This window comes from Parasteatoda tepidariorum, chromosome 9 (assembly GCF_982258835.1).
Source record: "Parasteatoda tepidariorum strain Cologne lab strain chromosome 9, Ptep-v5.0, whole genome shotgun sequence".
NCBI classification, from domain to species: Eukaryota; Metazoa; Arthropoda; class Arachnida; order Araneae; family Theridiidae; genus Parasteatoda; species Parasteatoda tepidariorum.
The window spans coordinates 93591079-93732729 of NC_141763.1; the positions used below are offsets into that span (position 1 = coordinate 93591079).

The following is a 141651-nucleotide window of genomic DNA, read 5'->3' on the forward strand; positions in this document are numbered from 1 at the left end:
AACACAAGACTTGAAGCCAGTGCAGGATGTAAGTCCACAAGTCCTGGTGCACTCATGAAAGTTTGTGTTACCCTTTTTTGCATGCGCTCCATTTCTTCATTCACTTTAACCGCAGCATTAATCATAACAACAAAGTAAATTGCAAACGAACCAAATGCCAGAACATAGGCAACTGTTTTTTCTGAGAACTCAACCATTATCGTGAAGGCCACTCCAAGGGTGAAACACGTATTGAACAACCAATAACCGAATAAAATAAACAGTAAGTGGGAAATGGCGCAGTTTGCTTCTCTGATGTTTTGGGCAACTTTGGACAAATTAGAATTTATTTCCAGTAGTTTGTTGCATGGATTTGCTTCAGCTGTCGTAAATAATGCTGTTTGGCTAAAAGAGTAGATCAATCCGTAGTTCTCGATTAGAACACGATAACAAATGACGGTACATAGAGGAGGAATGAAGTAAAAGAAAATGTAGTTCGAGAGTATGAAGATGCCTACTGTCACTTGAACGAGAATTAAAAGATCAGGCACTTTATTTTGATTCAAAATTCGGAAAATGGCGTTAAATATGGCATTGTTTTCAATTTTATTTGAACCGAATGTCCATATCACATTCATCACAAAATTCACGAAACTTGGAACGAAAAATATTGTATCCTTGCTAATTATATTTTTCTTTCGTGGTTCTCTAAATCTATCGATCAGTATAAGATTTCTGAACGACTCCTTAAGAAATATTCTACAAATAATTATAATAATCAAATCAATGAGATGTACGTAGCCTAATGGTGTGTTAACGGTAAAAAACTCAACTACAACGTAAGAAATCGGTAAAATAGTCCATAACAAATTACAGCATGTACAAGAAATAATTTTTAGTTTGAAATTGTTGGGTTCAAAATTTAGATAATATATCCCAAAGAAACCTAAAACGTAAAGCAATATTTTCCCTTCTGGAAATCTGTTGCAGCTTTTAGTAAGACTTGCAATTCGAGGAGAAGATTGCATAGTGGTATATAATTTCTTTTCCAGCTAACTAAATAGTTTTACTTCAGTCTACATCAATGAAAATTGACCTGGGTGATAACCAAATTACTTATAATTTCTCGATACAAGGCTTAATGATAAACCATAGTTTTCGAAGTGACTTTTTTTCTAACCCCATGATAAACATCAGTATGTATAGTAGACCACAGTACATGCAAGTCACTGAAAAAATATTAAATATTTAGCTGGTAGATGGCTGCACATGTAAATGACAGACCACATCAAAATGTCTATTATGAGTGAAACGAGAGGGATTTATTCTTGAAACAATGTTTTGCAATCTGCTAATCCATTGCAATTTTTAGTAGTTGTAGCAATTTAACTGAAGTTCTACATTTTGGTTACTGTAGGTTCCTTAATCTTAATATAATTTTTTTCTGATCTACAACTTTATCCCTAGAAATCGACGCGGATATCTAATTAGTAAGAAAACTAATGACAAGAGAATGGAATCTATGGACGATTTTAATGTTACATTCCGCATTGAAGATGTAGAGTTTAAGCGGGGCCATTTAGTACCAATATCTAACACAATACTGTTGGAATCACGATGCCTCGGTGGTTGAAGAACTGTCGTTTGTGAAAGACTGGAACTCAATCCTCACTGGCTGCTCGAAGCAAACTTAGCTTCAGATCAAAGAAGACCAGCTTGTTAGGAAAGTAAAAGCAGCATTGTGCGTAATGCTACCTATTATGCTGCGAGTCATGGTCGAACTTGAGGAATCTAAACCTTCATGACGCCGCTGCTGCTTGTAGGCTTTTGCTAGAGTGCTAACACAGTTCAATAAAAATCTTTCAGTAAATGAAACTGGAAAAGTAGTCAAGATTGGCAACTTTTATCTCATTCCCATGATGTCATGACCAGTTTCCGAGCACCATAAATCTGATTAAAATCGTTCACAGTAATCAGGCTCCCTGGATTCGATTCCTAGTGGAGAATTATTCGTCGTTCCTTCATGCTTATTCTTTTTTTTCCGTAATTTTTACGGTAGACATGGAATTTACTGTGAAAAGAGAAAGGCATCCGGGTAATCAGTGATTTTTATCATGAATTTTCAATATTTCTTCAACAGTCCAATTCCTGCAATAAATGAATCATTACTTTTAGAGTTCAATTTCTAAAAATACTGAATTGTAATTGAATATTAACTTCAAACAAGCATAAATAATCTAATTTTGGCAAATCACGGCTATTATTCAGATTGCATTTAGATCTGGATGCTTTAGAATCAAATTCGTATCTAGACAAAAATAAAAGACACTTTGTGCAGTGCATTAACAAAAAATAAACTTTCTTGAAAACATGATATTTAATGCATTACACATTATATCTATTTTTTAACTTAGTTTTATTTAATAAAATGACTGAATCAATAAATCCAATTTATCTCATAAACCCATTAACTAATGAAATATGCTCTCCTTGCAAATCGATTCTCAATTTTGATGAAACAGATGCATTTTCACAATATACTGTTTATTTTTTATTTATTTATCTCGTTTGATTTCAATTAAGAAATTGTCACTGAAACTCAAGCGTGTCATTGATGAATTTCTGAGTAGATGTTTTTAATCAATAATATCAATATGCCGGTAATTAAATCTATTATAATAAAATGAAGGAGTATATCTGAGTGTTTGTATCGTATAATTCCAAAACCATTTGCTCCAGTTTCCTGAAATTCGGACTGTAGATCAAAGAGGCAATTTTAGTCCTTGATCCTAAAAATCATTCGAAAATTTCAATTAGATTGTTCGGGAGAAGCATTTGAACAATGAAATTTTCTTATTGGTTTAGAGCTTGTACCTATGATACAAATTAAAATGCACACGATTCTGTTTTATCAAGCATTTTAAAGATAGTGTCGGTGATGTTTGCTTGCTCATCGCCTTTATTAATCAAAATAGTTTATAGCACACACGTTCTTAAATATTTAATTCTTTTTTATCCGTTATGTCAGCTAAACTCAAATAATGTGAAAGTGGTAGCATGAGAAGACTACGTTAACAAATTAGTATATCTAAAGTTATATTAAACCACGTTTATATAACTATATTCTTGTTTATATAACCTATAGTCTCGTTTATATAATCTAACGTTTATATAAACTATAGTCACGTTTATATAACCTAACGCTTATATAAACTATAGTCACGTTTATATAACCTAAAATTTACATAAACTATAGTCAAGCTTATATAACCTAAGTATTACTATAGTCTTGTCTACAGTAGTACTTTTAAAGAGTGTTTCTATAAAAAAGAGCTAAACAATATGAAATCGACGGTTATTAGAAAAAAATACAAACTGAAAAGCAAAACTAGTCGAGAAATGGTACTAATTCTTTTCGGTTAAACTTAAAAAATCGCCATACTATTATTGATGCCGATTCTGCTTGTTTGATTTTGGTTAAAGTACTAATTAAAATTTTAAAAAATATGATGTATGCTAAACAGCAAAATTAATAGATCGAAGATACTTGTTGATATTAGTAAAAATCGATAAATGATATTGAAATACAGTAAAAAGAAAAAAATAGCGTAATGTCATAAATGTGGGATTCGCTGTACTGCACTAAACATGAAGAACATTATGTGTTCTATATTAGCTGATCAAATGATGTTATAAATGATACGCTAAAAACAAAAAACTAAGAACGAAGGGGAAAGATCATCAGGGTTCATGGAACCTGTATATTTCTATAGAGAATAAAGAATGGGACCTTTGACACTGAAGCCGATTCTAGATATCGCATTTGGAGTATAAGATTTGAAATGTGAAAAAGAAGCAATTTAAAAAATTTTGTTTTAAAGTTTAAATACTTGTTAACCATGAATGGAAACGTTACTTTTAAAAAGTAACGAGTAAAAAGTACTAGTACAAGTCAAAAAAATAATAATAATAATTTCAAAGTACATTTCAAGGAAATCAAAAATTTAAATTAACCTTAATTTTCATTAAAAAAGTGAGAAATTTTTTTTAAAATTTAAAATGCATTTAATTTCAATTTATAAAACTTTAAAATGCAGAAAAACGTTGCAAAATTCATTGAAATAGAGAAAGCTGAAATCATAATTCAATGTTTGCTTGTAAAAAGGAGTTTGAAGTTATGCTAATTTCAAAACTACATTTTCCTTTCATTTTTGTGGTAATTTGCAGTTACTTTTCCAAAAAATTATTGAGTGCTCAAAAGAGCAGGAAATTGCAATAGTTAAATGTGTTTATAAAAAAGAAGTAAGATAGAATTTGTTGTGCATTAAATTTATAAATTTAATTGAAAAAAATGTTTCAAAAACTTCGAAAAAAAAATTTTTTTTTAGGGAAATTTTTAAAAACTTTCAAAAAGAAAGTAATGGTTTCTTTTGACATTTTCCTTGTACTTTTTTTCCAAAAAAGTAACGGAAAAACAAGTAAAAGTACTACGTTTAAAAAGTAACGAAGTACAAGTAGTAACAATACTATAGTAGTATTAATTATTTTTTTAAGTATTAATTATAGTATTAATTATTATTTATAGTATTAATTATTATTAGATTAGTATAAATTATTTTTTTAATTCTCCTATTTTGCTTATATATTTGTTCTTAAAATGTTAAGGAAAATTTAATATCATAAATCTCCCTTTCATCTCTTTCAGTCTTTTTTCATCATAATTAATTAACAACGCTACTTGATTTTTTTTACATTAAATTAGTTGCGCTTAGCTCTGTATAGACAATACTGGTTCTCGTGTGTTAATAAGCTCTCTTTCAAATCAATTAAAAAATTACAATTCGAAATTACATACAATATTTTTTTAAAAAAAGTATTTATAGAATAAGACTTTGCAAAGTTGGAATAGTGTTTACTCGCAGCAAATTTTTTTATATTTTGAATTCATTCCAATTTAAAATCATTTACCTAAAACTCTATATCTATCAAGTCTAGTCTATATCTATCTACGTATCTAGTCGTTGCAAATAAGAATTGTTTAACGACATTTACTTAAAATTCTATATCTATCTAGTCTAGTCTATATCTATCTAGTCGTTGCCAATAAGAATTGTTTAACTACATTTACTTAAAATTAATTACATTCACTTAATTGTTTAATTACATTTACTATCTTGTCTAGTCTATATCTATCTATCTATCGAGTCGTTGCAAATCAAAATTGCTTAATTACATTTACTTAAAATTAATTACATTTACTTAAAGTTGATTACATTTACTTAGTTGTTTAATTACATTTACTATATAGTTTAGTCTATATCTATCTATCTGTTTAGTAGTTGCAAATAAGAGTTGTTTAATTACATTTACTTAAAAATTTATATTTATCCATCTAGTCGTTGCAAATAAGAATTGTTTAATGACATTTATTTAAAATTCTATATCTATCTAGTCTAGTCTGTATCTATCTATGTATCTAGTCGTTGCAAATAAGAATTGTTTAATTACATTTACTTAAAATTAATTACATTCACTTAATTGTTTAATTACATTTACTATCTTGTCTAGTCTATATCTATCTATCTATCGAGTCGTTGCAAATCAAAATTGCTTAATTACATTTACTTAAAATTAATTACATTTACTTAAAGTTGATTACATTTACTTAGTTGTTTAATTACATTTACTATATAGTTTAGTCTATATCTATCTATCTGTTTAGTAGTTGCAAATAAGAGTTGCTTAATTATATTTACTTAAAAATCTATATTTATCCATCTAGTCGTTGCTAATGAGAATTGCTTGATTACATTTATTTAAAAATCAATATCTATCTAGTCTAGTCTGTATCTATCTATGTATCTAGTCGTTGCAAATAAGAATTGTTTAATGGCATTTATGTAAAATTCTATATCTATCTAGTCTAGTCTATATCTATCTAGTCGTGGCAAATAAGAATTGTTTAATTACATTTAAGTAAAATTTAATTGCATTTACTTAATTGTTTAATCACATTTGCTATCTTGTCTAGTCTATATCTATCTGTTTAGTCGCTGCAAATAAGAGTTGTTTAATTACATTTACTTAAAAATCTATATCTATCTAAATATCTAGTCGTTGTAAATGAGAATTGTTTGATTGCATTTACAGCTATTAGCTATATGTTATATTCTGATTTTCCAAGTAATTGTATGCAAAGAATAATAATTTTTATGAGTCAATTTATTTAGTGATGATAAATGCTTTTGTGTACTCAGATTCATTTTGGTTTATTGAAAAAAATCAGAAAATTTATTTATTAATTTATTTTGTCCCATGCAGATAGTCAAAAATTTCCCTTTAGAAATCTATAGTTTTTCTTTTTATTTTGCCTTAAACGAACAAAATCTAAAAGTAAAATTAAAAAAAAAAACAAGATTCCTCTTTTTCTGTTTATTTAAATTCGATCAATATTTTTTCACAAATTCTAGAAACAGCACTGAAATGCATGGTGTTTCCTAATCCCTGCTCTCAACATTTCAGAACCCCTTGAACAAACAAAAATGAACTGAAAAATACACATTAACAGTCAAAAAATATTTTAAAATAAAAATTTTTATCAAATAGAATCATTAATCGAATCATTGTTGAGAAGGATGGCATTTAAAACCAGTTTGATTGCCTTTCAAAGATGAACGTCGATTGTCCTTTGGACGTTGAGAATCATCCCCTACAAACTTCAATAATAATTTGATTGCCTAATAAAATTCGTAGGTGATTCTAATTCTTGGCTTCTCTTTCAGTATCCTTACGCTAAGCAGATTCTCCCTTACTCAATAGTAATTCTTTAGATTTTATTAAAGTTTTAATTTTTTTCCTCACCTAAATATTAGCTTTTAGAAAATATAGTGTGATAATATGCTTGCGGAAAATATAATATATCTATGTAGCAAATGTTTTATATTCAGGGCCCGCGCTAAGGATTTCAAACAATTAGCCAGTAAATTAGCCAAATATTAAAAGGATTCGCCAATTTCCGAAAGTATTCGCCAAATGCAAATCTTAAAAATTGCTTAAATATATTTTTCGCTCCAGTGGAAAAAATCATTCTCTAATACTTTCGTGAGCACACAATTTTATTCTCCAAATTTATAGCATTTGGTTTCGTGGCGATTGTTTAGCATAAGCCTTGCATATTCTATTATTGACAATTATGCAATTATTCATTGTAAACCTGTTTTAATTTTTTTTTAATATGAAAATACAATTTATACAATTCGATTATTTAGTTTTATTTTCATTGCAAGAGCTTTTTGCGTTACCGTGGAAAGAGTATGAAAATGTGAGTAATAGGATGTAACACGTTTTCAAACATAAAAAGTGTTTTATTAGTTGAAAAAATAGTGATTTTTTTTAAAATCATCTAATTTGAGAAGTTAGATAAATTCACTCGTCAATCACTGATAATATCTGCCACGATTGTAATATGATCAGAAAACTCACTCATGAAAATTGTTTGCAAAAATTTTTCGAGGGTAAATATCTTAATACTATATTTAATGTTCAAGCTTTAATTTGTACACGGAAGAAAAAAAATCGAGCAAAATCACTACAGACCATTCGCTGTTGTTACTGTTCAACGGAAATTCTGCTTTCCAACATGATAGCGCTTATCTATATATATATTTCTCTTACACGGCACCAAAAAAAAGCCTCATTACAACTCCCCGAATGGCAACGTTAGAAAATCGACCAATGAATGCTGCTAAAAATGTCACATGAGGTGGCTCAATATATAGCGCTTTTAAAAACGGAAGCAATAACCAGAGTGAGCATTATCAGGTTGTTCAATTCAGATTCATGCCCTAAAAACATAATAATATTTTATTTAAACTCAATTGGGTATACTATAGCCTACGTCACAGATCGTGTTATTCCTACTAAATTTAACTAGTAAACAGCATTTTCTGCGAACCTGATTTCTAGCAACAAGTAAAAGCATCAAACGAAGTGTCTTGTTATAAGTCGCTACTCGCCAGGTTGGAATTGTCTTAGTCTAGTTCCTTTGGAAATAATTTATATTGTTGTTTTACCGAAGTTTATGAATTTAGTAAGCATATTTAAAACTCTGTTTATTAATTAAACTAAAAGGTAAATGTTATTCCTAGTAAGTGGAAGTAGTTGTGCTTTTTTCATATTATACCCAATTAGGAATTAATTAGGCCTGCCTTCTCCATGACTATAAATAAGTCACAAGGTCAGACTTTTGAGAAAATCAGTTTAGTATTGACTAAACAAGTTTTTAGTCAAGGATAACTTTATGTTGGCCTGTCAAGAGTTAAGTCATTTGACAGCCTTTCAGTAATTGCTCCAAGATGCCAAATCTATAATTGTGTTTTCAAAGAAATTCTAAATGCTTATTGTTAATTTCTTAGAGCTTTGCAGAAAAAAATGTTTTTTGGAAAAAATTTAATTGAAACTTCTGTTGGCAGTAGGCAAGGGAAACTGCCAAAATTAAAACTCCCCGATTTGAAATGCAGCATGGCGACCTCCACCTCCTGGGTAATGCTAACAGCCAAGCATTTTAATTTATTGTATGTAAAACATCCTTATTTTGTTCTAAAATGTTATGTACTTTATCACAAATGTTAATTAATATAGAAATTGATTTCAATAATGCTGATCACCAAAAAATATTTCATTTGGGGAGAAAACAAATTTTTGTGTTCTTGAAAATGAAAGATTTTTTGAGGGTTATTATCTCACTAGGAAAAGTTAGGGTTCAAAGTTTATATTTTTAAATAATAAAATTTTTTTCTAAAACTTTCAGAATTTCTAGCATTTACTAATTTATTATGCACATTTAGTTGAATTTAAGTGAGTAACTGCAATATTTGATAATTTATTTTGCTAATATGTTTCTCATTTAGCTAAGGTTTTGATTTTTTCACCGTGTACAATCTAAATAGCTAATATACTTTTTTAAAAGCCAATAAGATAGAATTCTTCTACATAAGTACAATATTATGTCTTTGATGATAATATACTATGTCTTTGTGCTAGAACATTGTGTTCATTGGCGAGCGAGCGCAGCGAGCCATGGTTCACGGCGTGAACCACATAGGATTGCGTAGCAATTCTCGAGGGTTGGCGAGCGTTAGCGAACAGGGGGCGGAGCCTCCTAGTTATGATATATTTAGTAACAAATATAAATGTCAAGAGCAAATGTAACCCAATAAATGGTTTTTGTGCCATGCTCTAAAGCAGGGGTTTCCAACTGGCGGCCCTGGGTCCGCATCCGGCCCGCGAAGCCTTTTTTTGTGGCCGAGAATTTTCGTAAATAATTTATATGGGTTTAAAATACTTTTCTCATTAATAAAAACCTAATTTCTTCGTTTCTGTGAAATTTAAAATACCAACGGTGCAAAGAAATTTATTTTTCAGGCTTTGCATCCAAGAAAATATTTATTCAAATACAAAAATAATCGTGTATGTTGCTCTTTTTTATTTCATTTTGTTCGTAATTTGTGAATATAATTTAGCATGTGCGTATCAGAAATTTTCACGAAGAAATTCTCCGACTTAACTTTTAGAAACCACTCATTTTGGACGAAAATATTTAAACACACATTTGTAAATTTAAAATGCAAATATCCATTCTCTGGTGGTTACAGCAGACAAACCTCAATTTTCCCATTGAATATTTTGTGTGCTACTATGTAAATTTTAATACAACTAGGAGGCTCCGCCCCCTGCTCACTAACGCTCGCCAACCCCCGAGAATTGCTACGCAATCCTATGTGTTTCACGCCGTGAACCATGGCTCGTCGCGCTCGCTCGTCAATGAACACAATGTTCTAGCACAAAGACATAGTATATTATCTTCAAAGACATAGTATTTTATCACCAAAGACATAGTATTGTACTTATGTAGAAGAATTCTATCAATGTTCTTATTGGCTTTTAAAAAAGTATATTAGCAATTTAGATTGTACATGGTGAAAAAATCAAAACATTAGCTAAATGAGAAACATATTAGCAAAATAAATTATCAAATATTGCAGTTACTCACCTAAATTCAACTGAATGTGTATAATAAATTAGTTAATGCTAGAAATTCTGAAAGTATTAGAAAAAAATGTTATTATTTAAAAAAATAAACCATGCTGCATTTCTAATCGGGGAGTTTTGATTTTGGCAGTTCCCCTTGCCTACTGCCAATAGAAGTTTCAATTAACTTTTTTCCAAAAAACATTTTTTTCTGCACAGCTCTGAGAAATTAACACTAAGCATTTAGAATTTCTTTGAAAACACAATTATAGATTTGGCATCTTGAAGCAATTACTGAAAGGCTGTCAAATGACTTAACTCTTGACAGACCAACATAAAGTTGTCCATGACTAAAAACTTATTTAGTCAATACTAAACTAATTTTCTCAAAAGTCTGACCTTGTGACTTATTTATAGTCATGGAGAAGGCCAGCCTAATTAATTCTTAATTGAGTTTAAATTAAATATTATCATGTTTTTATGGCATGAATCTGAATTGAGCAACCTGATAATGCTCACTCTGGCTATTGTTTCCGTTTTTAAAAAGCGCTATATGTTGAGCCACCTCATGTGCCATTTGCCAGGTGACATTTTTAGAAGCAATCATTGGTCGATTTTCTAACGTTGCCATTCGGGGAGTTGTAATGAGGCTTTTTTTTGGTGCCGTGTAAGAGAAATATATATATATAGATTAGATATCTGTTGCACATTAATTGTTTAATACATAGGTGCGCACTTGAAAGTTATTGTAGCCCGAATTTTTATTATTTATTTAATATTTTAAAAAATATTATTAATAACAAAATATTTTTAAAAATCTACTTCTTCTTATTTTAATTTGTAATTCAATACTTTTGTTTTGTACAACTTGATAAAACTCTGGCAGTAATATTTAATGTTCCTTCAAACATAAAACAGTCCTACAAAAAATTTTGATAAAGTTGCCGCCCGCCATTTGATTTGTGTTTTTAATTGTGGCCCCCGGCCTCATGTAAGTTGGAAATCACTGCTCTAAAGTATCATGACAAAATTACCAAAATGATTTAAAAAACTATCAATCATTTTACAATTTCTTTGGTAATTTGAACCTATTGAGGTCTTTGTCTCTTACCAAATGAAAGGGCTTACACTTCGACAGTTTATTTAAATGGTTGATGGGAGTTAGATAACTGTAAACTCTATTTCTTAGTCTAATACTGTAAAAATACTGAACTGTTTATTACTCATTGGCAAAATGGGTGTTGTATTGGGTTTGATGGCGAGAGCACCTTATTTGGACGTCATCACACTTTTCGACTGTGTTTAAGAGTAATAGTATACAGTGTGAAAATGTCGTCATTGCATGCGTTGCTATGGTGACCGCCGCTGTTTGATAATTTTTTTAGAATTCTTTTTTTCACTTTTAATTTTGTTATGTATTTAGTTGGTAAGTTTGTTTTTGAGACATGAGACCAGAGAGATCCCATAAATACTTCTTGAGTTGTTGAATAGAAGAGAATTTCATCATTTGAGAGATTGTTTTATTTTTATTGTTTTAATTAACAATCAGAAATTCTAACCTACAGTTCAAACCGGATCGTTTTAAAAACTAATTCAGGTGAATATCGCAAATAAAGAGGATCCCCAACTGATTGGCACAGTCCCAAAGTTTAGAGTTGAAGCAAGAAAGCGATGCCAATGCTTAAAGTTACCGAGGGTGGAATAGCTAAATCTAAAGAACGTAGACGGGAAAAAAATTAAACAACAACCATTTTGCCAATTGTCAACCTGTGATCGCTTTTCGACAATCACAATTGTTTCAAAAAATTGGTTTTGAAAATTAAACACATTTCAATTATGAATTGTTCTTTTCGATCTAAATAACTGAAAATGAGCACAAATTACTTTCTACGCAGGTAGGAAGTGAACCGCGATTGAAAGATTTTACCTTTAACGTAGAAAAAGACACCAGTGTCCCATGCTTTATTTTATATATAAAAAAAGCGTTTTTTATTTAGTTGCTTGCATATTATTGTATATAAAACGCTTTTTTTCTACGTTCCTTTCGATAATGTGTATTGTGATGAGCATTACTATGGTTACCTGGGCTTATTGACCTTCATACATGGCAACGTTACTTTTAAAAAGTAACGAGTAAAAGTACAAGTATTTTTAAAAAAAGTAATGAGTAAAAAGTAAAAAGTTCTTATTTTAAAAAGGAACGAGTAAAAAGTACAAGTAAAAGTACAAGTACTAAACAAAAAAAATAATGATTTAAAAGTACATTTCTAGGAAATCGAAAATTCAAAGTAACCTAAAATTTTATTGAATAATATTCTTACGTTCTTTAATGTTTTTGCAAAATTGTTGTTATTTATTTAATTATTTTTAATTTTGAAAGCTATGGACATTAATTTATTTTTAAATTCGGAAGAATATTATAATATAATTTTATAATATAATCGTATAGTATAATTTTAAAATCAAATATAATTTTAATATCAAACTTTTTATGGATTTGCACGAAAAAGAAATTCTATCTATTAATTTTAATTTTTAGTTTATTACTTTTATTTATTTAAATTACCATTGATTTGAAATTGTTTTACTCTATAGAAACGCGTTTTAAAAGCACAAACATAAACAAAGCAAACACGGTGTTTCATATAGCTTTGTGATCTTGATCTAGTAAAAAATAATTGCATGTGCAGTATAAGTTGAAACAGAATAGTCTACAATTTTATTTGTATTAATGGCTAATGCTGAAGTCATGCGAGAAAATCATTTTCCGAACATTTCTGCCTAACGGAATAATTAAAATTTGTGAACGAATTTTAGTATCAGCGGCTAAATTAATACCTTCGAGTTTTCAAGAGTTAAATTAGTAATTATAATAGTTTTCAATAGCACAAATAGTTCTGAAGTTCTTAGAGATTTGACTGGGCTTTGTTTGACAAGGTCGGGCATAAACATAATTTTAGTAAAAAATGTACTAGGTAAAAATGTATTTAGTAAAAAATGTATTAAGACAAAAATGTATTATTAGTGAGTTCAAAAAGAAAATTGAAAAACGTAATAACAAAATCCAACATTTTTTATTTAAAATGTATGGAATAAATGCATAAAACTCGAAAATGACTGAAAATAACTTGCTAATTAATATTTTTATTCATTTTACAAAATAATTGCACTTCGAAAGTGGTGTCACTGAGTCTGCTGCGAGAATTTCTCAGAACGTGCTTAGCCACGCTGAATAAGCGCTCCACGGGAGCACTAGAAGGTACTGCAGTATTATATTTCACGTATAATTCTTTTACGATTGGATATCGATTCAAAATTGATATGCTTTCCGTTTCGACATTTGAGCTCATGTATGCCATAAATTCTTCTGTCGTTGGTGATTGGCATGATGTTTTCAGCTTTAGAAAATTAAGATTCCCTGGGTTTTTTTTCTGTTACTTTATTAGTTATAGCAGGGTGTTCAGCTTGGACAATTCTTTCCAATTTTTTTGTAGCCTCCTCCCTAGCTTTTTCTTCAAACCAATTAAATTTGATGCAAAGTACCAGACCTGCAGCTAACAATAAATCGTCCTGCGATTTCACATCGCGAAACCTTTCGCAGTTCAAAAGAGCCGTCTTTTCCCTTTCAGGAATGACAATTTTAAAAGGTCAAGGTATTTGAACACGAAGTTAGCTGTGAATGCATATATATTGCGCATTAATTTTAAAAATTAAAAAAACCTAAGCATTTTTTAAAAAAATATTTACTTTTTATTTTTTTCTTATTTTTAGAAGGCTTACCGAGTTTTAGAAAAAAGTAACGATTTCATTCGACATTTCCGTTACAAATACTTGCACTTTTTCCCTAAAAGAGTACCGAAAGTACAAGTAAAGGAACTAAATTTAAAAAGTAACGAAGTACGTACTTTTTACTTGTACCGGCGGTACAAGTAACGAAAGTAAAAGTACTGCCATATATGGAAATAACACCCCGAAGGTTTTGCAAAAGTCCTGGAAAAATACAAGCAATACATAAAATCTAATCAGCAGAGAAATTTCGTACATAATCTTGAAAATATAATACAAAAATGAAAAACTGAAAACTCACATTAAATTGGTCAAACAGCAATTTTCTGAAACACACTCAATGTAAAAGACACATTTGAAATAAAAGAAAACAACGCCCTCCATTAAAATGCACAGTAGAAGAAAAAAATGATAGGGAAGGTTAAGTATTGCGAAACAGATTAATATAATGCTTAACTGGGGCTGCGCTAAGACTTTAATTTCGCCCTGTTTTTCTCAATTGTTTAGAGTTAAAAAAATTAAATAGAAAAGGTTTTGTTCTATGGCTTCCGGAGCTGGTACCCCCTGAAGATGTCGGCTTCGGTGGCCATATTTTTATTTCCATTGTTTATTTCCATTGTTATTCCTAGTTTCTTGCTATGCCTTGCTATGTCAGCAAGGTATTCAAGCTATTATATACTGCACATTGCTAGCTAGCATCAAATTCTGCATATCGAGTTACCATAGTAATAGCACGATAAGTTATATACAAGTATCTTATCAAAACTTAACTCCGTCCTACCCCCGTCAAGTAGCATCCGGGTACATAGAAGTATATTATGCTAATTTGCTGTTAACGCTTCTTCCAAGGCATGGAGACGCATTAACGTGCTAATCTATGCTTTTTAATGCTTGCCACCGTAATATGTTTTGTAAGCAGCTTAGGCGGATATAGCATAACGCTCTATGCGTCAGTATGAATTGCTAATTTGTTGGACACGATTTTCCAAACATGAGTGGATAGGTACTTTAATGAATAATTGCGTCGTGTTAATACTTCTTAATTTAATAGGCTATGAAGACATTTTAAATAGGAACGGCATAATGTGCTAGTAAGAGGTCCTTACGTGCTACAAATAGCTTGATTGCGAATAATATGAGATTTAATGTAATATTAGATTATATTCAATCTAACATTTCGACTTCTAAACTTTTTGTCCATTTCATTACTTAAAGACTGGGACGACTTTTTTGGGAAGGAACACCTTATATTATTAATAAATAAAGATTTAATTGCGAAAGAAAACAGTAAGTTCTTCATGAAATATCCTGTCTCGTCAATGCAATTTCATAAGAGAAAAGTTGGTGCTTTCTTTACTAGAGAGCGCTGCATTTTCTCTTTACCACCTATATTTCAGAGTTATTATCCGCTGTATTTTGAGACTATTTAGCTCAACTTGTTTGGTGCAACAACAGGTGTTTGAGAAGTAATAAAACTTTAAAAATAAGAATAAAATCTAAGCTTTAAAAACACTGATTACCTTATCAACAATATACAAATTTCGAAACTTAAATCTAAATAAAAATTTGAAAAATGTACTTTTTCTAGCTATACTCTATAACTAAATACTAACTTTTACGTATGTAAGAACACAAGAAAAACAAATATTAATAATTAAGTCAATCAAAGCCAAATCGGCATTTCCAAAAAAGCGAGTTCTTTTTAAATATATTTTTTATTGGAAGCAAATTTATCTGTTTGGAAATATCCTCTCCACACAATCAGCTGCAGTAACTGAAACTCGTGCAGGTAAGGTGATGTGGATATGGAATCTATAGTTTATTGAAAATTAATTCGAATCACGAACTATAGACTTTTAAAAAAATTTTAAGCTATTGAATTGCAACTTTAAGTTCCTCACGTTTGGTTAGGATGTCATATTATATTGGTTCTGATGTAATCGACAGCTACTAGAATGAACGTCTTAGTCGTTTCAAAGGTATTTATAATAGCTTTTTTTCTATAAAACTAAATAAGTTTAGTAATTTATAGCTACATGAAATATAAATAAGTTCGGGTACCCGGAACTCGTCGAAAATTTTGATCTTTTGGTGATGCTTCTGTATAATGCATCCGGTTTGCACCGAAAACCGAGCAGAAAAGTATCCTTAGCTGGTTTCGCTCCCTGCTGGCACCGACCACAAAGCTGTCAAAAGGGATCGTGTACACAATATGCGAAAAATTCGCCTAAGCAAAAGTAGAGATGCGATTGTAAACCTGATTGGTGGAATGTATTTACTTGCAAAAATCTCGCAGATAGTGTCTCGTTCTCATCTCCGAATTTATTGCTTTTGTGTTTTTTTTAAATTCAGTTTGAATGAACTTTAAATATTCTCAGTGGTCGTACAGAGACTTGGGGTTAGAATGCTTTTGCCATCTGTCTAACAGTGGGACTTTCTCTTGGCTTTCCTCTGCATGCTATGCAAAGACGAGTTTTTAAAAAAAGAGCCAGAGGAAATTGGCAATAAGTTAGTCCCAATGCTTGATCTAGAAGTTCACTTGTCTTTGTGGCTGGTTTCAAAATCAGAAGACTGCAGAGTTGAACATTGACAGTAATAAACAGAAAAATGGGTGGGTCTTTAATACCTCTCATAATGCAAAATAAAACAATAATGATATCTAAGAACATTTTGCAAGTCAAATCGGGGTTCGTCCTTTTTCGGAAAATTTTAATCTACGATAAAAAAAAGACAAAAAAACAGGGGCTTATTTTTAAGATATTGAAGTTGACTCCACTTAACCACCCCCGGGGAGGGAGGAGATTTAAAGGATAAGCTCTGTAATTGAATTCCTCATTTGATATGATATTACGAGTGTATTTTTCGATTTTTGCGTCGATGTATTTTCGCGGTATTTGACCGTTTCCATACCTTTTTTTTTCTTGTCTTTACTCGACTAACCAAAACCATTTTTATATTAAATTAACTGTTAAATAAACAATGTAAAAAAACAATTATACACATTGTTGCTGACACGACAAAATTTATTCTTACATAAAATATCGAAACAAGCTGTAACATATGCTTTAACATATGCTTCGTATCTTATTCGTTGAATTCGTTAACATATGCTTCGTATGCTTTAACAATGTAAACTTTTATTTTAACAATATGATATAAGCAATTGTTACTTCGATTGATTAAATGCTTTGTGATTTTTTCTCAAAAAAATTCTTGACTGAAGGCAACATTGAAGTTCGCATGAAAATTGTAAGTAGTATTATTTTAATGATATTTTTATTTATTTTCGTTTTCCTTTTTTGTAAATTAAGCGTCTTTTTTTCACAGCTTATTAATAAAAGTCATTTAATAGAATAAATAAAACAACCTCTACGGCCTTGGTGTCCCAGTATTAGAACACATTTTTAAATTGCACTATATTCCTTACTTGAAAGATTTTTTCTTTAATTTATTTCGCAGTGCAAATTAAGACTCTTTATAACCAATTAAGTGCTTTTAGCTGAAAAAAGTTCTCATTTTGCTTAATTATAGCCAGTATGTCCTATAATTAGATCACTTATAAATTAGTTCGATCACGGGCCAAAAGTTATAATATTTCATGTTAAAAAAAAAACTTATATATATGGCAATTGAACTAACCAGTCATTGATTTTTATATGCCCAATTCCTAGTTATGGGCTAGTTGGGTCGATATCATTATACATAACATTTCTGAAAAACGTGCAATTCTATCGCTCAGTATTTCATTAAATGTATCCTGCATTTTTGCATGGCTTTAACCCAGAGGTCGCCAAAGTGGTCTATATAGACCCCCAGGGGTTTATGTAATAAAAGCGAGGGTCGATCTGAGCCAGGGGGTCGAAGAAAAGACAGTTCTTAATACGCGAATCACACATACCTAATTGAGTATGTAAAATTTGTGAATTTTTTTATAATTGATTTAATATCAGTTTCTTTATAAAACATAAATTAATAAACGTATATTTATTCGGGAGAAACAAGTATTTACGTACCAGTGGCACGAACTCTGCCCTTCTGGTTTATAAGTCAATGTGAGCTTGTCCAAATGTCACGTGTGACGAGCGTTGACGTTACAAACGCAAATATCATACGCAGTTTCAGTTATCTCTGCAAACTGTGTTAAATATTTGCAGGGTCATTATTAAAACTTTTACACACATACAAGTCATCTTCAAAAATTGAGCGACGATTGTAAACTGCGCTTTGCTGATTTGGAAAACATTGACATCCCTGATTGGATTATTGTGCCATTTTCTGCTCAAACTGAAAACGTGGATATCAACCTGCAAGATGAGCTTGCTGAATTATTATCGGATCTTGAAGCAAAGACGCTTTTTAAAAATTTAACAATAAGCAAATTTTGGACAAATATAAATATAATGCAAAAATATGTAAAGCTTTACGAAATAGCTCAGTCATTTATGCTAGCAATTCCAAGTTCCTGTATGGTTGAAGCCGGTTTCAGTCACGTAAATTCAATCTTAACTAAGTACAGAAATAAATTAAATGTGGAGTTTCGAGTTAATTTAAGATTAAAATTGACCAATTTTTAACCCAATATTGCGAACCTTGCAGAAAAACACCAGGCACGCCCATCTCATTGATTAAGAAGCAATAAATCTGTAGTTACTTTACTTATTTTTTCACAACGAACTCAACTATTGTTACAACGAACTCAAACTATTGTTACACAACGTACTATTACTTTAATAAACGTTTAAAATCATAAAATAAATGTACAAACACAGTATCTAATAGAGTTTTATTTTAATTAATGGAAAATTACTTTTATGGGGGTCGATCGAGATTTCGAAAAACTATCTAGGGGTCGATGATCAAAGAAGTTTGGCGACCCATGCTTTAACCAAACAACATTGATTTAAAAAGAAATAAAATTAAATAAGAAATGCAAATTTTTACAATACAGTATTTGCAGTTACAGATATAAATTCACTAGTTTTATTCGTACCATGAAAACAGAATTGGAAATAAGTATTTAATAAGTACCTCTTAAAAATGATTAAAAAGTAGTCAAATGAACCCACCAAATTTTTTGACGGAGGGAATCTATGCCCGGTATCCAGGCTGAATGATCTATCCTATCACCTGTGTTCTATCCCCTGAGTTGCTTGATTAAAATAAAAAAAAAGCAAAAAAAAGTTTTTCACAAATGAAATAGGCTCAAAATTTCAAATCTAATTAATTATCTTACAACAAACTCTTTAGCAAAAAAGTAGGCGTCACAAATTAATGTTCCAGCAGAAAAAGAGTGTTTTATAATAGGATCATTTTCATATTTCCCCAACAACTCTGTTGTATAGTGGGCATGATTAAAATTTCCCAAACACTCCATCGTTTTATATTGAATCAAGATCACATATCAATATCATAGTCGATTTAAAAGACATGTCACAAATAGTTACACGAAGTACAGTTATCTTCAAAATATGGCAGACATCGGGTAATCAAGTGACCAGGTAATGAAGTTTAAATTGCATAGTAAACAGAGTTTAAAATAATAGAATAAAAATTTAAAATCAGATAACATAACAGATCATAAATTGGGTAATTATTAATAATAATAAAATTTAAGGATTCCCAAGTCAAAAGTGTCGTGCTAGAAATAGCAATAGTAACAACAGGAATGAGCTAGTTTCTGCTATGTATTGTTATGACTACAATCTTATGTCTGTAAGATTATATGCTTCACAATGCTAACCTGCATGAAGTGCTAAAAAGCTAGTCTATATAGCATAAGCATGATAAGCTATATACGAGCATCTTATGCTTATTTTCTGTTTAAGCTTTAACCAAATAGAGAAGTAGACACATTAAAGAATATTATATGCTTGATAAATAAGCTATGAAATTTTTTTTGGTATGAACAGCCAGCATGATGCGCAATAATTTAATTACTGCTAATACAAGAACTAATGAAATATTCAATAACATTACATAAAATATTATATTCAATAATACATAATATTACATAAAATATTATATTCAATAATACATAATATTACATAAAATATTATTATAATCAATAATACATAATATTACATAAAATATTATTATAATCAATAATACATAATATTGCATTCAATACTACATAATATTATATTCAATAATACATACGATTATATTCAATAATACATAATATCAAATTCAATAATGTTATTCAGAATATTAAATAATATTCTATCCAACAATTTGACTTTTAAAATTATCCTCCACTTGATTACTTAACAATTGGGACCACTCTTTCAGAGAAGGAGACCCTCATAGTATTAAGCCAAATTTGAACTGAAAAAAGATTGAGTTTTTTTCTAAATATAGCAACCATATTGCCTTTTTAAACAATCTCTCTATAAGTATCTAAAACAATTGTAAGCTTCAAACATATCAGAATAACTCAATATTACTAATATGTTATGAAATGGAGCAGATTTGAACTCAGAAATTATATTATTTATTTTATTGGAAGCAAAATTATTTGTTTGAAAATATAGCCTTTCAAAATAAGCTGCAGACAGCAGCTGGTAGGAAAAAACCACACGAATGAAACATTTTAGATTTTTAAAATAATAAGAAAAAAAATTAGCAGTCGAGCTTTATGTAACGATGAACTAAACACATTCTTTAATTTATTTTTGGAATTTTAGCTGCATAGATGAAACCAATTTCGCTTCCATGACAAAATGGTTTAAAGAAAAGGAGCCAGGACGAGGATAATGTCGCAGTCACAAGTAGCAAGTCAACTGTTCAATGGGGAATCCATCGAAGTAGGCGTTTTCAAATCGAAGGGGAAGTTTCTGTCAAGGGAGGATGAGGTGGAGGGTTGAGGTAGAGGTGGTGGATGCTCAGCTCAAACTTTACGTAGCCTCGCGTTGATTGCGGTTGAAGCTCGGTCTGTAACTGTAAGTTACGGTGACTGTAGCACCCGGAGTAGATGTTCGGCTTGTACGTTGCAATGCTGTTGCGTCTGTGGAGGAGGTAGTGAAATCTCTGCTCAAACGTTGCGTAGCCTCGCATAGATTGCGGTTGTTTGGTCAGCCTGTCGATGTCTATGCGAGGCTGCGTAACGCTTCAGTCGAGCATCCACCACCTCTACCACAGGTGTTACAGAATTGTAACGTACATGCCGATCTTTAACTCTGGGCTCAACAAACCCCTTCACTTACAGTTATAGACTGAGCTTCAACCACAGTCGGTACGAGGCTTCAGAGGCTGGAGCTTCCAGGGGTGAAGCTTGGCTTTTACGTTGCAATGCGGTAGCATCCGTGGGGGTGGGGTGTATGCTAAGCTAAACGTTACGTAGTCTCGCATCGATTGCGGTTGAAGCCTGGTCTGTAACTGTAAGTTGCGGTGACTGTAGCGCCCGGAGAAGAAGCTCGGCTTGTACGTTGCAACGCTGTTGCGTCTGTGGGGAAGGGGGTGAATGCTAAGCTCAAACGTTGCGTAGCCTCGCATTGATTGCTTGCTGTTTGCTCAGCCTGTTGAAGTCTTTGCGAGGCTACGTAATGCTTGAGTCGAGCATCCACTACCTCTACCACGGGTGTTACAGAATTGTAACGTACAAGCCGATCATCAACTCCGGGCTCCACAGCCCCCTTCACTTACAGTTACAGGCCGAGCTTCGACTGTAGTCGATACGAGGCTACGCTGGCTGTTGCTTCCATAGCTGAAGCTTGGCTTTTACGTTGCAATGCTGTAGCATCCGTGGGGGGGAGTATGCTCAGCTAAACGTTACGTAGTCTCGCATCGATTGCGGTTGATGCCTGGTCTGTAACTGTAAGTTACGGTGACTGTACCGCCCGGGGAAGAAGCTCGGCTTGTACGCTGCAACGCTGTAGCGCCTGTGGGGGAGGGGTGAATGCTAAGCTCAAACGTTGCGTAGCCTCGCATTGATTGCTTGCTGTTTGCTCAGCCTGTTGAAGTCTTTGCGAGGCTACGCAATGCATGAGTCGAGCATCCACCACCTCTACCACGGGTGTTACAGGCTTGTAACGTACAAGCCGATCACGCTGGTATCCACAGCGAAGTCTGTTGAGCAAATGCTTCCTAAAGAGTTTACAGTTTTACAAGTGCCCAGTACCCAAGTGAATTTTGAAACCCAAGTGTTGGATATAACTCAAGGGAATGACAAACCTTCATGTGACGAACCTCAAGGGGATGAGGAACTTCAAGTGTTGAATGAAGTGCAAGTGCCTTGTGATGAAACAGAAGTGTTGGAAATGCCTCAAGTGTTGGTTGAATCAGAAGTGTTGAATGTGCCTCAAGTGTTGGTTGAATCAATAGTCTTTGATATGTCTTAAGTGCTGGTTGAATCTCAAGAGCCCCAAGGCGTGTGTTTTAACGTGGATTTTTCACTCATTGCACCAAAGGAGGATCAAGAATGGGATACATCTGATACTTTTTAAGCAATTTTTCGGAATCTTTGAAGGCATTGGATTTACGAGTAGTTGTGAAACACTGTAGGAAAAGACAGTATCCATTTAATCCAGAAACACCATTGGATTTATCAGCAGAAAACAAACAAACAAACAAAGGAAACGCATATGTAATGTAAATATTGTATAGTATTGATGTTATTATATTGTATTGTAAATTTGAATGTATTGTATTATAATATAAGTAAATAAAATCCTCTGGGGTATATTTTTTTCACAACTGTTTGTTATTCTTTAAGATTTCATTTCTAGTGACATGGCCAAACAGAATGTCATAACACTTTGTGGACAATCAGAATGCCGCACGCCTTAACACTTCCTCCTTTTTCGCGTACAAAAGGGGATTCAGAGCCAATCCATTTCATATTCCCCATGAGGAGTTTTTTATTAAAATCTACTGAGATTTTTTTTTCCCTTCAAGATCGCAGAAATACAATAGCGATAGCTGTGTGAAACATAAGGTTTATTTTATAACCGTCGTTGAACAGCAGACCCAATTTTATTGGTTTATGATCATATATGGCAACGTTACTTTTAAAAAGTAACGAGTAAAAGTACAAGTATTTTTAAAAAAAGTAATTAGTAAAAAGTTCTTATTTTAAAAAGTAACGAGTAAAGAGTACAAGCAAAAGTACAAGTACTAAACAAAAAAAGTAACGATTTAAAAGTGCATTTCTAGGAAATCGAAGATTCAAAGTAACCTATAATTTTATTGAATATTATTCTTATGCTCTTTAATGTTTTTGCAAAATTGTTGTTATTTATTTAATTATTTTTAATTTTGAAAGTTGTGGACATTAATTTATTTTGAAATTCGGACGAATATTATAATATAATTTTATAATATAATCGTATAGTATAATTTTGAAATCAAATATAATTTTAATATTTGGATTTGCACGAAAAAGAAATTTTAACTATTGATTTTAATTTTTAGTTTATTATTTTTATTTATTCAAATTACCATTGATTTAAAATTGTTTTACTCTATAGAAACGCGTTTTAAAAGCACAAATATAAACAAACCAAACACGGGTTTCATATAGCTTTGTGATCTTTGAGCTAGTAAAAAATAATTGCATGTGCAGTATAAGTTGAAACAGAACAGTCTACAATTTTATTTGTAACAATGGCTAATGCTGAAGTCATGCGAGAAAATCATTTTCCGAAAATTTCTGACTAACGGAATAATTAAAATTTGTTAACGAATTTTAGTATCAGCGACTAAATTAATACCTTCGAGTTTTCAAGAGTTATAATAGTTTTCAATAGCACAAACAGTTCTGAAGTTCTTAGAGATTTGACTGGGCTTTGTTTGACAAGGTCGGGCATAAATATAATTTTAGTAAAAAATGTACTAGTTAAAAACGTATTTAGTAAAAAATGCATTAAGACAAAAATGAATTATTAGTGAGTTCAAACGAAAATTGAGAAACGTAAAAACAAAATCCAACATTTTTTATTTAAAATGTATTAAATAAATGCATAAAACTCGAAAATGACTGAAAATAACTTGCTAATTAATATTTTTATTCATTTTGCAAAATAGTTGCATTTCGAAAGTGGTGTCACTGAGTCTGCTGCGAGAATTTCTCAGAACGTGCTTAGCCACGCTGAATAAGCGCTCTACGGGAGCACTAGAAGGTACTGCAGTATTATATTTCACGTATAATTCTTTTACGATTGGATATCGATTCAAAATTGATATGCTTTCCGTTTCGACATTTGAGCTCATGTATGCCATAAATTCTTCTGTCGTTGGTGATTGGCATGATGTTTTCAGCTTTAGAAAATTAAGATTCCCTGGTTTTTTTTTTTTCTGTTACTTTATTAGTTATAGCAGGGTGTTCAGCTTGGACAATTCTTTCCAATTTTTTTTGTAGCCTCCTCCCTAGCTTTTTCTTCAGACCAATTAAATTTGATGCAAAGTACCAGACCTGCAGCAAACAATAAATCGTCCTGCGATTTCACATCGCGAAACCTTTCGCAGTTCAAAAGAGCCGTCTTTTCCCTTTCAGGAATGACAATTTTAAAAGGTCAAGGTATTTGAACACGAAGTTAGCTGTGAATGCATATATATTGCGCATTAATTTTAAAAATTAAAAAAAACCTAAGCATTTTTTAAAAAAATATTTTTTTTTTTTTCTTCTTATTTTTAGAAAGCTTACCGAGTTTTAGAAAAAAGTAACGATTTCATTCGACATTTCCGTTACAAATACTTGCACTTTTTCCCTAAAAGAGTACCGAAAGTAGAAGAACGTACCGAAGTAAAAGAACTAAATTTAAAAAGTAACGAAGTACAAGTAAAAGTACGTACTTTTTACTTATACCGGCGGTACAAGTAACGAAGGTAAAAGTACTGCCATATATGGAAATAACACCCCGAAGGTTTTGCAAAAGTCCTGGAAAAATACAAGCAATACATAAAATCTAATCAGCAGAGAAATTTCGCACATAATCTTGAAAATATAATACAAAAATGAAAAACCGAAAACTCACATTAAATTGGTCAAACAGCAATTTTCTGAAACACACTCAATGTAAAAGACACATTTGAAATAAAAGAAAACAACGCCCTCCATTAAAATGCGCAGTGGAAGAAAAAAACGATAGGGAAGGTTAAATATTGCGAAACAGATTAATATAATGCTTAACTAGGGCTGCTCAGTTAAGACTTTAATTTTGCCCTGTTTTTCTCAATTGTTTAGAGTTAAAAAAATTAAATAGAAAAGGTTTTGTTCTATGGCTTCCGGAGCTGGTACCCCCTGAAGATGTCGGCTTCGGTGGCCATATTTTTATTTCCATTGTTTATTTCCATTGTTATTCCTCGTTTCTTGCTATACCTTGCTATGTCAGCAAGGTATTCAAGCTATTATATACTGCACATTGCTAGCTAGCATCAAATTCTGCATATCGAGTTACCATAGCAATGGCACGATAAGTTATATACAAGTATCTTATCAAAACTTAACTCCGTCCTACCCCCGTCAAGTAGCATCCGGGTACATAGAAGTATCTTATGCTAATTTGCTGTTAACGCTTCTTCCAAGGCATGGAGACACATTAACGTGCTAATGTATGCTTTTTAATGCTTGCCACCGTAATATGTTTTGTAAGCAACTTAGGCGGATATAGCATAACGCTCTATGCGTCAGTATGAATTGCTAATTTGTTGGACACGATTTTCCAAACATGAGTGGATAGGTACTTTAATGAATAATTGCGTCGTGTTAATACTTCTTAATTTAATAGGCTATGAAGAAATTTTAAATAGGAACGGCATAATGTGCTAGTAAGAGGTCCTTACGTGCTACAAATAGCTTGATTGCGAATAATATTAGATTTAATGTAATATTAGATTATATTCAATCTAACATTTCGACTTCTAAACTTTTTGTCCATTTCATTACTTAAAGACTGGGACGACTTTTTTGGGAAGGAACACCTTATATTATTAATAAATAAAGATTTATTTGTGAAAGAAAACAGTAAGTTCTTCATGAAATATCCTTTCTCGTCAATGCAATTTCATACCAGAAAAGTTGGTGTTTTCTTTACTAGAGAGCGCTGCATTTTCTCTTTACCACCTATATTTCAGAGTTATTATCCGCTGTATTTTGAGACTATTTAGCTCAACTTGTTTGGTGCAACAACAGGTGTTTGAGAAGTAATAAAACTTTAAAAATTAGAATAAAATCTAAGCTTTAAAAACACTGATTACCTTATCAACAATATACAAATTTCGAAACTTAAATCTAAATAAAAATTTGAAAAATGTACTTTTTCTAGCTATACTCTAACTAAATACTAACTTTTACGTATGTAAGAACACAAGAAAAACAAATATTAATAATTAAGTCGATCAAAGCCAAATCGGCATTTCCAAAAAAGCGAGTTCTTTTTAAATATATTTTTTTATTGGAAGCAAATTTATCTGTTTGGAAATATCCTCTCCACACAATCAGCTGCAGTAACTGAAACTCGTGCAGGTAAGGTGATGTGGATATGGAATCTATAGTTTATTGAAAATTAATTCGAATCACGAACTATAGACTTTTAAAAAAATTTTAAGCTATTGAATTGCAACTTTAAGTTCTTCACGTTTGGTTAGGATGTCATATTATATTGGTTCTGATGTAATCGACAGCTACTAGAATGATCGTCTTAGTCGTTTCAAAGGTATTTATAATAGCTTTTTTTTTATAAAACTAAATAAGTTTAGTAATTTATAGCTACATGAAATATAAATAAGTTCGGGTACCCGGAACTAGTCGAAAATTTTGATCTTTTGGTGATGCTTCTGTATAATGCATCCGGTTTGCACCGAAAACCGAGCAGAAAAGTATTCTTAGCTGGTTTCGCTCCCTGCTGGCACCGACCACAAAGCTGTCAAAAGGGATCGTGTACACAATATGCGAAAAATTCGCCTAAGCAAAAGTAGAGATGCGATTGTAAACCTGATTGGTGGAATGTATTTACTTGCAAAAATCTCGCAGATAGTGTCTCGTTCTCATCTCCGAATTTATTGCTTTTGTGTTTTTTTTAAATTCAGTTTGAATGAACTTTAAATATTCTCAGTGGTCGTACAGAGACTTGGGGTTAGAATGCTTTTGCCATCGGTCTAACAGTGGGACTTTCTCGTGGCTTTCCTCTGCATGCTATGCAAAGACGAGTTTTTAAAAAAAGGAGCCAGAGGAAATTGGCAATAAGTTAGTCCCAATGCTTGATCTAGAAGTTCACTTGTCTTCGTGGCTGGTTTCAAAATCAGAAGACTGCAGAGTTGAACATTGACAGTAATAAACAGAAAAATGGGTGTGTCTTTAACACCTCTCATAATGCAAAATAAAACAATAATGATATCTAAGAACATTTTGCAAGTCAAATCGGGGTTCGTCCTTTTTCGGAAAATTTTAATCTACGATAAAAAAAAGACACAAAAACAGGGGCTTATTTTTAAGATATCGAAGTTGACTCCACTTAACCACCCCCGGGGAGGGAGGAGATTTAAAGGATAAGCTCTGTAATTGAATTCCTCATTTGATATGATATTACGAGTGTATTTTTCGATTTTTGTGTCGATGTATTTTCGCGGTATTTGACCGTTTCCATACCTTTTTTTTTCTTGTCTTTACTCGACTAACCAAAACCATTTTTATATTAAATTAACTATTAAATAAACAATGTAAAAAAACAATTATACACATTGTTGCTAACACGACAAAATTTATTCTTACATAAAATATCGAAACAAGCTGTAACATTTTTCGTATGCTTTAACAATGTAAACTTTTATTTTAACAATATGATATAAGCAATTGTTACTTCGATTGATTAAATGCTTTGTCATTTCTTCTCAAAAAAATTCTTGACTGAAGGCAACATTGAAGTTCGCATGAAAATTGTAAGTAGTATAATATTTTAATGATATTTTTATTTATTTTCGTTTTCCTTTTTTGTAAATTAAGCGTCTTTTTTTCACAGCTTATTAATAAAAGTCATTTAATAGAATAAAGAAAACAACCTCTACGGCCTTGGTGTCCCAGTATTAGAACACATTTTTAAATTGCACTATATTCCTTACTTGAAAGATTTTTTCTTTAATTTATTTCGCAGTGCAAATTAAGACTCTTTATAACCAATTAAGTGCTTTTAGCTGAAAAAAGTTCTCCTTTTGCTTAATTATAGCCAGTATGTCCTATAATTAGTTCACTTATAAATTAGTTCGATCACGGGCCAAAAGTTATAATATTTCATGTTAAAAAAAAAACTTATATATATGGCAGTTGAACTAACCAGTCATTGATTTTTATATGCCCAATTCCTAGTTATGGGCTAGTAGGGTCGATATCATTATACATAACATTTCTGAAAAACGTGCAATTCTATCGCTCAGTATTTCATTAAATGTATCCTGCATTTTTGCATGGCTTTAACCCAGAGGTCGCCAAAGTGGTCTATATAGACCCCCAGGGGTTTATGTAATAAAAGCGAGGGTCGATCTGATCCAGGGGGTCGAATGGAGGACGAAGAAAAGACAGTTCTTAATGCGCGAATCACACATACATAATTGAGTATGTAAAATTTGTGAATTTTTTTATAATTGACTTAATATCAGTTTCTTTATAAAACATAAATTAATAAACGTATATTTATTCGGGTGAAACAAGTATTTACGTACCAGTGGCACGAACTCTGCCCTTCTGGTTTATAAGTCAATGTGAGCTTGTCCAAATGTCACGTGTGACGAGCGTTGACGTTACAAACGCAAATATCATACGCAGTTTCAGTTATCTCTGCAAACTGTGTTAAATATTTGCAGGGTCATTATTAAAACTTTTACACACATACAAGTCATCTTCAAAAATTGAGCGACGATTGTAAACTGCGCTTTGCTGATTTGGAAAACATTGACATCCCTGATTGGATTATTGTGCCATTTTCTGCTCAAACTGAAAACGTGGATATCAACCTGCAAGATGAGCTTGCTGAATTATTATCGGATCTTGAAGCAAAGACGCTTTTTAAAAATTTAACAATAAGCAAATTTTGGACAAATATAAATATAATGCAAAAATATGTAAAACTTTACGAAATAGCTCAGTCATTTATGCCAGCAATTCCAAGTTCCTGTATGGTTGAAGCCGGTTTCAGTCACGTAAATTCAATCTTAACTAAGTACAGAAATAAATTAAATGTGGAGTTTCGAGTTGACCAATTTTTAACCCAATATTGCGAACCTTGCAGAAAAACACCAGGCACGCCCATCTCATTGATTAAGAAGCAATAAATCTGTAGTTACTTTACTTATTTTTTCATAAAACTATTGTTACACAACGTACTATTACTTTAATAAACGTTTAAAATCATAAAATAAATGTACAAACACAGTATCTAATAGAGTTTTATTTTAATTAATGGAAAATTACTTTTATGGGGGTCGATGGAGATTTCGAAAAACTATCTAGGGGTCGATGATCAAAGAAGTTTGGCGACCCATGCTTTAACCAAACAACATTGATTTAAAAAGAAATAAAATTAAATAAGAAATGCAAATTTTTACAATACAGTATTTGCAGTTACTGATATAATTTCACTAGTTTTATTCGTACCATGAACACCCACGTACACCCACCAAATTTTTTGACGGAGGGAATCTATGCCCGGTATCCAGGCTGAATGATCCATCCTATCACCTGTGTTCTATCCCCGGAGTTGCTTGATTAAAATAAAAAAAAAGCAAAAAAAAGTTTTTCACAAATGAAATAGGCTCAAAATTTCAAATCTAATTAATTATCTTACAACAAACTCTTTAGCAAAAAAGTAGGCGTCACAAATTAATGTTCCAGCAGAAAAAGAGTGTTTTATAATGGGATCATTTTCATATTTCCCCAACAACTCTGTTGTATAGTGGGCATGATTAAAATTTCCCAAACACTCCATCGTTTTATATTGAATCAAGATCACATATCAATATCATAGTCGATTTAAATGACATGTCACAAATAGTTACACGAAGTACAGTTATCTTCAAAATATGGCAGACATCGGGTAATCAAGTGACCAGGTAATGAAGTTTAAATTGCATAGTAAACAGAGTTTAAAATAATAGAATAAAAATTTAAAATCAGATAACATAACAGATCATAAATTGGGTAATTATTAATAATAATAAAATTTAAGGATTCCCAAGTCAAAAGTGTCGTGCTAGAAGTAGCAATAGTAACAACAGGAATGAGCTAGTTTCTGCTATGTATTGTTATGACTACAATCTTATGTCTGTAAGATTATATGCTTCACAATGCTAACCTGCATGAAGTGCTAAAAAGCTAGTCTATATAGCATAAGCATGATAAGCTATATACGAGCATCTTATGCTTATTTTCTGTTTAAGCTTTAACCAAATAGAGAAGTAGACACATTAACGAATATTATATGCTTGATAAATAAGCTATGAAAATTTTTTTGGTATGAACAGCCAGCATGATGCGCAATAATTTAATTACTGCTAATACAAGAACTAATGAAATATTCAATAACATTACATAAAATATTATATTCAATAATACATAATATTACATAAAATATTATTATAATCAATAATACATAATATTGCATTCAATACTACATAATATTATATTCAATAATACATACGATTATATTCAATAATACATAATATCAAATTCAATAATGTTATTCAGAATATTAAATAATATTCTATCCAACAATTTGACTTTTAAAATTATCCTCCACTTGATTACTTAACAATTGGGACCACTCTTTCAGAGAAGGAGACCCTCATAGTATTAAGCCAAATTTGAACTGAAAAAAGATTGAGTTTTTTTCTAAATATAGCAACCATATTGCCTTTTTAAACAATCTCTCTATAAGTATCTAAAACAATTGTAAGCTTCAAACATATCAGAATAACTCAATATTACTAACATGTTATGAAATGGAGCAGATTTGAACTCAGAAATTATATTATTTATTTTATTGGAAGCAAAATTATTTGTTTGAAAATATCGCCTTTCAAAATAAGCTGCAGACAGCAGCTGGTAGGAAAAAACCACACGAATGAAACATTTTAGATTTTTAAAATAATAAAAAAAAAATAGCAGTCGAGCTTTATGTAACGATGAACTAAACACATTCTTTAATTTATTTTTGGAATTTTAGCTGCATAGATGAAACCAATTTCGCTTCCATGACAAAATGGGTTAAAGAAAAGGAGCCAGGACGAGGATAATGTCGCAGTCACAAGTAGCAAGTCAACTGTTCAATGGGGAATGCATCGAACTAGGCGTTTTCAAATCGAAGGGAAAGTTTCTGTCAAGGGAGGATGAGGTGGAGGGTTGAGGTAGAGGTGGTGGATGCTCAGCTCAAACTTTACGTAGCCTCGCGTTGATTGCGGTTGAAGCTCGGTCTGTAACTGTAAGTTACGGTGACTGTAGCACCCGGAGTAGATGTTCGGCTTGTACGTTGCAACGCTGTTGCGTCTGTGGGGGAGGGGGTGAGTGCTAATCTCAAAATTTGCGTAGCCTCGCATTGATTGCTTGCTGTTTGCTCAGCCTGTTGAAGTCTTTGCGAGGCTACGTAATGCTTGAGTCGAGCATTCACCACCTCTACCACTGGTGTTACAGAATTGTAACGTACAAGCCGATCATCAACTCCGGGCTCCACAGCCCCCTTCACTTACAGTTACAGGCCGAGCTTCAACTGTAGTCGATACGAGGCTACGCTGGCTGTTGCTTCCATAGCTGAAGCTTGGCTTTTACGTTGCAATGCGGTAGAATCCGTGGGGGTGGGGTGTATGCTAAGCTAAGCGTTACGTAGTCTCGCATCGATTGCGGTTGAAGCCTGGTCTGTAACTGTAAGTTACGGTGACTGGAGCGCCCGAAGAAGAAGCTCGGCTAGTACGTTGCAACGCTGTTTCGTCTGTGGGGGAGGGGTGAATGCTAAGCTCAAACGTTGCATAGCCTCGCATTGATTGCTTGCTGTTTGCTCAGCCTGTTGAAGTCTTTGCGAGGCTACGTAATGCTTGAGTCGAGCATCCACCACCTCTACCACGGGTGTTACAGAATTGTAACGTACAAGCCGATCATCAACTCCGGGCTCCACAGCCCCCTTTACTTACAGTTACAGGTCGAGCTTCGACTGTAGTCGATACAAGGCTACGCTGGCTGTTGCTTTCATAGCTGAAGCTTGGCTTTTACGTTGCAATGCTGTAGCATCCGTGGGGGGAGTATGCTCAGCTAAACGTTACGTAGTCTCGCATCGATTGCGGTTGATGCCTGGTCTGTAACTGTAGCGCCCGGAGAAGTAGCTCGGCTTGTACGCTGCAACGCTGTAGCGTCTGTGGGGGAGGGGGTGAATGCTAAGCTCAAATGTTGCGTAGCCTCGCATTGATTGCTTGCTGTTTGCTCAGCCTGTTGAAGTCTTTGTGAGGCTACGTAATGCTTGAGTCGATCATCCACCACCTCTACCACGGATGTTACAGAATTGTACCGTACAGGCCGATCATCAACTCTGGGCTCCACAGCCCCCTTCACTTACAGTTACAGGCCGAGCTTCAACTGTAGTCGATACGAGGCTACGCTGGCTGTTGCTTCCATAGCTGAAGCTTGGCTTTTATATTGCAATGCTGTAGCATCCGTGGGGGGGAGTGTGCTCATCTAAACGTTACGTAGTCTCGCATCGATTGCGGTTGAAGCCTGGTCTGTAACTGTAAGTTACGGTGACTGTAGCGCCCGGAGAAGAAGCTCGGCTTGTACGTTGCAACGCTGTTGCGTCTGTGGGGAAGGGGGTGAATGCTAAGCTCAAACGTTGCGTAGCCTCGCATTGATTGCTTGCTGTTTGCTCAGCCTGTTGAAGTCTTTGCGAGGCTACGCAATGCATGAGTCGAGCATCCACCACCTCTACCACGGGTGTTACAGGCTTGTAACGTACAAGCCGATCACGCTGGTATCCACAGCGAAGTCTGTTGAGCAAATGCTTCCTGAAGAGTTTACAGTTTTACAAGTGCCCAGCACCCAAGTGAATTTTGAAACCCAAGTGTTGGATACAACTCAGGGGAATGACGAACCTTCATGTGACGAACCTCAAGGGGATGAGGAACTTCAAGTGTTGAATGAAGTGCAAGTGCCTTGTGATGAAACAGAAGTGTTGGAAATGCCTGAAGTGTTGGTTGAATCAGAAATGTTGAATGTGCCTCAAGTGTTGGTTGAATCAATAGTCTTTGATATGTCTTAAGTGCTGGTTGAATCTCAAGAGCCCCAAGGCGTGTGTTTTAACGTGGATTTTTCACTCATTGCACCAAAGGAGGATCAAGAATGGGATACATCTGATACTTTTTAAGCAATTTTTCGGAATCTTTGAAGGCATTAGATTTACGAGTAGTTGTGAAACACTGTAGGAAAAGACAGTATCCATTTAATCCAGAAACAACATTGGATTTATCAGCAGAAAACAAACAAACAAACAAACAAAGGAAACGCATATGTAATGTAAATATTGTATAGTATTGATGTTATTATATTGTATTGTAAATTTGAATGTATTGTATTATAATATAAGTAAATAAAATCCTCTGGGGTATATTTTTTTCACAACTGTTTGTTATTCTTTAAGATTTCATTTCTAGTGACATGGCCAAACAGAATGTCATAACACTTTGTGGACAATCAGAATGCCGCACGCCTTAACACTTCCTCCTTTTTCGCGTACAAAAGGGGATTCAGAGCCAATCCATTTCATATTCCCCATGAGGAGTTTTTTATTAAAATCTACTGAGATTTTTTTTTCCCTTCAAGATCGCAGAAATACAATAGCGATAGCTGTGTGAAACATAAGGTTTATTTTATAACCGTCGTTGAACAGCAGACCCAATTTTATTGGTTTATGATCATATATGGCAACGTTACTTTTAAAAAGTAACGAGTAAAAGTACAAGTATTTTTAAAAAAAGTAATTAGTAAAAAGTTCTTATTTTAAAAAGTAACGAGTAAAGAGTACAAGCAAAAGTACAAGTACTAAACAAAAAAAGTAACGATTTAAAAGTGCATTTCTAGGAAATCGAAGATTCAAAGTAACCTATAATTTTATTGAATATTATTCTTATGCTCTTTAATGTTTTTGCAAAATTGTTGTTATTTATTTAATTATTTTTAATTTTGAAAGTTGTGGACATTAATTTATTTTGAAATTCGGACGAATATTATAATATAATTTTATAATATAATCGTATAGTATAATTTTGAAATCAAATATAATTTTAATATTTGGATTTGCACGAAAAAGAAATTTTAACTATTGATTTTAATTTTTAGTTTATTATTTTTATTTATTCAAATTACCATTGATTTAAAATTGTTTTACTCTATAGAAACGCGTTTTAAAAGCACAAATATAAACAAACCAAACACGGGTTTCATATAGCTTTGTGATCTTTGAGCTAGTAAAAAATAATTGCATGTGCAGTATAAGTTGAAACAGAACAGTCTACAATTTTATTTGTAACAATGGCTAATGCTGAAGTCATGCGAGAAAATCATTTTCCGAAAATTTCTGACTAACGGAATAATTAAAATTTGTTAACGAATTTTAGTATCAGCGACTAAATTAATACCTTCGAGTTTTCAAGAGTTATAATAGTTTTCAATAGCACAAACAGTTCTGAAGTTCTTAGAGATTTGACTGGGCTTTGTTTGACAAGGTCGGGCATAAATATAATTTTAGTAAAAAATGTACTAGTTAAAAACGTATTTAGTAAAAAATGCATTAAGACAAAAATGAATTATTAGTGAGTTCAAACGAAAATTGAGAAACGTAAAAACAAAATCCAACATTTTTTATTTAAAATGTATTAAATAAATGCATAAAACTCGAAAATGACTGAAAATAACTTGCTAATTAATATTTTTATTCATTTTGCAAAATAGTTGCATTTCGAAAGTGGTGTCACTGAGTCTGCTGCGAGAATTTCTCAGAACGTGCTTAGCCACGCTGAATAAGCGCTCTACGGGAGCACTAGAAGGTACTGCAGTATTATATTTCACGTATAATTCTTTTACGATTGGATATCGATTCAAAATTGATATGCTTTCCGTTTCGACATTTGAGCTCATGTATGCCATAAATTCTTCTGTCGTTGGTGATTGGCATGATGTTTTCAGCTTTAGAAAATTAAGATTCCCTGGTTTTTTTTTTTTCTGTTACTTTATTAGTTATAGCAGGGTGTTCAGCTTGGACAATTCTTTCCAATTTTTTTTGTAGCCTCCTCCCTAGCTTTTTCTTCAGACCAATTAAATTTGATGCAAAGTACCAGACCTGCAGCAAACAATAAATCGTCCTGCGATTTCACATCGCGAAACCTTTCGCAGTTCAAAAGAGCCGTCTTTTCCCTTTCAGGAATGACAATTTTAAAAGGTCAAGGTATTTGAACACGAAGTTAGCTGTGAATGCATATATATTGCGCATTAATTTTAAAAATTAAAAAAAACCTAAGCATTTTTTAAAAAAATATTTTTTTTTTTTTCTTCTTATTTTTAGAAAGCTTACCGAGTTTTAGAAAAAAGTAACGATTTCATTCGACATTTCCGTTACAAATACTTGCACTTTTTCCCTAAAAGAGTACCGAAAGTAGAAGAACGTACCGAAGTAAAAGAACTAAATTTAAAAAGTAACGAAGTACAAGTAAAAGTACGTACTTTTTACTTATACCGGCGGTACAAGTAACGAAGGTAAAAGTACTGCCATATATGGAAATAACACCCCGAAGGTTTTGCAAAAGTCCTGGAAAAATACAAGCAATACATAAAATCTAATCAGCAGAGAAATTTCGCACATAATCTTGAAAATATAATACAAAAATGAAAAACCGAAAACTCACATTAAATTGGTCAAACAGCAATTTTCTGAAACACACTCAATGTAAAAGACACATTTGAAATAAAAGAAAACAACGCCCTCCATTAAAATGCGCAGTGGAAGAAAAAAACGATAGGGAAGGTTAAATATTGCGAAACAGATTAATATAATGCTTAACTAGGGCTGCTCAGTTAAGACTTTAATTTTGCCCTGTTTTTCTCAATTGTTTAGAGTTAAAAAAATTAAATAGAAAAGGTTTTGTTCTATGGCTTCCGGAGCTGGTACCCCCTGAAGATGTCGGCTTCGGTGGCCATATTTTTATTTCCATTGTTTATTTCCATTGTTATTCCTCGTTTCTTGCTATACCTTGCTATGTCAGCAAGGTATTCAAGCTATTATATACTGCACATTGCTAGCTAGCATCAAATTCTGCATATCGAGTTACCATAGCAATGGCACGATAAGTTATATACAAGTATCTTATCAAAACTTAACTCCGTCCTACCCCCGTCAAGTAGCATCCGGGTACATAGAAGTATCTTATGCTAATTTGCTGTTAACGCTTCTTCCAAGGCATGGAGACACATTAACGTGCTAATGTATGCTTTTTAATGCTTGCCACCGTAATATGTTTTGTAAGCAACTTAGGCGGATATAGCATAACGCTCTATGCGTCAGTATGAATTGCTAATTTGTTGGACACGATTTTCCAAACATGAGTGGATAGGTACTTTAATGAATAATTGCGTCGTGTTAATACTTCTTAATTTAATAGGCTATGAAGAAATTTTAAATAGGAACGGCATAATGTGCTAGTAAGAGGTCCTTACGTGCTACAAATAGCTTGATTGCGAATAATATTAGATTTAATGTAATATTAGATTATATTCAATCTAACATTTCGACTTCTAAACTTTTTGTCCATTTCATTACTTAAAGACTGGGACGACTTTTTTGGGAAGGAACACCTTATATTATTAATAAATAAAGATTTATTTGTGAAAGAAAACAGTAAGTTCTTCATGAAATATCCTTTCTCGTCAATGCAATTTCATACCAGAAAAGTTGGTGTTTTCTTTACTAGAGAGCGCTGCATTTTCTCTTTACCACCTATATTTCAGAGTTATTATCCGCTGTATTTTGAGACTATTTAGCTCAACTTGTTTGGTGCAACAACAGGTGTTTGAGAAGTAATAAAACTTTAAAAATTAGAATAAAATCTAAGCTTTAAAAACACTGATTACCTTATCAACAATATACAAATTTCGAAACTTAAATCTAAATAAAAATTTGAAAAATGTACTTTTTCTAGCTATACTCTAACTAAATACTAACTTTTACGTATGTAAGAACACAAGAAAAACAAATATTAATAATTAAGTCGATCAAAGCCAAATCGGCATTTCCAAAAAAGCGAGTTCTTTTTAAATATATTTTTTTATTGGAAGCAAATTTATCTGTTTGGAAATATCCTCTCCACACAATCAGCTGCAGTAACTGAAACTCGTGCAGGTAAGGTGATGTGGATATGGAATCTATAGTTTATTGAAAATTAATTCGAATCACGAACTATAGACTTTTAAAAAAATTTTAAGCTATTGAATTGCAACTTTAAGTTCTTCACGTTTGGTTAGGATGTCATATTATATTGGTTCTGATGTAATCGACAGCTACTAGAATGATCGTCTTAGTCGTTTCAAAGGTATTTATAATAGCTTTTTTTTTATAAAACTAAATAAGTTTAGTAATTTATAGCTACATGAAATATAAATAAGTTCGGGTACCCGGAACTAGTCGAAAATTTTGATCTTTTGGTGATGCTTCTGTATAATGCATCCGGTTTGCACCGAAAACCGAGCAGAAAAGTATTCTTAGCTGGTTTCGCTCCCTGCTGGCACCGACCACAAAGCTGTCAAAAGGGATCGTGTACACAATATGCGAAAAATTCGCCTAAGCAAAAGTAGAGATGCGATTGTAAACCTGATTGGTGGAATGTATTTACTTGCAAAAATCTCGCAGATAGTGTCTCGTTCTCATCTCCGAATTTATTGCTTTTGTGTTTTTTTTAAATTCAGTTTGAATGAACTTTAAATATTCTCAGTGGTCGTACAGAGACTTGGGGTTAGAATGCTTTTGCCATCGGTCTAACAGTGGGACTTTCTCGTGGCTTTCCTCTGCATGCTATGCAAAGACGAGTTTTTAAAAAAAGGAGCCAGAGGAAATTGGCAATAAGTTAGTCCCAATGCTTGATCTAGAAGTTCACTTGTCTTCGTGGCTGGTTTCAAAATCAGAAGACTGCAGAGTTGAACATTGACAGTAATAAACAGAAAAATGGGTGTGTCTTTAACACCTCTCATAATGCAAAATAAAACAATAATGATATCTAAGAACATTTTGCAAGTCAAATCGGGGTTCGTCCTTTTTCGGAAAATTTTAATCTACGATAAAAAAAAGACACAAAAACAGGGGCTTATTTTTAAGATATCGAAGTTGACTCCACTTAACCACCCCCGGGGAGGGAGGAGATTTAAAGGATAAGCTCTGTAATTGAATTCCTCATTTGATATGATATTACGAGTGTATTTTTCGATTTTTGTGTCGATGTATTTTCGCGGTATTTGACCGTTTCCATACCTTTTTTTTTCTTGTCTTTACTCGACTAACCAAAACCATTTTTATATTAAATTAACTATTAAATAAACAATGTAAAAAAACAATTATACACATTGTTGCTAACACGACAAAATTTATTCTTACATAAAATATCGAAACAAGCTGTAACATTTTTCGTATGCTTTAACAATGTAAACTTTTATTTTAACAATATGATATAAGCAATTGTTACTTCGATTGATTAAATGCTTTGTCATTTCTTCTCAAAAAAATTCTTGACTGAAGGCAACATTGAAGTTCGCATGAAAATTGTAAGTAGTATAATATTTTAATGATATTTTTATTTATTTTCGTTTTCCTTTTTTGTAAATTAAGCGTCTTTTTTTCACAGCTTATTAATAAAAGTCATTTAATAGAATAAAGAAAACAACCTCTACGGCCTTGGTGTCCCAGTATTAGAACACATTTTTAAATTGCACTATATTCCTTACTTGAAAGATTTTTTCTTTAATTTATTTCGCAGTGCAAATTAAGACTCTTTATAACCAATTAAGTGCTTTTAGCTGAAAAAAGTTCTCCTTTTGCTTAATTATAGCCAGTATGTCCTATAATTAGTTCACTTATAAATTAGTTCGATCACGGGCCAAAAGTTATAATATTTCATGTTAAAAAAAAAACTTATATATATGGCAGTTGAACTAACCAGTCATTGATTTTTATATGCCCAATTCCTAGTTATGGGCTAGTAGGGTCGATATCATTATACATAACATTTCTGAAAAACGTGCAATTCTATCGCTCAGTATTTCATTAAATGTATCCTGCATTTTTGCATGGCTTTAACCCAGAGGTCGCCAAAGTGGTCTATATAGACCCCCAGGGGTTTATGTAATAAAAGCGAGGGTCGATCTGATCCAGGGGGTCGAATGGAGGACGAAGAAAAGACAGTTCTTAATGCGCGAATCACACATACATAATTGAGTATGTAAAATTTGTGAATTTTTTTATAATTGACTTAATATCAGTTTCTTTATAAAACATAAATTAATAAACGTATATTTATTCGGGTGAAACAAGTATTTACGTACCAGTGGCACGAACTCTGCCCTTCTGGTTTATAAGTCAATGTGAGCTTGTCCAAATGTCACGTGTGACGAGCGTTGACGTTACAAACGCAAATATCATACGCAGTTTCAGTTATCTCTGCAAACTGTGTTAAATATTTGCAGGGTCATTATTAAAACTTTTACACACATACAAGTCATCTTCAAAAATTGAGCGACGATTGTAAACTGCGCTTTGCTGATTTGGAAAACATTGACATCCCTGATTGGATTATTGTGCCATTTTCTGCTCAAACTGAAAACGTGGATATCAACCTGCAAGATGAGCTTGCTGAATTATTATCGGATCTTGAAGCAAAGACGCTTTTTAAAAATTTAACAATAAGCAAATTTTGGACAAATATAAATATAATGCAAAAATATGTAAAACTTTACGAAATAGCTCAGTCATTTATGCCAGCAATTCCAAGTTCCTGTATGGTTGAAGCCGGTTTCAGTCACGTAAATTCAATCTTAACTAAGTACAGAAATAAATTAAATGTGGAGTTTCGAGTTGACCAATTTTTAACCCAATATTGCGAACCTTGCAGAAAAACACCAGGCACGCCCATCTCATTGATTAAGAAGCAATAAATCTGTAGTTACTTTACTTATTTTTTCATAAAACTATTGTTACACAACGTACTATTACTTTAATAAACGTTTAAAATCATAAAATAAATGTACAAACACAGTATCTAATAGAGTTTTATTTTAATTAATGGAAAATTACTTTTATGGGGGTCGATGGAGATTTCGAAAAACTATCTAGGGGTCGATGATCAAAGAAGTTTGGCGACCCATGCTTTAACCAAACAACATTGATTTAAAAAGAAATAAAATTAAATAAGAAATGCAAATTTTTACAATACAGTATTTGCAGTTACTGATATAATTTCACTAGTTTTATTCGTACCATGAACACCCACGTACACCCACCAAATTTTTTGACGGAGGGAATCTATGCCCGGTATCCAGGCTGAATGATCCATCCTATCACCTGTGTTCTATCCCCGGAGTTGCTTGATTAAAATAAAAAAAAAGCAAAAAAAAGTTTTTCACAAATGAAATAGGCTCAAAATTTCAAATCTAATTAATTATCTTACAACAAACTCTTTAGCAAAAAAGTAGGCGTCACAAATTAATGTTCCAGCAGAAAAAGAGTGTTTTATAATGGGATCATTTTCATATTTCCCCAACAACTCTGTTGTATAGTGGGCATGATTAAAATTTCCCAAACACTCCATCGTTTTATATTGAATCAAGATCACATATCAATATCATAGTCGATTTAAATGACATGTCACAAATAGTTACACGAAGTACAGTTATCTTCAAAATATGGCAGACATCGGGTAATCAAGTGACCAGGTAATGAAGTTTAAATTGCATAGTAAACAGAGTTTAAAATAATAGAATAAAAATTTAAAATCAGATAACATAACAGATCATAAATTGGGTAATTATTAATAATAATAAAATTTAAGGATTCCCAAGTCAAAAGTGTCGTGCTAGAAGTAGCAATAGTAACAACAGGAATGAGCTAGTTTCTGCTATGTATTGTTATGACTACAATCTTATGTCTGTAAGATTATATGCTTCACAATGCTAACCTGCATGAAGTGCTAAAAAGCTAGTCTATATAGCATAAGCATGATAAGCTATATACGAGCATCTTATGCTTATTTTCTGTTTAAGCTTTAACCAAATAGAGAAGTAGACACATTAACGAATATTATATGCTTGATAAATAAGCTATGAAAATTTTTTTGGTATGAACAGCCAGCATGATGCGCAATAATTTAATTACTGCTAATACAAGAACTAATGAAATATTCAATAACATTACATAAAATATTATATTCAATAATACATAATATTACATAAAATATTATTATAATCAATAATACATAATATTGCATTCAATACTACATAATATTATATTCAATAATACATACGATTATATTCAATAATACATAATATCAAATTCAATAATGTTATTCAGAATATTAAATAATATTCTATCCAACAATTTGACTTTTAAAATTATCCTCCACTTGATTACTTAACAATTGGGACCACTCTTTCAGAGAAGGAGACCCTCATAGTATTAAGCCAAATTTGAACTGAAAAAAGATTGAGTTTTTTTCTAAATATAGCAACCATATTGCCTTTTTAAACAATCTCTCTATAAGTATCTAAAACAATTGTAAGCTTCAAACATATCAGAATAACTCAATATTACTAACATGTTATGAAATGGAGCAGATTTGAACTCAGAAATTATATTATTTATTTTATTGGAAGCAAAATTATTTGTTTGAAAATATCGCCTTTCAAAATAAGCTGCAGACAGCAGCTGGTAGGAAAAAACCACACGAATGAAACATTTTAGATTTTTAAAATAATAAAAAAAAAATAGCAGTCGAGCTTTATGTAACGATGAACTAAACACATTCTTTAATTTATTTTTGGAATTTTAGCTGCATAGATGAAACCAATTTCGCTTCCATGACAAAATGGGTTAAAGAAAAGGAGCCAGGACGAGGATAATGTCGCAGTCACAAGTAGCAAGTCAACTGTTCAATGGGGAATGCATCGAACTAGGCGTTTTCAAATCGAAGGGAAAGTTTCTGTCAAGGGAGGATGAGGTGGAGGGTTGAGGTAGAGGTGGTGGATGCTCAGCTCAAACTTTACGTAGCCTCGCGTTGATTGCGGTTGAAGCTCGGTCTGTAACTGTAAGTTACGGTGACTGTAGCACCCGGAGTAGATGTTCGGCTTGTACGTTGCAACGCTGTTGCGTCTGTGGGGGAGGGGGTGAGTGCTAATCTCAAAATTTGCGTAGCCTCGCATTGATTGCTTGCTGTTTGCTCAGCCTGTTGAAGTCTTTGCGAGGCTACGTAATGCTTGAGTCGAGCATTCACCACCTCTACCACTGGTGTTACAGAATTGTAACGTACAAGCCGATCATCAACTCCGGGCTCCACAGCCCCCTTCACTTACAGTTACAGGCCGAGCTTCAACTGTAGTCGATACGAGGCTACGCTGGCTGTTGCTTCCATAGCTGAAGCTTGGCTTTTACGTTGCAATGCGGTAGAATCCGTGGGGGTGGGGTGTATGCTAAGCTAAGCGTTACGTAGTCTCGCATCGATTGCGGTTGAAGCCTGGTCTGTAACTGTAAGTTACGGTGACTGGAGCGCCCGAAGAAGAAGCTCGGCTAGTACGTTGCAACGCTGTTTCGTCTGTGGGGGAGGGGTGAATGCTAAGCTCAAACGTTGCATAGCCTCGCATTGATTGCTTGCTGTTTGCTCAGCCTGTTGAAGTCTTTGCGAGGCTACGTAATGCTTGAGTCGAGCATCCACCACCTCTACCACGGGTGTTACAGAATTGTAACGTACAAGCCGATCATCAACTCCGGGCTCCACAGCCCCCTTTACTTACAGTTACAGGTCGAGCTTCGACTGTAGTCGATACAAGGCTACGCTGGCTGTTGCTTTCATAGCTGAAGCTTGGCTTTTACGTTGCAATGCTGTAGCATCCGTGGGGGGAGTATGCTCAGCTAAACGTTACGTAGTCTCGCATCGATTGCGGTTGATGCCTGGTCTGTAACTGTAGCGCCCGGAGAAGTAGCTCGGCTTGTACGCTGCAACGCTGTAGCGTCTGTGGGGGAGGGGGTGAATGCTAAGCTCAAATGTTGCGTAGCCTCGCATTGATTGCTTGCTGTTTGCTCAGCCTGTTGAAGTCTTTGTGAGGCTACGTAATGCTTGAGTCGATCATCCACCACCTCTACCACGGATGTTACAGAATTGTACCGTACAGGCCGATCATCAACTCTGGGCTCCACAGCCCCCTTCACTTACAGTTACAGGCCGAGCTTCAACTGTAGTCGATACGAGGCTACGCTGGCTGTTGCTTCCATAGCTGAAGCTTGGCTTTTATATTGCAATGCTGTAGCATCCGTGGGGGGGAGTGTGCTCATCTAAACGTTACGTAGTCTCGCATCGATTGCGGTTGAAGCCTGGTCTGTAACTGTAAGTTACGGTGACTGTAGCGCCCGGAGAAGAAGCTCGGCTTGTACGTTGCAACGCTGTTGCGTCTGTGGGGAAGGGGGTGAATGCTAAGCTCAAACGTTGCGTAGCCTCGCATTGATTGCTTGCTGTTTGCTCAGCCTGTTGAAGTCTTTGCGAGGCTACGCAATGCATGAGTCGAGCATCCACCACCTCTACCACGGGTGTTACAGGCTTGTAACGTACAAGCCGATCACGCTGGTATCCACAGCGAAGTCTGTTGAGCAAATGCTTCCTGAAGAGTTTACAGTTTTACAAGTGCCCAGCACCCAAGTGAATTTTGAAACCCAAGTGTTGGATACAACTCAGGGGAATGACGAACCTTCATGTGACGAACCTCAAGGGGATGAGGAACTTCAAGTGTTGAATGAAGTGCAAGTGCCTTGTGATGAAACAGAAGTGTTGGAAATGCCTGAAGTGTTGGTTGAATCAGAAATGTTGAATGTGCCTCAAGTGTTGGTTGAATCAATAGTCTTTGATATGTCTTAAGTGCTGGTTGAATCTCAAGAGCCCCAAGGCGTGTGTTTTAACGTGGATTTTTCACTCATTGCACCAAAGGAGGATCAAGAATGGGATACATCTGATACTTTTTAAGCAATTTTTCGGAATCTTTGAAGGCATTAGATTTACGAGTAGTTGTGAAACACTGTAGGAAAAGACAGTATCCATTTAATCCAGAAACAACATTGGATTTATCAGCAGAAAACAAACAAACAAACAAACAAAGGAAACGCATATGTAATGTAAATATTGTATAGTATTGATGGTATTATATTGTATTGTATATTTGAATGTATTGTATTATAATATAAGTAAATAAAATCCTCTGGGGTATATTTTTTTCACAACTGTTTGTTATTCTTTAAGATTTCATTTCTAGTGACATGGCCAAACAGAATGTCATAACACTTTGTGGACAATCAGAATGCCGCACGCCTTAACACTTCCTCCTTTTTCGCGTACAAAAGGGGATTCAGAGCCAATCCATTTCATATTCCCCATGAGGAGTTTTTTATTAAAATCTACTGAGATTTTTTTTCCCTTCAAGATCGCAGAAATACAATAGCGATAGCTGTGTGAAACATAAGGTTTATTTTATAACCGAAGTTGAACAGCAGACCCAATTTTATTGGTTTATGATCAAATATGGCAACGTTACTTTTAAAAAGTAACGAGTAAAAGTACAAGTATTTTTAAAAAAAAGTAATGAGTAAAAAGTTCCTATTTTAAAAAGTAACGAGTAAAGAGTACAAGCAAAAGTACAAGTACTAAACAAAATAAGTAACGATTCAAAAGTGCATTTCTAGGAAATCGAAGATTCAAAGTAACCTATAATTTTATTGAATATTATTCTTATGCTCTTTAATGTTTTTGCAAAATTGTTGTTATTTATTTAATTATTTTTAATTTTGAAAGTTGTGGACATTAATTTATTTTGAAATTCGGACGAATATTATAATATAATTTTATAATATAATCGTATAGTATAATTTTAAAATCAAATATAATAGTAAAATCAAATAGTAAAAAATGTACTAGGTAAAAACGTATTTAGTAAAAAATGCATTAAGACAAAAATGTATTATTAGTGAGTTCAAACGAAAATTGAAATACGTAATAACAAAATCCAACATTTTTTATTTAAAATGTATGGAATAAATGCATAAAACTCGAAAATGACTGAAAATAACTTGCTAATTAATATTTTTATTCATTTTGCAAAATAATTGCATTTCGAAAGTGGTGTCACTGAGTCTGCTGCGAGAATTTCTCAGAACGTGCTTAGCCACGATGAATAAGCGCTCCACGGGAGCACTAGAAGGTACTGTAGTATTATATTTCACATATAATTTTTTTGCGATCGGATATCGATTCAAAATTGATATGCTTTCCGTTTCGACATTTGAGCTCATGTATGCCATAAATTCTTCTGTCGCTGGTGATTGGCATGATGTTTTCAGGTTTAGAAAATTTAAATTCCCTGGGTTTTTTTTCTGTTACGTTATTAGTTATAGCAGGGTGTTCAGCTTGGACAATTCTTTCCAATTTTTTTTGTAGCCTCCTCCCTAGCTTATTCTTCCGACCAATTAAATTTGATGCAAGGTACCAGACCTGCAGCAAACAATAAATCGTACTGCGATTTCACATCGCGAAACCTTTCGCAGTTCAAAAGAGCCGTCTTTTCCCTTTCAGGAGTGACAATTTTCAAAGGTCAAGGTATTTAAACTCGAAGTTAGCAGTGAATACATATATATTGCACATTAATTTTATAAATTAAAAAAAACATAAGCATTTATTTTTAATTTAATCTTTTTTTTTTTAGAAAGCTTACCGAGTTTTAGAAAAAGTAACGATTTCATTGGACATTTCCGTTACATATACTTGTACTTTTTCTCTAAAAAGTAACGAAAGTACAAGTAAAAGTACTAAATTTAAAAAGTAACGAAGTACAAGTAAAAGTACGTACTTTTTACTTGTTCCGGCGGTACAAGTAACGAAAGTTAAAGTACTACCATATATGTTGACCTCTGATCCAGTGATTCTTGTGAATGATAGGAAATAGGTTGTAAATCTTACCTTGTAAAGGCGATGAGTACGATGAATGGCTGAAAATAAGTTCTTTGAAATTGATTAATTTGTGAATGAGTTAAACTAGCATCATTGAAGAATCATCCTTTTAAGCAATATAGAAATTTAATGATGCATTTTGACAAAATATTTTTACAAGCAGTGAGGAAGGATAAGAATTCTCCCTCAGTTGACGATACACAAAGAGAAAGTGAGAACTGAAAATCAAAGAGTAATACAGCATAAAAATATAACATAAGTATTGAATTAATATTTAGACCTTGAGAAACATGCGATGAGAGTCACATGATTTAAAAGTTTCAGTTCCCAAAAAACAACACTTCCTGGTTGTAAATTTATAGCTTCAGAGATCATTTTATCCAACATCCCCCCTTGATCTCTGAGTCTGTATCAGGTTGCAAGTTTAGTTTCATTCTATGCTTTTGGAAGTCAGGCCTGGGTAAAGGTTTGGTGAGTATGTCGGCTGTCATGACTTTCGTAGGAGGTTCGAGCTTTTCGAGCTTTATGGTTCCATTCTGTTGGAGGTTTCGCACACAGTGCAGTTTAATATCGATGTGCTTGGTGCGACTTGTGTATTTAGGTGATTCAATCATCTTTATTGTAGATTGATTGTCTTCAAACAGAGTGATAGGTAATATTTGAGTTAATTCCAATTCCTTCAGAAGTTTTATAATCCATAAAGTTTCTTGAGTGGCTTGAGCTGCTGAGATATATTCAGCTTCAGCTGATGGTGGAGCTACGCTTGTCTGTTTCTTAGTATACCACTGTATTGGTGCTAACCCAAGTAGAAATAGATTTCCTGTGGTTGATTTTCGATCTCTTCGATCACCACCCCAATCAGCATCTGCATATACTGTTAGTGTTGGTGTACAATTGATATCTAGAAATAGTTCAAAGTTTTTTGTTGTATTTAGATATCTTACTGTTCTTTTAACTTGTTCCCAGTCCATCTTTCTTGGATTTTCGCTTCGATGACTCAATTGGTTTACTGCTGCACATATGTCTGGTCGACTAATTGTAGCAATGTAGAGTAATGATCCTAATGCTTGTCTGTATTTCGAGTTTGTAGGAAGAAGATTTTCTTCAACATCTGTCTTTATGTAGCCTGGTTCAATTGGAGTATTGCAAGGCTTTGCTTCTTGAAGATTTAGTTTCCTCACCAGTTCGTTTATTTTCAATTCTTGATTGATAGTATAGAGTCCTTTTTTTGCTTTTCTTATGTTGATTTCAAGATAGTAACTTGGTTCTCCCAAATTTTTCATTTCATACTCTTCCTTTAATTTGTCTACTATTTTATTTATTTTGTCTTCATTTCCGGCTATCAGTATATCATCCACGTAGACTATAATGTAAATTGATTCATTTTCCTTCTTATGCTTGAAAAGACATTGTTCGGATTCACTTTGAGTAAAGCCTAGATCTTTCAAAGAGTTGGCTATTTTTATATTCCATGCTCTAGCTGCTTGCTTGAGACCGTAAATAGCTTTGTTAAGTTTGCATACTTTCATTTCTTGCCCTGAAATTACGTAACCTTCTGGTTGTCTCATATAAACATCTTTTTCGAGTTCACCGTGCAAAAACGCGGTTTTTTTCATCGAGATGGTTTACAGTTAACTTTTCGTGTCCAGCTTTGACTAAGAAAGCTCTTATGGTAGTGTAAGATACTACTGGCGCATAAGCTTCATAAAAATCTTCTCCAAATTTTTGTGAGAATCCCTTCGCTACGAGACGGGCTTTATATGTTTCGATTTTTCCTTTGTTGTTGTATTTTCTTTTAAATGTCCATCGACTTCCTATTATTCTTTTATCTTCTGGAGGTTCGACGAGTGTCCAGGTTTTATTCTGTCTTAGGGACTTAATCTCCTCTTCAGTAGCTCTTAACCAGTTCTGTTTTTCTTTTATATTTTCCATATTTTCTACATCTTTCCAATTTGAGGGTTCGTTCGTTGTCTTTTCTTGCAAGATGTACGAGAATCTGTCTGGAGGTACTCCCTTGTTAGTTCTGTCTAATCTGCGAAATTGATTGGTGTTTGCGCCACTTGATGTATCAACTTCTTCTAACTGATTTCCAATTTCTATTTCAATTATATTATTTTTATCTTCATTGTGTATTTCCTCAATGGATTCTTGATCATGAGTTTCATTTTTAAGAGATGTTTGCTCGTTATTGCTTTTAGAATATGGAAATTCATTCTCTAAGAATTTAACTGTGCGTGCAATTGTTATATGTTTTCCTTCATGATGTATTCTGTAACCTCTGCATCTGTAATCGTATCCAACGAATATCCCTGCTTTTGCTTTGTTATCAAGTTTTGTACGTTTGGTCTTGTCAATGTAGGTGTAAGCTTTACAGCCAAATACTTTAATGTGAGATAAATCCGGTTTTTTATTTGTCCATAGTTGATACGATGTAAGCTTGGTTGCTTTTGTCTCTAGTCTGCTTTGCAGGTAGTTTGCTGTGTGCAATGCCTCTCCCCCGAAATGATGTGGAAGGTTTGCCTGAGTTAGTAAGGCTCTAACCATTTCAATTAAAGATCTATTCTTTCTTTCTGCAACGCCATTTTGACTGAGTGAATATGGCACTGTTAGTTGATGGTTAATCCCCATTTCTCTTAAATAGTTTTCTGTTTCTTTGTTGAGGTATTCCCCACCATTATCAGTTCTTGAATTTTCGGGTATTTTGCCAAATTTATTTCCCACCATGGCTATGTATTGTTTGATTTTAGTTAGTGCTTCGGATTTTTTCGACAAAAGGTAAACAAATGTATATCTACTATAGTCATCAATAAAGGTTAAAAAATATGATTTTCCTCCTGTCCGCGCCCTCATTGGCGAGATTGTAATGCGCCAAGCGTAGCTTTCTAACATTCTTTTCTCATTCAATAAAAAATTAGCAAACGTTACAGTCCACTTGACTCTATTAGCTCCGACATCTTTGGTCCTAGCGACCTGGAGCAGAACTAGCCTCAATATGAGCACAATTAACTCAATAACAAATCTTAATCGCCAACGTGGGGCAATTAAAACAAAAATAAACAAAATCCAAAAATTTTTGGAAGAACATTCAACGCAGCAGGATGCAAGCGCCGCTGCCATCATTCTCAAAAAGAAACTGAAAGTAGCAATGGAACTACAAGCATCGATATCAGAACTGATAAAAGGATATACGCTACTTCCGGAAGAAATTGATCTGAAAGATAATCTAGATGTTGCTCAAGACATAGAAGATGAAATCGAAGAAATAGAGGTAAAGATTAATATTTTACTCTCTAAAATTGATAATAATAAACCTAATGAAACGGAATCAAATGCTTCATGTCCCAATATATATAAAATTCCGGATTTACCCCTACCTTTCTTTTCCGGAAAATATGAAGAATTTCAAAATTTTAAAATTCAATTTAATTCTATTATTGGAAATAATAAAGAGTTGAGCGACACACAACGACTGTGCTATCTTAAAAGCTGCCTCAAAGGCGAAGCAAAACGCCTTGAGTCAGCCCAAGATACATTTGAATCTTTATGGTCTTCCCTTGAAGATAGATACGAGAACAAACGAGCAGTTATCGATTGCCATGTTAATAAATTATTAAATTTTTCAAGAGTCCCTGACGCTCCTAATCAGTTCATGAAATTAATCGATAACACTAAATGTAATTTACGAGCATTAAACTTGCTTGAATTTAAATCAAATGAGCTATCAGATACATTGATAATGCACATTTTATTCCAAAAACTCGATCCAGAAGTTAGAAAAAGTTTTGAAATGAAATTGTCGAAAAACGAAATACCCAAACTAGACAATTTTCTAAGTTTTTTGGAAGAACGTTCTAGAATTATGCAAGGTCTTAATATTAAAGAGGAAAGAAAGAAGCCCCATTTTAGTTCAAGGCCAAATACAGAGAAAATGTATTTAATTAAATCGAAAGTGAATAACCCATGTTTATTAGGTTGTAGGGAAAGTCATAAACTTTATAAATGCGATAAATTCAAACGAATGAGTGTAAATCAGCGAATTGAAATAGTAAAAACTCATAATTTGTGTTTTTCATGCTTAAATAAGCACTTTCCTAATCCTTGCATGTCTAAATACACTTGTTTTTGTAAAAGCAAAGATCATCATTCTTTACTTCATGAAAATATGAGAAATGAGTCATTTACATTCGATACAGCAGTAGAAGAGAAAAGGGAGACAGACATCTTGTCACCCCTTTCCCCTCCTTTCATTCCTTCGAACACTTTGTTTACGAATAAAAACGAAAATGCTAATTGCGTGATTTTAAATACGGCGGTTGTTTATATTAAAGATGGGCAGGGCATATTTAGACCATTAATAGCCACTTTAGATAGCTGTTCAAGTTCGAATTTAATAAGCAGTAGAGCTGCTAATTTATTGGGTTTAAAGAAACAAAAAACAAATGTTCCGATTTCTGGTGTTAATGACTCGTGCATTACAGCTAAATCATTTGTTCGTACCGAGTTAACAAATGAAGAAAATAATAAATCTTATTATTTAGACTTGTTAATAGTTCCAAAAATTGCGGTTCTTCCCCCCACATTTGTAAACATGTTAATAGTTCCAAAAATTGCGGTTCTTCCCCCCACATTTGTAAACATATCGAATTTAAGTTTATCTGAAAGAATAAAACTTGCCGATAATAATTGGAATAAACCAAAACGAATTGATGCTCTTTTAGGAGCAGAATTATTCTTCGAACTATTGGGTACGAATAAAATTAAAATTAAAGATTCCCAATTAATATTAATTGAAACGTTTTTTGGTCATGTTGTATCGGGAGTTGCGAACAACTTTAATTCTAATTTAGAGAAAATTAACGATTCGTGTTTTTTACTTGCTGAAACCGAAAATCTTGATAAGGCGTTAACTTCCTTTTGGGAAATAGAACACGTAAACGAAAATAAACCAATGGTTGATGACGAATTAAACTATTGTAATGAGCATTTTTTAAATACTCACTACCGAAAAACAGATGGTAGATACGTGGTTGAATTGCCGATTAAACAACAATATTCAGCTAATATTTCATTAGGTGATTCAAAACAAATTGCGTCTAAGAGATTAAAACAATTATGGAATCGCTTGGATCGTGATCCTAAATTAAAAGAATTGTACATTAGTTTTATTCGCGAGTACGAATCTTTAGGTCACATGGAAGAAATTTGCGATGATTCAATTCCGGATGAAGGATATTTTTTACCCCATCATGGTGTATTGCGGCCGTCCAGCACTTCAACTAAATTAAGGGTTGTTTTTGATGGGAGTTGTAAAACTACGAATGGAATGTCCTTAAATGATTTTTTATGTAAAGGCGGAATCCTACAGGACGATCTTTTTACAATTATGGTTCGTTTTCGAAAGCATATTTTCGCATTTACGGCCGATATAAATAAAATGTTTCGGCAAATCGAAATAAATCCGTTGCAAACTAAATATCAAAAAATTTTGTGGAAAGAGGGGAGGGAGGAACCTCTCAAGGTGTACAATTTGAAAACCGTTACTTATGGTTGTGCATCCAGTCCCTATCTTGCTACAAGAGTTCTACATCAAATTGCAACCGATGAAGAAAAGGATTTTCCTATTGCCTCTAAGGTTCTAATGGAGGATTTCTATATGGATGACTGCCTTTCGGGGTCAAGCAGTATTGAGGAATTTAATGAACTAAGACAACAACTAACTAAGCTCCTTCAAAAGGGTCAAATGAAATTACATAAATGGCGTTGTAATGCCATTCATACTTCAACGGAATCATCTCAATCGTTTCCCTTCAAACAAGATTGTGCAGATACTACCATAAAAACTCTGGGAATACTGTGGAATAGTAGAAAGGATACTTTTCACTTCAATGTCACAACGGTTTTAAGCTCGAATTACACTAAGCGTGAAGTGCTAAGCCAAATTGCTAAAATCTTCGACCCATTGGGCCTACTTGGTCCTGTTATCTGCAGTGCTAAAATATTCATGCAGCAATTGTGGCTTTTAAAATGTGAATGGAACGAAATGATTCCACCTCACGTCTATCAAAAATGGGACAAATTTTTACGATCTCTTTCTTACATAGAAACTTTGCATATCCCAAGATGCATTATGATCCTGGAACTAACGATTATTCGACTTCATGGCTTTGCAGACGCCAGTGAAAAGGCCTACGGTGCCTGCATCTACATACAAACTGTTTCCAATTCCAATGTGCCTTCCAGTCAGCTAATTTGCAGCAAAAGCAGAGTGGCTCCTATTAAGACCATAAGTATCCCCAGACTTGAACTTTCAGCTTGCTTACTATTGTGTCAACTCGTGCATCGAGTTATTTCATCTCTAAAATTTAAATTCGATCAAGTCATCTTGTACTCCGATTCCACGATCGCATTAGCTTGGATCAAGACCTCACCCCATCTTCTTAAGACTTTCGTCAGCAATCGAGTGGTACAGATACAAGAACTGTCCAAGGACTTTCTCTGGAAACACATTGCATCAGAATTTAACCCGGCAGATGCCTTGTCTAGAGGTCAAGATGCCTTTGTTTTTTCTACCAATAAACTTTGGTGGAAAGGCCCTGTGTTCCTGAGTGAGAACATAATTAAAAACAATGAACCTGAACTAGATTTAATTCCTGATTGTGAACCTTTTCAGAAAGAACTGAAACCAGTTCTGCTACTGACTTCAATCACCAACAATGACTTTATTGATGACTTTTTAAATCTTTCAAATAATTACATGAAACTAATAAGAATTTTAGCTTTCATTTTTAGGTTTCTTTCAAATTGTAGAAATGTGAATAAATTTAGGAGTCCTCTCAATGTAAAAGAATTAGATAAAGCCAGAAATGTTATTATAAAACAGGTGCAAGGTGAGTACTTTGTTGCAGATATCTCAGCCTTAAAAAAAGGTAAGCCTGTTCCTGTAAATAGTAAATTGAAATTTTTGAATCCCTTTTTAGATCAGGATGGTTTGCTTAGAGTTGGTGGTCGGTTGACCAATTCTAATTTGAATTATAATTCTGTTCATCAAATAATATTACCACCTGGTCATAAACTTTCTAAGATTATTTTTTCTTATTTTCATTTTAGAGATTTGCATGTTGGTCCTCAAGGACTATTAAATACGGTAAGACAAATTTTTTGGCCAATTATCAGAAAATTAGCTCGTCAAGTTGTGCATGATTGTGTGCAGTGTTTTAAAATAAGGCCAACAGTCTCTTCTCAAATAATGGGTGATCTCCCTCCTGAGAGGGTGGTTCCTAGCCCACCCTTTTCGAACGCAGGACTTGACCTGTGTGGTCCATTTTGGATTAAATATCGTAACCAGAGAAAGGGGTTATATAACAAAGTATATGTAGCTATTTTCATATGCATGGTCACTAAAGCTGTACATTTTGAATTATTGTCTGACTTAACAGCTAGTGCTTTAATAGCTACACTTAAACGGTTTTTTGCCCGCAGAGGTAAAAGTTGTACTATATCTTGTGACAATGCGTCCAATTTTGTTGGCGCTTCGGCGGAGATAAGCAAATTCTTAAAGTCTTTAAATGCTAAAAAAGATAATTTATCTGGTTTCCTTTCATCGGAGCAAGTACTGTGGAAATTTCTACCCCCTCGTTCACCAAATTTTGGCGGATTATGGGAGAGAGGAGTCGGACAATTCAAATATCACCTTAAAAGAACCATTGGTTCTACGAAATTAACAATTGAAGAATTTTTAACTATAACTATTCAAATAAAAGGTATTCTTAATTCCCGTCCTCTTTCTCCTATGTCATCTGATCCAGAAAATTATGAAATTTTAACTCCTGGACATTTTTTAATTGGAAGAGCAATTAATGCACTTCCTGAGCAAAATTTGATTGATTTTAAAGAAAATTTGCTTAACCGATGGCAGAAAACTCAAAAAATTGTTCAAACAATTTGGAAAAATTGGTGTAACTCTTATCTCAGTCATTTACAACAAAGATCAAAATGGTTGTTTCAAAAACAAAATGTAAAACCAGGTATGATGGTTCTGGTAAAAGAAAGCAATTTACCTATATGTAAATGGGTTATAGGACGAATTTCTGAAATTATCACCGGTAAGGATGATAATGTCCGTGTGGTTTTCGTACGCACACCTCATGGAATTTTCAAAAGAAGCATTTCAAATATTGCTGTATTACCAATTGTTAACAATACTTAAATTTATATGTTGAATTCAAAATGTGAAAAAATAATTGTATTAATATTGCTTAAATTTATATTTTTATTATTATTTCTATTATTATTGTTATTTTTATGATTATTGAAACATTCAAATGTCAGAATATTTCAATGGGGGCCGGGATGTCCGCGCCCTCATTGGCGAGATTGTAATGCGCCAAGCGTAGCTTTCTAACATTCTTTTCTCATTCAATAAAAAATTAGCAAACGTTACAGTCCACTTGACTCTATTAGCTCCGACACCTCCTACCGTCTAAGTTTTCATTGAACCGCAGATATCACTGTGTATAAGTTCGAGACATTTAGTAGCTCTGTTTTGAGTTGATTTAGGATACGGATTGTCTGTGAGTTTACTTTGTACGCAATTTTCACTTGCATTATTGTGTTTGCATCGACTTAAGTCAATTCCGGTAGCTAAATCATTTAATTTCAATTTTTCGATCGAATTATAATTCTTGTACCCCAGTCTTCTATGACAAATTTCAATACAATTTTTGTTATCACAAATGTTGGTTAATTTAGCTTACTCTTGATTTGTTTCGTTATTTAATATCACTTCGTACAAATTATTTCTTTTTATTCCCTCTAAATAAACCTCCTGATCATGAATTATCATGCATTTGTTTTCGCTAAATATTACAGTTGTCGGAGCTAATAGAGTCAAATGGACTGTAACGTTTGGTAATTTTTTATTGAATGAGAAAAGAACGCTAGAAAGCTACGCTTGGCGCATTACAATTTCGCCAATGAGGGCGTGGACATCCCGGCCCCCATTGAAATATTCTGACATTTGAATGTTTCAATAATCATAAAAATAACAACAATCAAAATACAAATTTAAGCAATATTAATACAATTATTTTTTCACATTTTGAATTCAACATATAAATTTAAGTATTGTTAACAATTGGTAATACAGCAATATTTGAAATGCTTCTTTTGAAAATTCCATGAGGTGTGCGTACGAAAACCACACGGACATTATCATCCTTACCGGTGATAATTTCAGAAATTCGTCCTATAACCCATTTACATATAGGTAAATTGCTTTCTTTTACCAGAACCATCATACCTGGTTTTACATTTTGTTTTTGAAACAACCATTTTGATCTTTGTTGTAAATGACTGAGATAAGAGTTACACCAATTTTTCCATATTGTTTGAACAATTTTTTGAGTTTTCTGCCATCGGTTAAGCAAATTTTCTTTAAAATCAATCAAATTTTGCTCAGGAAGTGCATTAATTGCTCTTCCAATTAAAAAATGTCCAGGAGTTAAAATTTCATAATTTTCTGGATCAGATGACATAGGAGAGAGAGGACGAGAATTAAGTATACCTTCTATTTGAATAGTTATAGTAAGAAATTCTTCCATTGGTAATTTCGTAGAACCAATGGTTCTTTTAAGGTGATACTTGAATTGTCCGACTCCTCTCTCCCATAATCCACCAAAATTTGGTGAACGAGGGGGTAGAAATTTCCACAGTACTTGCTCCGATGAAAGGAAACCAGATAAATTATCTTTTTTAGCATTTAGAGACTTTAAGAATTTGCTTATCTCAGCCGAAGCGCCAACAAAATTGGACGCATTGTCACAAGATATAGTACAACTTTTACCTCGGCGGGCAAAAAACCGTTTAAGTGTAGCTATTAAAGCACTAGTTGTTAAATCAGACAATAATTCAAAATGTACAGCTTTAGTGACCATGCATATGAAAATAGCTACATATACTTTGTTATATAACCCCTTTCTCTGGTTATGATATTTAATCCAAAATGGACCACACAGGTCAAGTCCTGCTTTCGAAAAGGGTGGGCTAGGAACCACCCTCTCAGGAGGGAGATCACCCATTATTTGAGAAGAGACTATTGGCCTTATTTTAAAACACTGCACACAATCATGCACAACTTGACGAGCTAATTTTCTGCCACTAATTGGCCAAAAAATTTGTCTTACCGTATTTAATAGTCCTTGAGGACCAACATGCAAATCTCTCAAATGAAAGTAAGAAAAAATAATCTTAGAAAATTTATGACCAGGTGGTAATATTATTTGATGAACAGAATTATAATTCAAATTAGAATTGGTCAACCGACCACCAACTCTGAGCAAACCATTCTGATCTAAAAATGGATTCAAAAATTTCAATTTACTATTTACAGGAACAGGCTTACCTTTTTTTAAGGCTGAGATGTCTGCAACAAAGTACTCACCTTGCACCTGTTTTATAATAACATTTCTGGCTTTATCTAATTCTTCTACTTTGAGAGGACCCCTAAATTTATTAACATTTCTACAATTTGAAAGAAACCTAAAAATAAAGGCTAAAATTCTTATTAGTTTCAGAAAATTATTTGTAACACTTAGGCATTTATCAATAAAAGAGTCATTTTTTATAGTCATTAGTGAAGTCGCTATAGGTTTCAGCTCGGTAGAAAAGAGTTCATCACTGAAATGAGTTTCAACTTGAAAATTTTCTTTATTTAGAAAATCGGGACCTGTCCACCACAGTTTATTGGATCCAAGGGTTGTAGCGTCTGAGCCTCTGGAAATGATATCTGCTGGGTTCATTTCTGAAGGTACGTGTCCCCAATCACAATTAGACGTAAGTTGTTGGATTTGTGAGACTCTATTACTCACAAATGTTTTTAAAAGGTGAGGCGAAGTATTGATCCACGCTAGCGCAATAGTTGAATCTGACCAGAGTTTGATATGATCAAATTTAAGTTTCATAGCCTCTACGACCTTTTTCACAAGTTTTGAAAGAAGTAGACACGCAGACAGTTCCAATCTAGGAATAGTCATAGTCTTGATTGGTGCTACACGCGACTTGCTGCAAAGAAGCTGGCTGAAAGATTCATCAGGATCTGCAACTGTCTGTAAGTAAATTACCGCTCCAAATGCTTTTTCTGAGGCATCTGCAAAACCATGCAGAATAAGTTTGGAAAATGTCTCCTTCAAAACACAACGAGGTACTTGAATAGTTTCTATACTATGAAGCGTTTTAATGAACAAAGTCCACTCTTGGGCAATAGGGGATGGTAACCTTTCGTTCCAGTCTAGCTTGTGCAACCAAAGCCGTTGCATAAAAATCTTCGCTTTGCTGATGACTGGACCAAGTAGACCAAGAGGATCATACAAACGGGCAATTTGAGATAAAGCATCTTTCTTAGTAACATCTGATTTTTCCGTAACTGCAACTTTGTAGAGAAATGTATCCCTTTTATTATTCCATCGCATCCCTAAAGTCTTCACTGTTGCATTACTGTCACGATCAAACGAAAAGTCTCCCAATTCTGTGTCTTGTGAATCAAAGCTAGTACACCATTTGTGTAATTTCATTCCTCCCCTTCTAAGTAGTTCTGTTAAATCTTGCTGAAGCTTAATACATTCATTTAAATTAGAAGTACCGGTTAGGCAATCATCCATGTAAAATTCTCCCATAACAACTTTCGATGCCAAAGGAAAATCCTTCTCTTCATCCTTTGCTAATTGTTGAAGAGTCTTCTGTGCCAAGTAAGGAGCACATGCTGTGCCATACGTAACGGTTTTAAGTCTGTAGGATTCAGTAGGCTCACTTTCGTGATTTTTCCAGAGTATTTTTAGAAATTTGGTTTGTGAAGGCAGTATTTCGATTTGTCTAAACATTTTCTCAATATCTGCGGTGAAGGCATAGATGTGTTTTCTAAATCGAAGCATAATAGAGAACAGTTCATCTTGTATCACTCCTCCCTTGCATAACAAATCATTCAAGGAACAGCCATTTGTAGTTTTGGCGCTTGCATCAAACACTACTCTAAGTTTAGTAGTTTTGCTATCTGGTTTTAAGACACCATGATTAGGAAGAAAATATCCATAACTGTCATCAAAATCAGAATTGTCTGCTATCCTTTCCATATGGTTCAAAAGTTCATATTCCTTTAAAAACGAAACATACAATTCTTTCATTGCAGGATTACTTGACAAACGTTTCCATAATTGATTAAGTCTTTTTTCAGCAATTTGTTTTGAATCTCCCAACGGTATGTTGTTTTCACTAATATCCTTCCTAAATGGCATCTGAACTACATATTTCCCATTAGTTTTTCGATAAAACGAGTTTTCAAAAAGTTCGTTGCAATAATTTAATTCTGAACTGACGGGAGTTTTTGTTTCGTTTACATCTTCATTTTCCCAAAAGGAAGTTAACGCCTTATCAAGATTTTCGGTTTCAACAAGTAAAAAACACGAATCGTTAATTTTCTCTAAATTAGAATTTAAGTTGTTAGCTACTCCCGATACAACATGACCAAAAAACGTTTCAATTAATATTAATTGGGAATCTTTAATTTTAATTTTATTCGTACCCAATAGTTCGAAGAATAATTCTGCTCCTAAAAGAGCATCAATTCGTTTTGGTTTATTCCAATTATTATCGGCAAGTTTTATTTTTTCAGATAAACTTAAATTCGATATGTTTACAAATGTGGGTGGAAGAACCGCAATTTTTGGAACTATTAACAAGTCTAAATAATAAAATTTATTATTTTCTTCATTTGTTAACTCGGTACGAACAAATGATTTAGCTGTAATGCACGAGTCATTAACACCAGAAATCGGTACATTTGTTTTTTGTTTCTTTAAACCCAATAAATTAGCAGCTCTACTGCTTATTAAATTTGAACTTGAACAGCTATCTAAAGTGGCTATTAATGGTCTAAATATTCCCTGCCTATCTTTAATATAAACAACCGCCGTGTTTAAAATCACGCAATTAGCATTTTCGTTTTTATTCGTAAACAAAGTGTTCGAAGGAGTGAAAGGAGGGGAGAGGGGTGACAAGATGTCTGTCTCCCTTTTCTCTTCTACTGCTGTATCAAATGTAAATGACTCATTTCTCATATTTTCATGAAGTAAAGAATGATGATCTTTGCTTTTACAAAAGCAAGTGTATTTTGACATGCAAGGATTAGGAAAGTGCTTATTTAAGCATGAAAAACACAAATTATGAGTTTTTACTATTTCAATTCGCTGATTTACACTCATTCGTTTGAATTTATCGCATTTATAAAGTTTATGGCTTTCCCTACAACCTAATAAGCATGGGTTATTCAATTTCGATTTAATTAAATACATTTTCTCTGTATTTGGCCTTGAACTAAAATGGGGCTTCTTTCTTTCCTCTTTAATTTTAAGACCTTGCATAATTCTAGAACGTTCTTCCAAAAAACTTAGAAAATTGTCTAGTTTGGGTATTTCGTTTTTCGACAATTTCATTTCAAAACTTTTTCTAACTTCTGGATCGAGTTTTTGGAATAAAATGTGCATAATCAATGTATCTGATAGTTCATTTGATTTAAATTCAAGCAAGTTTAACGCTCGTAAATTACATTTAGTGTTATCGATTAATTGCATGAGCTGATTAGGAGAGTCAGGGACTCTTGAAAAATTTAATAATTTATTAACATGGCAATCGATAACTGCTCGTTTGTTTTCGTATCTATCTTCAAGTGAAGACCATAAAGATTCAAATGTATCTTGGGCTGACTCAAGGCGTTTTGCTTCGCCTTTGAGGCAGCTTTTAAGATAGCACAATCGTTGCGTGTCGCTCAACTCTTTATTATTTCCAATAATAGAATTAAATTGAATTTTAAAATTTTGAAATTCTTCATATTTTCCGGAAAAGAAAGGTAATGGTAAATCAGGAATTTTATATATGTTGGTACATAAAGCATTTGATTCCGTTTCATTAGGTTTATTAAAATCAATTTTAGAGAGTAAAATGTTGATTTTTACCTCTATCTCTTCGATTTCATCTTCTATATCTTGAGCAACATCTAGATTGTCTTTTAGATCAATTTCTTCCGGAAGTAGCGTATATCCTTTAATCAGTTCTGATATCGATGCTTGCAGTTCCATAGCTACTTTCAATTTCTTTTTGAGAATGATGGCAGCGGCGTTTGCATCCTGCTGCGTTGAATGTTCTTCCAAAAATTTTTGGATTTTGTTCATTTTTGTTTTAATTGCCCCACGTTGGCGATTAAGACTAGTTATTGAGTTAATTGTGCTCATATTGAGCTGGTTCCGCTCCTGGTCGCTAGGACCAAAGATGTCGGAGCTAATAGAGTCAAATGGACTGTAACGTTTGGTAATTTTTTATTGAATGAGAAAAGAACGCTAGAAAGCTACGCTTGGCGCACTACAATTTCGCCAATGAGGGCGTGGACAACAGTGCATCCGTTTTCTGTTGCTTTGGTAACTGACAAAAGATTAGTCTCAATGTCTGGTACATAGAGAACATTTTTTAGTGTTATTTTATTTATTTTATGGTTTGATGTCTTAGTGATAATTTCAACTTCTCCCGAGTCGTATGACATCAGTGTGTTCCCATTTGCTATGGTGACTTCACTTTTGTTTGTGTCAGTTATTTTAATAAATGATTCCTGATTGTTAGAAATATGTGATGAACTACCAGAGTCAATGATCCAGTTTTCTTTCTCTGATTTCGAGGTTAAGAAAGTTAAATTGCTCATTTTATTTTCTACTTCCTACTTTTCTCTGAACAACAATATTGCTCATTTTATTTTCTACTTCACCTCTAGTATTTTTACATAAGGAGGTTGAGTTTCTTTTGGTTGGGTGTTGTTTTGGCTTTAGCCAAGAATTTTTTTCAAATGCCAATAATCAGCATTATTATGATTTCTAAGCTTGCAATGTGTGCAATATTTATTACTTTCCCTCTTATAATTATTATTATATTTTCTGTTGATTTGAAATGCTTTGTTTGGATTTTCCGACGCATAGTTATTTTCTATTCTTCTATTATATTCGTCAACTAGCTTACTTCTTATAAACTCGGAATTTAATTCCGCTTCGGGTCCAGCTTCTAATGCTGTTATGAGTGTGTCATAGCTTTGTGGTACTGAGCATAGTAAAATCGCTGATAAATGAGAATCGCTAATTTTTTCATCTATTGCTTTAAGTTTGTTTACTATCTCTAAAATTTTAGTAATGTGAGTTATCATATTTCCCCTTTCCTCTAATTTCGTATTGTAAAGTTTTCTTAACAAAAATAATTTGCTAGATAAGTTGCTTCTTTCGTGTATTAATTTTAATGTATCCCATGTTTCTTTAGCCGTTTCTTTTTCACGGACGTGAACTATTTGATTATCATCTATACACAAGTTTATTAGTGCGCGGGCCTTTTTATCTTTTTTACCCCAATCTGCTGTAATGGGATTTGGAGGTGTATCTGTTACAATTTCATACAATTCCTCTTTTATGAGAAGCATTGACATTTTAAAACTCCAATGACTATAATTGTGTTGATTTAGTTTTTCTATCAATTGAGAGTCTCTTGATAATGCCATTTTTAATTTTATAAAATAATAATTGCTTATGTTTAGAATTTCAGCCAATATTTATATTTTATAAACTCATTCACTAATTAAGAAAATGTAAACAGTTTTACTTATCACACTACTTTCATTTTTATATATTTATTTTTATATTTATATTTCTGAGCAAATATATAGAGTTATTTTCTTATATATTGCTATTTAATAAGTGTGCTATAATCAATTTATTCTAATATATAATATATAGTACGTGTAATATAAATTCATGCATTCTTATTTTGTTATTTTTATTTAAATTCAATATAGCTTAAAATAGCTTATATTTTTTTTCAAATAATATACTTATAATTTTTGCACACTATGTTTATTTTATACTTTCAGTCTCATAATCTTGATAGGAAAAAGGTAGTAAATCTTACCTTGTAAAGGCGATGAGTTCGATGAATGGCTGAAAATAAGTTCTTTGAAATTGATTAATTTGTGAATGAGTCAAACTAGCATCATTGAAGAATCATCCTTTTAAGCGATATAGAAATTTAATGATGCATTTTCACAAAACATTTTTACAAGCAGTGAGGAAGGATAAGAATCCTCCCTCAGTTGACGATACACAAAGAGAAAGTGAGAACTGAAAATCAAAGAGTAATAAAACATAAAAATATAACATTAGTATTGAATTAATATTTAGACCTTGAAAAACATGCGATGAGAGTCACATGACTTAAAAGTTTCAGTTCCCAAAAAAACTACACTTCCTGGTTGTAAATTTATAGCTTCAGAGATCATTTTATCCAATATGTTCTATGTTCATTAAAGTTTGAAAAATATGTTTTATATCCTAAAATAACAAAAAAAAAAGGAAAATATATTGACTCCAAAACATTTTCATTTTGTATAGAAACTTAAATGAATATAACAACTTCCATCTCATAATATTACTAAATATCAGAATTAGAGTGGATTATTAAATTTTTTTTAATATTTTGAAATGTAAACGAGCGTTTCTTGTCTGAAAGCAATTTTTCATACCAGGAGAAGCTTCTTTCAACGTCTACTGATGTTATTGGTGCGTACTTGAAAATGACGGTCACACTTACTGACAATTCTTCTTCAATTTGAAAAGATGTTGCTTCACCTTTTAATATCCTAGAGATTTTCTTCATTAGTAGAAGCCAGTGTAATAATAAAAAATTAGAAAAAAATTAACAAAAAATTTAAAAAAGGCGTTAAAATGCAAAATACGCCCCAAAATTTAAAGAAAATGCCCTATAAATCTCAAAAAATGCTCTAAAGGAGAAAAAATATCCAAAAATGCAAAAAATGCAAAAAAATGCAAATGTCATCAAAATCCGGGCCTTAGTCATCACTAATTGATAAGCAAATTTAAAGTTAGGTTCTGGAACTAATAAGATTGAGTAATAGTGAATGAAAATCCAATCACTTGGCCACACATTATATTTGAGTAGTTAACTTTTTTGCGCACTGTTTAATTTATTTGGCGAGATAAGCGCAAAATTATATCATCTTTTTTATTTTGGCGCATTGGTTAGTAAGATTTTCCTATTTTACCACGTTTATATAAACTTGCCTTCGTGTATGTCTGTCCGGGTGGAATTTTATTACACAATAAATAATTCGGGTCACATATAGCTCACTTATCTTGCCCTGTTTACAAAATGTTGACTATTTTCATAATTATATAATTATTAATTTACTAATTAATCTGCAGTCTGTATTATTTAGTAGATCCTAGTTCCACTATTAAATAAATATGTGTACACTGTAAAAGATCTCGGTTAATGTTTATCCAATACTTGGTGCAAAGTTTGCTAATTGCACCATAAATAGGATAAATCAAATTTTTTTTTATCTAGGTTGCACCATAAATTGGAAAATATGATCAAGAAATGCGTTTACGGCGCAATCGATTGCACCAAATTTTCGTCCTATGACAGGCAAGTGACCGATGACTTATTTTGTAGTTGTTGACAAGATGGACGATTTTGTTGTTGAATCTTGATATCATCTCATGCAAGGTGTCTTTGAAATTGTCAATTTCTTTTGAAAGTAAGTAAACTTTTCTTAATTATTTGCATTAATTACAGTTCATTTCTTTAATATCAACTTTAAAAATTTTGCTGTCTGTTCTGAAAGTGTTAGCTTCAAATTTCTTCTAGGAAACCGTATTCGTTGTATGAATAATTAAATATTTTAAAATCTATATTAGCTCTTTTTCAGTAAATAAGGAAATACAACGATTTTATGTGCACAGAAAGTGCATTTACAATTTATTTGGCTAAAGGAGCATAGCTTTCCGCCAAATTTACTGCCGGTGAAAATTTTCTCTAGGTTCGTGTTTTTATTTCATTCTACCGAACAAAAAAATTCATATGTGCTTTCTGTTAGGATTAAAACTTTTTATCAATATCTATGCTTTTGTTTTGATTTTCAAGTTCTATTTTGCTCATTTTCGTTTGTAATGTCACATAATTGCACGAATTTTGGCTATACATTCTAAAGTGCTTCTGTTGTGAAATTTTCAATGCGAATTATTCACCTCAAATTAATACTAACCGTTGTCATGGAAACTAGATTTCTCTTTACGTTCGTTGAGCGCACGAGGTAGGAGAAAAACATAGTGGGTAATATTGGCGTTAAAGAAAACAAAGCGATATTTATTTTTTTAATTCGCCAAGAATACCTTACTGAAATTTAGAACAAAACACCGGCAAGAACAAGATTTGTTTTAGAACATTTAGAAATAAGCTGATTTATTATTATAATTTTTTCTTAAAATATATTTTATTATTAATATTTTTTAACTAAGCGAAACAATTTTTCAATGAAACAAAGTATTATATTTAAAAAGATAATAAATATATTTTTCTTCTTAAATACAAATAAAAAAATACTTTGATACTCTGCTTTAGATACTTATTTTTCTATGTTTTTTTAATTTTTACTTATTTTTTTTAATTTTTTTGTTGCTTTATGTATATTAATTTAACCCATATTTGTGCTTTGTGGGTGAGGGGAAGGATAATATAACCATGAAATTGAACGTTTTCATTGATCCTCAAAAATGTCATACATAATCTTTATAATATTTACAGGTTTTGTTTTTTTAAATATTTTTTTTAAAAAAGTTTCACTTTAGTTATAAAAGTGAATTTTTTTTTATTCTGAAATATATGTGCTTCTATGAAACAAAGGACCTTTAGTTAAAAAGGCAATCCTCACAAACAGTATGCAAGTGGAGTTTTAATACTATCCACATGAATACTGCTTGTGTGTTAATCAGCAGCCAGATTCCACCCTCTTAGACTCAACACGAACTCTTTTATCCATACAAGTGATGATCAATTTGTTCATTTATTATTTTAACTGTTAACAGAATAAAATTAATAAAACATAAAATTCAATTCACAATTTCTCAAGTGGAAAAATTCTATTTTGCTGCTTTAGCGCATTTTAACAAAAATAATAATAATAATATTTTAAAATATCAATATCTTTCTTTCTTTTCCGGCATCTTTGTGGGTGAAAGGAGGCTTAAGATAAAAATCCCCCCCCCTTTATAAATAGTTGGTCTCAAAAAATTTTATTTTTAAGGAAGTGAAATGTTTTAACCTTTTTTTTTACATGAGACCTACAATTTCTCAATTTTCTTTATATTGTATTTTAAAAATAGTAATTAAAATATGACTTGCTTTGATTTATCTTTCTATGTTTTAAAAAAGTAAGGATTCAAATTTTGTTTCTTCTGTACATTTTATTAGCATAAATTACATTATTTTTAATCTTCTTTCATTAGCATAAAGATACCAACAACTTCAATGATTTTAATTGAAAAAGAGACACAGGAAAAAATACTGTTATGCCCAGTGCCGAACCTATAGATAAAAATATTTATTCTGCCAAAATCACCAGAATTCCAGAAGGTTATAAACAGTTTTTTCACACTTGATAAGTGCTAGTTTCAAGAACAGCTTACAAACAAGGAATGTGTATAGTTTTCAAGTTTTGAGAATGAAGAACCTGTGTTTGGAAAAACAATTATTGTTTTGTAAATAGGCTCCAAAATTTTATTTGTGTGTAATCTTTTTAAATCTTGTTGTGTTTTTTTGCAATCAACTGAAAAATGTGATATAGTTAAAGTAATAGCACCAGAAAATTTATAATAATGAATATGTAATAAAAATATTGTTTTTTCTCATATACTCACCATCATTTACTAATTTATTAAAAAAAAAATTACAGTATTTTTTTCCAAACTGTGTGAAATTTGACTCTTTTTATCAAGTAGTAAATTATGCTTGCAAAAAAGTAATTTAGCTATATTGTAGATTTTAATTCAGATGAGGCAGAATATATCAAGAAATTTAGTATCTTATTAAAATATAGAAAATTATTTTCAGATGATCCCAAATTTCAAAACTCTCAACATTGAGGCATAACATAATTTTTATTTTAAATTACTGTAAATTTGAAATAAGTTTGAATTGAATGCACTCTCATAGTAACAAAAACATACTATCTATCATATTTTTGAGTGAATATTTTGTATTTTTTTTAGTGAATGCTGTGATATGTGTAAAAAGTATAATATATTTAAATTTTAAGATTTTGCTTAAAAATTATTACATTCTGTCTATGTATACAAATATCAAAGTGATTGTAAATGAATAAATTATGTTTAAATATTGATCTGTATATTTTTTGTTAATATTTCCAAGTTATTTCATTATTTTTACATTTCTTAATTTACTTCAAATTTAATATTTCCATACGCCAATGTAGTTAATATTGGAATGTTTCCTTAATTTGAGATTGGGGGTTGACCAATACAATATTCGTCTACTTTTTTATATAAATTTTTACTTGTAAAAGTAATGTTTTCATTTTTAAATAATAAAATAATTTCAAAATACATAGTAATAAGAATTTGATTCAGCCTAAAATTAAAATTCTTTTTATTTTCTCTGTAAAACATTAGCGGTATTAACTCTATAGCATCTTTTCGTGCTTTAAATGAAATGTAAAAAATTATTCAAATTTTACATATATATCAATTTGAAGAAAGAAAAAGTTTTTATATGAACGAAAATAGTTTTAAAGCGCCAAGAAACAGATAAAGTTAGCATCATTAATAAATATTTATAAAAAAGAGAGAAGATAATTTAAATCAAATTATAATTTAATTACTTAAATATATGAAAATTAAAAAAGCTATTTTTGTTTTAGATGCATTACTTAATATATATTTAAATATATATATATTACATAACACATTTAAAATAAAAATCGTTTTATTAATTTTTATAGATTTAAATAATTTAATTTAAAATATCTTCTCTTTTTTTTACAAATATTTATTAATGATGCTAACTTTATCTGCTTTTCGGTGCTTTAAAAATATTTAATAATGGTGCAACCTTCCTCGCTTTTAGTTCCCTTCAAAAATACCAAATCATGATGCAACCTTCCTCCATTTTTAGTTCCCTTCAAAACACTTAGTTTTGGTGCAACCTTTCGCCGCTTTTAGTCTCTTTCAAAATTCCGATTTTTGGTGCAACCTTCTCTCGTTGTTTGGAACTAGTGAAAGCACCAACAGTGGCGTACGCAGAATTTTTTCAAGGGGGGGGGGTGTCATAATTTTCAAAAATTACTAAACGAAATTCGAGTATGTGATAAAGCACTATTATTTCCCTAATTTAGACAGCTAGACAATTTTGACTTTTTATTTAGACAACATTGTTTAGTTAAATTTTGTTTTTATTTTGTAAGTTTAAGAATATAATTTTTTTTATAATAAGAGGTAAAATATTTTATTTTTATTAAAAATTAGGAATAAATCAAGCCAGAAAAAACTACTCATACTGTAACAGCTACCTAAGTAATAACCGTATAAATGTGAATATTCCATAGAAAACCAATGAATTTAACCAAAAAAAAAATTACCAACAAATAGGGAATTAAACCAGCATACAAACACGCTAAAAATTTATTGATTTATGCAGTAATATCCAAACGACGGGGTTTTTTTGCAAGTTCGTTTAAAATGTCTTCTACAGCTGGGGTAAATTTTTTATGAATACTTAAGAGCGCCAATCCATTCATTCTATTATTTCCCGTTGAGTTGCGTAAATAAGTCTTCAAACGGAGGAAAGTAGAAAAGAATCTTTCGTTTGCACTCGTTGAAACAGGTAGAACGACCAATATTTCTAGGAGTTAGAAAATGTTTGGTGTTATATCTTTATTGCACATTCCAAGAGCATCCGCCGCAGTTTTTGGAACACTACCTCCGTCTTCACTAATCCTTTTTAATCTTTTATACCAGAGTTTTAGTTCAGACTTAAGGCTTTCTTTACAGTTATCCAAATCTTGAGCGTAAAATTCCATTAATGCTTCAAAAGCCTTTATATTTGAAGGTTGGCAAATGAAAGGATCAGCAGGTAGAAGACACTGAAATCCTTTCAAAATATCACGATGCGATACAAATCTTAAGTCTAATTGTGTTATAAAATTTTCTATAAATGGAATGAAAACCCTAACTCTGAAATATGTTTCCGGTGTCGATGAGGGAAAATTATCGCGATTTTTCTGTCTTCCCGTTATTCTAGGGATTTGCATGGAAGTGGAAGCTCCAATGCTTGTTAGCATAAGAGAAGAAGAGCTGAATATTTCAGAGAATGTTTCAGTGGCATTTTCACGCATTAATTTTAGATCTTTAATGACATCTTCTGCAAGACTCACTGCCTCTATCAAATCTATGCTTGTTTTTTGTAGGTATCTACAGAGATGGATTGTTATGGTGAAAACTTTGTAAATGCACAAAAGAGATATTACGAACTGGCAATTAGATACTGTGCACAGTAAAGAATTAGCCTGGGAAGCTGATTCCTTATCCTTCCATTCTGATATTTTTTTTAGTGTTTCGGCGATAGGCTCGAAAAGTTCCACCACAGCGGTTACTGAGTCGTATCTTTCCATTCAACTGGTTGCACATAGCTGTTTAATTTTCTCTCTCTTAGAGCTGGTTTCCATCTCCTCTACTGCTGAAGATAGGACATACTGTCTCTTTGGCGTATTTAAAAAGTCGTATAATGTTTTAATTGTACCTAAGCAATTTCTAATGCCAGTTATTTCGCATGCATTTGATACAGCCAAATTGAGGCTATGAGCAGAGCAATGTACATAGAGTGCTGATGGGACAATACTTCTTACGTGGGCTTGTACACCATTAAAATTTCCACTCATTGATGCAGCACTATCGTACCACTGTCCACGTAACTTTTTTATATCAACTTTCATAGACTGTAATTGGTCTAATATTGTTGTTGCTATTGCTTTTCCGGTTAAGTCATGCACCGGAATGAATTGCAAAAACTGTTCGTTGATGTTAAAATTTTCTTTATCGACATATCGAACGCATAACGATAATTGCTCTATACCTGCAATATCAGTTGTTTCATCTGCAAGAATGGAAAAGCAAGTTGCATCATTAATCTTGCTGACTAGTTTTTGCAGGATTAAAATATTGCAAACATCAATAACTTCGTTCTGAAATCGAGGGCTGGTATACTGAGCATTTTTTCTGCTTGACTCTAAAATGTTCTTAAGAGTCGAATCGTTCTTACTCCGGAAACGAAGCAATGCCCGAAAATTTCCGTCGTTCTCTTCACCTGGTTGTTCAGCAATTATTCCCGAATCCTTATGTCCTCTTAGAGCGAGACCTTGATTTCCACAAAATAGGATGGTTTCAATGATTGGAGTAATGTTTCTTCTATTTTCTAATTTTCTTCTGCTTGCTGCACTGTCAACTTGTTCATCCACAGGTTTCATCTTTCCAAGTAAAATATCGTATAATGTCCGAGCAGTTTCGATCGATTTTTTGTGATAAAGACATTTCTCGTGTTCAGAAAATCGCTCTACAGCATTTTTCCAGTTGTCAAATTTTGCATTGCACAGTTGGCCTAAAGGTTTCTTTCCAGAACCGGCAACACTTGGGGCGAAAAGTACACAAAATTTTCAAAAAGCACCACCCTTAACCTCTGAATATGCAAGCCATTTCCAGCGATAAAGCCATTTGTACTGAAATTTCAATTTTCTTTTTCCTTTTTCAGGAAAAACAAATGCTGGATTGGGTTCCCAAACATTTTTAAGTATATCCAGTTTTTTATCCTCGCATGTATTATCTTCTGAAAAAAGTCCAATGTCATATGGGTGGGAAGTAACACTTTGAGGGCCGCTTTCACATTCATCAGATTCTGCTACGCTAGAAACGTTTTCTTCAACGGAAGTATCACATTTCTGTTCAACAGAAAAACTTACATTGGTACTAGATGCTGTCACCTCACTAATTTCAGGTCGTGATTTTTTCTCAAAGTAATTAAAAATTGTTAAATTCTTGCGTTTTAACATCCTAAAGATCCAAGAACAGCAAAAATATATACATATATATTGGCACAGAAATATCCGCTAAGCTACGATCTCAAAGTTTCGAGCTGGAATGAACAACTTCAACGAGCACAGTGCCTCCAAAACAAAACAGATTTAGAAACAAGCTCCGAAAGATAGACAAGCGGCAGAGATAACTCTTAGTTTGGCTAACTAACTCCACTGTACTCCGTTCCCCCTTTCATATAATTTTTTTTACCGCATCTACAAAATGCTCGAATTGTCTCAAAGACGACAGAACGTCTAGGATTCCAGACCTCGCGAATGCCAGCCAGTCTCGAAAACTATCGCAACTGGCAGGACAGAAAGGAACCAGTGATCGGGGCTCGCCCGTAACAGTATCACGTGAATTTGGTTTCAAAAATACTACCCTATTATAGTAAATGTTTTATCAGTATTCTGAGAAATACCGTGAGAAAAGAAAGTAGGCATAAGGCTAATAAAAATATATAGTCTTAAAAAATAATAACCCGCATAATTTCTACTAAAATTTTTATTTTTGTCTGTATTATTTTGTAAATTCACTTTGTCTGAGCTCAAGGGGGGTGTTTAAACCCCTAACCCCCCCCCCTTGCGTACGCCCCTGAGCACCAATATATGGTAAAACTATGCACGACTTTATGTAGCCAGCAAATGAATACCAATGTTTGGTGCAGCATAGCTCGAAATTTTTTACAGTGTAGCTTCAATAATAGTTTGGCCAATTTATTATGTTTCTCTTCTCCGAAAGATAGGTATTTATATGTTATGTTTTATCTTCAGATTTATGAAACAAGTAAGTGTTAAAAATAATCATTTTGAATTGAAATATCTTGACACAATTGCACTTCATGAAATGTGTAAATTGGAAGAAAAACAAGTATAATTGATTATCATAGTGCTCATTAAAACCTATTATGACATTCATAGTTCATCTAATTGATTTTGGAGTTAAAGTGTTCATTAGTGATGGTGAATTTAATGAAGTGAATGGTGAATTTAATGAAAAACAAACAACAAGAAAAATTGCTAAAGCCTTTTTTTACATAAAATTGGGAAGATAATTGTTTATTTAAATTCATATTGCATAATAAATTTAAGTACAAAACATTTTAGTAAATCTTAATACTAAATTTAATATATAATTCTTGAAAACTGTTAGGATTCAAACTAAAAAAAAATTCATTACTTTCAGTTATCCAGATCAAGGAAATTCAATTATTTTTTTAAAAACTTTTTTTGCGAACGTCCATTTTGTTCAGTTTTTTGAAAAAATAATAAAATAAAAATAAATAAGCAGAAATCAAATACAGCTAATACTTCTATTAAAAAAATTATGCTAAGTTACTGAGCATAATATTAATCAACTAAAGTGAGTTTTATCATGTAGAAGGTACAGCAAATTCTATAACATGATGTTACATATTTACCTGTAAACAAATTTTCTAGGGCCGAGCACCAAATAGAAGCAGATTTGAAATATATTACTGGTCAAATATAGTCAATATTATAACAAATTTATTTTAGCTATAGATAAATTTGTAATACAATAAATAAATTGATTATGGCCATAAATAACTCTCTTGTCTTTTATTATTTACATAAATTTGCCCAATTTTATAGTAAAATATTTCCTTGTAAATTAAAACCAATGTGATGCTTACTCTGCAGACAAAATCGATTAAAAACTTCAAAATTTTTTTAAACAAAGGTGAAGAAAAAAACATTGTTAGCTGAAGAAAATTTAACTTAATATTAAAAATCTTTCTATCAATATGAGGAACTTTTATATCACTATATCACTTGGTATTTTTACACTTTCAAATCTCTCCAATATTTTGTTATTTATAAATTATGAATAATTTGTAAAAATTTAAATTTTTAGATAAAAATTGTCATCAAACAATTTAAATTTCATACATTTTATTTGCAAAATATAATTATCTAATATTATTAGATTATTTATACTTTACATTCTGTAATATTTGAATTAATTTTATTCATAAAATTATGGGATGGGAAGCATAAATTTACTCTTTACACAGGATCCTTTAAGTTAGTAAAATCAAGTTTTTGAGGAACTAACATATCTCTCAAATATCAGATAATATATAAAAATCATATCTATTAGAAGTCCCTAAAATATAAATGTCATGGGCTGGATATCTCATGGATATCTGTGATAAGTCATATCTGTCATATGTCTCTTGGATATACAGCAGATATCAATATCCAAATATCTGCTAGACATCACACAGATGCGACCCCTGGATTTCTGTCGGATATTTCAAGGACATTCAGATATCTTAGAAATCTCTGCTGGATTTGGGAGTATCCAGTATTTTTATCTAAGAAATATCTCAAAAAATGTGTTGTGGATATTTGTGGCTGTTTGGGATAATGCAACATTAAATAACTTCCGAAATTTTGAGTATATATTGAGTTTATATTGTAGCATTCCTATTTCTTATAATTGTGAGTATATAATGTAACATTAATAACTCCCATAATTCTGAGTATATAGTGCAACATTAATAACTTCCATAATTCTGAGTATATATGTAACATTAATGACTCCCATAATTCTGGGTATATAATGTAACATTAATAACTTCCATAATTCTGAGTATATAATGCAACATTAATAACTTCCATAATTCTGAGTATATATGTAACATTAATGACTCCCAAAATTCTGGGTATATAATGTAACATTAATAACTCCCATAATTCTGAGTATATAATGCAACATTAATAACTCACATAATTAGGAGTAGAAAATGTGACATTAATAACTCCTATAATTCTGAGTTGAAAATGTAACATTAATAACTCTAAAAATTCTAAGTATATAATGTAACATTAATAACTCCCAAAATTCTGAGTATATAATGTAAGATAACTCCTATAATTCTGAGTGGATAATAACATTAATAACTTCCATAATTTTGAATATATATTGTAACATTAATAACTCTCAAATTTCTAAGTATTTATTGCAACATTTACAGCTAAAATAATGAGTATACACTGCAACAGTAAAAATTCTCAAAATTCTGAGTAACAGAAGCATTTGTAATTCCCATAATTCTGAATACGTACTGTAGCATTTACAATTTTCAAAATTCTGAGTACACTCAGTAACAATTACAAGGAATTTCATTAGGGCCAACAAATTATTGCTTGGGAAATTATTAACGCAACTGCCATATTATAACCTCATAACTTACAATCACGCCGAAAACAGTTAGTATCAAATTCTTGTTCAACTCGAACATTTCAAAAGGTCTTACGGCAACATCCTTTTGGTATCGAATTATCTCAAAATTAACGAACACAAGACTTGAAACGAGTGCAGGATGTAAGTCCACAAGTCCCGGTGCACTCATGAAAGTTTGTGTTACCCTTTTTTGCATGCGCTCCATTTCTTCACTCACTTTAACCGCAGCATTAATCATAAGAACAAAATAAATTGCCATCGAACCAAATGCCAGAACATAGGCAACTGTTTTTTCTGAGAACTCAACCATTATCGTAAAGGCCACTCCAAGGGTGAAACACGTATTGAACATCCCATAACCGAATAAAATAAACAGTAAGTGGGAAATGGCGCAGTTTGCTTCTCTGATGTTTTTGGCAACTTTGGACAAATTAGAATTTATTTCTAGTAGTTTGTTGCATGGATTTGTTTCAGCTGTCGTAAATAATGCTGTTTGGCTAAAAGAGTAGATCAATCCGTAGTTCTCGATTAGAACACGGTAACAAATGACGGTACATAGAGGAGGAATGAAGTATAAGAAAATGTAGTTCGAGAGTATGAAAATGCCTACTGTCACTTGAACGAGAATTAAAACATCAGGCACTTTATCTTGATTCAAAATTCGGAAAGTGGCGTTAAATATGGCATTGTTTTCAATTTTATTTGAACCGAATGTCCGTATCACATTCATCACAAAACTCACGAAACTTGGAACGAAAAATATTGTATCCTTGTAGCTAATTATATTTTTCTTTCTTGGTTCTCTAAATCTATCGATCAGTATAAGATTTCTGAACGACTCCTTAAGAAATACTCTACAAATAATTATAATAATCAAATCAATGAGATGTACGTAGCCTAATGGTGTGTTAACGGTAAAAAACTCAACTACAACGTAAAAAATCGGTAAAATAGTCCATAACAAATTACAGCATGTACAAGAAATAATTTTTAGTTTGAAATTGTTGGGTTCAAAATTTAGATAATATATCCCAAAGAAACCTAAAACGTAAAGTAATATTTTCCCTTCTGGAAATCTGTTGCAGCTCTTAGTAAGACTTGCAATTCGAGGAGAAGATTGCATAGTGGTATATAATTTCTTTTCCAGCTAACTAAATAGTTTTACTTCAATGAAAATTGACCTGGGTGATAGCCAAATTACTTATAATTTTTCGATACAAGGCTTAATGATAAACCACAGTTTTTGAAGTGACTTTTTTCTAACCCCAAGATAAACAGCAGTATGTATAGTAGACTACAGTACATGCAAGTCACTGAAAAAATATTAAATATTTAGTTGGTAGATGGCAGCACATGTAAATGGCAGACCACATCAAAATGTCTATTATGAGTAAAACGAGAGGGATTTATTCTTGAAACAATGTTTCGGAATCTGCTAATCCATTGCAATTTTTAGTAGCTGTAGCAATATAACTGGAGTTCTACATTTTGGTCACTGTAGGTTCTTTAATCTTAATATAATTTTTTTCTGGTCTACAACTTAATCTCTTGAAATCGACACGGATATCTAATTAGTAAGAAAACTAATGACAAGAGAATGGAATCAATGGACGATTTTTATGTTACATTCCACATTGAGGATGTACAGCTTAAGCAGGGCCATTTAGTACCAATATCTGACACAGTACTTTCAGAATCACGATGCCTCGGTGGTTAAAGAACTATCGTCTGTGAAAGACTGGAACTCAATCCTCATTGGCTGCTTGAAGCAAACTTAGCTTCAGATCAAAGGAGACCAGCTTGTTAGGAAAGTAAAAGCAGAATTGTGCATAATTCTACCCATTATGCTGCCAGTCATGATCGAACTTGAGGAATCTAAACCTTTATGACGCCAATGCTTGTAGGCTGTTGCTAGAGTGCTAACACAGTTCTATAAAAATCTTTCAGTAAATGAAACTGGAAAAGTAATCTAGATTGGCAACTTTTATCTCATTCCCTCGAACACCATAAATTTGATTAAAATCGTATCACAGTAATCTGGCTCCCCGGATTCGATTCCTAGTGGAGAATTATTCGTTGTTCCTTCATATTTATTCTTTTTTTTCCGTAATTTTTACGGTAGACATGGAATTTACTGTGAAAAGAGAAAGGCATCCGGGTAATCAGTGATTTTTATCATGAATTTTCAATATTTCTTCAACAGTCCAATTCTTGCAATAAATGAATCATTACTTTTAGAATTCAATTTCTAAAAACACTTAATTGTAATTGAATATTAACTTCGAACAAGCATAAATAATCTAATTTTCGCAAATCACGGCTATTATTCAGATTGCATTTAGATCTGGATGCTTTAGAATCAAATTCGTATCTAGACAAAAATAAGAGACACTTTATGCATTGCATTAACAAAAAATATACTTTCTTGAAAACAGGATATTTAATGCATTACATATTATATCTATTTTTTTAACTTAGTTTTCCTTAATAAAATGACTGAATCAATAAATCCAATTTGACACATAAAACCATTAACTAATGAACTATGCTCTCCTTGCAAATCGATTTTCAATTTTGATGAAACAGATTTTTTTCTATTTGTCTCGTTTGATTTCAATTAAGAAAATGTCACTGATACTGAAGCGTGTCATTGATGAATTTCTGAGTAGATGTTTTTAATCAATAATATCTATCTACGGATAATTAAATCTATTATAATAAAAATTCAAAATAAAAAGTAATATTTTTAAAAACCACGTTTTAGTAGTGGAGAATAATAATTAAGAAAAAAATTGAAAAACGAAAAAAGTGGGGCGCATGAAATACATAACAGTAATGTTATATTAGTGTGTGTATGTGTGCTCTTGAGAATATGTGTATGTATATCAGTAATTGTAATTGTATCTGAATGTGGATGTGGAATATGCTTTTGTATATGCATATGTATGTGGATGTATATGTGGCTGTGCATGTGTATGAGTAAGAAAATGTGTATATGTATGTGTATATGTACTGTTATGTATTTCATGCGAAAAAAATGAAATGTGCGTATCAGAAATTTTCTCAAAGAAATTCTCCGATTTAACTTTTAGAAACCACTCATTTTGGACGAAAATATTTAAACACGCATTTGTAAATTTAAAATGCAAATATCTATTCTCTGGTGGTTGCAGCCGACAAACCTCAATTTTCCCATTGAATATTTTGTGTGCTACTATGTAAATTTTAATACAATTAGATATCTGTTGCACATTAATTGTTTAATACATAGGTGCGCACTTGAAAATTATTGCAGCCCGAATTTTTATTATTTATTTAATATTTTTAAAAATATTATTAATAACAATTAAATATTTTTAAAAATCTACTTCTTATTTTAATTTGTAATTCAATACTTTTGTTTCGTGCAACTTGATAAAACTCTGACAGTTATATTTAGTGTTCCTTCAAACATAAAAGAGTCCTACAAAAAATTTTGATAAAGTTGCGGCCCGCCATTTGATTTGTGTTTTTAATTGTGGCCCCCGGCCTCATGTAAGTTTAAAACCCCTGCTCTAAAGTATCATGACAAAATTATCAAAATGGTTTAAAAAACTATCAATCATTTTACAATTTCTTTGGTAATTTTAACCCATTGAGGTCTTTGTCTCTTACCAAATGAAAGGGTTCACACTTCGACAGTTTATTCAAATGGTTGATGGGAGTTAGATAACTGTAAACTCCATTTCTTAGTCCAATACTGTAAAAATACTGAACTGTTTATTACTCATTGGCAAAATGGGTGTTGTATTAGGTTTGATGGCGAGCGCACCTTATTTGGACGTCATCACACTTTTCAACTGTGTTCAAGAGTAATAGTATACAGTGCGCAAATGTCGTCATTGCATGCGTTGCTATGGTGACCACTGCTGTTTGATAATTTTTTTAGAATTCTTTTTTTCACTTTTAAATTTGTTATGTATTTAGTTGGTTTAGTTTATTTTTGTGATATGGGACCAGAGAGATCCCATAAATACTTCTTGAGTTTTTGAATAGAAGAGAATTTCATCATTTGAGAGATAGTTTTATTTTTATTGTTTTAATGAAGAATCAGAAATTTTAACCTACATTTCAAACCGGATCATTTTCGATACTAATTCAGGTGAACATCACAAATAAAGAGGATCCCAGACTGATTGACTCGATCCCAAAGTTTAAAGTTGAAGCAAGAAAACGATGCCAAGGCTTAAACTTACTGAGACTGAGAAAACTAAATCGAAAGAATTTAGACCGGAAAAAAATTAGACAACAACCATTTTGCCAATTGTCAACCTGTGATCGCTTTTCGAGAATCACAATTGTTTCAAAAAATTGGTTTTGAAAATTAAACAAATTTCAATTATGAATTGTTCTTTTAGATCTAAATAACTGAAAATGAACACAAATTACTTTCTACGCAGGTAGGAAGTGAGCCGCGATTGAAAGACTTTACCTTTAACGTAGAACAAGACACCAGTGTTCCATGCTGTATTTTACATATAAAAAAAGCGTTTTTTATTTAGTTGCGTGCATATTATTGAAAACGCTTTTTTTCCACGTTCCTTTTGATAATGCGTATTGTAATGAGCATTACTATGGTTACCTGGGCTCATTGACCTATGATCCAGTGATTCTTGTGAAACTAACCGATTTGTTACATGTATTACCAACAGTCATAAACTGAACATTTATAGATGAACAGTATGTTAGAAGGCCTAGTTGGTAAGACCCATGTCCAAGGGGTTGTGAGTTCTATCCCTGTCTTCTGAAACCGCCTTGTAGTAAATAGTGACTGGTGAGTGATACATCTGAGGGGTCACAAAGTCCTCCATTTTTCAATAGCACATCATACCTCTAGGATCCTGAATTGGAAATGGGTCGTGATTGGCTAATGAGATTGCCAGGAGCAATATCATCTCGCCAACTTATGCTAAAGGCAGTTAATCTTTATTCGGATGGGATGAACTATAAATTACGTGTTTTACTTAATATAATAACGTAAAGTCACCGGGAAGAGCAGAAAATAATAATAAATAAATAAATGGAAATTATTTTAGCTTTATTGATTAAAGAGCGTTGTGGAGCGTGGTATTGGTTTTAAAGGAGGCAATAATCAAAGTAATAGGAAAATAGTTGTCTCCTAACTATTTTATTACTGATTAATTAGAAAGCGGGACAAACGATTCTTTAAAAAATTTAATTTACCACTGCCTAATTTTAAATTAAAAATCATGCAAGCATACTAAAAATTAATGGGGATTAGTAATGTTAAGATTAAAACGAAAGCAAAAGGAATTCCGTTACCTTAAACATATCCACATTCATGCAATTACTTTACTTTATTTTCACTGATTTATAAATATCCCTAAAAATATCACTTACCTGGTTCTTCCACCAAGCTCTTCAATAGTGTCGATCTATGCCATTAAGTTTTGTGCATGATTTCGTAGTTTTGTTTAGTACTGATTAATATATTTTTTTTTCTTCACTCCGCACGAAGAACGGGTATTCGCAACTCGTGATTTCAGAAAAATAACCAAACTATCAAAGAAATTATGGTTTATTGTTTTGATATAATTACAAATTTCAAAAATCATCATTTCAAGTAATTAAACTTTCGGAAACCCTGTCAACCTTCCCCGGAACCTCCAGAATTCCGCTAGTTATATTTTTCTTAATGTACAGTGCGCAAAGAAAAAGCGAAAAAAAGAAAGAAAAGAACAGACCACTTTGAATAACTTTTGATCTAATTATCGGATTTCAATTCTGGGACTTTTTTGACTCAATCTTAATGGCTCAAGGGGGTGACCTCAAATATGCTAGTTAATAAGTGCAGGCGATATTTTCAATTACGAAACAAGTTACAAAGCTCTGAATAAACATTCCTTTTTTTTCTCGACGGATTCGGGTTTCTGACCCCTAAACAATAGGGGGTAGCCTCAATCTGGGGAACATAGTCCCCATAGTTTGCTCAGGAGAGTGATCCAAAATTTGAACCCTTTAATGTTAATTTTACTTTTCACGCATTTCATAATATAAAATATCATCTGCACAAATTAATTAGCATATTTGAGATCCCCCTCCCTCCGAACTTTAAGACTGAATCCTAACACTTGAAAATCCCATCATTAGATCAAAAGTGATTTGAGATGATCCTTTTTTTATTTTGAGCACTGTACTTTTCTGTGTCCTTGCCAGTATCTATTTCGATAAAGAACCGCAACTGACAATTTTTTGTTAGAGCAATCAATTTCAAAAAACAATGCCATTTTTTTCAGACTCTCTTTTGGCGATCCAACAGATTTATAAGCAGAACGTAATAGAACAAATATATATATATATATATATATATATATATATATATATATATATATATATATATATATATATATATATATATATATATATATATATATATATATATATATATATATATATATATATATATATATATATATATATATATATATATATATACACAATATATATATATATATGTAATAACAGGGCTCCAACCCTGTTATCAGTGTTGTATTTAGCTTGAAATAATTGCAGTCGTAAGCCATCATACGTTCTAAACAGGTTTATTAAATGTAGGCTGGTATTGCTAACAGTTGATGGACAAGACTCCGGACAATTCCGGCACAGCTTATTTGGATCACATCATTATGAAAAGGACATGCAAAACTATGCGTTCTTACGTTTTATACTAACATAGATTTGAAGTAAAAAGGCACCTTCGTACATTCCTTGTATCCTTACGCATTAAGGAAAATCATTTCTGCTTCCTTAAATGGAATTGAAAAAGGGAACGATTCTAAAAATAACTCTTCCTTTGAAATATAAATCTATTTATATTTCAATGGTATGTTTTCAGCCTTGAATTCCCAAAATAGAATCTCTCGACGTTTATTCTTTAACAAAGACATTTTATGAAAACGAAAGAGATTTAATTCTCTTATTAATACAAAAGTATTTAATTTTTGTATTACACACACACACACACATATATATATATATATATATATATATATATATATATATATATATATATATATATATATATATATATATATATATATATATATATATATATATATATATATATATATATACATATATATATATATATATATATATATATATATATAATAATAATAAAGCTCGTAGATATTCCTCTCAGTCACAAAAAGTATAACTGTATTCTTAGAATGAGCCCCGGCTCACGATGGAATAGCAGGATACGTATATGAACTGGTAAAATAGCTAACAAAATAAAAGGAACTGAAATTTTGCAATTAACCGATTGCGAAACACCATTTATAGCAATGAAAGGAACCGAAAGAAAATGCATTGAGGAAAAATCATGATATTAAAATAATTGGGTTCTTTCACATCGAGAAGAAGACTACTCATACCCTCACATGTGATCTATAACGTCAGCTAATCTTTATCAGCAAAATGGCTTATTAAAGTTGAACTAAGTTTCTCTAGATCAGTCAGAATGTTAATTTACGATAAGTAATTAAACACAGAGCAGCATCGCGTATTGAATTTGTTGAAATATAATTCTTTCTCGTCCACTTCTTTTACTTAACTTAGATTTATTATTAGTTTATGCATTTTATTGTAACCGTGATATATTTTTGTTTTGTATATCTGGCAACTTCGTTACGCAATTAGTTTGTTTATGTTCCACGTGGCTTCATGCCTGTATGTAAACATAGATAGTAAAAGAATTGAAATCTTTGGGAAAGAATCTTTGTGAAAGAATACAGAATGTGTCACATAAAAGAATTAATATTTGATGGACTTGGCTTACTCAAAATAGAATGGAAGGAACAGTTGATAACGCAAACAAAAGCCACGTTTCAACAACCAATCAGGATAGAGATACCCATACTACGTCACTTGCAGCATTCCATTGACGAAACTAAGAATAAGAAGGGGAGGAATTCGGTGTGTAATTTCCCTGACTCTACAAGATCCATTGATAATACGTCGTTCTGCTTATAGATCTGTTAATGTTTGTTTCACTTACATCTGTACCACATTGGTGCACATACTAGTCTTATATGCAAATTTTGACAACCAGAATTTTCAGACCGCCTTCGTAGGAAGAAGATCTATAGTCGGGCTACAGAGTCGATGCAGTTGACGTCCAACTACTCAATTTCTTTTATAGTTAGATTATATTTAAGGATGTCGTAACTTCATTCCTTCTTTGAATATGATGAGTTAACACTTTGATAAAGTTTAAAATTTTATTTTTATGCTTCAATCTCATTCACATATTCATGCATGGAGGTCAGGGGTGTATAATCAATTAATTTTGCAATGGAAATTTTTTTTACAATACATGCGGCGTTTCGTTTCAAATGAGGATATTTTCATTTTCAAAGTTTTACTAGGTAGATATAAAGTAATCTTTCTTTTAATATTTAAAAAATATTCATTATTTTTTAAACATTTCACATGCTTTTTATCCAAGTATTTGCAAACTTCTCGAACAGAAACAAAGGAAAACTTTTTGAGAGCAAAGACTAGCAAAATATTTTCCGTCCAGATATCGATAAACATTCCTCATCCAGGTATAGCTTAGTTTCTGTGTGACGAATATCCCCATCAAAGCATTGCCTACATTTTTCTGATTGACAAACATCTCTCATCTAGAAATGTTAATTATTCGGATTGATAAATATTTCCAAATCGGCAAATAGAAATATCCCGCATTCAAGCACAAGCGAATATTTTCATTCAAAGATTAGCAACTTTGTTCCAAGCCAAAAGCTTTAAAAAAATCTTTTATACAGAAAAGAGAATAAAAATTGCTTGAAGAATTTGAATAATTGGTGCGAGACTCGACCAAGCTCATTACAAAAGAAAAAACGATGAGCTTGTTATGAAATTAAAGCATCTCTTATTCTATCAGTAATTGTTTAACTATTCCATTTAATTATTATTAAACTGTAAAAGAATAATTTCATAGCTTATTATTAAGCCTAGAAAAGCTGGAATTATTCTCCTGTCCACATTATATATGCCCCATGGCGTAAATTGAGTGTCTTCTCTGTACCTCTCAAAAGCTGAAGATAAGAATGTGAACCCTGAAGATTTGGATGCATCAACATATATCAACGGATCACTCTCCATCGTTTCCAACAGCTGTTTCTTCATGAGCGATATCTGACTTGGAATTTCCGAAGAAATATTTACGAATGTTATTAATTCATTTAAGTGCATCATTAGAGAGAGTGAATAAGACAGAAATCGAAGAATATGTTGTTTGTGAAGTTTTACAACAATACTAAGGGAATAACACATGATCAGCATCCAGTAGCCTAACAGTACAACCACCAATGAGGACAGAGTACTGTGTATGTCTTTCACGAGTTTGGATACTTTGGAGTACCATGCAGTGATTTCAAATAAATCTTTTGGCGACAATTTCACTTTCAGTTTGATTAGAACTATTTGGTTATAGGCGCCAATCAAACGGTTGCATTCGATTTGAGGAAGGCAACAGATGGCAGATGATATAGCGGGTATAAACTCGAAAAACACAGACGATATCATTGTTATAATTTTGGAAATCGTGATTAACTTGCTTTTTATAGCTTCGGGTAAACTACCGTAGCTAAATCTTCCAAATGTGAGCAAATCTAAATGTTTAAAATGGTTGCTTTTCGATGACGCATTATGAGCACATGTTAGGAGAAAGTGAATAAAATGGAGAATACAAAATACCAAAAGCGTAAATTTGTATTTCTTATACTTTGGTGCAAAACTAATTTTATCTTTAGCAAATTGGATACGTTTGTTAATTTTGAACAGATGGCTGAGTTTTAGATTTAAAATTACGCTCGTTATTAAAATGCAGGAAAGATCTACACAATGAATAAAACTTTTCGAGAGATAATTTCTTGTTGACGTGATCACCTTAAGGATAATGTAAAGGAAGGACACAGCAAACCATAGAACGAAAATGGTTTTTAGAACAATGTTAATGGATATGAAACACGATTTAGTGTTTTTTTTCTTCAATTGTATTCCAAAAGTCATCAAACAGATGTCTAAAGTTTTCCATGCTTTATCACTTACTACTTTCATTTTATTTTTTAAAAAAATACTGTGGGGAATTTCTTTTAAATAGAGAAATTGTACATAAATAAAATGTATTTTTAATTATTTTGCAATTTGTAATGAACAATGTCAAGAATAAAAATGTAAAATTCTCTTGTTTTGCCCTTTAAAAATCAATGCAAATAATAAATGGTCCATTTGCAGATTAGTTATTTGATAAACATAATATCGATTCTATTGACTTTTTATTTCTCATTATTTTTCAGGTACAATGCAATTTTTATCAAAAAGTGAAAGGATTTTTAACTTTGAACTGCTATCCATCTATTTTGTCCTTAAAATCTGTTAGCGTTCAAAGTTTTGATACGAATTTTATTTTATTTTAAAATATTGTTAGCTAACATCCGTAAACTGTAAACTATATTCCGTATACTGATTCCGTAAAATCCCTTTACTTTCCGGATTTTTATGCAAATTTTCTTTCATTTAAATGTATATTGTAAGCTAACATTCACAAACTTTATGCAGTAATCCATGAACTGTATTCATAAAATATTCTTTTTCCAAATTTTGGTACAAATTTCATTTAAGAGAACAATTATGAGCAAGTCTATAAATATTACGCTGTAATTCATAAATTGTCTCCTTGAAAATAGAGAATATCCTAGTTTTGCGATTAAACAAACTTCCATCTGCAAATTAGTAATTTAATAGATATAATGCCAAACCAACTGACCTGTTATTCCTCATAATTTGGCACTACAAATATTGAAAGGTTTTCATATTCATACTTTAATCCGTTAACTATACTCTTATAAAATCAATTTCGTCTCAACGTTTTAACACAAATTTGATTTCGCAAAAAGATATATTTTTAGTGATTTTCCCAGTTGTTTTAAAAGCTCTCAATATAAAATTTTCCAAACATAATTTCCAACTGTAGCAAATACTTCAAATACCAGTTTTGATAGTTTGTATATTCCTAACATTCCAATTTCGCATGCGGCCCACGCTCCTCAATTTAAATAACTGAAAGGCTGTTATTTTAAAATAAAAACCCAAGCTCACATGTAATTTATTCCATTAACTGTTTTTTCTTCTTATAAAACGAAGTTGAATTTTATGACTTTTTAACTAGTAAAAGATGAGATGGTCATTATGCTAAAATCAATCTCAAATAAACAGTAATAATTAATGCTAAATATATAATCTCAATGCAAACATGATCTGGGTTATTTTGAAAAAAAGTTTTTGAGCACAATCTCTCCAACAACTATAAATTTAACTTTCAAAGTTTTATATTCCAAACTCTGCACCATAAAGAAGCAACTGCTTTTGAAGTAGCAGAAACATAGCATAAAATAGCTGAAATTGATATATTTTTTTAAATTTCTGCATATTTAAAGTATTTTAGAGCTGAAAATTTAACTGAATATTATAATCAAATCCATGAAGCAGTTTGATCGATGACTTAAACTTTTCGAACTGAAACTGATGGATGTTAGCAATTTTTGCATGCATAATTACTTATCCAATACATGAAGCTTTGACAAAGCATGAAAATAAATGAGTTTTAAAATTATAAGAATACTTCCAAGTGCCATTATAAAAATTTAATGACATTTTGCTTTGTAATTATTAATGTCGATATTAGAAAAAATAAAATTCCCTTCAACAAAATTATAAACCATTCGTTTTTTTTAATTTTACTAATATTAAATACTTGCTATTGATGGAATAAATGACAAATCAAGTAAAATCAATCATGTTTTCAGAAGTATCAAAGCTAGAAATTATTATGATTGAATTATTGATTACATTTTTAAATAATTTTTATTTAACACTCACTACATCTGATAACATACCACGAGAATCAATATTTAAAATGGCAAGTAGACTTCTAAAAAATTATAAATATTTTTTTGTTGAAACTCGAAAAAAAAAAGATGTATAATTATATGAAAAACTAAAAAAAACCAGCCTTATAAAAAATAGAATTTAATTCACTTAAAAACATTGCAGACATATTAAATACATATTTATGAATTATTTTGATACACAAATGATTGAATTGAGTAAATAACATGTAATAATTTAGCCTATCAGTTACATAATTTTTCAAATTTTGTATGTATGAAAGACATTTTGCGAGTAATTTACTTAATTCAATTTTCCAGTTCAACAAAGGGTATTTATTTTTCAAGAGACTGTTTCTTCATAAAAATTAAGGACCATAAATATTTATTAAAGATGCTCATTTTGTAATTTTAACTTTTTAAATGTTGAAAAACAAATATTTCAACCAAATTTGTCATTTTTTTGTTGTTTTACCTGTGTAAAGTGGGAAAATGGAAACTTCTCATGTAGAGAAGGAATGGAGAAAAATATTGTGCTGCCCTCCCTGCAACTCGAAAACTCGTTCGTCGATTTTGAGATTATCCACTTAGATAAAGTATATATGAGCAAATAGCGAAGGAATACGAACGAATAGGATATCGAGAAGTGCTTTATGAAAGTGCCATTAACCGTGAAATGTGACATTATTAGTTGATCTAGCGATGCTATCTAGCGGGAGAAATGCGAAGGACAAGAAATTTGTGATGAGGAAAGCTTTGATGCTGCATCTTATGCATGCATGAGGACTTGCATGCTTCAATAGTCCATGATCAGCAATTAAAGAGTGCAGGGAGATTGGAAATTTTTCACGTATGGAAGAAATATGGGATATATCACCGTGTCACTATAGATAATTGGCCCACCTTGTAGCTAAAATTTATACTAGCTTCACGGAACTAAGTGGACTTATAAGGCGTTCACCCCACATATACTGTCAGTAAAAAAATTACTAATTTTCTAATGGATGGTGCTAATATTTATAAAAATAATTTTGTAAGTGTCATGCTTATTTAAAAGAAAATATAGAAAAGTGGAAGTGTTTTAGTTCCTTCAAATGTGTTCCTTTAGGACATGGATATAGTCATTGTTGTAAAAATTACTTACCTAGAAAAATTTGTCTGGATGAAACGAAATATACGTGTGTGGCATCTTTCAGACAATTGTGTTACCACTCGTGGCAGGGCTCCAGGAACTATTTTAAGCAAGATAATGCTCCTCCACACACAGCAAGGGTGTTACAGGAATATCTCCGTCGCATTATTGTCCCTGGCCTTCTCGATTCCAGATTTATCACTGTCTTGTCACTGTCATGAGCTTGTCTAGGATCAATTTGAAAGGTAAGTTTGACAACCTCCGATTTTAGTTCTAATGGTGTTCTTGCAGCGATTGTTAAACGCGATACTGTTGAACATGAAGGACTTGTATGCCTCAACATCCAACCGTATCACATGCTGCGTTCGAAGTAGCCCAAGAGGGTTATAAAATCTCCCTTCATTTGCATTTTTTTTTGCACTAAATGATCATTTTGCTTTGATTTTTAATCATTTATTTATATCAACGGTGTACTTTATATGTGAAACTTCCTTTCATTCTCTTTTTAGGTCTGTTAATTTTATGGCAATGATTGTATAATCAAGTAGAGGACAGAGTATGCTTTTTGCTAGGTAGACTAATGAAAAAATTGAGAGAAAGGAAACGTGAATAAATATAATAAAAATGCAGGAATGGACAGACTATAGTTTTGGCCTTATAAATATCTATAAACGAGAACCTTCCTCAGTGTCTAAATCCTAAATAATAATAGAAAAGTAAAGAAACGAACCCGTGCAAAGTGGTTTAACCAATAGGAACAGAGAAACAAGTTTGAGCAAGATGTGACAGTTTAAGTTGTTTTACTCTTACTGCCAGGGGTTCTCGCCAAATCCCCTCACACCTTTTTTTTTGTTGCTCCATTTCAGCAGGAAAAAAAACGCCCAATAAATAAAAAGAAGATAAAAAGTGAGCCCCCGCAATAAAGCCACTACTGATTATAGTTATCATATCTGAATATAGGTAATATAATATCTGAAATATATGATGTTGCGTACCATTTACTAAACCCTTGAGGATATTAGTACCAATTTTATACCAGGTTTAAATGATGGTAGTCTCCAATTTTGCCGCGAAATTAAACTGGTAGTTTTTATCTTGTACAAAGGGAATAGCAAACCCACAGAGGAGGTCTTACACAGAGGCGGATGCATAGAAGATAGATATGAACACAAAGGAAGGTCCTAAAGAGGGTGGAAATAGCACACACAGAGGAAAAGTACACGCAGATGAGGTCTTACACAGAAGTTTATGCGCAAAGGATAGAGAAGTACCCAGAAGAAGGTCCTGAAGAGGATAGCTCACACGTTTCTTGGAGATATAAGCCAGGTAAAACTCCATTCATAACCTATCATTAAAAAAACCAACACTGTTAAGGTTTTTCTACGTAAAAGGAGGCATTTTTCTTGTTAAAAAATCTGACTTGGTCCACCGATTCTCTCTGCAAATCGCAAAAAATGAATGTCTTGAATATTTTGATAATCTGCTGCATCCATGCAGCCTGCGGGAGAGGCTAGGTAAAGTTCACCAGTATGGATAAAAACTTGACACAAATTTAATGAGCTACCCCATTTTCTGTATAATGAATGAAAAACCCTCTTCTTTTCTCATACCACTGTAATAGCACACAAAACTGTCATCTTAATTCTTATATTTTCAACTCTCCTTTACTTGTGAATAGCTTTCATCATTGGCTACTGCTCATTTTTATTTATATCGCGAATTTCGTGTGGAGTCTATAACACGAAACTGTTAATAAGAAAAAAAGAGAAATAAAATCTTCTCCAAATGAGCAGTAATGTCAAAGCTCATAAATGGTGGGAAGGCTTCGGCTATGATGGTAAACTTAATGAGTCCTCAACCCTAAATGGCATGACGCTACCGACTATAAAAAAATATTACTTGCTAGAAGCGCATTTACTGGCATCTGTTACTATTCAAGTCTCCAGTCATTTTCCGGCAATAAACTGAATGCCTCCAAAAACCTTCCAATTAGTAAAGTGGTAGATGTTATGAATGTGGCATCTCTTTTCTCAATCCCCAAGAAAACGTGAAGGGCTATCGTCTGTAGGACTGTATGTGCCAAAAAGCAGTAGTTTCATTTTGTGTGCAAATGTGAAGGTTTGTGATCTTTGAAACCTGGAATTCTCACCTGTGCTTGAACAAAATAAATTTAACCTAAGGAATACAGATTGTGCGTCTCCATAAGATAAAATAAAGGAAACATAATTTTACTCCTTGACGAGTTTTATAACAATTCAAATAAAGAACGAATTTTATCGTTTTATTTCATATTATGCTTTTTTTTTTTTTTTTTTTTTTTTTTGAAAATTTCATCAAAAATATTAAGATTTATTTCTGACGATATGAAATCTGCTACTTTTGATTCGCATATACTCGAGAATGAGCTTATAAAATAAATAAATAAAAATCTCTTAAAGGAAAAATAAATATTCTACAACAATGGATAAATAGTCAATATTTATAGCAAAAAATTGGAAAAAGCTTATCTGTGCAATGATTTCCGAACAAACTGAAATTTTGTAATAAAACTTGTGTTTTAAGGTCACAAATAAAAATGGCTTTTTCAGCACGCTACATTTGAAATCTGTAATTGCATTTCAGCTGACTACAGTTCGACCAAGCATGGCACTTTCTTCTAGCAAGTTTAACAATTCTAGAACTAACTGTCAACCGTTGAACTTTCTAATTTCGTCCCCCTCTCTGTACTTTTTTTTCGTTTGATCATGCTTTTCAAAGTTAATTTCAAATTTTTATACCTCTTAGTCAGCAAAACAACATACAAAAAAGGCAGAAAAATTTCGTGAAAAAAAGCATAAAAAATTGCAATTAATTTCGAAAAAAAATATAAATTAAAAAAAGGAAGCTGATTTTAAATTAATAAACAAAACTGGCCATTTCAACACGCAAAATAACTCCGCATTGCAATCCTGTGGTCAGCAGAGTGGCCCGTAAGCTATTTTTTTTTGTCAAGTTTAATAGTTAATAATTTTAGAATTATTTATTGAATATTTATTTTTTATTCCATTTTTATAACATTTTTCTACCCACCATCGTAATTTCAAGTTTCTAAGTCTTGTAGTTTTTTCTATTCAAAATGTAACGTTAAGTTAACAAACACCCGAAATGAGTTTTTAATGTAGAGATATATGTTTTGTTCTCTTTGGGTTATTTTTAATCGAGTTAAGGCACAAAATTAAGACGGATTAATATAAGTGGGGCACACTACATGCTTTAACATTCTCTTTTTTCTTCTCTTAGCGTAAAAACAGTACATCGTCTGCTAATTTACAATCCAGCTGCTTTTAACGAATCGCTCTCTGTTTTGGAGATATTAATTTTACCTGTTATTAGTCCCAATTGCAATACAAAACTTTTATTTCTTCTAATGTTATCTGAACTGAAGCAATGTCAAGTATCAAGTTTTTTTGTTTAAAAAAAATACGAAACAGGGGAGTGGATCGTAAACGCCGCTGGATTGGAAAATCGCACCCCGTCTCTCCGAATTATCTCGTAGACGTGCAAACCCTCTTATCTAGGAAGGAGTTATTGCGCTGCATTTTATTTAAACAAGACCACACGGTTGAAATTTTTGATAAAACATCGACAAATATTATGTTTTTATGCAATATATTTTTGGTCTACTTTTGAAAAATTCCATGGTTTAAATTTCGGTCCGAGATTTTTGCTTTAAGTTTTCGCATTTTTGTTAATACTTCTAAAAATTGCATATTTATTTTCGATTCATTCTTTTTTTCGAAAATTAAAATAAATGTATCCCGAAAGAAAACTGAAGTTAAATAATTGAATTATTTTTATAGGAAACGAAAGCAAAAGTTTGTAAATTCATGGTAATACTCGACCTTGAATTTTTTTCTTTAAAGATATAACTTTAACCCCTTCGCGAAGGGTAATTATTATAGAAACATTCGTAGAAAATAAAAATCCGGATGGACAAAAAAAAAAAAAAGATAGCTGTGGGCATTGTTAATTTGAGAGATAAATAGGGCATACTTCGTAAACAGAAATAATTTCTTTAAAAAAATAATGTATAGCTATGTTGAATAAAAATTTCTTTCACTGCAAAATTATACAATACAAAATACAGTACAATACACAATAGAAAATACAATACAATACAATACAAAATACAATTCAATAAAAAATACAATACAATACAATACAAAATACAATTCAATAAAAAATACAATACAATACAAAATACAATACAAAACAATACAATATAATACAGTACAGTACAGTACATTACAGTACAATACAATACAATACAATACAATACGATAAAATACAATGCAATACAATACAATACAATACAATACAATACAATACAATACAATACAATACAATACAATACAATACAATACAATACAATACAATACGATAAAATACAATGCAATGCAATGCAATGCAATACAATACAATACAATACAATACTATACAATACAATGCAATACAATACAATACAATACAATAGGTATTATATTTTTGAAGCGAATGAATCCATTGCTTCAGTTTCTTGGGATTATTTATTTCATACATAGTGATGGTCTCAAATATAATAAATGATTTATGTTTTTCTCATATTTTCTAACTTTTTTAAATTCATCTAAGACAACACTCTAATTATACTTTCCTCAATAATAATTAGTTCTAACTACCAACACATTAATCGGCTATTTCTTCTCTAATTAAATCTATTTTAATATTTATCAATTGAATAGTCTTAACCTGTTATAATTTTTGACCCCCAATGTGTATAATTTTATTATTTTCATATTTGATACGGATTCCAAAAATACACATTAAAGATGGCCTTTACGAAACACCCTGTATACTTTTTATAAGAGTCTTTAAATAAAATAAAACGAAAATTTGAGTCGGCGCAAAAGTAAAATTATTAATAACGCTAAAACGCTAAAAATAGCGCAGTTTCTAAGTCTACGTGTCTATGTGTCAACAATAAAAAGAAAAATTCCTATTTAGCAATTTAATTGAGCCGTATGAAAAGGGTTATGATTACATGAATATTTAGATTTTGTTTTCGTTTGTTGTATTTGTTGAATACATTTAGTTGTCGCAAGTAAATAGGAAGAGAAAATATTATGTAATAAAAAATAGGAATTTGTTTTTAATTATTTCCCGATTTATTTTATGTATTTTGTAAACATACACTATCATTTATTTGCATTACTTTCAAAATACATTCATTTAAAATATCTCAAATCGATAAACATAAAAAAATGGAATAATTTGTTACTTAAAATATTATGACTGGGCAATTTTCCAAAAAGAAAAACGGTAAATAAACTATACACAAAACTGAATTTGAATTTTAAAGTGCATTAGAGCTAATAGTCCCTTTTTAAGGACGATTTTGAAAATCCATCTTAAACTCAGAAAAATTATTTTTTGGCAAACGTGATCTCTTCTTACTCTTTTTTAAATTTTATCAATGGCTACATGTTTAAAGCAAATGTTTGATAACGTACTATTTTTTTCAATCCCATCCCCAGATTAACCATGTTTTTTAATTAATTAACAGGTATTAGTAATTAACTAATTTATTTAATTAATTAATTACTTGCACTCAGAAATACCTTAATGAAATCAATTTGACAGCAAAGTCGGTTGAACAAATTCTGAGTTACCATTTTTTTCAACAAAAAAAAGTTGTATGTTTAAATTTTGATATCACTTGATTTTTTTTCTGATTTTGTTCCAATTTTGCTCTTTGACGTGTTAATCTCCATTCTTTAAAATGATGCAAAAATTTCAATTGTACAAAATAACAAAAATTAAAAATAAAATTTTTTTGCATGGAATTTGCATAAATGAATTTCATAATTGAGTTAAAGCATTTTTCGATTAACTCATGGTATTTGACTGGTTACGACGGAATTGCTTTCTTTTTTTTTAAAAAAAAAGAAGGCTTATTTAAAATTATATTCTTGGTAAGCAAAAAATTGTAAATTTAGAAAATAGTTCAAAAGTTTTTAAATTTTATTTAAAAGTTTATTTAATTTTTTTTTTTAAATAAGGGCAAATTCGAATTTTTAAACTGCAAATTTCGAAATCTCAATCTGACAACTCTACAAGAATTTGTAACGCAAAAATTTTAAAATCCTTTTGTTCTTGATCAATTATGTTATTACTTTTCTTTTAAACTAAAATCTATAAAAAAAATTTTAAAAAAATCGAAGAGATAAAACTAAATATATTGTTTAATATAGAATTTTTAACAAAAAAAATAAAAATATTCTTGATTGAAGCTTGATAAAAATGACAAATTCTCATTTAGACCTTAGCTTTTAGTTCAAAATACTACTAACACTATACAAAATTTTGTAGAATTCTATAATAAACTTTTTTTGTAATGTATGTTGGCGTAATGAAATTTTCTAAAAATGAACGCTCTTTGGAAAATACATTTAAAATGCACGAAAATTCTGAAATATAAGAAAACTCGAAAAACAAAAAAATAATAATTTTGAAAATTAATTTTTGAAACTATCTGAATATTTTAAAATATATATTGAATTAAATATAAATAAATATATAAACTAAATATAAATTGAATTTATATATGTATTGAATATTTGTGTAGAATTCATGAAATATTTGTCTTCAAAATATAATTTATCCAAATAAAAAAAAAGGCTTAAATACTCAAAGCAGAACGAAAAACATTTTAGCTCCGGGTTTACTTCCGTTTTCTGCTTCGTCTGTTAGCATACGAAAAAACAACTGTACCTTCTTTTCTAAAAACATGAAAATAAGAAATTTAAAGGGCTTTGGAAAGCTAATGAAAGTTCAAATATAGATAATTAAAAAAAATCGAAACTTTCATCTAAATCGCCGAATTTTTTCTCAGTAAGAATCTTAAAATATTCTCCAGATAAACTATATACGATATACTCAAAAAACAAAATTAACATTAAAAAATCAAATTTTTGATCGCTGTCCACAACTAATCATATTGGGACCACATTTATTTTTGCTGTGGCTTATCCTTATATTTTGAGAGTAAACAATGGGGTACTTGCTGTTGTTGTCGTTGTTGTTCATTCACGTCGCACTAGAGCTGCACAATGGGCTATTGGCGACGGTCAGGGAAACATCCCTGAGGATGATCCGCCATCACAATTTTGATCCTCTGCAGAGAGGATGGCGCCCACGCTTAGGTAGACCGACGACCTGCACGTGAAGTCGAGCACTTTACGGTAGAACAGATCAACGAGGACCAATACCGCGCACCCTCGGTCCCTACGCAGACTGATCCAAGTGGTCACCCACCCGCATACTGACCGCAGCCAGTGATGCTTGACTTCGGTGATCTGCTGGGAACCGTGTTACAGTTGGGTACTTGCATTTCAAGAAGAAGACTTTGCATACCCACACATGTGACCTTTGACGTCAGCGTCAGCTAATCTTTATCAGCAAACTGCCGTATTAAAATAGAGCTAAATCTCTCTACATAAGTTGGAATGTTAATTAATGATAAGTTAATTAAATACACTGCCGTATCGTATGCCGCTGTAATTTAATTATTTCTCGTCTACTTCTTTTACTTTACTAAGATTTATTATTTGCTTATGTATTTTATTATAACCGTGATATATTTTGTTTCGTATACCTGGCAACTTCGATGCATAATTAACTTGTTGATGTTCCACATGGCTTCATGCCGGCCTTTGCGTTAAGTCTCTGTGTAAATGTATAGTGAAAGAATTGAAATCTTTGAGAAAGAATCCTTGTAAGCGAGTTTAGAATATGCCACTTAAGAGAATTGATACTTGACGGGCTTGGCTTTCTCGAAATAGAGTGGGAAGAACAGTTGCTAACGTAAACAAATGCCATGCTTCAGCAAACAATCAGGATCGAGATACCTACACTATGTTACTTGTAGGTATCCCATTCAAGATCGTCGATCAAAAAAGCATGTTTATTCAGAGAAAGTACGATTTTATGTCTGGTTTCTTGACTTAAAATATCGTCTGCTCTAATTATTTAGCACATTTAAAGTTTGGCTTTCGAACCATTAAAATTGAGCTTTAGTGTGCGAAAATTCATGCATTTGATCAAATTTCTTTAAGGGTTTTCCTTTTTTTCCTTGAGCACTGTACAACCACCTGCCCTACCATGTTTAGAACAAGTTTAAAACTGAAATGATTAGTTCCAGACCAAGACTATAATGTTAATTAGAACTGATACCTGAGGATCCTATATTCACCTGACGAAAGCAAATATCCTAGGCAGCTGAATTGCTTTTCAAAGTACACTGATGTGGAATTCATTAAAATTCATTCATTAACTTTTAAAACAGTTAATATACTGCAAAAACTCGGACCGAGAAACGTTTAAACCAGTGGCAAGATTAAGTACCCTCCACTTAGAAAGTGGTAAAAAGTTGCACGTTGCACTCATCCGTTGGGTTATTGTTGTGAGGAAGAAAGGGGTGGAAGGAAGAATCTAAACAAATGAATCATCTTTTTTTTTAATGTATTTTACATTTTGTTGCCTAGACAATTTTGATATGTTAGAAGTCCACATAAAGACAAGAGACAAATACTTTTAATGCATAAAAACCATTGCAACGTTTGAACTTTTGGTCCATAGTCTTATAATTGCTACATAGCGATTTTTAATGATTACTTCTTGCAGTGCAAGGTTACGCAATTTTGCCACTCTTCACACTTTTCCTCTCTCCATAAGCATAGTTTTGGTAGCTTTTGCTTTTTTTCCCCTAAGGCATTACATTCCGATTTCTGATTGAGTAAGCAATATATGACGGAACTATGGTTATGAGGAAGGGGAAAAGGTTGGAAAGTTTAGAAATTGGGTAAACTTGAAATGTCAATTCTAAAAAATAAAGCAGACAGACAAGGTAAAACTTTTGAGTGTCAGTATAAAATTTTATTGCAATATGAAACTGTTGCTGCACTTTTTATTTATTATCGAGAATATGATAAAAACGAATAAAATAATTTGTTTTTTACTTACAATCGCATTGGAGGGAAAAGACACATAGAAAAAGAAGAAAAATTATTTTGCAGATCTCAACCATCTAAAGTGTTTTATTTCATTGAATGTATTTTATTTTTCAAATGTTGCATTGGAGATCATCTTGTTTTTAAAAATTTTCTCAGCACATTGTAGAAAAAAAAATTAAGGTTAAACTATCCACGTATTCAAAATATTTATTATCTTCGCTTCTTCGTTTTCCTTTTTTTTTTATTTAGAAAATCACAATTCTATTGGATGATTTTTATTTTAATTATTTCTAAGTATTGCATTCATTTTACAAAAGCCGAAAACGGCTATACCACGCAAACACAAATAATATCGCACACTCTAAAGAAGGAAATCAAAAGGTGTTAAAAACTGCGCCTGATGAAGAAGTGGAAAGAAATAGGAAGACTTTCTGTTATTATTATTCTATTAAATTAAGTTTCCAATAGCCAAAATAATTTCACTTTTTTGTGTAAGTTTTAAATCTTACATACATATTTAAAAAGTTCTCAAGCAGTTTGTTTTTAGAGCGGCATTTATATTTCGATTCAGTAATTTATTTCTTATTAAATAACATTATTCCACAACTTTCAAATCTATAAAATCCATAAAATATCTATCACTTTTAAGAGAAGAAAAAATATTTTTCTTGGGTTGCATTGAATTACAAAACCAAATCAATAAATCTAAATCAATAACCAATACAAATTGTTTGTATAATCACAAAAGCTACAGAAACGAAAAAAAGTGTTGTTATAGTTACACGCAATTCTTTACACGATACAATTACAGCAACACTAAAACTCTTATTCTTGATTAAATTTTTTTTGGTAGAATAGTTATTAATTTAATATTCAAATTTAAATTAGTTTTCTGAATGCATTGTTTCCAGAAAGTAATATTACATTACATTTACGTTATTAATTATGTACAACTTAAATTTCCAACCAGAACAAGAAAATCAGAAGAATCATTAATTTATCAAAATATTCAATTATAAATGTTATATGATTCCAACTAAAAAAAATTATGCAGACTTAAAATCTTTTAACTTTAAAGTTTCAAATTGAATAGCAATAAACAATGCCAATTTGTCTTATTTTAGCATATTTTATATTTTGAGTGACTTCATTAAAAACAATAAGAAGACTGATTTTATTAGAACTGGAAAAAAAAAGAGAACATTGAAACGACAATGAAGTATTTAACAAATATTTGTCTGGTAAACATCTATTAAAATTATAAACTTAAGATTAGGTAAGAAAAACAACTTTATATATTCCTCGAAAATAAAATTAAAAAATGATAAAAATTAAGAACTGCGTAAACATCCTTCTGCGTGTTAAAAGAATTATGAATCCATCTACCCAAATTTCGAACGCTAAAATTCTTCTTCATAAAGAATGGAAGCAAATATATTTCTGCTTGGCCTTATTTGGCATCTTTTCGGATGTCAAAAACAACTCAACTTTCAAAAATATTCTTCAACTTACTTTCAGTGTTATGTGGTTACTGGTAATTACCAGTTATATAACTTTATACAGCTACACCGTATTCTGTAGAGAACTCAACCATTTTACGCACGATGGAACAGTTAAACAATTCCATATAATCGACTTATCGTTCGCAATTGCAATGGGTGTAATACTGAAGATTACAACACGAAACCTTAAAAGTTCTGAACATTTAAATCGAACCGTATGGTCCTCTAAAATTGAAATGGCGCCAAAGAACAGAATGAATTTTACATTCTTCTTTCTAACGCTGATTCCATTCATTTTAAATTACAGTTATAGTATTATGAACTTAGAAAATAGCGTTGTTGCCAACGGAGTTTTTGAAATTGCAAATCGTAACGACAAATGGATTGAAGTTATAGTTGCTTTGTATCTGTTCCCGACTTACATATCCTTCTATGCTTATCCTTGTCTATGTGCTGCTGTTTCTTATCAAGTTTTGCTGGGAAATTTTCTACTAATTCAAGACTGTAGTCGCCAAATAACACTATCGTTCCGAAAAGAAATAACGACAAAATCATTACTAAACATCGATTCGCATTTATCGACGAAAATCGATATTATCAAAGAAGCCAATGATAAAATATCTTTTTTAATATTTGCCTTGATATCTTTTTGCATTGTTAACATTTGCTACGTTTTAGGATTAATTTCGAAAGAGGGGTTCTCGAATCCGCTGAAAACGTTTGCTTACTTCTTTTCGGTGGTTGTAGTTGCCTATTATTTCATTGCGTTAGTTAATGTTTCGGACAAATGCGTCAATGAAATGAAAGAAATTGAGGAAAATGTTTACATGAAAATCAAAACAACCCCTAATATTTATTTAGAGCCAATAAGTTCGAATGTTCTAATCTTATTGAACAATGCATTTATTGGATTTAAAAAAGAAATATCGCTGGCTCCGTTTGGTTTATTCAAAGTAGAAAAAAAACTTATTCTAGCTGTCTTTGGTATGATTATCAGCTACGAAGTTATACTGTATCAATTATAATTTAGATAAGCTAATGGATCAGCTCCTAAGTGTTTTTTCTTTTACCTATGAAACCATTTTTATTGCAGATAGTTCAGTGAAAAAATGCTAGTGGTAGTATTTGAAAAACTAACACTGTCGTGGAATAATTGTCTATTAATTCGTGTTCACAAAATATTTTTTACATCTTGAAAAATTATAGACACTGTTAGAATTTTCATTCTAAAATTACAGTAAAATAACCGGCACCAATCTATCAATTCAATTAACTGTAAAGTTTACGGTAAAGAACATTTTTTACCATTATGGTTTTTCAAACCATTTACAACTAATATGGTTTCAAAACCGCTAAAAAATTAAAAATTTTTGTGTTATGCAGCTTTATGGCTGCCACCTATGCGTGAGTGAGAGTATCATATTCTAATAGTTCAGGGTCACAAATTGGGGAGTAAAGGACACTGCAAACTCTTCATATGAAGGGAATTGATAAAATATTGTGGTGCTAACACTTAGACTCGTACCCCCGTTCTGTCGGTCATGAGACTGACAGATTTACTCTCTCGACTATAATATTTATCGAGCGGCAAGGAACTAAGCCGCCTCGTTGGATGGACTTACTTGGTGCAATAAAATTCTGGTTGTTTAATCATATTAGGTGAAGGCAATTTATAAACGGTTTTTCTCAACTTTAACAGTTTGAATACCATCTTATTGAACTGTTTTGTTTGAATGTGGTAAAACAACAAATAAATAATTTATTATTTAACAATGTTTTTCTGAGAAATTTCTAACAGTGCATCTGTTTTATTTATTATTAAAGTTACAAGCTTTTGTCATAAGTAATTCTGTGAAAAGGATAAAGATAATGTATTAAGTAAGATCAAGAGCCAGTTCAGAGCCTAATAACTGGCAAAACTTCTGCTTTGTTCATTTATTTTTTATACTCACAACACGCAGATTATTATTAATAATAATAATATTAAGATAATAGTCAAATATAACAATGTAACGTTAATTATAAATACAACAATGACAAAAAAACAGAAACATGTACACTCTTGCGTTTGCTATACAAATAAAAACTCAAAGAACTGCAATGAAACTTATAATTTATCAATTTATTCAGTCAACGCTGATCAAGACAGGAAATACATGTTTCAAATATTTGGCCGTGATCATAAATTGACCTGATGAAGATGTGGTTTACTTTTTCATTCCTGTAAATTTCTGTAAGGAAGAATAGTATATATTACCCAAAATATAATGCATTTAATGATTAAAGTAGTATTTTGTTAATATTGTTTTATTTATTTTTTCAAATGGTTAGGAGAACTGTTTAGAGGCTCAGTAGATAAATTGTAGCGATTCGCAATTTCGTACCCAAGGTCCAGGGTTCAATCCTTGAGCATGCAAGGTTGACTCAGTCTTTCATCTCTAAAGTGAGCAGATTAAATGAGCCCCAATCATGCTTTTGGAAAATACAGGGAGGTCCCGCGTTCGACGGATCACCCAATCGGTACATCTGCTCCTATACTCCAGAACCAGAAGTGAAGGAAATATGGATCGACGCAGTTGGCCTTGGCAATTCATAGGTTGTTGTGCCACTGCGTTTAGGTTAGTTAAAAAGTGGTTTTGGTATAAACAAGAGAAAGAAAGAAAATATTAGATAAAAAATTAATAATTATTATGGTGAAAGCTGCGGTGCTCTCGCAGCCTAATGAGTTGACGCGGGTTCAGATCCCATCGGTGGTTGGTCGAAACGAATTCCACACCCGGCTCACACCAACCACAATGCTGACATTTAATATATCCTCAGTGGTTGATGGATCATGGGTTAGAGTCCCCTTGCCATCAGGTTAATCGCGTGAAATTGTTGTGGTTTTCCTCTCCATTAGTTCAAACAAAACGTCCATCACGAAGGCACACTTCTCACAGTACTTAATCCAGGAGTTCCCTTGTCTTCTGGATTGCTATCAGTTCAAAAAACGGTGACCTAACTTGATTTGACAAACATGAATAAATGTTTTAAGCTCACATCAGTTGCAAAGAGGATATTATTCACAAAAACTCGTTATTTAAGTTGACGATTGATAGTGCTTTCAGTTCAAAAACAAAAGATCTAACTTGATCTGACAGACTTGAATAAGTGTTCCAAACTCAAAGTAGTTGCGCAAAAGATGTTTTTTGTTGTTGCAAAAACACATTATTTCTGGAGACCACTGTGCTTTCATTCCACTCGACGGTGACCTAATTTGGCTTAAACGAATTTTATTGGCAAACAGGCACTACTTCAGTAGACAACATTACCTTTGAAAAACAGCATTAAATGAAAAAGATAAAAAGTTCTTCTTTTTCCCTCTGATAGTTGAATTTATTAGGAGGAAAAAGAAACTTAATTAACTACTTAATAAACTTTAAAGACAAACCGCTGCTTACTTTTAAGCGCTTTCAGTCTCTTCTATTTCCTCATACTGAATTGACTTCAATATATCCCGAACTATTACCTTATCTTCATTCCTGGAACAAAGCATATTAGGTTTTTCACAAGTTTCTGTTATCAATTACATACTTTAAGAATATTTTGTTAATTTTCGAACGACACTTTCAATTATGTTTTCCCTAGAAGTTTGAACTGAATTGAATGAAAGTCCTAAAAAAGAAGACATGATGCGTCAAAGCAGACGATTTTGAAAACAGATCTGCATAGAAAAGAACTATAAACCTATGTTATCATTCATTTTTAGTATCTGTACCATATAATTTAGTTTCGATGATGTTTCATAATTAACACGGGTGAGATATGCGTCTTATCTGTAGGGATTGGGGAGGGATAGCCTGTTTCGCCGGGCGTTGGGCTTACCTTCGTGTTAACCGGAGTTCGAATACAGCCGGCCGAAGACTCTCAGTGTAGTAACTAATGAACGTTCTATTTGTCGATACTGAATTGATAGTACTGAATTGGAGATTGATCGTTCTCTGATTCAGGTAAAAATTATGATCTGAGGATAAATAAATGGAAGAGTGAATGGGTCCTCCCTATAAAACGGGTGTGACGTATGGGTGAGGCAAAAGTTAAATTCTTGACCATGGATGGCGCTACTGGAAAACAAGAACCCACTGTGCCTTAATAGCCGACGGCAGCATCAACATCAGTATAGTTTGTCTAAGCTAAAAACTCATCCCGCCACAAAGTCTGAGGCAGCCTAGTGCTATGGAAACAAGGATGGTGCATTTTAGGGAGGGTAGTTTCACTCTAGGACTATTACAATAGACCGAAGAGATTCCCTTTCTCTTGCCGACCCGACCCGAAACCACTCCAAAATAGTGACCCCGCACCCCTACTTGAAATAGTCATACCTAGTTACCATTGTCACCGCTACAAGTACAGACGAATGTCTGGTGGATTTCTTATTTTAGACTAACTATAGAGATCAACCAGCTACACTTTAAATAAAATACTCCGTTAAATGAAATAACAAAAATGTAAAGCGGATCGTTAGTTTTTGGCATATATTTTTTATATAATTTTGATTTTTATCTAAGCATTAAGATTGCCGATAGTCCGGCCTTGCATTGCTTCGACGTAAGTTATTTTGGTAAAGTTACATAACTTCGTCGAATGGACGTGCTGAGCGAGCCTTAAGGGTATTAGTAGAAAGGGCTAGGACATTATTATATGAAAGTGAATAATCATTAAAATTTTAAGCTGAAGCGATAAATGTTAGCGTTTACATTTTTAATCTTACACAGCGCGAAAATAAACAAAATCTTCCGATTGAAATAGAGTCAGAAAAAGAACCTCAACGTAACTACTTAAAGGTGTTTGGCTGCGTCGTTTATTTTCATATACTTAAGCAATTCCGAAGTAAATTTGATGTTCCAGGAAAACGTGGGATTTTTGTTGGTTATTCTAGAGAAAGGCGTGCTTATAGAATATATGATGTCGATAAAAATATTGTAATTGACGAGCGATCTTCAAATTTAACGAATCATTAAGAGGAAGTAAATTTGCCACAAACAAAAATGAATGTAGCATATAGAACATTGAGGATTTGACCCCAGTTTAATATATCTCAACCGCAAATTAAAACTGAAACACATAATTCCCCTCCAACCGAATCAAGGAGTGAACATTCTTTTTCTCATAAATCATCTCAAGAAAGTACCGATTCGCAAAATAAAAATAATCAAAATACTTCGGCATTTCTGAAAGAATAAAAAAATATCGGCGAACGCGAGCTTAGCCTCGAACGGATCATTTGTTCCTCAAAATTATGCCCAAGCGATAAGAAGTAAATAAATATTCGGAGTGGAAAACCGCAATGGAAAATGAACTTCTTTCGATGGAGAAAACATAAGGTTTTCGAATTAATTGAGAGGCTTAAGAAGGAAAAATTAATGAAAAGTAAATGGGTGTATTAAAAATAACGGTAATAACAAAATTTACAAAGCGTGACTGGTTGCAGCTGGGTTTAATCAAATAAAAAATGTTGATTACTCTGAATCATATTCAACTGTGGCAAATATTGAATCATTTAGAATATTAATTGCTTTAGCAGCAGAATTGGATCGATTTGTTATATTTTTTGATGTTGAAACTACATATTTATATGATGATATTGTTGAAACTGTATGTATGGAAATACCTCCAGGTTTTGAAGATAAATATGGTAAAAATAAAGTGTGCAAATTGAATAAAAGTATTTATGGTCCACCTTAGTCAGGTAGAAATTGGCATATAAAGTTAAAAAATTAACTTAAAAAGATTGGTCTCACTCGACTTGCATCTGACAATTGCGTATTTACTAAAATTAATGATAATGATTTGCAAATGATAATGATAATGATGAACAAAACGAGGCATCTAAATCTTAAATTTATTTTTGTGAGAGATATGATTGAAGATAAAATATTAAAAACTGTTTAAAACAATACTAATGATAATGTTTCTGATTTTTCAACTCAAGCTGTAACGTTCGAGAAGTTAATTTTTTCTTTGGAAAAAATAAGGTTAATTTGAAATTTACATTGAGACAATTAATATGTTTTATATGTATGGTTAGTCCCGCAGTGGACTGATCGTTAAGACACGGTTCTCATCAGATCACCGAAGTCAAGCATCACTGGCTGCGGTCAGTGTGCGGGTGGGTGACCCACTTGGATCAGTCTGCGTAGGGACCGAGGGTGTGCGGTATTGGTCCTCGTTAAACTGTGCTACCGTAAAGTGCTCGACTTCGCGCGCAGGTCGTTGGGCTACCGAAGCGGGGGTGCCATCCCCTCTGCAGAGGATCAAAATTGTGATGGCATGTCTTCGGATCATCCTCAGGGATGTTTCCCAGACCGTCGCCAATAGCCCATTGTGCAGCTCTAGTGCGACGTAAATCAACAACAACAACAACAACAACAATATGTATGGTTATTTGCATTAAAAAGTTAAATCCTTCTCGCAGGGGGAGATTACTGTGAAGATCTTTTTCTTTTTAATACCGCAAGATGGCGTTCTCTTTAAACTTGTATGGATTTGTCTGCTTTTTGTTAATAACCCTTTACTTTCTGTGTGAATATCAATCTCCACGGACTACAAATAGTATTTGTAGTCAGGGCTCGAAAAACCACCCGTCCTCGGCGGTCAAAAATTCACCGCGGACAACAAATTTCTCGAATCAGACGTTCGCGCAGACGGCCATTTTCCCGCTAATGTTCGTAATACATTTTCAATTTTTGTTTTCTTACAAGAGTCTAGCGCCTCACTTCTAAAATGACCCTCTAATCTAGAAATCCCGTTAATTCTTTTATTACTGAATAATGTAATCCTAGTAACTACTAATTTATTGTGCAATTATGTAAATGTTTGTATTAAATAAGAGAAAATTATATTTTTATTTATTTAGAAGCTACGGGTTAGTTTCAAAGGAGGACGGGTACATTGTTGGACAAGCCGTCCTCTGGGACGGGTAAAATTTCCGAGTTTTTCCGAGCCCTGGCAAATACCATTTTTGCTTGCATCTCACTGTGCTTGAACAGGGCTAAAGAGAATAGAAGGGCTAGTTCACTCCGCTCTTAGAGCTGAAGCTACGATTTCCCTCCTCATGACGTCCACAGATCTCGGAGATCGCAAGCAAAGATATTATGATAACTTTGCATCTTTCTCTTTGTAAAAATAAGTTAGACTTTTTCTGGATATTAGCTTTCAAACTTTACGTAATTAACACATTATTTCCGTTCATAAACATAGTTAAAAAAGAACTTTCTTGGTTATTATATTTAAAAAAAATACCATTTTAAACTTATAAAAATGTTTTGCTAGTTGGTGAAAATGACACGATAAATACTTTATTTTAAAAAGTTCAGTTTTAACTTTAACTATTAAGAAAAATAAAGGCATATATCGACACCTTTTTTATCTACATGTTCTTTTATAACGATAAGTTAAATTTAGAATCCCTGATTTTAAAATATGTCGTTAATAGCAATTTGTTCATACTTAATCATTAGGAAACATCAACCTTAAACGCTAATTACTGAAACAAAATAATAATTTAGGTTCATAATGACATTAGAAATTTTGCAATTGTTTATAGACAGTTAAATTTACGATGATATAATTTATAGATATTTAAATTGAAGAGAATATAATTTTAAAAAAAAATCATAAATATTTAGAATAACTACATTAAAAAATATGTTATGAAATTAGGAGAATTTCAACTATATACTATATATTTTATTTATACTTTTTATTTACATTTTAATTTTATTTGACTTTATCCATTTTTTAATTCTTTTCACCTGCCTTTCTTTATGAAGTAACGAGGCGGTTTCTATTTGGATAATGAATTTTTTATAAAAGTTCTTTACGACAGAATAAACGTATTGCTGTTTTATATTAACTGTGTCATTTCGGAATCCATTCTTTACATAGTTGTTCATTTACTTTAGGGAACACGCGAAAAATTATACTTTTTCCTTTTGTTTTTGCATCAGAATTTTTGCAAGTTGCAATCGCGCAAACTGGCATTTCGATAATAGTTTTAAATTCTTGTAAATTCACTGAAAAACTGAGGAAAGTCATTATAGAAAATAACAAATGTCTTAGAATATCTCGCAAAAAGAAATGATCCAATATTAGTTAGAGCTAGTAAAGCCAAACGCTCCGTTCTTGAAGTAAAAGCGCGAGCTTTGCGCCAAAGTGACGTCACTAGAGTGACGTCGGAGGATCGGCGCAGCGAGAGATACTTCAAAGGAGTGAACCAGTCCTTCTATTCTCTTCAGCGCTGGTGCTTGAAGCTGATCAATAAGTTCCAGATCAGTGGTTCCCAACCTTTTGTGGACCATCGCCCCCCTCTTGGAGTAGGCTGACACATATCGCCCCTTTCTCTTTTTGCTCAAAAAACCATTCATTGTTGCTTGTGAGCAACCAAACAATGAAAATAATGTTATTTGATTCTAATTTAAATTGTAATTCAAATAAGGAGGCAAATTTATCCTGTCATTTTTATTAATTAAAAAAAATTGTGCATTTTTTTTCCAAAAAGAAATGATATTTGAAACGGAATAATCAAAACAAAAGTACATTTTTTTAAATTCATATTTTAATGTAATCAAGAAAAAGTTAAAACGTTAACAACTAAAATTTGAGAAAAAAAAATTAAGAGGGAGAAAGTACATTTTTACAACTTCAATGACTGCCCTGTGCTTGGTGTATGGTAAGTTAAAGCTTGAATGTCAGGTTTTATGCTCGTCAGATTTAAGCGCGGGTCTCCTTTGAAGAAAATGTCAAACCAATTTCCTTGCTTTGTGAGCAGCTGGAAGACAGAACTAAATCCTCTCAACACTCAATATGTTGACGGGAACGAGATGAGAAGCGGCTCAGTATGTTTCCACAATTGAGCATAAGTGTCCATAAGCTTTACCCAAGCTAACTCGTAACCGTATTTTTTAAAGACGACTTAAGCCTCACAGTCATACTTCAAATCTAAAATCTAAGTCTACAAAGAGGAAGTGAGCTTATCCCCAACTTCAAAAGAGAAAGGATCGAAAATCCAATCCGGAATTTCTAATTTCATCAAATCTTTAAATCTTGATTGCATAACTGATCAAGGTGATCAGTAAAAATTAAGATTTTATTTTCGAGAATCTCGATATCTGCCATTGAACACTTTTTAAGAGTTGGAAATTGCATTAGATCTTTGCGACCAATGTTTAACTTATGGATATCAAACTTGGCGATGAATAAAGATAAGCCTTGATAATGTTCATTTTATTTCCTTGAAGTTTTACGTTGATTTCCTTCATTTTTTTAAAACTATGAGTGAGGTACGCAGTTTCCAACTTGCGTTGCTTCAAACTCTCACTTACAACAGGATCAGTGGTGTCGAGAAACTCAGTAACCGAATCCAGCAATTCGAAGAAACGGCTCAGTTTCCTTTTGAAAGTCATCTCACAGCTGTATGTAGGAGCAGGAATTCGAAATCTTCATCATTTTCATGGCAAAGTTCTCGGAACAAACGGTTATTAGGAGAATTAGCTTTTATTTTATTGATGCCAGAAATAACCAATTTTTCGCAGCCAAAAGTTAACGATGAATGACATAATGAATGGTGAGATAACTTCCGGTACTTCTTTTTTAAGGTGACCCAGAAACCCAGTATGACAAACAGACATGGTTGGAGCACCATCTGTGGCACAAGCACTTACATTTTTGAGGGGAATTTCTCTTACCTCAAAATAATCTTTGACCAATTTAAAAATCGACGATCCTTTTGTATCTGTGTTCAAAGTTCTTGTAAACAACCTTTCCTCGTTAATCTCCTTACTCTCATTTATGAATCTCAAGTAAGCTAAAACAGCTTTGTTATCTATCACAGTTGATTCATCAATCTGCAACGCAAATTTACCTTCTTTCAGAAATTTGATGAGTTTTGATTCAACGTCGGCGGCCATCTCATCAATATGCCTGGAATTGCCTGGAAATGGTATTATTACTCAGAGGAACAGAGTGATTTATCAGATTTCCGCCTGCGATACCAAATCGTATGACGAAAACGATCCTGCACTTGAATTTTTTTTCAAATTTTTAACTATCATAATTGTTTGTCTGCACCAGAACCATAGGTTTCATATATAATTTCAATTTCAATCTCAAATGGCCTTTATTATTAATATTATTATCAATTTTTATCTTTTGAGTTTTCGTCTCCCCCTGATCGCCCATCTAAGGATTATCGCCCCCTTGAGAAGCTCTATCGCCCCTAGGTTGGGAACCACTGTTCTAGATCATTTAACAATTCTCTTAAACTGTACTTTATAACAGTATGTTAGTGTTATTTGCACAAAAATAATAATTGTGAAAAATTTAATAAGATTAAACCCCCTTTCTAAATAACTTTATTTTAAAATGCAGCTCAGAATTGCATTGTGATACTAATAATAAAAGTTCTTAATAAATTCTCTCGGTTTTAAACTCTTGAATTAAATGCGTAATAATAGCAGTACAGGGAAATAACTAGGGCTATAAAAATGACCTTTATGACTTCTATTAGTCTTATGCTGATGACAACCAAAACTATATGGAAATGAATGAAGAAAAACTGGATCCTTCCACGTGGTTTTCCAGCCTATAAAAATGCACGGACAACAATACTAATGCACCATTACTAGATTTTTAAAAATAGTAAAATACAAGGTAATTTTGAAAGGTGACCAAGCAGGTCACCAGAGGCGGCTAGTTTTATGATAAAAATCTAAAGGAGCACAAAATAAATCATAATTAAACACATAAACGATAGATTTTAAAGTGAAACTTACGAAAGATTGTTAGCTATTTCTTCAAAGTTAGGCTCAGGTTCTCCATCCTTCACCTCTATCGGCAACTCAAAAAACAATGCTTTAAGATCTGAAAAATATTTAATCTTGAAGAATGAAATATTGCTTTGATGATGATTTATTTTATTTTTAAGTAGTTTAGTGAAAATGACGGGGTGAGGATTTGCTCGCTATTTCTCGTTCCCGTGAAATTTCCGGGCTGGAGTGTTCAGTAGTAATGCGCCAATAAGAATAAAAGTAATTCATTTCTTTTTCCCGGAAAGCATTTTATTTCTCATTTTACACACCAGATAGAAGTACCAGGATATTTTTAAGGTAATTGTAAATAGTTAGTTTGTTTTAAACTAGATACCAGCACTAATCAAATACGTGTATTTGGCAAAATAGACACTTTTATGACCGTTTTCCTAAAAGTTAACCGATCGTTAATGTGATCATAAAGATTTTGAAAACATTGCTAATTGATAACAATAAACGAATCACGAAATTGGATACATTTACGAATTTACGCTACACTAAGTATGTTTAGAAATAAAACTAAATAAATCATATTTATTTACTGTAAACTCTTCTTAAAAATTATACTCAAGGAGAAAAATCATCAATGGGATGCCTGCAAGTGACGTAGTATGGGTATCTCTATCCTGATTGGTTGTCGAAACGCGGCATTTGATTTTGTTAGCAACTGTTCTTTCCATTCTATTTTGTGCAAGCCAAGACCGTCAAGTATTAATTCTCTTAAATGACACATTCTATATTCTTTCACAAAGATTTGAATTCTTTAACGATATATTTCTTACTTAAAACAAAGGCAAGCACGAAGCCATGAAGAACATAAACAAAATAATTTTGCATCGAAGTTGCCAGGTACACAAACAAAAACATTTCACTGTCATAATAAAATACTCAAACAAATACGAAAACTAAGAGGAAGACGTTGACGAGGAAGAATTTCAACAGTTTCGATGTTCGATACGAAACTCAGTTTAATTAAATTCGCGTTATTTAACAGTCTAACTTATGTGGAGAAACTTGGCTCAACTTTAACACGCTATTTTGCTTATAAGCAATCAGATAGCTCTGACGCCATACTTCACATGTGTGATCTTCTTGAAGTGCAAGTGCTTAATTGCTGATTATCTACTACATTTTCTAAGCAGCTTATTTATGAAATTTTCATAATCTCACAGACGAAAAAAAATTCTAATAAAAATACTGCACCGTATGGTAATTACATTTCTGGTAAAAAATATATATCATAATTTCTCTTAATAAAACCAAAATATACGGCATTTACACCATTTAATTGGTAATTTTTCCATTCATATGGTAACGATTTACATGCCATGCTGTAAAGATAACAAGATGAAGTTGCCAAATTTTTGTACATTGTTAATTTTACCAAAATCATTTTCAAAGTACATCCGTGAAAATTATGAGGGGATTTAATTATAGACTATGTCAACCTTCATCTATCAAATAGTACCTCAATCAAGATAACATGTGTTATATACTAGTGATTTGGTATTTAATATTTATAGTGGTAGTTACACCACATTACTCCCCTTCCAGAATTTTATCCCTGATAGAATTCCATGAACAGATTCCACTAGTTCATTCATGCTGTTTATTTATTGATATAAATTTTTGCTCATCATATTTTCTTCATTTTTTGTTTATAGCATTTCGCTCTTTTTTTTTCTTCTTAATTTTTTTTTCTTCAGAAGGTTAGCAAATATTTTATTTACCATAGCTGTTCTATTTTTCATCCAAACTGTTGCCATCCAACATTTAAGAAATAATTTATAAATCATCTTGCTCAATCAATTCATTATCGATTAAGAATAATACGAGCAATGTGGCGTAACTACCACTACAAATATTAAATACCGATTCACTAGTATATTAGACATGTTAACTTGATTCCATCTTGTGATACCTTTTGATAGATGAAGGTTGACATAGTCGATAAATAATTCCCTCAAGACAAAAGCATGGAAAGTTTTATCATATACTGGTAGTCTCGACGATACTGTTTTCTCGCAGGTCTTTAAAAAAATATCGGAGCGGTACACTTCAACACTTTAATTGCATTCCTCTTTTTAGCAATCTGTCAGAAAAATTTATTATACCGATCATTTATTTCAATATTAAACAGTTCATTTTCTGCTATCCATATCGTCAAACTCTATGAATGCAAGTATTAAGGCATAAAATATCGACGCACCCGTTCTCTGCTCACATATGACTTCACTCTTCTTCTGAGATATAGAGGAAATGATCACGTGACTTTAACAATCAACGACCATACTCCTGTCAAACAGAAAACGATTTTAAAAAATTACTAGGAGGATTCGCCCCCTGCTCGCTGGCGCTCTCCAACCCCCGGAACTGCTTTCGCAGTTCATTTCGCGCTTTGCTAGCTCATTGGATATGTTCTTAACGTCCAGCTTTTGTATACTTTTTTGAACACTCTGAAGTTCCAAAAACTTTTCACTGTAGAAAATTCTAAACCTGTGCATTTCAATATTAATTTGAAATCGCAAACAGTTCACATATTTTTCGTAATCACACTATTCTAAATTTCAGTTGTTGAGAAAAGTAACTGTTGTAAGTTTTGTTTTAAAGTATTTCCCACCAGAGGGCTAAAACCATGTGTTGTAAAACAATATGAAATAGTACTGAACGTCGAATGTAAAGCATCGACTTCGATGAAGATAATTTTGTGAGAATTTTTTTGATAATTCGGTGAGAATTCACCCGATTAGACATATGATGCTCACTACGTGCTCTTGCGCGCCGAATCCAATCAATTAAAAATGAAAACTGTTGCCAGCGCGAGAAAAGAAATATCATCGGTTTTATTGATACATACGTACGTATTAGCGTTTTGTATAATATAGATTTAAAAAACCACTAACATTTAATAACGTGTTGATGACAGAAAGCGATAATTTTAGCATGCTAATGAATAGAGAAAATTCGAATTGAAAGATTTTGATTGCAATAAGTGACTGATAACGTTATTCGCGATCACATTGAGCAAAGTTAGTCCTTAAACTTTATTACATAGGGTAACATTGGGCCATATTTTCGGTTTCTATACTTACGATTAGGGGTGATTTTAATATCATCCTCTTCCGATGACACGAAGGTTAGGCACAAGACAGCCAGAAGTAAAAATTTAACAATCATTCTTTGCTTCATTTTTTCTAAAATAGAAACATGCACAATTTATACGCTTGTACTTACAAATACACGTCAATTTATTTTCTAAACAAAACAGCGCCTCCATTAATGAAATATAGCTCATAGAAAATTCGTTTCTTTTTCGGCATAATTAAATGAAGATGGTTTCGCCATTTTGCAAAAGTTACGTATAATAAAAATTAATAAAAAAACATTTACTACCATCTAAGATTTCATACTTTTTAAATGCCTACATAAATGTAGCATAATTAATTAGCTCAACATTTTTAAAAAGTTACAAATTGAAAAATTTTAAGAAAAAAATTATGTACCTTCTGAAATTGCATATTTTTTAACTACATATATAATTTTGTATGCAAACGGAAAACTAGCGCAACCTGCAGGATTAAACTTACGAACACATGCCAAATTAGTTTCAAAATAGATCAGAGCACTCATAGTTTGTTTCTGTAGCATAATTAAATGAAGATGGGTCCGCAGTCTTATGAAATTTGCAAATGTAATTTTAAAAAAATAAAGAAAAAAAATATTCTACCATCTAAAATTGCATACTTTTTGAGTGCAGATTTAATTATGAATGTAGACGGAAAACTTACCCTACTTAAAGGCTTGAACTTATGAATACACGCTAAATTAGTTTCGAAATAGATCAGAACATTCATCTTCGAAATTTAGTTAGTGAAAGTTTGTTTTCTTATCAGAATTAAATGAACATGGCTCCTCATTTTAATAAAAGTTACAAAGAAAAAAAATTAAGGAAATTATTCTGCTCTTTTCTAAGATTGCATACTTTTTAAAATATATTCAATTAGGAATGTACACAGAAAAATTATAGACTTGAACTTTCGAATATCCCATGATAGATTCGATTCATATCAGAATATTGATTTTTGAAATACAGCTTAGTGAATGTTTGTTTTTTAAGCATAGTTAAAAGAAGATGACTCCACATTCCTATGAACATTGCAAATAAAATTTAGAAAAAGTAATAAAACAATTATATTACCTGTTGTATAATTTTGAAATGTATTTATAATTATAAATATAGACAGAAAACTTTTACTGACAACAATAACTGAAACAATTTACTGACTTAAGCTGAAGACCAGTAAATGAAATGTGTTTCAACGCAGATGTTATTAACCAACATTAATAAAACCGAATGAAAATTTTTTATAACAACGTCATGTTTTTTTTATTTATTTTATTATATTTTTTGATATATATCTGAGATAAAATACTCTTACCTGAAAGTCTTCTTTGTTAAAAAAAAGAAGAAAAAAAAACACATGAAGAGATTTCGTATAATTGCATATTTTTTCAAGTTTCAATTTTGGCAGAACAATCACTTTTTTGACTTTCGCTGGTAACAGAAGAATACTTGCACCTGCTTTTCCATTAAGTTAATTGAATTTATGTTCGAATTGTTGAACATGTGTTCGGATGAAGTATATGACAGATAGCACTTGATTGTGACAGGTCGTTTAAAAACCTATCTACTTAATTTGTAACATCTACTACTTACATTTTATTAATTTCCTTTATTTAGTAGATTTCCCCCCAAATAATATTAAATTCAATGCAGATATTTCATGGACAAGTTGGATTAAACTTTCAGCCAGCTTTGTCATACATCTTAAATTCATTATTATACTCTGTTTCCACTATCAGCTAAGCCAGTTTAAATTGAATCACATTAAAAAAACTTAAGAGTTCACAATTTTTAAACATACACCCTTGAAATTTTCTAACACAGAAATATTATTTCAGCAATTTAACACAAAAAGTTCAGAGGAAAAAAAAACATTGGTAGATCCAAAAATATACGAATCATCGTATATTAAATTGATTTCTTATGATAAATGTAAACAAATCGTTTGAACTTTAGGGGATATATTACCATAAATAACTAAAAAACAAAGTTAAATTAGCCAAGATTAAGAAAGTAACTACTTGATCTTAGTGAAATAAAAAGGAATACAACAAAATACAGTTAAATACTTGTTTTCAACAAAAAGAAATACTTAAAAGTGAATACAAAACTTGGCGATTCCAAATTAAGTTTGGCGAATACTTATTCTGCCAATCTCTTCTTCTTCTTCTTCATAAGTGCAACAGCCTTTCACAAGCCAAGGCTGACTCGCAGATTTTCCTCCGTCTGGCCCTGTCTGGTGCGACGGCCCGCCATCGGTTGACTCCCAATAGCTTGAGGTTCTTTTCAACGTCGTCTATCCATCTTGTAGGTGGTCGTCCCCTACGTCTCGTCCCTTCAATTATGGAAAAAGTCACTTTTTTGGCAGGGACGGCATCATGTTTTAAATAAATTAATGCTTAATAAACGCAATTTCTAATGAAAATTCCTATATTTGGTACATAGTTAAAAGTGTACAATTCAAGTAACACTGAAAGTTATTCACTTATTATTTTTTTTAAATAGACAAAAGCAAGCCTTAAAAAAATAAAAAATCTAACAACTTAATATCGTTTATATATTACATATATCAGTAAATAAATCTAATAAGTTGTAAATAAATAGCATTTAAATCTCATAAACGAGTTTCACTGCCAGTTATATCATCTGCAATTTATTATCCATTTCTTCTTTCTTTTCAAATTTGGAGGAAATCTAAACATTCGAAAGCTCTTGTTTGAACAATTTGTACAATTTACCGCCTCACAACCACCCATATGAATAATTTTAGGTATCCAAATAGTCCTCAAACTCTTATGGTAATACTAACATAACGTTAACTTGCGAAATTGTCTGCTCCAACATGGCGGATAGTTCAGCTCTCATAGTATAGAAGCCTTCAGATATATGAGGTCCGTCTACATAGGATAAGAATAGATAGGAATAAATAGATAGGAATTGGGAATATTAAAAACATTATAGATTAAGAATTTAGCCATTTTTTGGTAAATTATAGATCCTGTCTCCCCCCCCCCCATATATTTGTTATCAAAAAATCTACTTCAAAAGGGATAAATTTATTCATAAAAATACTTTCTTATGCCTGAATTTTTTAATTTTATCACTAATTAATTAGAACATTTGGGTTCGACCTTTTGAACTATTCAAGTTGGCACTTATTACATGGAAATCCGATCATTAGAACAAAAGTTATTTGGGAGTTTTATTTTTAGTTTACTGTGTATATTGCATTTTTTTTGTTATTATTTCTATTTGACACATAATAAAATATTTTTATGTGAATCCTATTTCAGATATGAGTGAGATTATATCTTTCGTTACTTTGCACATAATAAAAAAGAACTGATAACAATTCAGAGTCATGCGTGATTTGTTATCACACATATGGAAATATTGAACAATGATGACATGGAGAAATGATTTATAAGTTTAAAAGTAATGGAAACTCATTTAGTGTAATTGAAATTTGTGACGATGCATTTTTTTTGGAAAATAAAAAATAGTAGTAGATTTTAAAACAGATCAGATTGCAGTAAATTCAAGTAAACATGAAAATATAGTGGATTTAAATACTGATAAAACGTTAGCGGATACAAGCACCGATAAAAAGAACAATATTCGAGTATTGAAGAAAAGAGATTCTGTTCAAAAAGTGTTCAAATTATAGGGAGTTCGAGTACTGAACAATAGAGAATGAATTCGAAAATTTAAAATAATAGTTTACTAGAGCAGTGGTCAGCAAAGTGCGGCTCCAGAGCTGCATGTGGCTCTTTGGCTCCTTAAGTGCGGCTCTGGCACTATATCAACGGAAGGCGCAATAATATTTTCATTTAAAAAAAAAAAAAACTTGGTAAGAAAAAAATTACATCTTATTTTGATAAATTAAAATTCTTCTATAAATCGAGAACATGTATAATCACGAGATACTTGTTTACCATTATATCATTCACCAAGAAGCGCTTTGTGCGCAAACATTTCCAGATGAAATTTGTAAAGTTATGGAATTAGTGATTACCATTATCAACTATATTTTAGCTAAAGCTCTTAATCATCGCCAATTCAAAGAATTTTTATTTGAATAAGAGAGTGGGTACACTGATCTTCTGCTTCATAACAAGGTACGGTGGTTATCAAGAGGGAACATTTTAAAACGTTTCGAGTCCCTTTTTCCGGAAATTAAAGTATTTTTCCTTGAGAAGGGCGTTCACTACCTAGAACTAACAGGCGATCAGTTTATCCAAAACTTTTATTTCATGGTAGGCGTTACGTCTCATCTAAATCATCTTAATCGTAAACTACTCGGGAAAGAAAACTTAATTTTTTCGATGGTAGAAGAAGTAATAGCATTCGAAAACAAATTATCCATATTTGCTCAGGATTTTGAAAGAGAAACATTGTATCACTTTCCGAGCCTGCTGAAGCTTCGCCAAGAAAATAATTCCTCTATTGATAAACACCATTTTAAAACAATAATTTTAAATATGAGGGAAGAATTTCTCTGCAGATTTCAGGAATTTAAAAACAGCAGAGCAACTTTAGCATTTGTCGAAAATCCCCTTATTTCTACGATAACCGAGTTGAAATTTTCTCCCTTTGAAATTGACATTGGTAGCTTTGAAATACAATTGCTGGATTTAAAAAGCAAGGAGATATGGCGCTCTAAATTCGCTCTAATAACGTCTTTGTGTTGAATTGGAAATATTGGAGAAGAAAGAATTTGATCTTAGTTAACAACACAAGTGGTCTGCTTTGAATGACCTGGAGAAGGAAGACATGATCATTTTCAATGCTTGGAATAGTATTTCTGACTTTTACGATTAGTTGAAAAAGCTCGCATTTGCTGTTCTTTCCCTTTTCGGTTCTACGACATATATATGCGGACAATCTTTTTCAAGCATGAACATTATCAAAAGTAAACTGAGAAGTCGTCTTATTGATCAGAACTTGGAATCATGCTTAAAATTAAAAACAACAACATACAAACCTGACTTACTCAAAATTTCCAAGGAGATGCAAGCACATTGTTCGCATTAATAAATATTTATCAAGTATGAAATTTAGTTTTATTTAGCGTACAACTTATTTAGTGTCATAAAATTTTACTAAACAAGTAGATTTGGCTCCCAATTTTTTTTAAAATTGTTGTAATGTTCATATTTGGCCCTTTGGCTAATAAGTTTGCCGACCACTGAACTAGAGTATTGGTCAAAAGAGAGTTCAATAGAGTAATGATAAGTAGGTTCGAAAACTTATCTAATGGTAGCATGTTTGAATTCAGATGCAAAAGATAGTGGGTTCCATTATTAAATGAAACAGAGATGTTTTGAAATTGATAAAATGATAGTGGGAACGAATATCGATAAAAAGAGAGGAAGTTTGAGTAGTGATAAAGATATAGTGTGTTCAAGTTTTGAACCAAAATTTCATTTATTAAAACGATTCATGGTTTCTAAGATTGATAAAATAATATTGTGTTCAAGTGCCGATAGAAAGACAGTTAGTTAAAGTACTGATCAAGTGATAGCGGATTTTTGAGTATCGATAATAGTATAGTAAGTTCAAATTCTGAACAAAAATTACTTAGGGTAGTCTGTTTATTTTAACTGCACACATTTAAATGATATTTTGAAGCTATTTCCTTATGTCGCAGTTTCGTTAAAAATTATTTTCAAAAATAAAAAAATTGTTGTAGTTGACTTTTTTAACATAAATGAATTAACTGCTGTTAATATACTTACTCATTGCTAATATGCTTATTCACTGGTCTTAAGTAATGTTAAACATGAAACTTGAAGCAATTCCCCCCTCAACCCTTACTTGTAGAATGGTTTAGAGGAGAGAAGCGAAACTAGCAAAAGCCTGGAAAATGGAAAACTAAATTGTCAAAAAATGACTTTTCTTCTGCACACTTTTCTTTTCATCTTTAATATAACTTATATGTACTCACTTAAAATAAACGAGTGAAAATAACTCAACTTGTGGGAAATTTCACTCTTTCATCTATAAAAAAGGAGCTTTCTCATCTTCAGTGAAATTGATTTAAGTGAAAGAGTGAAATGAAATCACTCAAATTTCATTGAAAAAATTTCATTCAAACTTGAGTGATTTTCAATCGTTTTTGATTGATTATCTGTATCACTCGAGTGGATCGTTTTCGCTCTAACTTGAGTGATTTTCAATCTATTTTGATTGATTATCTGTATCACTCGAGTGGATCGTTTTCGCTCTAACTTGAGTGATTTTCAATCTATTTTGATTTATTATCTGTATCACTCGAGTGGATCGTTTTCACTCAAACTTGAGTGATTTTCAATCTATTTTGATTGATTATCTGTATCACTCGAGTGGATCGTTTTCTCTCAAACTTGAGGGATTTTCAATCGCTTTTGATTGATTATCTGTATCACTCGAGTGGATCGTTTTCTCTCAAACTTGAGGGATTTTCAATCGATTTTGATTGATTATCTGTATCACTCGAGTGGATCGTTTTCGCTCTAACTTGAGTGATTTTCAATCTATTTTGATTGATTATCTGTATCACTCGAGTGGATCGTTTTCACTCAAACTTGAGTGATTTTCAATCTATTTTGATTGATTATCTGTATCACTCGAGTGGATCGTTTTCTCTCAAACTTGAGGGATTTTCAATCGCTTTTGATTGATTATCTGTATCACTCGAGTGGATCGTTTTCTCTCAAACTTGAGGGATTTTCAATCGATTTTGATTGATTATCTGTATCACTCGAGTGGATCGTTTTCGCTCTAACTTGAGTGATTTTCAATCTATTTTGATTGATTATCTGTATCACTCGAGTGGATCGTTTTCTCTCAAACTTGAGGGATTTTCAATCGCTTTTGATTGATTATCTGTATCACTCGAGTGGATCGTTTTCTCTCAAACTTGAGGGATTTTCAATCGATTTTGATTGATTATCTGTATTACTCGAGTGGATCGTTTTCGCTCTAACTTGAGTGATTTTCAATCTATTTTGATTGATTATCTGTATCACTCGAGTGAATCGTTTTCTCTCAAACTTGAGGGATTTTCAATCGCTTTTGATTGATTATCTGTATCACTCGAGTGGATCGTTTTCTCTCAAACTTGAGGGATTTTCAATCTATTTTGATTGATTATCTGTATCACTCGAGTGGATCGTTTTCTCTCAAACTTGAGGGATTTTCAATCGTTTTTGATTGATTATCTGTATAACTCGAGTGGATCGTTTTCGCTCAAACTTGAGGGATTTTCAATCGTTTTTGATTGATTACATGCATCACTTGATTGGGTCTTTTTAACTTGAATTTGTATGAATTTCAATCATTTTTCATTCATAAATAGCATCATTTATTTGAATATATTTTAATCATAATATCAGTATTTATTTCGTTTACTTGAATGTCATTTAAATCACATTTGACTCAAATGAATCCTTTTTCGACAATTCACCGAATCTTTTAATGCTTATCATAAACAAGATGAAAAGAAAAATGTTTTTAGCATGTATAATAGAAATAATTTATCAGCATTCATTTCTTTTAAATTTCATCAATGGTTTGTTCGGTAATTAATAACTTTTTTTTTAAATTTTATAACTAAATAGTGATAGTTGATAAAAAAGGGAAAGCTTCCATCTGTATTTAACAATATTCTGAATATAATTGCAAGATAATACTCTTTAGAGATTGAAAGCTTTGTGACAGACTTAAGTACAAAATTTTAAGGATCTTTAACTTTTTGTAATGAAAAATTTTATTATTAACAGTTTACGTAATTTTTCATTTTATTTAGGTATTCAAATAGTAATTAAAGTTACTTTATTAGTACGTTAAAACGTACTCAATCCTGTGCAGCCTAGTTCTTGGAAACAAAACTTTGATAATTCTTCTACATTCCATTTTATTTGGATGGTGACTTTTCTAGTTATTACTTTATTTATAAAAGGTTTGCTGAAATATACTTAAAAAAATGTTTTCAGATATTGGTGAAAGGCAAGATCGTAGCGTTTTTAACAGGGTACCCACTCATTTTCAGAAAAAATTCCCTAACTTTTCCAGATATTCCGTTAAGTACAACTAAAATCAGGACCATATTTTATCTATATCATTCAATTTTTCATCAGCAAAATTTGATTATTTTATTTGTAATAGCAAATATTAGAATTTCTGTGTAAAAAAAATATATCATTAAATTAGGATTCATTAAATATATCAGTAACTAAAAACTGTTACTGACAATTTTATAGGCAACTAAGGACTGATTATTTTCCAGGTATAAAATAGGAATTCTCCAGGATTTTGTGAAAAAAATTGCAACTTGCCCTGACTATTCCCTGATTTTTCGAGCTAAAATAAAATTCCCTGACCATGTCAAGTTTTCCCTGTTTTAATCGTACATTTGTTTAATTGTAATTTACAAACGAACTGAACGCAATTTAATTGTAAAAACAACATAATAGCATCTTTGATAAATTTTAACTTGCTTTTATACAACGTTATATGCATGTGTGACATAACTCTAAAAATCACAATCATCATCAATGACAATTATTGAAATTATGCAACTTTCATGTCAGCAAAATTATGCAGGTCTTGGGTTTAAATTCTTTACCACTTCATAAAATATCTCCTCGAAGTGGAGCTGTCAGCATCCTTGCAAAAATAATTGGTGCCTGAAAGCTACGATACAACTGCAAAGGGTTAGGACTTTTATCATAAAATGAGAGAATGCATTAGTGAATAAGACAACTAAATTAGAGAGAAAAAAAGATATTTTACTGTATATGTTTTCATTGACAATTTGGAGATTTTGAAAAAGTATAAAGACATTGATATAGTCACTGATATATACAGAAAAAAGTAATTTGATCACAATCATTGGATGAACAGTGAACCAAAAAAAAAACGAACAGAGTTGTGAGGCAGGTCTTTGAGTCAAAATCTGGAAGCTCTAGATCACGTAGAAGTCCAAGGTAAAGGCAGTTGGAAGAAGTTGAGGAGGAATAAAGAAAGCTAAAAATTAGGAACTTAATGTTTTGAGCCCGGATTTGTGAAGTATAGACAGCTACCAGGTGACACACTCTGGTCCTCTATTGACTGTTAAGCCAGGGAATCGTAATAGTAGTATTGTCACCGATAATGTTTAATTTCAATAATGCATTCAAATTGAACTAAATAAAATAAGCTATTTTTTAAAAGGTGAAACTTATGGCAAAAAAAATCGCAAAATTATTTTGAAAAAGCGTTGAAATTCACTCTTCTACTATTTATGCCAATGATTAATAAATTTCGATAATAGGTATTAATCAAAAGAAAGCTATGTTAAGGAAAGCTAAATTTAGGGAGAAATGGTTCCAATTCATTTAAGAGAACAGCAAAAAATATTTATTGACCGCAATAATGCTTTTCCCTCTTTTCCCTAAATAGAGACAAGATTTTCCCTAACAGAAAGACTGATCGGCGATGGATTAAACTTTTCGCTCGTCATCCATTTGAAAATGATCAAATAAACATATTTTGCTTTCATTAAAATCCTGTGTCTGTTTTCCTGCTCGGCTCGACTGCCATATTTTACATACAGTACCGCACAAAAGTATCAGTGCACCTAGAAACTTACAAAAAAATGGCAAAATTCAAAGAGTCATAACTTCTTTAAAAATAATCAAAAATGCTTCTGCTTTAGCTCATTTTGAAGCTTAAAATCTCTACTTTTAAGTCTACTACTTTTAGCTTTCATTTAAAGAAAAAAAATTCCAAAAAAGCATGTTTTTTGACAAAGTTATTGTCAAATAAAAAAAAGGGTTTTTTTTTCAGAACTTAATGATTTTTCAGCAATTATAATGAATTTTAGTGTAATTATAATATGATATGAAAATTTTTTAATTAAAATAAATTAAAATTTAATATTTCTCGATAATATTATTTCATAATTTATTATAACAATTTAAATTTTTTTTTTGGAAAATATAATAATGAAATAAGAATCAACGTTTACAATTTAATATTTTGAAATTTATTTTTTCGTATTTTTCTCAGAAAAAATTTGAAAACAAAAGTGTATGAAAGCTAAAAGTCCAAATTTTTCAATGGTATAATAAAAATTAACAATATCTAACCCCTTTGTGCCCGTACATCGCGTCAAACTTCTCAAAAAATTAATACAATTTTCTATGATTGTTTAGAGTGTAATTGTGCATAGTTGCAAAACATATCAATTAAAAACATTTAGAGTACATAAAAGTAGAGATTTTAAGCTTCAAAATGAGCTAAAGCAGAAGCATTTTTGATCATTTTTAAAGAAGTTATGACACTTTGAATTTTGCCATTTTTTTATAAGTTTCTAGGTGTACTGATACTTTTGAGCGGTACTGTATATATATATATATATATATATATATATATATATATATATATATATATATATATATATATATATATATATATATATATATATATATATATATATATATATATATATATATATATATTGTACAAATGCAAACTACTTTTTAGCTCAACTAAATATTAGAACTTATAAAACAACAATGTTACATAATTAAGTTAAAATAATATAAAAATAAATATTTATACTTGTCTCAATTTTATGGTTAAATTCCCTATATAACGCGAATAAGAGCCAACAATGTTTTGCATCTCGGTCCATGAAAAGACGTAGCCTCCATGGATAAAGAGTTTGACTTACATACACATAATGTATGTACATATACATTATAAACAACTATATTTCTTGTACATGCACACATATATTATATACATACATACATATACTATACAATATATGTACATGCATACATTGTATATACATATGTATAATTTAAGATCATACAAGCATTTTTGTGTATATATAAGTACACTTATACATTACATACACATGTTTTGATGATGTATGTACATACATATGCGTACATGCATATGAACATACAATACACGCACAAAAAATATATGTCTGAACATGAATTTTATATGCATAAATATGCACAGATATATTATAAGTAAAAAAGCTCTTACGTGCACGTACAATGTTCGTACGTACCTTCATTTATACTATGAATGTACTTGCATGTATAAATACACTTATATGTTTATATATATATATGTATTGTCTCCATATATGTACATACAAAGTTACATACTTATTTACATGTATATTATATGTAAAATTATGTACATATAATGAATGTACAAATAACGCTTGTGCATACATACGTACGTTGTATTTAAATCTGTACATTCATACATATATCTTATATTCATACGTACAAATATTGAATGAGTTTAAAATATAACCATGCATAAGAGATTGTACGTATGCTACACTTACATATGTGCGCTTACATACATACGAACTTAAATACATATCGTACATTAATTAATTGTATTTTTAAATGTATGTTCATTCTACCTACAGAAAAATATTTTAACACATCCAAACTGAATAAGCATAGAGTATGCAATCATAATTATTTGTAATCGTATATTTTAATTACGTGTACTCACAATTGCTTGCAATCATGATTGAATGTAATCATTTATTTTTATTACTCAATCGTAATCACTCGTAATCGTTTCTTATTGTGATTACAAGTAGTTACAATATAATCTTATTCGTGTATTTATGTGCGCATTTATGTACGTATTTTCGTATGTAATTCTATATTTAAAGGTTTTCATTTAATAAACCAAACAATAGTCAACTAAACAATTCATTTACATATACAGTTTATTCATGGTTTTAAAAGTATTCAATTACCTACAATCCCTATTACATATAGTAAGCAAGCCCACTTGAAATTATGATTACATGGAATCGTGTTGTAATCATATACATCACCATTACTTAAATTTAAGATTACCAGTAACTGTTAGATAAAGATAACTTGTAGTTATGATTTCTTGTAATCTTACTTTATGATGACAAGTAGTTACAATCATTTGCAATCCCAGGGCTTGATTATTTGTAATTCTGATTATCTGTAATCACTTTTTGCTATGATTATAAATACTCATAACTGCTTGTAATGAGAAATAATAATTATTTGCTACTGTAATTACTTGTAATCACGACCATTGCAAGTAAATAATTACAAAGCAATCATTATCTATAATTAGTTACATTTGTAATCGATTACTGTAATCGACGCGCAACTTGTAAAGAAGAAAACACAATGCTTTCATTTCTCGCTGGTTGTTCAAAATTTTAGTCAGAGAAATTAGTCATGACTAATGAATTTATTCATCAATCATTACTCAAAAATTTGCATGGCTTTGCATAATGAATGATGAATAATGACTAAATTTGCATATGAATAATCATTCAGAATAAAGTTATTCTGACTAAATTTAGTCATGAATAAAATTTCTGTGAATGATGCCCATCACTAGGTATATTACTGAGAATTAAATGGTTGGAAAGTACAAAAATGGATACCAATAGTTATTCAGCTATACAGATAAAAGATGGACAATGTATTGTAACTAAAGTACAAGAGGGATTTTTTTTACGTATGATGAGGAAAAAGAGAACAGAGAAAGGGTGTAATAGCATTACTTGCATACACTGATTGTAAGATAAGCGTTTATACTATGTGTTGCAGCTGTGTAGACTTTAAGATACGTAGTATGCAAAAACATTCACTTTGTTTGCCAATTATTTAAAATCGTGCGTAAAAACATCAAAGCTGATATTTGCCCTAGTACATCTGAGGGAAAGCTGTTGGTTATTGAGGTTAATGAGGAATAAATTTCTAAGAATACTGAAAAAAATATTATTTTAAAACAGGAAGGACATTAACGAGAAAAAAAATTTAGCTTTAGAACAATTTTGTAAAGAGATATCCAGGGGTGCCCGATCTATTCAATCTTTTGAAGATTTACAACAAATTGAAGATTTTTAAAAAAATATTCGTGCTTTTAAGGAAACATTCAAAAATTCTGAGGAACCCGCTGCAGAAATTTGGAAAACTAATTCTTCCAATAAGTAAAAAATATGTCCTCAAAAGAAGTTCAAAATTCCTTAAAGAAAGCAACAAAAAAAAAGATAAATGAATGAACTCAGGGCTCAATATTTTGAAGTATTTTTGTTTTCTTTTTCTTTTCAAAGTATTGTAATTGATTTTTTTATAGTTAAGAAATTAATTTTGCTTAAATATCATAATAAAATAAATATTTTTTAAATACATCAGTAATACTTAAGTCAATAAAAATTGCAAGCAAGTAAATTGTAATGAAAATTTTATAAGTCGAGAAAGATCAAGTTGAAAATCAAACAATTCTATCAATTAGCATGTATTCAGTATGCATTAAATTTCTTTGAAGCAAATTTTGCAGCAAACTACAAATACTAAAAGTTGCGCACGATTAATCTATATAAAAATATGCTTTAAAATAAATAAAAATCCTATATGAAAATAAATTACTTATCAGTTAAAGTGAGCATGTAGCCAAGTTCGCCATCTCGGTGTGTATGGCTTTATTTCCTTCTAATCGTTATACTGATAGTTATATATCAACAAGCTACAAAGTATTTTTTTTATAAATATTTTGGCAGATATTTAATAGAGGGAAGAAAAAATAGTTTTTTTTTATTTATAAAATTAAAGAACTATTCTGTGTTTTTTTAATTTTTGATTTCTCCAAAACTGGACAGGTGTGATGTTTTCCATATATATAAGTATATGTATAAGTATATGTATAAGTATATGTATAAGTTTCCCATAAGTATATGCATATATCCACATATAAATGTGTATATATATCTTTACCAATGTTCATATAGAGGACAACATGAAAAAGCAGTAGCAAACACATAATAGTTCCAAAAATCAATGAGGAACCAGCATGCGTTGAGTAATCGCAGAATGTTGATTATTTTAAATAGTCTATGTCTTAAAACTCTCTAAAATCAATCCGGAATTTAAAAAACTGACCCGAATTTCGAAAAATTATAACTTAAAATTAGCCCAAAACGAAACTAACTTCACGTGACACAAAATGAAGCGGGGTTTGCTTATGACGTCAAAGTATAGTAACTCAGCAAACGGGAGGAGTTAAACCAAAGCTTTCTATCGAGAAAAGTGTTATTGTTTATGAAGGCGTTTTAATTTGAATTGCATTTATTTGAGAAAATTGTATTAACTTTTTAGTACAATGCAAGTGAAGAAAGATTTTGTTAAAGGTCAATTAGACAATCTACCGAAGATACATTTCTTTTCTTTATTTTCCTTTTTTGAAAAGAATCCAGATTTCTTTAGTGCAGAAATCAGGGGTGTGAAATTTTTTTAAAAATTCTTCTTTATTATTAACTTTTAAAATATTTTCTTGAATTTTTTTGTTGGAAGAAATGTAAATAATGCTAAATCCCTATCATTTTTTATTTTAACTTTTATAATTTTTTCTTCTAGATAAATTTAATTAATTATTTTTTTATCTCAAAACCCTTCAGCATAATGAAATAAAATTGGGGAATAAAAAAAGAAATGTCGATATTACTTTTTTTTCAATAACTTATGAAGTAAATTCATTTTTCTTTATTTATTCTGGTTCATTTTTACTTATATTTGTTTATATGTAAAAGTCTGAACTGTTTTGAAAATTTTCATTTAATGAGTTGATCCCATAGAGGGAATGGAATGAATGGTATATGACCTTGAATTATAAGTTTTTAGGAAAATAAAATTTAAAAAAAAATTCTTTTTTATTATTAACCTCTAAAATATTTTCTTGAATATTTTTGAGGAAGAAATGTAAATAATGCTACACCCTTATCATTTTTTACGATACTTTAATAGCTTTGCACCAAACTTGTCTTTTTTTTCCTTTCGATACACTGAAAAGTAATTTATTTGGTGTGTTTAAAGTAGAACTATTGCAACGTGGTACAATGCAATATTTGTAATTGTTTGCTTGGAGCCATTTTTCAGAATTTATACTCGGCGCGTCACCTGCTTTCGCCGTTTCGAGACATGTCGTGGTTGTACTATATCGTGACGTCATTAGAGCGGATGGGAAACCTAGCAGCTATTTAGGGGGCGGGGCTAATCCAACGATTTTAACTATTAATAACAAAATAATTAGTTATCTCACTGGTCTGAAATTGGTGTCTATCTTTATAAAATTGCATGATGTTTCATTTTAAAACACACACACAAAAGCATGCAGGTTCCTCAATAGTTGCACCATAACTTTTGGGCTTTATGACGGTGGAACCACCGTTCACCATCTTCATGTTTAATTCACCTTATTCCTGTTGGTGGTTCTCTACATTATTAGCAGATGGCAGTACAATAATAGGTATTTATAACTTCTTCTGGATGATAGGAAGGCAGAAATAACGTTTAATTTAGCATTTTTATGAAATTAAATATATCTGTAAATTGCATAAAAAATTAAATTTTAAGGACTAATTTTTTTTTTTTTTGCAGAATAGTCACGATTATCCATTCATAGAGATTAGAATATATACAAAAATAAAATTCATCAAATGAAAACAGAGGCTTATACAAAAATGTTTATAAATTTAAATAACTCCCGCCCTTCCATTTTTATGAAATTTAGCGTTTTAGTTAATTTTATATAGACTATATTTATTGCTCTATGCATTTTTTGCAATTTTTTTTGTAGGATATAGGTAAAATTTTGAAGAATAATTTATGTCTATTTTTGTTACGAATATCCGTGAGTAATCAATAAACAGAAATATAATCCATTAAATCAGAATATAAACTAAAGGTTAGATTTTAAAGAACAGACCAGATTAAAATGAACAGAAATATACTTTATCGAATGAAATCTCATACAAATTGAAATAAACATTTAAAATTTTTTAAAAAGAATTGAAATTCCATTAATATTTTTATTTTAAAGAAGTTCTGTACTATGATAAATCTTTAATTTCATTAGGCTCTTTTCTAGATTTTATTTTGATTTTCTTTCCTCAACTTCTTTAAAAATACATGAAGAGATATGAAAAAATATTTCAGACACAATATAAAATTAGTTAAGATTTAAAAAAAGGAAACAGAGTGTAAACATTTTTATCTTTAAAAACATCAGATTAAATTTTAGTCAGAGAAATTAGTCATGACTAATGAATTTATTCATCAATCATTACTCAAAAATTTGCATGGCTTTGCATAATGAATGATGAATAATGACTAAATTTGCATATGAATAATCATTCAGAATAAAGTTATTCTGACTAAATTTAGTCATGAATAAAATTTCTGTGAATGATGCCCATCACTAGGTATATTACTGAGAATTAAATGGTTGGAAAGTACAAAAATGGATACCAATAGTTATTCAGCTATACAGATAAAAGATGGACAATGTATTGTAACTAAAGTACAAGAGGGATTTTTTTTACGTATGATGAGGAAAAAGAGAACAGAGAAAGGGTGTAATAGCATTACTTGCATACACTGATTGTAAGATAAGCGTTTATACTATGTGTTGCAGCTGTGTAGACTTTAAGATACGTAGTATGCAAAAACATTCACTTTGTTTGCCAATTATTTAAAATCGTGCGTAAAAACATCAAAGCTGATATTTGCCCTAGTACATCTGAGGGAAAGCTGTTGGTTATTGAGGTTAATGAGGAATAAATTTCTAAGAATACTGAAAAAAATATTATTTTAAAACAGGAAGGACATTAACGAGAAAAAAAATTTAGCTTTAGAACAATTTTGTAAAGAGATATCCAGGGGTGCCCGATCTATTCAATCTTTTGAAGATTTACAACAAATTGAAGATTTTTAAAAAAATATTCGTGCTTTTAAGGAAACATTCAAAAATTCTGAGGAACCCGCTGCAGAAATTTGGAAAACTAATTCTTCCAATAAGTAAAAAATATGTCCTCAAAAGAAGTTCAAAATTCCTTAAAGAAAGCAACAAAAAAAAAGATAAATGAATGAACTCAGGGCTCAATATTTTGAAGTATTTTTGTTTTCTTTTTCTTTTCAAAGTATTGTAATTGATTTTTTTATAGTTAAGAAATTAATTTTGCTTAAATATCATAATAAAATAAATATTTTTTAAATACATCAGTAATACTTAAGTCAATAAAAATTGCAAGCAAGTAAATTGTAATGAAAATTTTATAAGTCGAGAAAGATCAAGTTGAAAATCAAACAATTCTATCAATTAGCATGTATTCAGTATGCATTAAATTTCTTTGAAGCAAATTTTGCAGCAAACTACAAATACTAAAAGTTGCGCACGATTAATCTATATAAAAATATGCTTTAAAATAAATAAAAATCCTATATGAAAATAAATTACTTATCAGTTAAAGTGAGCATGTAGCCAAGTTCGCCATCTCGGTGTGTATGGCTTTATTTCCTTCTAATCGTTATACTGATAGTTATATATCAACAAGCTACAAAGTATTTTTTTTATAAATATTTTGGCAGATATTTAATAGAGGGAAGAAAAAATAGTTTTTTTTTATTTATAAAATTAAAGAACTATTCTGTGTTTTTTTAATTTTTGATTTCTCCAAAACTGGACAGGTGTGATGTTTTCCATATATATAAGTATATGTATAAGTATATGTATAAGTATATGTATAAGTTTCCCATAAGTATATGCATATATCCACATATAAATGTGTATATATATCTTTACCAATGTTCATATAGAGGACAACATGAAAAAGCAGTAGCAAACACATAATAGTTCCAAAAATCAATGAGGAACCAGCATGCGTTGAGTAATCGCAGAATGTTGATTATTTTAAATAGTCTATGTCTTAAAACTCTCTAAAATCAATCCAGAATTTAAAAAACTGACCCGAATTTCGAAAAATTATAACTTAAAATTAGCCCAAAACGAAACTAACTTCACGTGACACAAAATGAAGCGGGGTTTGCTTATGACGTCAAAGTATAGTAACTCAGCAAACGGGAGGAGTTAAACCAAAGCTTTCTATCGAGAAAAGTGTTATTGTTTATGAAGGCGTTTTAATTTGAATTGCATTTATTTGAGAAAATTGTATTAACTTTTTAGTACAATGCAAGTGAAGAAAGATTTTGTTAAAGGTCAATTAGACAATCTACCGAAGATACATTTCTTTTCTTTATTTTCCTTTTTTGAAAAGAATCCAGATTTCTTTAGTGCAGAAATCAGGGGTGTGAAATTTTTTTAAAAATTCTTCTTTATTATTAACTTTTAAAATATTTTCTTGAATTTTTTTGTTGGAAGAAATGTAAATAATGCTAAATCCCTATCATTTTTTATTTTAACTTTTATAATTTTTTCTTCTAGATAAATTTAATTAATTATTTTTTTATCTCAAAACCCTTCAGCATAATGAAATAAAATTGGGGAATAAAAAAAGAAATGTCGATATTACTTTTTTTTCAATAACTTATGAAGTAAATTCATTTTTCTTTATTTATTCTGGTTCATTTTTACTTATATTTGTTTATATGTAAAAGTCTGAACTGTTTTGAAAATTTTCATTTAATGAGTTGATCCCATAGAGGGAATGGAATGAATGGTATATGACCTTGAATTATAAGTTTTTAGGAAAATAAAATTTAAAAAAAAATTCTTTTTTATTATTAACCTCTAAAATATTTTCTTGAATATTTTTGAGGAAGAAATGTAAATAATGCTACACCCTTATCATTTTTTACGATACTTTAATAGCTTTGCACCAAACTTGTCTTTTTTTTCCTTTCGATACACTGAAAAGTAATTTATTTGGTGTGTTTAAAGTAGAACTATTGCAACGTGGTACAATGCAATATTTGTAATTGTTTGCTTGGAGCCATTTTTCAGAATTTATACTCGGCGCGTCACCTGCTTTCGCCGTTTCGAGACATGTCGTGGTTGTACTATATCGTGACGTCATTAGAGCGGATGGGAAACCTAGCAGCTATTTAGGGGGCGGGGCTAATCCAACGATTTTAACTATTAATAACAAAATAATTAGTTATCTCACTGGTCTGAAATTGGTGTCTATCTTTATAAAATTGCATGATGTTTCATTTTAAAACACACACACAAAAGCATGCAGGTTCCTCAATAGTTGCACCATAACTTTTGGGCTTTATGACGGTGGAACCACCGTTCACCATCTTCATGTTTAATTCACCTTATTCCTGTTGGTGGTTCTCTACATTATTAGCAGATGGCAGTACAATAATAGGTATTTATAACTTCTTCTGGATGATAGGAAGGCAGAAATAACGTTTAATTTAGCATTTTTATGAAATTAAATATATCTGTAAATTGCATAAAAAATTAAATTTTAAGGACTAATTTTTTTTTTTTTTGCAGAATAGTCACGATTATCCATTCATAGAGATTAGAATATATACAAAAATAAAATTCATCAAATGAAAACAGAGGCTTATACAAAAATGTTTATAAATTTAAATAACTCCCGCCCTTCCATTTTTATGAAATTTAGCGTTTTAGTTAATTTTATATAGACTATATTTATTGCTCTATGCATTTTTTGCAATTTTTTTTGTAGGATATAGGTAAAATTTTGAAGAATAATTTATGTCTATTTTTGTTACGAATATCCGTGAGTAATCAATAAACAGAAATATAATCCATTAAATCAGAATATAAACTAAAGGTTAGATTTTAAAGAACAGACCAGATTAAAATGAACAGAAATATACTTTATCGAATGAAATCTCATACAAATTGAAATAAACATTTAAAATTTTTTAAAAAGAATTGAAATTCCATTAATATTTTTATTTTAAAGAAGTTCTGTACTATGATAAATCTTTAATTTCATTAGGCTCTTTTCTAGATTTTATTTTGATTTTCTTTCCTCAACTTCTTTAAAAATACATGAAGAGATATGAAAAAATATTTCAGACACAATATAAAATTAGTTAAGATTTAAAAAAAGGAAACAGAGTGTAAACATTTTTATCTTTAAAAACATCAGATTAATTTAAAACTTATTAAGCGTTCGCTCACATGAAACAAAAGTATTGATTTATGTGCTTTGAGTGATTGATAAGTCAGCAAGCAATTTAATTAGATATTTACGAACAAAGTTTTTATTCTTTTCAATTAATTTCTCCTAGGAAAATAAATTATTAAAGAGTATATAATTGAAAACAAAGCAACCAGACAATGTTTATTAGTTTCTTGAAACATAACGTGAGATCATAATTAGTTTTAAACCACACCAAATTTCGCTTTGCTTTAATGTACTTAATTTTATTAATAGAAACAATGATTCCTTTTTGGCTTTGCGTAGATGTTAAACAGGCTCAGTGCTTCAAAGACGTGTGACTATGTGCTGGTGTTTAATTCACTATTAAATGGAATAAAAATCATTATTTTAGGCAATGATTCCCAATAATTTTTTGTTTATGGAGCTGTAAATGACCACATTTATTTCGGTGGAACCTACAATTAAAAAAATAAAGGTGCATTAGCAACTGTAAATATACTTAAAAAAATAAGTAAAAAGAAAAATATTGCAAATTATTTTGTAAATATTTAATGTGAAGAATGAAATATATGAATTTGCTCTTAGTGTATGAATATGTTGAAAATGAATAATGAATAGGTTCATTAATAAATATTAATAAAATGATTAAGTTGGATTACTGTTTTAAAAAAGAGCCTGTTATAAATGCTGTTATCAACAAAACATACTTTTTTCTAGAATTTGGTTATTTTATTTTGAATTGGAAAGCTGGATGAGAACCACTTATGGACTTTTTTACAAAATAAAAGCATATTTTTTGTTTAGAATTTGTCCAATACATTGTTATTGTAAATAGAAATAGTTCTTTAAATATTGTTTCCTCTTTTTTCATTTGTATTTTACATAAACAATTTCATGAAAAAACCGAAATACTTAATAAATTATACATTATGATCTAATAATGTATAACTAATCTATCATAAAGAAATTGATCTAATAATGTATAATTAGTCTATTAATGTATATGAATCGAATTATAACTGTTTTAAAGAGTTCTAGCTCTTGAAACCCCTCTGATCTTACCTCGGAACCCTAGAATCCTTCTTAGAAATAGCTGATAAAAGATATAGATTGGAGAGTTGTCTATTTTATTACCTGCGAAAAATAGGAACAAAGTTCAATAAGAAGTTAATTGAATCGATAGAAAAAAAGTTCACATATCATATTATGTTATAAATAAAAACGTAATTAACTATGAATCAAAAGAGTAAACAAATATGTGTGAAACTCAGAATGTTTATTTCTTTATATGCCTTATGTATTTTAAAAGAACAACTAGCTGTATAAGTATAAAAAAGTATATAAGTATAAACAACTATATAAGTATAATAAAGTTGCCTTGTTATTAACAATTTCAAACTTAAAAATGAATTCAGAACAAAATTGAGTATGAAAATAAATTTCTGACATTTTCAGTTTCTTTGGATAATTGTATTAAGTTCATTTTTTAAAAAATGTATTTTTTTCAGATGAAAGTACTACTGGGATAAAACCATTAGTAACATAGGTGAAATAAATTCTGACACTTTAGAAAATCAAAAAAATCTGATAGTACTTCTGCTTACATTCTTCGGATATACTCAAATGTCCATCAACGTCAAATTATCAGCAACTTATGTGAAATAAATATTTTGACGAACTTCTGACACATCAGAATATCAAAAGATAAAAAAGATTCTTTCCATATATTCTTCGGGTGTACTCAAATGTCTATCTTTGTCATACCATCAGTAACTTATGTGAAATAAGTATTTTGGCGAACTTCTGACACTTACGGAATATCAAAAGATAAAAAAAGTCTCGTTCCGTATATTTTTCGGGTGTACTCCAATGCCCATATATGTCAAACCATCTGTAACTTATGTGAAAAAATATTTTGGCCAACTTCTGACACTTCGGAATATCAAAAGATGAAAAAGTCTCTTTCCGTTTATTCTTCGGGTGTACTCAAATATCCATCAATGTCAAACCATCAATAACTTATGCGAAATTTGGTCAACTTCTGACACTTCAGAAAATCAAAAGATCTGAAAGTTTTTTTTACGTGTATTCTTCGAATGTACGCAGTGTATAGTTCGTGTATTTCTTAGTGAGACGTTTAAAAAAAAAAAACGTTTCCACCGGATAAATATATAAATATTTATCGTTATCGGCGACAGAAATTCGAAAAAGGATTAGACTTAAAAGAAAAATGCTCTGCTGTTCATTTCTGAATTGATTTAGAGTATGAAATTCAAAATGTCACATTACTGTACAATACGCGTTGATCAATTTTCTCACTGAACAGTAAAAGAACGCCTTATAACAGTCTGTTTTCCGTCCCCTAAAAGATTTTAAGCTCTAAACCGTAAGTGTCATGCATTTATTTTAAAATGCCTCATTTCCTACCAAAAAATACTGCTATAGAATCCATAGAATTTCGTTCAAGCAGTAGTTATAATATTTCTCTAAAACCATTGGGTAATGATAGTTGTAATTACGGTAAGGAATGGAAACAGCTGATTTTTTGTTTAAAAATGCTTGGATTGTATCCATCTGAAGTAAACAAAACAGTTCCTTCGTCGAAGAAATTCAATTGCACTTTTCAAACTGGAATCTTCGCTGTGTGGACTATTTTGCCTGTCACGTATCTCACCTCATACGTTTACTGTTTAATTGCAAATTGTTTCGATGGTTCACAAGCGAATTTAACGGTAAAGCAATTGCACATCGTCGATTTTAGCTTTCACATTTTTTTGAGTTTGCTACTAAAAACAAAAGTTAGAAAGCTTTTAGAATTCGCGCAATGCTTTTATGGTAGTGAAAATCCACACAAAGAACAGCAACTTTGGTTTACGAGTAATTTAATATTCTTCGTGCCCACCGTCATACCTTGCGCAATGAACGTGATCTACATTTTAGCCTATTTAAGAGAAAACATTGAAAGTTCTATTTTCTTTGGGATTCTCAACTACGAAGAAAAACTGAGGAATTTATGCTCTGCTTTCGTCGCTGTGTATTTCGTGTTAATTTACATTTACTTGTATGTTATTCCAAGTATGACGACTGCTATCTGCTGCCAGATTCAATGCATTAACTTCGGAATGATTAAGTCTCGAGAACGACAAATGATGGTGACTTTGGAAGAAGAAATCACACCGGGAAAAATTATGAAAATTATTCACTGTTTGTCAAGCGTCGGAGAAATTGTAAAGAACGTGAATGGCCGATTCTCGCTGTTACTTTTCACGTTAATTTCTTATTGGGTCGTCAACGCTTGTTATGCGTTGGGATTAGTCCTTGGCAACGGGTATATACTTCCGCTCAAAACAATGGCCTATTTATTTTCAGTTGCCTCATTCGTTTTTCACTTCAACATGATTGTATACATTTCTGACAAAATTCAAAAGAAAGCATCGCAGATGGAGGAAAATATTTTTAGAAAACTGGAAAATTTTCCAGGGATATGCTTTGATTCATCTTACTCGAACTGCTTGATATTGCTGAATTCTGCAATAGACCGTTTTAAGAAAAACATCTTCTTAACACCCATGAACATATTTATAGTGGAAAAAAAGTTAGTTCTGTCGATATTTGGCATAATTATAAGCTATGAAATCATATTGTGGCAATTGAAAGTTTAGCTTAAAATGTATATTCTTAGTGGAGAAATTCGATATTTGGCATAATCCATATTTGGCATAATTATAAGCTATAAAATCATATTGTGGCAATTGAAAGTTTAGCTTAAAATATATGTTCTTAGTGGAGAAATTCGATATTTGGCATAATCCATATTTGGCATAATTATAAGCTATAAAATCATATTGTGGCAATTGAAAATTTAGTTCAAAATATCACATCTTCTTAAAACATGTTCTAGGTTTGAAAAAAAGCTGGTCCTATTGTAATTTAGCATAATTATAAGCTATGAAATCATATTGAGGTAATTAAATGCTTAGTTTAAAATATCGCAGATCTACTCGCATGCATTACTTTTTGCTAGTTCAAATTGATAATAAATCTTTCAATACTTATGGATTATAATACATTCAAAATATCTTATAAACTTATATATACTTTCATATTCAAAATATATCATAAACTTATTAACCAATAATGCTAAACTGACCTTTTTTGATGTACTCCTTCTCATCATCTAAACAAGATATTGATTCATCTTTTTGTCACAGAATATTTACATGTACATTTTACACTGTTAATAAATGAAATGTTAATAGATTTCACAACTGTTAATAGATTTTTTTAAAAATGTTTCATCATTTTTGAGCAAAAATCTTTCATAACTCAAAAAATGTTCCTGTTAACGCTAAAACATTATCACAGCATGCAACTGATATTACATGTCCGAGAAATTTTATTTTTCTAGTTATAAATGTACATTTTGAAAAGTTTATCTTTTACCCATAAGCAGAAGCAAGTGAAAATACTAAATGCAAGCCTCTCAAGACCTTCCGCTTCATCTTTCGATGGTATAGTCATATCATCCACAAAAATAATCATATGACCTTTAATTATCAAATCCTTAAAAATAGTGTTAATATAACGCTGAAAAGCTGCGGGTGATTTGCAAAGGCTAAATGGTGAGCGTAAAAATTGAAATTGACCATGAGTGACGACAGACGTATATTTACGACTGTTCGGTTCAATTTCCAGATGAAAAAATTCATTACGTAAATCAATTTTACTAAACGTAGTTGCTCCTTGAAGATTTTCTAATATATCGTCAATAAGTGGTAAAGGGTAATTATCTTTAACTACATTTTTATTCAACGCTCTATAATCAATTCAAACTCTTGGGGTTCGGTCTTTCTTTTATGCCACTACAACCTGACTGGAATATTCGGAAGAACATGATTCAACTGTACCGTCAGTCAACCGTTTTGTCACTTGATCATCAACAATTTTACGTTCTGTAAAAGGTAACCGCCGTAGTCTATGAGTTATTGGCGTTTCATTTTTTAAATTTATAAACATTTGGATATCGCAAGTTTTAGTTTTGGTAGGTTTATAATTTGAAACCATATTTTGAAGAGTTCTTTTTTGTGTTTGACTAACGCGAGATCCGATTTCTAATTCGAAATCATTTTTAATGGAAATATATGAAATAGAAAATTGCTCAACAGTTTCTGTTCTACTATCTTCTATCTTTGTTAAAGTGATACCAGCGGTATTAATTTTTATTTCTGCCTGTGTTAAAACATCCATGCCAATTATAGCATCATATGACATAATATAATCTCTAACTATACAAAAATTTGTTTTGAATTCTTGATCATCTATTGCAAATTCATGAGTACAACTACCTATTGGTTTAACATGTCCGTTACCAAACGCTGCTAGTGTACCATAAAAAGAAGTTAAAGGAGGTGAGCCTATTTTATGATAAGTTTGTTCCCGCAAAATTGTTTTCATAGCTCCAGTATCAATAAGAGCATTAAATGAAGTATTATTGACATTAACAGTTTTATACATCAAAGAAGGTGAATGTGTAATTGCGCTTACAGTGTTATCAGTTTGGTTAAAAGGTTTATTATTACACTTAGAAGCAATATGTCCAAATTTCTTACATAAATTACATTTCAAACCTCGTTGTTTTGTTTATCAGGTCACAAACTTGAAATATGTCCAGTCACACCACAATTATAACAAGTTTTCTGTTTATCAAACTTAATATCATTTTGAAAATCATATCCTCGTACACTGTAACGTACTAAATTACTACGCTCATGTTGACTATATTTTGATTTGTTTAAAAAAGGTTATAAAATTAGCAATAAGCCAGTTTTGTTATTTTTTGTGACTACTATCGAAACATTTATGCTTTACATTACAATTTATGTATTAATTTGCTTAATAATAACATTCCAATGTAATTATAAAACACTTTTTAAAATAGTTACTATTATCCTTATGTTTCAACAATCAAATGAGTGATTTTACCTTATGCCTAGTAATTTGTTAAGTAAATTTCGGTACAAATAAATTTATTTACTATTTTAATATTTTATTTGTTACAAATTATTTCAAACTGCTTTTATCTCTCCCTGTTAAAATTTATCGATTATTTTATTAAGCAAGTTTTTCCAACTTTCTACGCTTCTTCAGAAAATTTCTTCTATGTTTATGATTTTATACATTATTCCTTATTTTGTAAATTCGATTTAAAGTTGTTTCCCCTCACCACTTCAAGTAAATGATTCAAAAGTTTATATAAAATGACACTGTACAAGTTCCTTTTTGATGAGGCTTTTGAAATATTAACAAAATTACCAAACATTCTGAAAACTAGTTTTTAATAACTATACCATTTAATAAAATTGTTTATATAAAGTGTAGTAGTTGGCATCGGGGATTAAATATATGTTTTCAATACAAATTAACTTATTTAATGTTTCACTTCATACCATTTGTTTATGATATGCTTCTTTTATTATATGCTTATTTGATAAATGCTTAGACATTTTTCTAGTGTATTTTAGATTACAAAAACTTTGATGTTTTATTTTAATACCTTTATTAGTTACAGTTTATGTCAAATTGTATTTTTCTATTTCTGGTGAAATTTTGTCTAGCATATACTTTAATATTTTTTTATTATGAATTATTGATTGCTAATTCCTTTCAGATTTTTTCATCTGTTCGAGTTTTCTGGGGTCTGTTGAATTGTTTATTAAATATGTTTATATGTTTTTTTATACAAATGAATTTATTTAATAGTATTTTATTCATTACAGTTGGTTTTGGATAGTTTTTTTTTAGCCCTTGTTATAATTTATCTGTCATATGCTTAGGCATTTATTTTGGATTACAAAAACTTTTATTCATCATTTTAATATTTTATTAGTTGCAATTTATGTCAAATTGTATTTCTCTACCTTTGGTGTTATTTTGTCTAGCATATACTTGAATATTTTTTTTTCTTTACGAATTATTGATTGCTAATTCCTTTCAGATTTTTTCATCTGTTCGAGTTTTTCTGGCTTCTGTAGGATTGTTTATTAAATATGTTTTTTTATACAAATGAATTTATTTAATACTATTTTATTCATTGCAGTTTGTTTTAGACAGTTTTTTTTACCCTTGTTATTTATTTGTCATATGCTTAGTATATTTTAGCATAGTAGGCATATGGCATCATTATAAGTATATATTAGATTACAAATGCATTTATTTTCATTTGTAAACTTCATTAATTACAATTTATATCCGATAGTACTTTTCTACCTTTGGTGTAATTTTATCTAGAATGTACTTGAATCTTTTTTCTTTTTTTCCCATAATGAATGTTAATTCCTTTCATATTTTTTTCAACATTAGAATTTTTCTAGCATCTGCTGGATTGTTATATTAAAATATTATGTTGATATTAAATATGATTATATGTTCCTTTAAGCTCTGCACTAAAAGAATTTGACTGTATTGTTAAGAAGTACTGGAGAGTTAGAAGCCTAATGACCTAATAGTCAATGGCTGGCATTTGCTTAATAATCTATCTATCTATATTATATAAAACGCTAATACGTACGTATGTATCAATAAAACCGATGATATTTCTTTTCTCGCGCTGGCAACAGTTTTCATTTTAAATTGATTGGATTCGGCGCGCAAGAGCACGTAGTGAGCATCATATGTCTATCTATCTCCGATTGTCCCCGAGAAAAAAACGGTTTTTTGGTTATGAGTACTGAAATAGTTCCTTTTCATTGGCAGAAATGAGAAGTGTTATGCTATTGCTATTTTATATTATATAAAACGCTAATACGTATGTATCAATAAAACCGATGATATTTCTTTTCTCGCGTTTTCAACAGTTTTCATTTTTAATTGATAGACTTCGGCGCGCAAGAGCACGTAGTGAGCCTCATATGGCTAATCTATAATATATAAAACGCTAATACGTTTTAATTGATAGGCTTCGGCGCGCAAGAGAACGTAGTGAGCATCATATGTCTAATCGGGAGAATTCTTATCGAATTATCAAAAAAATTCTCAAAAAATTATCTTCATCGAAGCCGATGCTTTACATCCGGCGTTCAGTACTATTTCATATTGTTTTACAACATATGGTTTGGCCCTCCGATGGGAAAGACTTTAAAACAAAACTTACAACAGTTACTTTTCTCAACAACTGAAATTTAGAATAGTGTGATTAAGAAAAATATGTGAACTGTTTGCAATTTCAAATTAATATTGAAATGTACAGGTTTAGAATTTTCTACAGTGAAAAGTTTTCGGAGATTCAGTGTTCAAAAAAGTATACAAAAGTTACACGTTAAGAACGTACCCAATGAGCAAGTAAAGCGAGCATCGGAGTGCGAAGCAATCCGAAATGAACTGCGAAAGCAGTTCCGGGGGTTGGCGAGCACTAGCGAGCGGGGGGTGAAGCCTCCTAGTAATAATATGTTCCTTTAAACAAATTAATTCATTTAATATTTTGTTTGTTGCCATTTGTTTTAAATTGTTCTCTTTCCCATGGTATTTATCTTATGCCTATAGTTTTAAGTGTATTTTATGTTACAAATTAATTTATTTTTTATTTAAAATTTTGCTTTTTAATAACTGTTTTTCTCTTTCCGGTATAATTTATAAAATATATATCTGATTAAGTATTTCTTTTTAATATGGTTTGTTGATTACTTATTCTTTTCAGATTTTTTCTCCTGTTGTAAATTCTCTGGCATCTACGTGGTTATTTACTAAATGTATTTTTATGTTAAAAATTAATTTATTTATTACTTTATTTGTAACCTTTCCTTTAGATTGCCCTTTCTCTTTGGTATAATTTATTTGTAAGGTATCTGAAGTTTTATTTTGTGGTAATTTATTTGTTAACTAATCTTTTATCACCAGTGAATTTTCTAGCATTTGCCGGATATTTATTCAGTGCATTTTATTTTTATTAATTACTTTTTTATTACGGATTATTTCTTTTCTGATTTATTTTTTAGTATGTGTCTAGATAACTTTGCAATATGTTTTTTTTTTCAGATGGTTTTTGTCATAAGTAGATTCTTGCAATAAGTAGATTCCTCAGATTGTTTTTGTCATAATTTTTTGATTGCTTTTTTAATCTGAAATTTTATTTGTTAGTAAGCTTCTACCTAGCAATGTTTTCTTTGCTAGCAAGGTGCCAAATCCCCAGTTGTTGGGATAATTATTTCCACCATGCTTGGAACTTTGCCTAAATATTCGAATCCATTTGGGTCCCTTTTTTCAGTTATGTACCGTCAAGTGGGGCTACTTTGCGCAGGATTTCACAATTTTTCAAATTTGACATGTAAAAACACTACGTTAATTCAAACTTTAGTAAAATTTATCGATATTATATTCATAACTGGACTCAGACGAGTGAATTTGACCAATACTGGCATTATTTTTATGTAATATTTACAAATAATAAGTCAAAACATACCTTGCACAAAGTAGCCCCCAAGTGGGGCTATTTTGTGCATCGAATTCAGTTTAATAATCATGTTTTTAGTAAAATATTGATATAAAATTGTTAAAAAAAAGTTAATTGTTGACATTTTTAATAACAAAAACATCAAGATATGTAAAGATATTAGTTTGAAAATAATTTTCAGCTTTAAAAAACCATTTTTTATAAAGAATTTTTTACTTAAAAAGAATGTTTATTTCAAAACATTTGATTTTAAACAAAAGGAAACCATATACATTTTTGAACATTGAAATGGATAAAATTTCAAAAATAATAATTATTACATATTCATTAAAATTTATTATATTGATAAATTTGAACATAACATGTTTGAATGAACATGACAGCTCTTCACCTTCTGTCAAAATCACCTGATGTCCTCTAAAATATATTTTTATTTGTTAAATCGTTTGATTAATTCATTCGAAAAATCTTTGCACAGGAAAAATAATAGTTTACCAGCACGTTTCACGTGTTTCTTGTGAATTTTATTAGAGATAGTATTTCTGTGGATTTTGTACTTCCGAGAAACTTCTGCAATCGACATACCACCAGCAACTGCTTGCAAACAATGTTGCAGCTTTTCTAAAGTTCAATCACGGTAGTATCTCGTTCCAGCTATTTTTTTTATAACGTCTGACAATTTTCCGTCGAAAAAAAAAACGAATGAAACTTTGCACAAAGTAGCCCCATAGTGCATTTTTTTCATTTTCTACTTATTTGTTATTAATTTTCAAATTTTTTCAACGCTAACATGATATAATTGTTTATTAATACATAAATAAAACATTTTCCACTTACGACAATTATTTTATTAGCGTCTTTGCATCTCACAGCTAAAGTTTCCACGCACACTTTTCGACATCCGACGTTCTCGGAAAGTTGCTGACATTGCATAAACAAAACACACTCTGAGATTGTTTTGAAATTCGAAAAAATGTTTGTAGTAGACTTCTATCTTCAAATTCCACACATTTTTAACGTGAAAAAAACATAATACTGAATAGCAGCACTTGGAAAGTGCCAAAATCGAATTTGCACAAAGTAGCCCCCGCTGTACAAAGTAGCCCCACATGACGGTATATTGTACTCAATGTGATCTTTTATTTAGATATACTTTCATCTTGGAAATCTAATTCAACAAATTCCAGATTTAATTTAATCAAAAATATTAAAGTATTTTATATTGCTTGTGATTTATTTCCATTTATAACTAATTAAAGAATTTTTTGTTGCAGTGCGAAAGAAATTAATTATATATTTTAATGAATTTTATATATTTTAAATTATATATTTTTATTATAATTTTATTTATATTCTTTATTTATTTAAAAAAATTCTCGGAAGGAAGCTTAGATAGAATAATTTTCACTAAATTAAATAATTTTTTTATATTTATTATGCTGAAATAAAAGGATTTTGTTCTATCATT

The 141651-nt window shown here is 31.3% G+C and overlaps 2 long non-coding RNA genes across 3 annotated transcripts; both read right to left on the reverse strand.

Annotated features, from left to right (window-relative positions):
- Positions 1-1790: 1790 nt before the first annotated feature.
- LOC147804343 (uncharacterized) lies at positions 1791-62624 on the reverse strand. Its single transcript, XR_015429420.1, has 2 exons — positions 61963-62624; positions 1791-2127 (listed from the first exon to the last, which is right to left on the reverse strand). It is a non-coding gene; the product is annotated as an uncharacterized LOC147804343 (long non-coding RNA).
- A 36305-nt stretch (positions 62625-98929) lies between these two features.
- On the reverse strand, positions 98930-112247 carry LOC147804344 (uncharacterized). Of its 2 annotated transcripts, none has more exons than XR_015429422.1 (5): positions 112109-112247; positions 110762-110863; positions 107634-107721; positions 100263-100343; positions 98930-99053 (listed from the first exon to the last, which is right to left on the reverse strand). It is a non-coding gene; the product is annotated as an uncharacterized LOC147804344 (long non-coding RNA). The 2 variants fall into 2 exon arrangements; XR_015429421.1 differs by lacking the exon at positions 112109-112247 and adding an exon at positions 111868-112058.
- Between the last annotated feature and the right edge of the window lie 29404 nt (positions 112248-141651).